The sequence below is a fragment of the Vigna unguiculata genome, chromosome 5 (genome assembly GCF_004118075.2).
Source record: "Vigna unguiculata cultivar IT97K-499-35 chromosome 5, ASM411807v1, whole genome shotgun sequence".
NCBI lineage: Eukaryota > Viridiplantae > Streptophyta > Magnoliopsida > Fabales > Fabaceae > Vigna > Vigna unguiculata.
The window spans coordinates 3563976-3681620 of record NC_040283.1 but is presented as its reverse complement, the minus strand read 5'-3'; the positions used below and the strand labels follow the sequence as shown (position 1 = coordinate 3681620).

Below are 117645 nucleotides of genomic sequence, written 5' to 3'. Positions count from 1 at the left end.
CATTTTTATTCCGTAAATTATATTTTTTAACAAGGAGAAGGTAACACTCTTCTGTGAACTATATTTCAAAAATCATCTTTGCAATCAGTTAAAAATGTCTCTCTCGATTTTCTCGAGCTGCTCTTTTTATCTTCTGCAGTATATTCAATTTCCTTACACGTTTATTTCTATCCAAAAATAATCTTGTATCATAATTTAATTATTTTTATTATAAATTAAGAATATTATTTTTTAGATTTAAAATATTCATCTATTATGAATTTTTTTCATTATGAAATGTGATTTACAAATTAAAATTGTTATTTACTGTGAACTAGAATTATAATAATATAAAAAAATACTTGTCATGGTACGAATTAAAATATGGAAATATACGAAGACTTTTTAAATTGGCACTGTTCACAGGTTTTCTACATAAGATAAGATTTAAGATAAGATTGATATTTTTATAATTATTATTTTTAGACAATAATATAGTAGTTAATGACTATTATATTATTTGACAATTAAGAGTAACAAAGAGTCGAAAATGGAATAATTAAATATTTAAAGTCTATACTTCTCCTGATCATAAAGGTGTTTATCTTTTTCATTTATGTCTTAGGAAAAACACATTGCGCGTGCTTACGCATCCATCTTTTTTAATTTAAATAATATAATTTTAAAATAAAAATTAAATAATTACAAAAATATATATGTTTTGTTATTTTAAGCGAAGAAATTAGATAATTATATTTAATGAAGAAGTCATACATAATTATAAAAGAAAAAAATAGATCTCCTAAAAGTAATTTCTTTTATATTTAATTTGAATCGGATATGATATGACTGATTAAGTTGAAACTATTAACACTGATAATTTCGATAATTGAACTAGCATCACTAATTTTCATTATTTATATTAATTAATAATTATATTATATTATTAATTTGTTGATATAAATTTTGGTGAATCACAAATTTAGGTAAAAATGTTATGTAATTAGGACAGAATTTAATTTCCTTGGACTACGATGTATTACAGTTAAAGAAAGAATTTAGCAAGATCATTGTCTGTTCTATATAAACATATTTTCTTTTTGTAAATCTAGTTAAGAAAATTATGCAGATTTCAATTACATCAATAAGATGGAGTCCTTTAAAATTTCAAACGATTACACAATTACTTTTAATTTAGTTAAAGTACACTCATATGAGTAATCATAAATTAATATTTAACAATATTATTTTTAATTGGATACTAATGAAAAGAAAATTTCTACATTAGCAAATTAAACTATATTTTGTCAACCAATCACACTGAAATTGGCTCAAGGTTTGGATAAGCACACACAAATCAATCCTATCCAAAATATATTGAAATTATCTCTCCGAATTATTGAATATGGAAATTTAATAATAGAATGAAGAAGGAAATAAATTTTGAGACGTGAAATCTAGTATTGATTCAAGAATAGCAGAAGTCATTTAATTCAATGGAATAGTCTATGTTGTTCATATAATTAACAAACCTTATTTATTTTTTCTTTCTCATGAAGCTAGTTTTTACTTAATAAATTAGTTATTAGTTTATAATTTCATAACTTATAAGATTTAAATTAATAAATTGTAAATATTTAATTAATCTAATTGATAGGTTAGATTACGGTGTAAGATAATATAAAATTATATAATTATATAATTTTTATATATAAATAAAACTTATTTTTAGATAAATATGTTATTATAAAAAATAATTTGATATTTTTTTAAGAAACAATTAATTTTTTAGACAAGTTATTTACTACTGTAAAGTCTTCCACGTCAAACAATGATAATACTTTCTATAAATAATTGTAAATTGCTTACATGAGATTCCTAACATTCTAACTTAAAGTTGTTTAAATTAAGGTTTCAAATTTTGTAAAAACCATTTAAAATATTTAAAAATTGATTATTGACCCAATTTTTTATTTATTAATTTTTTAGTGTATATTTGATAGCAAAGTTCTTACATCTGATAGAATAATCTAAATTTTGAAATACAAAAATTTGATAAATAAAAACTTCACATATTTGTAACTTTTATACCTCAATGCATTCCAAATAAAACTTGAAATAAGTAAAAAAATCTGAAAGCTAATATCCGAAAGAGATTGGAGGTTTAAAATTTTCAATGTTCCTTCATTTAGTACATTTGTTATTATTTAAATATTTTTTAAAGATTTTTTAACATTTTATACATTTAGTTTACATATCTATATACGTATAAAAAATATTTAAAAGATGTTGTGATATTTTTTTATGTCATCAAATATTTATATTTTAGATAATGATGTTCAAAAATGTTTATTTTGTGATTGTCATTTTGCATATTATTGTATTTGTATTTAATGTATACATAATAAGGTTATTACAATTGATATTTTCTTTATTTTAGATTTATAAGCTAAAATCAATTAAATTTAAAAAGAAAAATGTTAATAAACTTTTTAGACCTTACCAAGTTCTACTTAAATTTACTATGTGTAACGCTAAATATTTAATGTTAAAGGTTTTTCTTTTTACTAATGATTATATTTGAACATAAATATTTTTTTTTCAATTTAAATTAATTTTACTTTTAAAAAAATAATATAAATTTTATTATTGAGTCATTTTCAATGTTAGTATTCATTGTTTTTAATTACATGAAAAAGAAATAACACTTTATTGATAATTTTTTTTATCGGTGAGTTTTGCGATGTAGGTGGATATTGTTATAAAGAAAATATGAGATATAATTTGGAGAATATACTTAGATATTAGGATAAAGTTTTGAGAATATGTATAGTTAGAGAAACACTTAGAGATTTTTTACCAAAGATTATATGTAAATTCAAATAAAAGAGAAATAATGATAAGTGAATTTAATAAGTAAGAATAAGATAAACGATAATGAAATTTTGGTTGGAGAAGAAAATGATTTGATTGGAGAATTCTCAATTTTAATCTTTTTATGGAAGAATTACCATGAAAATATGAGTTGATAGTCTACTGTGGATGAATGAGGAATACATGGTATAAGCATTTAAATCGACATATGTAAAGATGCAGGTATTTACAATAGAGAATGATTGATATTATTTAATAGTCTATGAAAGGTTAAAGCTCTTCCTTCGGCGTTTTATTTAGCATGACGCATCATGTCAAATAATGTACCTATCATATGTCAATCTTATGTCAAATAATGTACCTATCATATGTCAATCTTAGACGAATAAGAGTTTCATTGAACAATCATATCTGCATCATAAAAAAATAGGATGAAGACGAATAAGAGTTTCATTGAACAATCATGTCTGTATCATAAAAAAACAGGATGAAAGCACAAGTTATATGTGTGGAACATGTGTAATAGATTGATAGGAGTTTTGAAGTACATCATAACCAGACTTATATCATAATCAGACTTAGGAAAAGTTTTCAACAATTTCATTTATTATAACTCAATTATAAATGGAATAAATTTTGAAAAGCTCTATAGATAACTATCATATGTATCATATGAAAGTACATGGAAACATAAAAATAATGTAGTGTTTAAAAATATCATATTTAATAGAGAAGAATTTTTACAAATATTTATCTAAAACTATCAACTGTTTTTTTTTTTTTACCATTCACTACATAGATATATTCACAATGTTTCTTAAAATAATTTATCATTTAATTGATTAGAATTACTTATTAGTCATTGGAAAAAGTAAATTCCAATCTCAAAATAAAGATTAAGTTATTTTTTGGTATGCATAATAAGTAACTAAGTAATTATACTTGTAATATACTTTATTTGAATCAACCTCAAGACAAATATGTATAGAAAAAAAGGGTGAGCGAAAGAAAGAAGAAAATAATAGATAAATTTAAGTTCCTCTTATTTACAGTGACAAAATGATTAACCTCAAGACAATACACTGTTGTGTTAGTACTACTAAATTGAGTAATTAAGGAATATGTTTTTTTGTTAGATTTTTCTGTACGATTAACTTGTATACTTTATACTATATTTATTTCCACATATTTATATTAATTATTCCTAAGGGTAAATTTGAGTAAGTTAGTATATATTTTTTTAAATTGCAAGAAGAGAGTTAAAGTTAGAGTACAAATTACAACACTTCTAAACCAAACTTAATTCGCATTGAATGCTTTATTTAATAATACAACTGTGAAATATGTTACAGAATTTAATTACAATCAATCAGTATCATAAATGTTTTCTTGATTGGAACGTCTTATATTATTCATTCATATCATAAATAAATAGTCAATTATAAAATAAGATATAAACGGTCAACTTGAAAATGATAAATAATCAGTCACCTGAAAAGTAATAATAAATAAATAGTCAATGTATAAAAAATCATTTTACTTTTGTAAGAAATATTTTAAAAAATATGTCTTTCACTAATTTTACAATAAGAAAATGAAAAAACCTAGAATATAAAATTGCAACACGAGTGGCAAATAAAGGAAAAAGGAGCGTACAAAGAAGTGAATTCCATAGTAGTAGTTATATTTGGATTAGAATCCGCTGTTTGTGCTGCCCACTGAAATTCTTAGATATGGCCCCTGGTTTTCAGTTTTACTTTTCAAACCACTTTCTCTTTCTCTCTCTCAATCTCATTTTCATCTACATTCATTCATTCTCTTGCCTCTACATATCAAACATGCAACATTGTTTCATCATTCAAATGTGTGATTCTTCCCACACTCTCTTTTCCATCATGCTCATTTTCTCTCAACTTGTTAAACCCTCCTAAAATCTCGCCTACTTTTCACTGTTTCTCCCCTGTTTTTTTTTTTCTCCAGTTTTCCTTTTTCTGCAATTCTTTCTCTCTCTCCATCCATATCCATCTCCCATAATTATCAATAGTTTTGGGATCAGATTCAATCGCGGGCCCAAAGTTTTTTGCGGGCCAAAGATTTTATTGTTGGGGTGTATTCTACAGTTGATTTAAATGGGGATTGGTAGAAACTTGTCTGAGAAGAAGGGGAGGGAGTTGCGTGAATTGCGAGAAGAAACAAACACAAACGCCAACAAATCGAGAAAGAATCGGAAACATCGTCTGAGGAAGATGTCGCCGGGACAGAGGTTGTTTCAGACTTGTAATCAAGTGTTTGCTTCTACTGGTCCTGGGATTGTCCCTTCCCCTCAACACATTGAAATGCTTCTCTCTGTTTTAGGTCAGTGGAGTGTTCTCATTGCATTCTTTTCATTGAGATTTCATGTTGGTGATAGGTTGGTTTGTATTGAACATGAAATTTCAATTCTAACCTAAGACTTCTGGCTTGATTGCAATTTCTTTCACATTTAATGTAATTGTTATAATTTCAAACTCACATACAAGTATAGAAAAATGTCATTTAACATTTTCTTACAACTGAATCATGAAATAAGAAGCATTTTTGGGATTTTTTTTATCTCTCTGAAGGACTAGTGCTTGTCACCTATGCCTCAATTTGATAGATTTTTGCATTTTATTTTGGTGGGGTGATCCATTATTTTGTTTTCTTGTAGTGTTGGACTATTCTTGTTCTGACAATTACAAGCATTTGGGATTTGCTTATTTATCTCTGATTTCATCAGCATAGGAAAAAAAAAAGTTATTCACACTGCACTTTTTATACAGAATATTTATTATGTTATTAATTTTTCATATTTATTAAAAAATAAAAAAAAAATTAATTTAACTATATCATGTGACAATAATATTTTTTTTTAAAATTAGATTTTCATAAAATTTAATTTATTTTTCACCACATTATGAATTAGATCTATGGAGTATTCATTTTATGAATTAAAACATTTGATTTGGACATTTAATATTTCTTTTACCATAGGGAATGATGTTTGTAGGAATAAAAAAAATCAATATTTAAATGTGTTTATTTATTTATGTTATTACTTTAGTCAAATTTCTAACTATTTTTTTAATGTTATCCATTTATAGATTTTTATATAATATGCAAGTAAAATTCATTATGTTTATATTAATTACCATTTTAGTTTAATTCATTTAGTATTTTCTAATGAATAAGTGTGTGTATATATATATATATATATATATATATATATATCCAATTACATTAAGAATTATTTATAGATGTAGAGGAAAAATATCTTTTCCAAATAAAACCATTAAATAGAATTAAAGTAGTTAAAATTTATTTTATATTTACATGTTACTATTTGTTTTTTCATATCTGAGTATGGTAAAACAACCTAACACATTTTGGCTTAGTTGTTTTTGGTTTGTGTTCTATACTATCTATGTGTATTGATGCAAGTGTCCATTATCTGGTGCTGGAAGTTTGGTATTTCTCTCTTTAAAATATTAAAATAAAAAGACAATTTATCGCATGGAAGACTATAAACATATAATTTTGAATTCAATTATCCTTAATAAGGTGGTCTTTTGTTATACCTAACACTTGTTCCTCACTTTTTGGTTGTGTCTTGTCAATGGTAGCATAATTTTGGATATATCATGACACTATCCAACAAGTATTTTGGATGACAATAAATAGCTGCCTTTATACAAAAGTTTCATTTTCTATTTTTAGTCACTACCTGGAAAATAATCAATCTCCTTCATCATATTATTGAGTTGAAATTTTCTGATAAATACAATTGTCCTGTTATTGGCATTTCCTGGAACTGGATACAGCTGCTCACCTTTAATTTTGGGCAAATACCTAAATTAGTTTATAAATCATTTTTTAAAATTCAAAATAAATAAGAAATAGTTGAACAAAATTGATTCCAAATATACTACATGAAAAAAAATCTGGATATTTATAAAGTATTTTTGTTTTTCTGCTTTCAAGTTTTAATTATTCGTTCTCATATTTTTCTAGTCTATACTCTTTAAAATTTAGTTTTATGACCAGTTTTTAAAAGCTAAAAATACCAAAGCATAATCAAATATCCTTTTCAGTTTATTTATTTATTTCTATTTTTAACTTTCTTTCAATGTTTCTTTGGAATTGACTCAGATAGTTCATTACCTGTAGAACAAATCTACCAATATTTAATTCCATTTTTTTATACATTTTCTTTAATTAACTTTATATGAATGGTCTTTGTGCAGGTGAAATAAAACAAGAAGACCTGGACTTGAGACCTGATATGCCATATTTCAGTACAAACAACCCTCGAAGAACTCCAAAAATTACATACCTGCACATTTATAAATGTGAACAATTCTCGGTAATTAAACTATTCATGATTTATAACTTCTCTGAATATTTTCTTTTTTAGAATCAAAAAGCAAGTAACAGAAAAATAATTGTTTATAAATTAATTTACATTACAAATTAATTATTTTAACATTACATTCTATTACTGAAATAATTACATTGTATGATTATTAAACTCTCTAGTAATATTTTTCTTTTCATAAAGTGTTTTTTGGAGAATTTTTTTGTCAGTTTATCATTTTATTCTTATTTTCTTATTATTTCAGATGGGAATATTTTGCTTGCCACCTTCTGGAGTTATTCCTCTTCACAATCACCCAGGAATGACTGTTTTCAGCAAGCTTCTTTTTGGAACTATGCACATCAAATCTTATGATTGGGCAGTTGACTTGCCTCCTCACATGGTCAAACAATCAGAAAGTGAGTATTTTATTGGTTTATATATAGATTAATTACAAAAGATATGTGCAAATTTGTTCACAATTGAACAGAACAGACTGAAGCAAATTTGTTCAATCTGCTTGGTTACTAAAATGTACAAGAATAATTTGAATGTTGTGTTTGTGATTGTAGCAACCCAGACATCAGATGTAAGATTGGCGAAAGTTAAGGTTGATGCTGAATTCAATGCTCCTTGTGACCCCTCCATTCTTTATCCTGCTGATGGAGGCAACATGCATTGGTTCACTGCAGTTACAGCTTGTGCAGTTCTAGATGTGCTTGGTCCTCCATACTCTGATCCTGATGGCAGACACTGCACATACTACCAGAATTTTCCCTTCTCCACCTATTCAGGTATTTTCATATCCTTTGTCAAAACTCTGTATGAAGATGTTGATGACATCAAATGATTTGAATCTTTTGGAAATTTCAGTTGATGGAATATCCATACCAGAGGAAGAAAGGAAAACATATGAATGGCTACGAGAGAAGGAGGAACCTGAAAATCTTCAAGTAGCGGTAAAGATGTACAGCGGCCCAAAGATTGTGGAGAACTAACTCTGTTTTGTCATCCAACACTTTTCCTGTTGTTGTGGTCAAATGTTGCTGTAGATCATTGTCTCATTCTGTTTTTTGAAGTCATCTTTTTGTCCTCTAGTCAAACATGTTCTCTCTGTGGTAGTACTACCATTTTAGTATTTCATTTTCTTATGAGGAGCATGAGGCACTTAACTGCGCCATTTTTTATTTTTGGTTCGTTTATTATTGTAATGTACATAAAATAACCAGGAGAAGGATTAAATGATTCATTACCTCACCGAACTGCAAAATGCAGAATGAGAAGGTGCTTGAAATTGCAAATTGGAAACCAGAATCCAGAGTATGTAACAGGAAAAATCTTTTCTGATAGTCTCAAAATTATCTTTCTAAAACATGTTTGTTAACAATTTCTGAAAATATTCTCTCTTTTGTCTCAGCTTTTCAAGTACATGCATTAAACATAACAACTACCAAAGTATGATTAATGAATTTCATTACATGACACAATTATTAGAAACAATCTTAAATCTCTTAGCTTAATTAAAATAACAACTTATTATTAAATGTAATTACCTACTTATATGTAAACTTAAATGTTTTTTTTTTTCTTTCATCTTTCTTTCCTTCATCTCTCGATTTTGTCACGTACCATCCATGTTGTGTTTGTTCCTTTAGTTAATAACTGGATTCTTTAGTGTAACGGATTTGTACTTCACTTTCATTCTGAAGGACTTGTTCCTCTTCTTTTCACCCATAAATTACTTAATTGACTTAAAAGATTTTGACATATTATTCAACAAAATAATCACCAAAAAGGTGTTTCTTCGATACAAAGTTTTTATCCACAGTTAACTTTTTATTCAATAAACTAATACATTTTATTTTACAAGAATACCCAAACAAAATACGCAAACAAAGATAATAAAACAAAAAATTTAGATCCAAATATGTGAAAATAGAATCAAAATATATGTGACAAACAACTAACGTAGTTGACTTATATCACTACATCCCCATTTATGCTACCTTCACTAACTTCACTAATTTCAACTAACATGAAATAACCAACAACCAACACACTAATATGTAATAAGTAACAAACAACACACACTCAAAAATCCCATAATTAAACTGAAAAACACATCATCATAATTAATTGAAATAAGAATGTTAAAAACCCTAAAATAAAAAAACTACCAAAATAGGAACAAAGGGTTCAGTGAAGGACACACCAACTACACCACAAATTCCGAGCAAAAAATGAATAACTTACCGCCACCAAACAAAAAACTTTGGTTGCTTTCAAAAGGAATAAAAAAACGTGTTGCTCTTCTTCCAAACGCGCCATTAAAAGTTCTGCAACTTGTTTATGTTGGTGACGAGTTACCAAAGATAAAACATGAAACAATGAATACAAATGAGGTCGACAAACCTTTTGTCTTTCAAACAATAACTAAAGACGAAAACAGTTGAATGTTATCCAATGACCGAAATTTATTTTTTGAATGGTTTACTAAGGATGAAACGAAAACTTTCTTTCGTGCGAACCCACTTTAGGAAATCCACTTCAACACTAAATCCAAATGAACCGCTTCAAATGCGACTCACGTCTTCTTTCAAATGTCACATCACACAGATGAACAAAAATTAAAAAAAAAAAAAGATTGCTAATGCCACACCAAGTGACAATTAAGTAGATAACAAAAAAGACAAAATATAGTAAGTCATTGTATCATTATCTTTTAAAATAAAAAAGTGTCACCCGACTCATAGGATTAAGCTAAAGTAATTTCTTACGACAATAATTGTTAATCTTTTCATTCTAAACTTATATTTAAATCAAAGACAATACTTATAAAAAAAATGGAGAAAAGATTTCTTACTTTGTTGGTCCTTATTTCAAATTCAATGGATATAAAACCTCTTTACATGACCTACCGAGACGAAGAGAGAGTGCAATCCAAATTTTTTCACTTCAAAATTATTTTCTGAAAAATAAACTTTTACGTCTGGGTTTTATTTTCCGATGCACACAAAATTCTGCAACCATCTTTTCTGCGGTACACTTAACTCAGATTTATTTTTCCTATATTATATACTGCAATTTCGAAAATAATAATCTGAAAAAATGTACCACCACCACTATTGTTCGAGTAATAGTAATCCATAAGGGTAGGAATGAAATTAAAACAAATAGTGGGGTGCATGATGAAATTGATGAGATGCAGGAAGCAATTTTTCTGTCTGCGGAATTTTTTTATTTTATCAAAGCCCAGACAGTTGCATCTTCCTTTCGGTAAGTAGAGAAAGGGAGAAGAAAGGCAAAATACCATTAACAATAAGCTTTTAACATCTGGTATAATGAAAACTGGGGAGGAAAGGTAAGAAGAGAATCTTATATTTCAATTTGAGAATTATAGTTTTTGTAATGAAAATATGAATAAATATTTTTTTGATTTCAAATAACAAAACATATTATTTATATTCATTTTTACTTTTAAAGTTTACTTTTAAACTTATCTTTGTTTTCTTCTGGATAATAGATTTTTAATTAAATAAATAAAATAAACATTTAAACTTTATCATGAAGTTGATCTAATGTTTGTTTTTTATATTTTACTTTATTTATTATATTCTTTTGTACTTAAAGAAAGTTACTTTCTTTCTACTTCTTTCTCTTCCTCTTCTTCGAGTAATTGGTTCAAATGTTAAATGTGTAATTCAGTCTTTCTTTATTCATTTATTTCCTTTAACATTTTCTGCTTTTCTTTTTCTTGAATAAACTTAACGGATTATTAGTGAATTATTGACATGTACAATGAAGTTATTGACTGCAGTTTAAACAATATTTTGCATACGTTTTAAAATTTCAATATTAAATAAAGAAATTATGAATTTATATATTGATATTTATTTTATATATCTTTATTATTTCCTTTTTTACATAAATAATGACTTCAAAATTTAAAGGAGTTTGAATATCCTTGTTTTCAAACTATAATATTTGTCATTAATACTTTTATTTGTCTACATAGTTATCTTATAAATTACTTGTTATTACTGGTTTTTAATAAATAATAGGAAAATACTATTTTAATATGTATATGTAAAGCTATAGGCCAAGGTTATATAATAATAATAATAATAATAATAATAATAATAATTTTTTAACATATAAAATTTAATTAAAAATTATTTGATCAATACATTATTATTGTACTATGGGTTACTGAGGTCATCTCAGCTAAGCTGGAGAGTTAGTTGACAAAAGATACCCAAACCAATAAATTACATAAAAATAAATATGATTCATGTCAATGTAAAATAGTTGTAATTAAAATGAACTGAAACAATTTCAACTAATGTTAATTGAGAAAAATCCTTCTCAATGTCACGAGAAAAAGCTTTGTAGACTTTAACTACAAATTAACATAACTAATATTGATTAAAATATTATTAATTGATATTTAAAATTTATTAACAATTATTTAATATTTAAATAAAATTTTTATATTTGATGGCAATTGAAATATTTAATGAAAAATTTAACAAAATTAAATTATTTTATTCAAATTGAAATATTTAAGAAAGGAACAATTTAAATTATATAAAAAAAATTCAAATTTAATATATTTAAATGTTTTAAAAGTTACGAAATATATAAAAAAATGAAAAGTAAAGCTCCTAACCCTTTGAAGATGCGGTAAACACTCAACCTACTTTAACGATTCTGCAAAACTCGACATTTTTTCTGGGAGTTTAAGGTTTATAGTTTGTGATTGATGTTTCTAATTTTGTTTTTGTTTTTTCGAAAATGGCCATGCATATCACTTAGTGACACTACAATCCTTCCTTAAATGGAATTTTTTTTAAAATCATTTTACAACTTTTTGACAATTCTTAAAATGGTAAAATAATCTTAAGAATTAATTTTTATATTTTAAAAAAAGAAAATGAATAATAATAAATAACAATGTCAAATGGTGTCAAAATACCACCCAAAAAAAAAAATACTAATTGACTCATTACATGCGGTGTCTTTTGCCATGCATGCAATGACACTTAGACGTTAGCGTGTTAGATGAACATTAATAAAAAGTTCAGTATTTTGGGGCTGAAACAGAACAAAAATCATTTTGGGACCATATTCAAACATGGAATAGGTCATGGAAAAGAGGGGTTAGGGTAGCTTATTAACCTATTAAGATCATCATTAACAATAACTTAAGACCAGTGAAAAGGTGCAGAAGGACATGCTAACCCTTTGACAAGTAATACTGGTTGACCCTTGGCTTTGAACGAATCAAATTAATTAAAACTGCATAATATATAAAAAGGGAATATTTCGAAGAGGCATCTTTATTAATATCCTATGCCCATAGGGTTGAAATTAATATTCAGTGGTTAATTAATACGCGACTCTCTCATCGTTATTTAATCTAATAAACCCTTAAAAACGCATGGAGTTACTTAACGGTTAACTGATGCATACTTGTATATATGCATTCACACCATAAGCTTATTAATCGTCACGTTGACACCATTATGAGTTTTTATAACATATCCAAATTATTTTCTAATATGTTTCAAACGACACTTGTAATAATGATATTCATATACAGACATCACAACCTTATCTTTCTTTCATTGCATTTTTCTTTTGTTTATCTTTCTTCTGTCATTATATTATTACATGACCTATATATAACATTGTTTTGTATAAAATACACATCTACCTTTCGTTTTTGACGTTGACTGTATCTAAAACAATTGAATCAGATCCCGAGGTTAGTCTTAGTTTTAATAAAGCACCTAGTTAACCGAACATTGACGTTGTTTTAAAAACATAATATAAATAAGTAGCTTCTTTGTAATGCACCGATAGACATACAATGTTTGATTGGAAAGAACAACTTAACATGTAACAATGACAGTGATTTAATTTAACAACTCAAAACTAAATATTCTTTTGCAGTATAGTTGTGCTGTCTGTGACCCTTGTTTGCAACCTTTGAAACTTAGTTCATCATGTTTGGTATATATTAATTTTATACGAAAAGAACTGGTTTACAGACTAAAATTGAAATAATAATGGTTCTTTGATCGTATATATATAGTATAAAAACCGAATAATGAAATTTGTTTACCTGAAAGGATGATGTTACCTTACAAGTCAGTTTTGTGGGGTTGAGTTAGACTTAAAGTCCACTTTTAATATGTAATATGGTATCAAAGCTAAGTTAAAGCCTATCCTAGCGAATTTTCTTGGACATTCTCGGACCACTAACGGACCATCCACTAGTTTCTTATCTCCCTCACAAAATTAATATACTTCGGCGTGAGTTTTGTGGGATTGAGTTAAGCTTAAAATCCACTTCCAACAAAAATACATATATATTTTGTGTTTCTATTCTAGAGGTTATAATCCAGTTTAGATGAAATATTAACTCCTAAACAAAATAGGTACCTACCTAATTAACAAAGTAACTCTTAAACACTCCAAGGGCGTGGAAAAGATGAAGATGAGAAGGAGTATTAATTGTTTAATCAAGTTGATCATAAAAGGATTTAAAAAAGCATATTACTATATTGGAATTAATTGTTCATGGTGTTGTGGCAATGCATTGATGGAAAGCCAGTCAATGGGAGTGGACAGCAGAGCAATAGTTTAGAAGCATGAAGCGTATGGACCGCGTAATAAGGCTTCACCATTGACAAATATTCAGAGGTCTCACTCGCCGCCATGGCTAATAACTCGTTACATCTTACAACTTTGACCACATACCCATGTGACGTCTTCTCACCACCACCAAGCTTCAACCATAATAATAATCAATGCACAATTTGTGTGTCAAATTTCTCCTTATGACTCACATTTGGGAGACTAATTAATTAATTTAACCTTTCAATAAGTAATAAAAAACTCCCACAAATTATCTTAGCAATTCGGTGTTGACATTTTAAAAGGGGTGGCTTCGTAATGGCTTAGAGAGCTCCGGGATTTGTATTTGTTTAATTAATGTCTTTGTATACCGTGTCTAACTTTTAGTCGATTGGTTTGTACTATATAGGGTATGTGTTGTGTGTTTATGGCATTTATATCTGTGTGAGATTGAGGGTGTTCTACCAGCCAGAGAAATAGTAATAATTGAAGCAAAACATGTCTAGCCCTAGTAGTCCAGAGATAGAAGAGAAGAGAGTTACACAGGTATATATATGCTACTTCTTTTCCTTCCCAATTCTTTCTTCTTGTCAAAACTGTACTATTTTTGAACAATTTTTCTTTATCTTGTACTCATGAATATCCTTTTAACTTTGATTCTACATAATCAAACATAAACCTAAGTTTGTCGAATTTTGGTTGTCTTTGAAAAGTAGTTATGTCTTGTGCTATGTTGTGTCTGTGTGGATGATAAATTGAGGAATCAAATAGCTGATTATTGTAATTATGTGGTTTTGAAATCTAGGAAGATAAAGTCAAATCTGCTAAAACTGAAATGGGTGAGGTGAGGGAAGAGAATGAGAGATTGAAGAAGACGCTGGAAAGAGTAGAAAAGGATTACCACTCCCTTCAACTCCGTTTCTTTGACATCCTTCACAAAGATGTTCCAAACAAGGGTGTGCTTGATTCATCTACTTCCCATGATGATCAAAGCGAAGAGCCTGAGTTTGTCTCACTTAGCCTTGGAAGGAGTCCAACGGAGCCTAAGAAGGAGGCAAGAATCGGAGACTTTAACAAACCGACAGAAGAAAACGTTGGACCCAACCTTACTCTTGGATTAGACTCCAAACACTTGTTGGAGATGGAGGTTGTGTCAGATTTGAGTCCGATGAACAGCTCAGAAGAACCAAAGGAAACGGTGACAGAGGGAACTTTGTCAACAAATCAATCAGCAAAAGTGATAAATGTGAATACCGACATTTCAGATCAAATGCCAGCCAAGAGAGCAAGGGTGTCTGTGAGAGCTAGATGTGAGACTCCCACGGTTAGTATCAAAGAAAATGTTTTGCTTTTACCTTTTGTTTGATAAATACTCATAAAAACATTACTTTGTTTTTAACTGTTTTCAAAATCTTGTGTAAGAAACGGTAAAAACAATAGTTTTCTCAAAGAAAAATGGAAGTGACATTTTTTTCTTAGTATTTGTGAAAACTATCAAACATGACTGCACTGATATTTTCATTCTTGTAATCTATTATTTTTGTTGTCTAATATTGTCCTTTTGAAACAGATGAATGATGGGTGTCAATGGAGGAAATATGGACAGAAGATTGCAAAGGGAAATCCATGCCCGAGGGCATACTATCGTTGCACAGTTGCACCAACATGCCCAGTTAGGAAGCAGGTATATATATATATATATATATATATATATATATATATATATATATATATATATATATATATATATATATATATATATATATATATAGTTTACAGTGTATATGCATTGTAAATTTAAAATATTTTTGCATAAACATCAATTAAGAATTCACTCAATGTCCATACATTAATGAAAAATATAATATGAAAATAGTGCATTAATTCTAACAATACCCAAATTTAATGCATGAATGACTTCAGGTGCAAAGGTGTTCCCAGGACCTGTCCATCTTAATCACAACCTATGAAGGAACCCATAACCACCCACTTCCGGTCTCAGCCACAGCCATGGCTTCAACAACTTCTGCTGCAGCTTCCATGCTATTGTCAGGTTCTTCAACATCTTCAAGCCACATCTCTGCATCTTTTGGAAATGGTCTAAGTTTCAGTGACCAGTTTAATGAATCAAGACCCAAACAAATGTTCTCACCACCAAGCCATGCCTCACCACATATGTTCTCAACAATCACTCTAGACCTTACTTCTTCAGCTCCTTCCTCCTCATCAACTCAATTCCACCGTGGCTTAACTTCAACCGTGGCTCCAATTTCAAACCCAAGATCCTCACCCAGTCTCAGCTTTTGTTCACCGGAGCATAACTTCATACCATCCATTTGGGGTAAGGGGTTCCATGATAATGCCACAACCACGACACCAATTGACAAAATCCCCACAAGGCCAATTATGCAGCCAAATAATTTCCAACAACATTTCTACCAACAATGTACAACAAACCAACAAACTCCCTCCCGAGAAGCTTTGGCAGAAACAATAACCAAAGCAATCAGCACAGACCCGAGTTTTCGTTCAGTCATAGCTGCTGCGGTTTCATCGATAGTGGAATCAAACAGTGGTAAACAAGAGGTAACAGAGAATGTTCTTGGTTCAGGGTTGAACTTAAAACTTGGGGAGCATCTTCAACTGGCTTCACCTAGTCCCTTAACTGGCTACTTCAAAAGTTTGGCCTCTAAAAGTTCCGAGGCTGGAAACTTCATTCTTCTCCAACCACCATTGCCATTTTCTTTCTCCAAGAATGTCACAAATCAGATCAACCGCTACGTTCCAGAAATGAACACGCATCACTAGCCTCTCTTTCAAGGTTCAAGATCCTATTCTTTCACGTCAAAATAGGACCCCACTAACTAGGGATTAAGTTTAGAACAAAAAAGAACGCGTAGAAATGAATGTTGTTGTCTCCCTACAATCTAGTTATTCCATGCCATTTCGTCAATATATGTTTGTCTTATCAAAAACAAATTTTCGTGCCATTTTTGTAATACTCATCAGCAACTGCTCAAGCAACCTATTACAGAAACTAGTACACCATATCTTGTGTTTGTGACATTAATCTATCAGTAACCAATAATTCAATACTTAAGGCTAAATATGCAATTTGTTTTCGTTAGTTCTGCAATGTTAGGCACATCAGTTACAAGAATTAGATTGACTGGTCAAATAAAGCTAACGAGCTGGAATGCAACTATGAAGAGGCGTTGACAAATCCTAAATAGATAAATGTTCATTTTTCAATGTTATGATTTTATTCATTTAATGAATTCTGCGTTGAAATTATATCTCTTATGAATCAAACAAAGCTTGATCCATTAAGTCGATAATTCTCAGCACAACGTGATAATCAGTACATGACACCAGATTATAGAAAAAAAGTATCTCCAAAATAACAAACACACGAAAATCACAATATGGAATGGTAGGTTTAGCTAAGTCGAAACCTTTCAACAAATTTGACAACAAGAAACAAGGAGATGGAGGATCGGGCGGCACAGAGGGAGACAACAACCTGATTTTAAACCTTTGAATTGTCTAATCTACTTTCGCACTCGATGCTCTACTTTATTTTCATAATTTTATTTTGCTATAATGCTTTATCAGATGGGATTTTTTTTCTTTTTTTTTATCAAAGTATGCAATACTCATTTTTTCAAATTTACATGTGAGGAACAACAACCACTACAAGAATTCCATTACCATCAATTTTAGCAGACAAAAAGTTATTACTCTATTAGTTAGGAATTATCAATTTAGATAAAATTTATAAAAAAATTATTAATTATTAAAATAATCATTATTATTAATAAAAAAAATTATGATTATCTTTAAATTCATCGCTAAAATTTAATTACATAATTTTTGACTATTAAAAGAATTAATTCATAAATTAATCACTAAACATATCAAGATTTAGATTATTAAAGGAATTAATTTCTAAATTAGTCTTAGTGACTAATTTGGTAAATAATTAATTTTTTTATACATAAATATTGATTATTTTAATAATAATTTTTTTATTGTATAAATTGGTATCTAAATTAGTTATTATAATAATTATTAATTTTTTGTTATTAAAATTAATTATTATTTAAAAGTTTTCTTGTAATAAACAATAATAATCATAATCATAAAAAAAAACACCAACATTTTTATTGTGAAAAACACTAAAATTTACATGTATAAAGTAGTCGATTAATTTTCTCAACATCAAATTTAGATACAAAAATTATCTTTAACCAACTAATAATAATATTCTTAAATATAAAGAACAAGAAAAAGAACTTCAAATAGAATAACAATGTGAAACTTTTCTTCAAACACAAATATCAACTTAACTATCTTAACGGTCAAAATAAAGCCATAGACACAAAAATTTGTTGTGAACATTTTAGTTTGATTTAACAATAAACAAAACAAGAATCATAATTTTATTAAGATGACCAAGTGAATATATCTGAATTAATTTTTTATCTGATTTATCTTTTCTAAAGTCTACAAATTTTGCACTCTATTTTGACTGTTGACTTAAAAGGGCATCTATGCTAAGTAATAAGAAATGAATTTAACTAATTTAAACTTTTTAAACATTCAACTAACAATATGAATGAAGAAACAAGTGATACATGAAACATTTAAATGGATAATATATTCACCGATCCATATAATTAATTACGTTTGTTGACTTTTGTAAGGAGAGATGTTTCACTCTTATACGCCAAGATATTAAAGAACTTAAAAGGTTCTCTTGAAACTTTGGTCTTTCTCATTTTTTTATTCATCTTTGGGTTTAATGAGCATGTCACCGTTACAAAGCTTTATACGTGAAGCAAAAGGAAACATCGGTGTACTTTTCAACTCAAAACATTGTCAATTTGAATTTTGGTCATCTATCTTGTTACTGTAACTTACACTAATTAAATCAAATTTCATAAATTACGATTTCCTTACAAATAAAGAGCAACATATCATCTTTTTATTCTGTATAATTAAAAAAAAAAAGTCAATCGCTAAAAAAATTAATTATAAAGTAGGAAGCACAACGTTTTCTATAATTTATTTTTCGGTCTTTTTCCCAAAATGGTGCAATTTTTTTTCCAATTTCCTAAAATGGTGCAGTTTTTTTTTAATTCCCGGCAGAGGTAAGTCGTGAGAAAATAGCACGACTTCATCTTGAAGAAGTCGTGCCAAAATAAGGCGATTTTAATTAAAATAAGCTGAAGTCGTGTCAACATGGAGAGACTTATGTGTTATGAAGAAGTCGTGTCATATTCAGACAGACTTTAATTAACATTTTAAGCAAAGTTGTGCCAATATGGAAAGACTTCAGTATTAAATTGTTAATGAAGAAGTCGTCCCATATTGGAGAGACTTCAGTGTTGTATTGATAATGAAGAAGTCGTACCATATTGGAACGACTTTAGTTCGAATAAAAATTAAATATTTTTTAGTCATATTAATTAGTTAAATAATAATGCATATAAGTAATTAAAAATTTCATGATGATTTTGGTTTCTTATAATAGGACATGAAAGTTATCTATGAGAGCATGTGTCACAAGGAGGTCTTCTTCGGTGTCGTCTAGGTCTAGGTTGTTGGGAATAGTCCAAGTGTGAGTCAAAAAGTCCCACATTGGATAGAAAAGACAAAGTTAAACACTATATAAGAATAAAGACCCATAACAACACTGCCTTAAGGTTTTGGTGTAAAAGTGGTGTCTAAGGTCTTATATGTGTAAGACTAATGTCATATAACCATATAGAACCACAATCTCTCAATGACCATAACTATGCCATAACCATGACTAATCATAACCATATATGAAAATATATATAACCTATATGAAATATATATAAACCTATCAGTGGTATCAGAGTCGATGGTTCGTTCGGAGTGACTGACCGCATAAGGGGTCACTCATACACACCTGAAGGGAAATATATGAAAAAAAAGAAAAAAAAACAAGGGACTCACCCTTGAGGGGAGATGTTGGGAATAGTCCAAGTGTGAGTCAAAAAGTCCCACATTGGATATAAAAGACAAAGTTAAACACTATATAAGAATAAAGACCCATAACAACATTGCCTTAAGGTTTTGGTGTAAAAGTGGTGTCTAAGGTCTTATATGTGTAAGACTAATGTCATATAACCATATAGAACCACAATCTCTCAATGACCATAACTATGCCATGACCATGACCATAACCCATATATGAAAAATATATATAAACCTATCATAGGTGAAGATAATGATGATGACGATCCAGTTCAAAGCCCTCAATTAAGACCTAGACGACACCGAATAAGACCTCCTTGTGACACAAACTCTCATAAATAACTTTCATGCCCTATTATAAGAAACCAAAATCATCATAAAATTTTTAATTACTTATATGCATTATTATTTAACTAATTAACATGACTAAAAAATATTTAATTTTTATTCGAACTAAAGTCGTTCCAATATGGTACGACTTCTTCATTATCAATACAACACTGAAGTCTCTCCAATATGGGACGACTTCTTCATTAACAATTTAATATTGAAGTCTTTCCATATTGGCACGACTTTGCTTTAAATATTAATTAAAGTCGTTTGAATATGGCACGACTTCTTCATAACACAGAAGTCTTTCCATGTTGGCACGATTTCAGCTTATTTTAATCAAATTCGCCTTAATTTGGCACGACTTCATCCTAAAGAAGTCGTGCCATTTTTTCACGACTTACCTCTATCGGGAATTTAAAAAAAAACTGCACCATTTTAAGAAATTGGAAAAAAAATTGCACCAGTTTGGGAAAAAAACCTTATTTTTCTTTATTTCAGTATCTCATTCACAATTTAATATTTATCTTTCTCTTCTTATCTCTTTTCCAATAATAGATAAATGATATCATTATTTTATCAGGCATTAAACTCAAAGTCAACGAACTTTAGATCAGCATTTCGTCATGCACACTTTGTGCCATTCTTTTGTTTTCCATATAATTGAGTCTCTTTCTACTAATTTTTTCCCAACATATCTTGCCAATTGACACTGCCTAAATACAGCATGCATTCAGTTCTTTTTTCACTGTTGGTTTGTGCTTATGCAGTAGCAGTTTTTGCAGCAACTTCAGATGTATAACACACTTTACCACTATCGTTAATGTCTATAATATGTAGCACTTGCATATATAGCTTTAAGGATTACTCATGAATTCTGATTATTGGTTTCTTGATTTTAGTGGGAAGGACAAGAATCACAAGACTGGTTAAACCATGGTGGAGATTTGTTGAACAGGAGATATGCTTACAAAGAGCGTAAGATCAGTCCAGAAACAGCACCGAACCTACGTTTGAAGTGGAAATTCTATGCAGGCAAAGATATTACTGCAACACCAGCCATATATGACGGCACCCTTTATTTTCCAAGCTGGAATGGTAACATCTACGCAGTTAAAGAAGGCGATGGATCTCTTGTTTGGAAGCAGAACTTGCAGATTCTGACAGGTCTAAAAGCAACGGGCTTGATTCAGAATGTAAATTGGACAGTGTCAAGGTCAACTCCCACTGTTGCTGGGGATTTATTGATTGTTGGAATCTATGGCCCTGCCGTTGTTATTGGTGTCAGAAGAACAAATGGTGAACTTGTGTGGAAGACCACTTTGGATAATCATCCTGCAGCACTCATCACCATGTCTGGGACATTTTACAACGGGTCAGTCTACTACTTCACATCTTTTCGCGTTCTTGATTTCAATGTTAAAATCTTCAAAAAGTGTACTTTAAGTCTAATTTAATCTTACTGATCTGTAAAATAAAGTTTGCATCTTATTAACTATGAAATTGTTTTATCTCTGGTTGATGGAAGACTCACTATACAAACTTCTACTGAATTTTTTCAGCAGGCCTCTGAATTACTTGTTTTGACTTTTCCATTTTGTTCTGAACTCTCCACAGGAGTTACTATGTTGGAACATCTTCACTTGAAGAAGGCGCAACCATTGAACAATGCTGTGTATTTCGTGGAAGTTTTACAAAACTTGATGTTCAATCTGGTGCCATCTTGTGGAAGACCTATGTGTTACCAGATAACAATAACACTAGAGGAAATTATGCAGGCGCTGCCATTTGGGGAAGCAGCCCCTCCATTGATGTTTATAGAAACCATGTCTATATTGCTACCGGAAACCTCTATTCTGCCCCATCACACATACTTCAATGTCAAGAAAGACAACAGAATCAAACTAAGCCTACTCAACCAGATGAGTGTGTTGAGCCAGAAAATCACTCCAATTCAATCTTGGCCCTTGATTTGAACTCTGGCAACATTACATGGTTCCGCCAATTAGGAGGCTATGATGTGTGGTTTTTTGCATGCACCAATGCTTCAACTCCTAATTGTCCTCCTTCAGGTCCTACCCCAGATGCTGATTTTGGAGAGGCACCAATGATGCTGACAGCATATGTAAATGGTTCCAAAAAAGATATGGTTGTTGCTGTTCAGAAAAGTGGCTTTGCTTGGGCTTTAGATCGCAACAATGGCAGTCTCATTTGGTTTACGGTACACAGTTGTTAATTTCCATCAATATAAAAGTTATTTGATATTAATTTATTAAATTTTCACTTTTAATGAAAGCTTATACATACTCTACAGTAGTAGGAAAATCTTCAATCAAAACAAATGTGATACATAAGTTTACAACAATATATGAAACTTGTAATAAAATTTATTAAGGTTATAAGATCGAAATCCATAACTAGGAAAAGTTCACAGAATTTCTTCAAAAACCAATTCCTGTGATTTAAAAGTGATTTAGTTTGTCTCTAACTCATTATGAATTGCATTTAACTCATACTTTATTAAACCTATGGATATTCCCAAAGTTTCGGTTTGTATCACTTCTTGTACCTTTTGTTATATCTTTTTAGCTGGTAAAAAAAAAAAAAAAAAAAAAACTCATTGTGCAGGAAGCTGGACCCGGTGGGTTTGCAGGAGGTGGAACATGGGGTGCAGCAACCGATGAAAGGAGAGTTTACACCAATATTGCAAACTCTGAGGCCAAAAATTTTACTCTTGCACCATTAAATATAACTACAACCACTGGTGGATGGGTGGCAATGGATTCAAACAAAGGTAAAATTCTATGGTCTACCGCAAACCCTAGTAATAGCACTGCTAATGGTCCTGTTAGTGTTGCAAATGAGGTTGTCTTTGCTGGATCAACTGATAGAATGGGATCCATTTATGCAATTAACGCAAAGAGTGGGAAGATTTTGTGGTCCTACAAAACAGGAGCCAGTGTCTATGGAGGCATGTCAATTGACAACGGTTGCATATATGTGGGTCATGGATATAATGTAGGTCTAGGGTTTGCCACAAACTTAACTGGGGGAACTTCACTCTTTGCCTTCTGTGTCTGAAGTGATTAATGTTATTGTTAGTATTGTAATGGATGAATAAAACAGTATATCTCTGTACCAAAAATTATTGTTTTGTTATTAATTTTTTTTTGTTACATCATTTAAGAAAGTATTATAAATATTTATTTGATTGACTTTGAACATCTGAAGTTATTCTTAAAGATGTAATATTCGCTTCTAGTGCCTCATTCAAATTTAAGTTTAGATATTTTAGTCCCCTGTTCTGTAAATAGACCAATTGCAGTTCGACCTCTGTTAAGGGATGTTAGGTAATTAAAAGTTCACATTATCAACGGAGTTGTTAATTTGCCTAAATTGTATTATGTATCATAATTTCAGGCTAAGATGGAGCAGATACTTTAATTATATGCAGCCCTTTTGTTTCTTTCTGCATTTCAGATTTGATCTAAATGTTTTATGGATTCTAATCCGAGTTATGTTTTGCTTAGCAGTAGAGTTGTGATGACATGTATATAAAAGGTTCCGACTTCCAATTATTTAGAAAAATAATACTTTGAATTATTTAGGAGACTTTAACTTGGAATTCAAACCAAGAAAACATTCAATTTTGAGCAAGAGAACAAAATTAACTATGTATAAATGAAAGTTTAAAACTATGCTAAATATAGAGAGGAAAACATATGCTATAGTTTTCGTTTTATTAATAATCCATTTATGATTATCACATTTTTTAAAAGAGGTAACTTTTAACAGCTTTTTGCCAAAAGCTAAAAGAACTGTTATTTCTTAACACAGAAGGCAAAGAGAGAGTTTCCTTGTGGTAAGTTCAAGTTAAACCCATAAGCAGCACTGTATCCATGGCCCACATAGATGCACCCTTTGTTGATTGACATGCCTCCATAGACACTGGCTCCAGTTTTATAGGACCATAAAATTTTCCCACTCTTTGCATCAATTGCATATATGTATCCCATTCTATCAGCTGATCCAACAAAGAGAACACCATTTGCAACACTAACAGGACCATAAGCAGTGCTGTTAGCAGGGTTTGCTGTTGACCACAGAACTCTACCATTGTTAGCATCCATTGCCACCCACCCACCCGCAGTTGTAATCTTGTTTGAGGGTCTGAGCGTGAAATTTTGGGCATCAGAATTCACAATGTTCGTGTAAACCCTCTTTTCATCAGTTGCTGCACCCCATGATCCACCTCCTGCCAACCCATATGGCCCAGCTTCCTACAAAAGAAAAATAGAGAACAAAATGAATGAACTTTTCAACTGATATAGAGATGTCCACCAACTGTTCGATGAAAAGGATGGGGCAGAAGAAAATAGAAAACTATCATACTATAAATTATGTATTACCGTATACCAAACGAGGTCACCATTATTGCGATCCAAAGCCCATGCAATGCCACTTTTCTGGACTGCAACAACAATATCTCTTTTGTTCCGATTTATATCTACGGTCAACATCATAGGTGCCTCACCAAAATCAACATCTGGTTTGTCTGCTTGAGGGGGACAATCAGGAGCAGGTGTGGGAGAATCGCTACATACTAAGAGAGACACATCGTAGCCTCCAGCCTGGTAGTACCATTTGATCTTCCCAGAATCCAAATCAAGGGCTAGGATTGAGTTGGAGTGGTTGTCTGGTTCCACACACTCGTCTGGTTGAGTACGCTGAGTTCGATTAATTTGTCTCTCTCGACACTGGCGTATTCGTAATGGGGCAGCATAGAGGTTCCCTGTGGCCATATAGACATGGTTTCTTTTCTCATCAATGGAAGGACTACTTCCCCAAATAGCAGCTCCTGCATATCCTCCTTTTGTGTTATTGTTATCTGGTATCGTATAAGTCCTCCACACGATGTCACCGGATTCAGGATCAAGTTTCACAAAGCTTCCACGAAACGTGCAGCACTCATCAAGTTCCACAAGTGACTCCAGGGAAGATGTTCCAACATAGTAACCTCTGTGGAGGGTTGAGCATAAATAAGTTTTATAACATGAGTTTTTCCATTAAGAAAATAAGGCAAATAGATCTGCAAATAATGACCTTTTGTAATATGTTCCTGACATGGTGATGAGTGCTTTAGGATGGTAATCCAAAATGGTCTTCCACACAAGCTTACCTGTTGCTCTTTTGACAGCAATAACAGCAGCAGGGCCATACATTCCCATAATCAGCAAATCACCAACCACTGTAGGAGTTGACCGTGACACTGTCCAATTTACGTTATTAACAAGGCCTTCAGATGCTTTCAGACCTGTCAATTTGTCCAAGTTCTGCTTCCAAACAAGCGATCCATCAGCTTCTTTAACTGCATAGATGTTACCATTCCAGCTTGGAAAATAAAGGGTACGATCATATATGGCTGGTGTTGCAGTGATGTCTCTGCCAGTATAGAACTTCCACTTCATACGTAGGTCTGGTGCAGTTTTCGGACTGATCTTACGCTCCTTGGAAGCATATCTTCGGTTGAACAAATCTCCACCATGGTTTAACCAGCCTTGTGATTCGTGCCTTGCTACCTAAAACCAAAGCAAAAATTCATGAGTAATCTTTAAAACGATATGACATCGAACGATATAATGAGGGTTACTATATATCATACGTCAGAGTTTGCTGCAAAGACCACTACTGCATGGATACATAATAACATTAGACAAAGATCCAAGTGCATGCTGTACTTGGGTAGTGGCATGATTGAACCTGAAGATGGTGTGTCAGTTTTCAAGATATATGTTTGAGAAACTTGTTTTGAAGAGACTTGCCAATATATGGAAAAAAAAAGTGGCCTAATTTGGTGCATTATTTTTAGTGTGAAAGTAAAGTCTTTTATGTTAATGTTATCTAATAAATGATAGTATATAACAAAAGGTGACTTAGTATATTAAGAGATTAATGAAATTAAAATATATAAAGTATTTAAATAGAAAACTTTTGTCCATGATGCATCTAATCTAGTGTATTTATCAATTATTAAAAAAAAATAACACTTTGATAAGATTATACGAATCATATAATTATATGGATAAACGGCAATCGATTGATTGTCAAATTTCAAACTCCATAGATTAATATCTCATTAGCATTTCGTTAAACAAAATCAATTCAGCGTAATTTATTTCATATTAATTTTATAATTTATTAAAAAATTCTACAATTTATACCATACACAAAAAAAAAATTTATTTATTTTTTATTTCAAAAATATCTTTAAAAGGTCAATTCATGCCTAACTCAAGGTAAATTATAATAATGAGCGTGTTACTTGATGATATATATGCAAAGATTGATGTGAGTACATATACATGCCTAACTTGGTGAAGGTCAATACTGACATTAATGTATGTTTGACACCTTGTTGGGATTTGCCGTCTACATGATTCTGTAAGAAATAAATTAGTATAATTTCACATTTGAATTATAAAGAAGGGTTGAAAACGACAAAGATTAACACTAAAAAATCATGTTCTTTACATGTATTTGTGACTACAATGCATACAAATAACAAATTTTGTGAGAAAAAGTTAAGGACTGTAATTTTATATATATATATATATATATATATATATATATATATATATATATATATATGCTAAGATTGATGTGAGAAGTATGGAAGGTTTTTGAATAAATATGCATGCCTAACTTGCTGAAAGTCAGTACTAAGATTAATGTTTGGCTCCTTGTTGGGATTTGTGGTTTACATGATCTCATGAAAAATAAATTACTATAATTTCACATTTGAATTATGAAGAAGTGTTGAAAATGATAAAGATTCACACTAAAAAATCATGTTGTTTACAAGTATTTCCGACTACAATTCATTATAAATAACAAATTTTGTGACAATGTAATGTAATGAATGAGCAATGAGTAAATATCTGACAAAATCACCTAAACAAACATATGTTATATCTAATTTGTCAAAAAATTATATGTTGTAAAAATATTAAGAAAATATGTAAAAAAATAGTGACGAACTTAGTGATAAAAACCACAAGTCTCGATAATAATATTATAAAAGTTGTTACAAAATACTTGTTGCATAAACTTTTCATTTTTCTTCAAGAAATCAAAATATAATTTCTTAATATTATAATTTATAATAAACTGATATTGAAATTTTTGGGTAACATACCTGTATCCGACACTATTCATGTTACTACTAAAAAAATTCATATTTTCTGCTAATTTTGTTTTAATTTTTTTTTATAGAAATAACTTATAAATTTTTTTATGAAAAAAATTTTGCAGGAAATTATTACCAATTTTTATGCAAAATATTTTGTAAAACACTTTTTGCAATAAATTTTGTAGGAACTACTTAAGAATTTTATAATTTTGTGGGAAATAATTATTCACACAGGAGTTACCTGCCAATTTAGATCCTTAGAAAAAATTGCAGAAAAAAGTCTTTTCATGCAATTTTTTTTAACAAATTTGTAAGAAAATTTTTATGTAATATGAGAATTTTAGTAGAATACTTTAGGATACTTTACAATACTAATTATTAATAAAGTATCTAATGGATAAAGTAATAGTACTTTTATAATGACAATAATTTCTAGTTTTTATGTTGACAACTTTAATACATATGGTTTTAATTTGGATTTACAAAATAACAATAATATATTTATCATGTTTTTAGGAATTATTGTACATTTTTCAATATGTATATATAATGTATCATATATTATTTTCAAAATAAATATATCGGTGTATACGTGTCGCATTCAATACATATATCGTATATGTGCATCATAGGTTGTAATTTATCACTTAAAGAAAAATATATGATATTCTAACTCTAAGTGTCATTATTAAAAAATCTCATATTTTTTGTTAATTTTGTTTTGAATTTTTTTTTGTAGAAAATTATAAATTTTGTTATGAAAAAAATTTTGTAGGAAATTATTTTCAAATTTTTTGCAAAATGTTTTATAGTAAATGCTTTTCACAACCAATTTTGTTAGAAATACTTATGAATTTTATAATTTTATAGGAAATAATTATCCACAAAAGAATTACCTGTCAATTAAAATTCTTAAAAAAATAGCAGAAAATTTTTTTTCTTAAAATTTTTTTTAACAAATTTACAAGAAAAATTTAATGTAATAATATAGTTTTTAATAGAGTGTGTTTAAATTTTAGTCTTATATATCTCACTTTAAATGATAATGCTTAAAAAAGATAGAAAGAAAGTTTTAAGTGGTAGTTGAATAAATTTAAAATTTTATGAATCTTAGTTTGAATATTCATACTTAAACAAGAACCTTAAAATAATATATTACGTCAGGCATAATCGATATAATATATTTCGTTTTTTTTTAATTTACATAAGTTATATATTACATTTTAAAACATACTACCGATATAATTGTTTTAAATATAATCGTTTTTTATTTACATTGTTTTCTTCGTAATGAACCTAATATCTCCTTGTTATATCTTAATTTTGCATTAGTGTCATCATTATTCATACATTTTTTTATCAACAACAAAAAATAAATTAATAAAAGAGCATAACAAAGCAATCATACTTCAACTCTTTGAAAAAACCTATAGACAGTTAACAAAAAGTACAAAGAACTACAGGTGAGGTGTGTGCAACTAAAAAAGTATGAGAAAAAAAATTTAGGTCATAAGAGAGCTATAGAGTAAGAACACTAACTAAACCTGAGAGCATAATATACGTTTCAAAACTATTTTTTTTTATCCATTTTTAATTTATTATTATAATTATTATTAAATCATCACATCATTAAAAAAAATTAAAATAGATAATTTAACGATGAATAAAATAATAAATTAAAAATAAGTAAAAAAAAAAGAGTTAAAATATTATTATCATATATAATTTTACCCAATTAATTATGCAAGTTGACTTTCTATGATTGAGCAGCCTTTACACAAACTAAGTGGTCACAGTTTCTGGAACAGACGAATTGTTCATTCTTTTCCTAAACATCATCAGTAGCATAAAAATTCCTTTGAATGCAACTTAATCCTAAACATCAATTTAATTAATTCCAGTGTCACGTTAATTATTTAGTTTCACTGTAATACCTCCAAATAAGCAGGTTCAGATAATTAATCGTTTTCATTCATAAAGTCATAAAAATATTGTGATAGCCGGCATTACGCAACATTTGCGTCAATACAAATCTTTGTTCACATACCACGAACTTTCTCTCCTTTAGAGTCTCACATTCCTTTCCATTATTCATTGTATTAATATTCATTGTTTATTCACTCACTTAAAACTTCTCCTACACATTTCTACCAAAATTTCACTATGTTTGTAACCTCCTATGAGTTATTTTAATAGAAATATGTTTGTTACCCACATTTATACAGCACTATTTTAAATTTTAATTAAATATTTATTCAAGAAAAAATCATAATAAAGAAAATATGACATGAAATAACAATTACACATAATTTAAGTTTTATAATAATTATAATATTTATTATTTTTTTGAAAATGTTAAATGAAAAAATATCTGAGAGATTTGAATGAACTTAGTAGATATTGAATGAATTTAATTATTAAAAGAGTTAATGAAAAATTGTGTAAGAAAAAAATAATTATTTAAATAAGAAACAGAATTAAAAAATCCTAGACAAAAGTGAAAATTAATATTTTTTGTTATTTAATAGTTTAAGAGTTTAACAATTTTATTCAATCAATATTAAGGTTACTTACTTTCTTAAAATACGATACCTCGTTGAAAAAGTTAACATAAAAAAAGTGTAATTAAAGTTATAATGAAAAAAAAAATCTTGAAAATCAAATAAATGTTATGTTTAATAAGTGACATGAATAATTGAGAAAAAAAATGTATATAAGAAATAATTCTTCAAATAAAATAAAACAAATTATCAAAGAAAATGATGAAAATCAATTTCTAAAATTATTTAATTAATTAAAAATGTTTTAATAATTTTAAATGTAAATAAGTAGATGAGAGGATAAGTATATATTTCTCTATATTCTCATTTTTATATCTAACTTAAAATGCTAGATACCCATAGTCAATAATTCTTCCTGAAAATTAGGAAAGGCCAAACAATGTCTATAAAAATAAACTTTTAATACTATTTCATGTCAAGTGGTTAAAAGTTGACTATGATAAGTTGTTTAAACTTTATTTCTTTATTTAGTACAACAAACTTCGAGTTTTATACCTTACGCTGACTTCACTGCAAATATCACCATGTAAAGTATGAAGTTTGCATTATAGCGTGAAAAGAAAAAAAAATGCATATGACAATAAGCACTCTTAAATTAGCGGAAAAAAATGAATGAATTAGAGACCAATAATAAATATATTTCAAGCAATTTTAAACAAATAAAGTATTTTACTGTCCTCAATGTTGTACTGATTAAACATAATTTTTTCTTATCAAAAAAAAAAAAACGATATATAAATAAGGAACAGTAGGAGTGTTACCATTCATTCATATTAATTCAAACCAAACATTATACATAAATTATTATATAACAATTACTCATCCAAAATACGAAAATAATAACTATACTCCAGAACTCAAACGTTAACGCTATTATTTCTCCAAATATTTCATGTAATCTTTAAAGAAGTGTTTAAAAGGATAGTTATTTTAAACAAAATGACTTTAAACGATCAATATATACAAGTATTGATCTAGAAGAAGGTTTCAGCAACTTTTTTTCTGAAAAATGTAATTTCACTCAATAATATAATATATATATATATATATATATATATATATATATATATATATATATATTTGAAAAATTAAAATTTTCTATTCAACATTACGTGATTTATTTTCGAAAAAAAAAATCATTGAATCGGTTTTTTTTATTAAGGATAAGTTAGACAACCAAACCAATGCCTATACACAACCATAATACCTCTCAAAATGAACTCCGCCACATTGACATGGTAAACCAAAACAAAAATATTGTCCTTGACATATCATAATAAAATAGGCATATTATAATGATATTGTTCCTTTTACACCACTAAATTTATCAGTAATTAACTTTGACCGGATAGAAAATGATTGATTGAAACAAAACTTACGTTATGAGAAAGCTATGTAATTTTATTGGAAAGCATAAAGCAGCTACACTGATAAAACTAATTGTAGGCACCGCACAAAATTACATAAAATTGTAAGGACCATTCAATTAGAGTCACAAGTTGAAAGGATATTTACTGACAGTTCCTTCTTGAGTGGGTTGTCTAAAAAAAATTAATATTATAATGTTTTGTAAAGCCTATAAAAGGCTAATCTTATACCAAGAGTAATGCATCAATTTTAGATTGAAATATATTGAGTAGAAACACTCTCTTCCTCTCTTGTTTCCGTTGTACGTGTATGAGTGTTATTTGATAAAATTATGTCCCACTGATATCAAATTGGTATTAGAGCTGGTTAGATCCAGCATTTGTTTTGTGAGTTTGTGAGAGAGTTAGTGAAAATTTTAGAAAAAAATATTGAGTGTGTGAGGAACAAAAGAGTTCTCACTTTATCAAAATTTTGAGTCTATTTGAGAAAGAAAGATGGCCACAAACTACATTATTGTTTGGTCCGGTCCTAAATTAGATGGGAAACTAGATTACAATTATTGGGCATTGTTGATGTCCACCCATTTGAAAGCTCACAATATTTGGAGCTTTATTAAACCAGGCATATAATAAGGAGTTGATGATGCAACTCAAAGGAAGGACCAGTTGGCGCTATCACAAATTCACCAAGGTGTAGATTATTCAATTTTTGGCAAAATAGCAAATGCCAAAACAGCCAAAGAAGCGTGGGACATTTTGAAGCTATCATACAAGGAGTAGAGAAAGCTCAGAAATCCAAATTGCAATCCATGCATCGAGAATATGAAAGATATGAGATGTCCTGTTCATAAACCGTGAAACAATAATTTTCACGGGTAACAAATCTTGTCAATAAGATGAGGGTGTATGGACAAGACATCCCTGAAAGCAAGGTGGTAGAGAAAATTCTACGCACAATGCCGATGAAATTTGATCATGTGGTGACTATAATAATTGAGTCCCACAACACAAACATCATGACGGTTGCAGAATTGCAAGGTAGCATTGAAAGCCATGTGAGCAGAATCTTGGAGAAAACATGAAAAAGCAAATGAAGAAGCCATGAAAAGTTAGGTGAATTTTACCAACATAGTAGAATCCAGCCAAAGTAAAGATGGTGGAGGTCGTGAAGATGGAAATATAAATTTTAGAGGTAGAGGCCGTGGTAGCTTCAGAGGAAGAGGTCGTTGTAATTTCAACCAACAATGGAGAGACAACAATTTTAGGCCACCTAATCAAGGAAGAGGTGGACACAATGTCAGATCTACTAACCATGGAAGAGGAAGAGGCAACTTCACCTACCAGGAGAGGACAAATTTCAATTGCTACCACTGTGGAAAGTTCGGACACAGAGCTACAAATTGTAGATTTAAACAACATGCAAATATAGCAGAAAATCAATATCAACATATGATAACGTTGTTTTCTACCGTTTATTGATGTTAAATTTTGTGAATAAAATCAACTCCTACATAACTTTTATCTTGTTTAATTCTCTAGTTTATGTTGTTTTTGCATTGTTTCGTATTTTAGTTGTTTTATGCTTTTTTACTTCTAATCTCTATCATGAGTATGTGAAATAAAACAATAGGAAGCAATTCTGGTGGAGAAAAACAAGTTGAAACTAAAGGAAGCATGATTGGACATGAAAGATTGACTTTTACACAAATAATCATGTCGAGGGGCATTGAGATCAAGTCCAACACTGCAAACATGGAGAAAAGACTCACCTATATGTATATACTGCCTTAGACCACCCTTGGAAGGCAAAAAAAGAGCATTGGACGCCAAGGTCACTCGCTAGGCGATCTGGTGGCTCGCTAGGCGAGAATGACAGACCAGAACTGCAATATTTGAGTCGTTGGGCGAAAATATGGTTCGTCCAGCGAGTCACATGTTTGAGAACGTCGATTTTAGGCCTCGTTGGGCGAGAATGAAGCCACTAGGTGAGAATATCAACCCCAATACGCGAATATGGTTATTTAATCATGTTTTTACGAGAGTATTAGGGGATTCCTCATTTTTCACGAATAGAAACACCTTGAGTGCTTGGGAGAGACTCTTGGAGGCTATTAGGGGTGTTGGGAAACTCTCCCTTCTCCTTCTTGGGTTTCCTTCTTCATCCATGGAGGTTTTACCCCTTTTGGGTTGGAGAGGATGATGGGCTGCGAAATTGAAGGCGGGGATGCGAATGGGAGGCACAATTGAACCATGAGCAGTATTCAAGAACCTTGGGAGAGGGATTGTTTCTACTTTATGGTTCCAATTTCTTTCCTATTCTTAAATTTTGTAAAACCCTAGGTTCTCCACCATGGAGAGCAATTTCTATTTGTTGAGATTAGATGTAAAACATTGAATTCTTGTGTAAAATTGTGTTGTTGATTTATATGCTTTTCCAATTCATGTTAGTATTTGATTTCCATGCTTAATGCTTGTTGTGGTTTAATCACCCATGGCTTGTTTGTGGTTCTTGAGGTGTTGGGAAACATCTTTAGAATCTAGATTTGAAATTAAATACCTAATGGATGCTTGTATCTAGGAATAGAACTTGGTTCATTAGTAATCTTAGATTCTTGAAACTAATGCATGATTTCACTTGTTGAGGATTCAAGGAATTGAAACTTGATGAGTGATCATAGGCTCAAAGGCTCTAAGAATAAGATTTGAGTATTCTTGTGAATTGATTTTAACATGAATATGGAATTGGGATAATTTAGAATGCATGAGAATGAAATGGTTGAAGTCTAATCTTGACAAATTGTAAATATACTATGTTAATTTCTTATTGCACACCAACTATTTCATAAAATACAAAAAAAGTTTCTTAGTATTTTTGTGAACTTTGTGTCTAATTAAATCGTGAATTGCAAGAGTTGACATGTGTTGCACAAGTCCCTTGGGAGAGAACGATAAAATACTTATTACTTGCTATGTGCGACCGGTGCACTTGCCGTGTTGGTTTTTCACTAACAAGTTTTTGCATACTGGTGAGAGTTCTGATAATCCACAAACCTTACTCCTCGCAACAAACAATTTTTTAGGCGATGGAGATATTTGGAACCTAGATACTATCTGCAGCAACCACATGTGTGGGAAAAAGGAGTTATTTTTCTCACTAGATGAAATGGTAAAATCTAGCGTGAAATTCGGAAATAACTCAACATTTCGATTTTGGGAAAAGGCCGAGTTGCAATCAAATTGAAGAGCGATTCTCAAAATTTCATCTTTGATGTTTTCTATGCTCTTGGTCTTCATCATAACCTGTTGAGCATGGGACAATTATCAGAGAAAGGCTACAACATGCAGATTCATGATGGCTATTGTATGTTGATTGACAAAAATAGGAGATTCATTACCAAGGTAAAAATGACTCCTAATCGCCTATTCCCTTTAAAAGTTCAACATGATAAAATTCCTTGCTTGAGTTCCATTATACAAAATGATGATTGGCTGTGGCACATGCGCTTTGGACATTACCACTTTTCTGGATTAAATTTTTTATCTAAAAAGGAGTATGTATCTGGTTTGCCTGCTATAAACATTCCTGAAGGTATATGTGAGACTTCTGAAATTGGAAAGAAACACAGAGAATCTTTTCCAACTGGAAAATCCTGGAGAGCAAGAAAGCCATTGGAGATTGTGCATTCATATTTATGCATGGTTGAGATACCAACACATGGCGATAGCAGGTATTTCATTACTTTTATTGATGACTTTAGCAGAAAAGCTTGGGTGTATTTATTGAAACAAAAATCAGAAGTTTGTGATGCCTTTAAGTCATTTAAGGCATTTGTGGAGAAACAAAGTGGCTGCAAGATTAAAGCATTGAGGACAGATAGAGGCCAAGAATACCTTGCTTGTGCAGATTTCTTTGACCACCATGGAATTCAACATCAAATGATAACAAGATACACTCCTCAACAAAATGGAGTAGTAGAAAGGAAGAACAGAACAATCATGGATATGGTGAGATGCATGCTAAAGGCGAAACAAATGCCTAGAGAATTTTGGACAGAAGTAGTTTCTACTGTTGTGTATATTTTGAACAGGTGTCCAACAAAGAGTGTTTGTGATAAAACACCAGAAGAAGCTTAGAGTGGAAGGAAGCCCTCAATCCGGCATCTCAAAGTTTTTGGGTGTATAGCATATGCCCATGTACTAGATCAACTCAAAAAAAGCTTGATGACAAAGGAGAGAAGTGCATCTTCATTGGTTACAACATTAACTCAAAGGCGTACAAGCTTTACAATGCAGTGACAAAGAAGGTAATTATCAGCAGAGATGTGACCTTTGATGAAGAAAGAATGTGGGATTGGTCTTCTAAAGAACAAAAAGAACATGCAGTAAATCCAGAAAATTATGAAGAGGAGAACATACATGTAGATCCAACACCTAATGATCCAGAAACATCAAGCAGACCATAGAGCAACGGAGACTACCAATCAGATTGGAGGATTATGTTGTGGGTAATGACAATGACCCATTTGATGAAGAAATTATCAATTTTGCCTTATTTGCAAATTGTGAGCCTGTAACATTTGAAGAAGCTTCAAATAATCAACATTGGAGAAAAGCAATGGATGAAGAAATTCATGCCATTATGAAGAATCAAACATGGGAGCTGACAAACTTACCAGTAGACAAAAGGCCAATTGGAGTAAAATGGGTGTACAAAACTAAGTACAAGTCCAATGGAGAAATTGATCGTTTCAAAGCAAGGTTGGTAGCAAAAGGGTACAAACAAAAGCCAGGTATTGATTATTTTGAGGTATTTGCTCCTGTAGCAAGATTATATACAATTTGTATGCTTATCTCTCTATCAGCTCAAAATAATTGGAAAATTCATCAAATGGATGTTAAATCTGCCTTTTTGAATGACACTTTGGAAGAAGAAGTATATGTTGAGCAGCCTGCAGGATATGAAGTTGAAGGAAAAGAAGATAAAGTTTACAGATTGAAGAAGACATTTTATGGCTTGAAGTAGGCACCCATGGCATGGTATAAGAAGATTGATTCTTACTTTGTGCATAATGGTTTTCAGAGATGCCCGTTTGAACATACTTTGTATATCAGATCAGTTGACTCTGACAATATTCTTATTGTGTGCCTCTATGTTGATGATCTAATTTTTACTATCAATAATTCAAAGATGATTGCAGAATTCAGGGAGGCCATGGTTAAATGTTTTGAGATGACAGATTTGGGCCTAATGTCATATTTTCTTGGCATTGAGGTCATTCAGCAAGATGATGGAATTTTTATATCTCAAAAGAAGTATGCTGCTGACGTTTTAAAAAAATTCAAGATGGAGAATTCAAAGTCAATCTCAATACCTGTTGAAGAGAAGTTGAAGCTGAAAAAGGATAGTGATGAAAAAAGAATTGATTCAACATATTACAAGAGCTTGATTGGAAGCCTCATATATTTGATTGCTACTATACCAGATATTGTCTTTGGAGTAGGATTGCTGAGCAGATTCATGGAAGAACCACATGCATGTCCTTTACAAGGAGCAAAGAGAATTCTCAGATATATCAAAGGTACTCTGACCGAGGGAATTTTTTATGCTAACACTAAAGTTGTGAAGCTTGTTGGACATACAGATAGTGATTGGGCAGGAGATGTTGAAACAAGAAAAAGCACGTCAGGATATACATTTCATCTAGGAACAGGAGCAATATCGTGGTCCTCAAAGAAACAACCTGTCGTCGCTCTTTCAACAGTCGCATGGCAACAGCTAGTTGTGCAACCCAGACAGTATGATTAAGAATAATGCTTGAAGTGATGCATCAGAAGCAAGATACTCCCACAGTGGTATTTTGTGATAACAAGTCAGCAATTGCATTGTGCAAAAATCCAGTATTTCATGGACGATCCAAGCACATAGATATTTGGTTTCATAAAATCTGAGAACTGGTAGCTGAGAAAGAAGTAGCAATCGAATATTGTCCAACTAAAGAACAAGTTGCAAATATTTTTACACTGAAAGCTGAGTTATTTTATAAGTTAAAAAGAATGCTTGGAATGATACAAGCTTGATTTAAGGGAGGCAATGTCAGTAATTAAATCAAGCTGCAGAAGTTGAAAACTTTGACCGGATAGAAAATGATTGATTGGACCAAAACTTACCTTATGAGAAAGCTTTGTAACTTTATTGGAAAGCATAAAGGCAGCTACACTGGTAAAGCTAATTGTAGGCATCGCACAAAATTGCACAAAATTATAAACACCATTCAATTAGAGTCACAAGTTGAAAGGATATTTACTGACAATTTCTTCTTGAGTGGGTTGTCTAAAAAAAATTAATATTATAATATTTTGTAAAGCCTATAAAAGGCTAATCTTGTACCAAGAGTAATGCATCAATTTTAGATTGAAATATATTGAGTAGAAACACTCTCTTCCTCTCTTGTTTCGCTGTACCTGTATGAGTGTTATTTGATAAAATTATGTCCCACTGATATCAAAATTTATATGCATATTTCATATTTTATATTTTATTTTTAAATTTATTTTTCTTCATAAATATAAAAGTTAACTTAACTAAAATACTCTAAAACTGAATTATATGCGTATAATGTGTAAAAAAAACATTTTTCGAATAAAATAACGACTACACGTTCATACATTTCATACATAGTATAAATGATATATATATCCAAACACCCTAGGAAAGTCCTGAAGGTTACAATTACACACTTCCAACTTCATAACATCATGGCACAGTTCGAGAAAATCACATGTTTTACAATTTGCATGCTTGTAATATGCCTACTAACAAGTTCATCATCGGAAGCTTCTGATGTAAGAGCTACCATGCTAACTTTAATTTGTTTCCTACAATTGATTTTGATCTACTTAAGCTGAACTTACTATATATGGTTGAGTGGTTTTAGGAGACATTCAGAGCAACAGAAAAGACAGAAAACTGGTTGAACCATGGTGGGGGTATATACAACAGAAGATATGCGAGCATGGAGAAAAAGATCAGCGTTGAAACTGTTTCGAACTTAAGTTTGAAGTGGAAGTTCGAAGCGGGCAAAGACATAACTGCAACTCCAGCCATTTTTTATGGCGTACTCTACTTTCCGTCGTGGAATGGTAACATTTATGCGGTGAGAACAGAAGATGGATCTCTGATGTGGAAGCAGAACTTGCAGAATCTATGGTGTGGAAGTAGAGTTGTGATGACATGTATATAAAATGTTCCGACTTCCAATTATTTAGAAAAAAGATTCAATTTTGAGCAAGAGAACAAAATTAACTATGTATAAATGAGTGTTTAAAAACTACGCTCAATATAGAGAGGAAAACATATGCTATAGTTTTCGTTTTATTAATAATCCATTTATGATTATCACATTTTTTAAAAGAGATAACTTTTAGCAGCTTTTTGCCAAAAGCTAAAAGAACTGTTAATCCTTAACACAGAAGGCAAAGAGAGAGTTTCCTTGTGTTAATTTCTTGTTAAACCCATAACCAGCATTGAATCCATGGCCCACATAGATGCACCCTTTGTTGATTGACATGCCTCCATAGACACTGGCTCCAGTTTTATAGGACCATAAAATTTTCCCACTCTTTGCATCCATTGCATATATGTATCCCATTTTATCAGCTGATCCAGCAAAGAGAACACCATTTGCAACACTAACAGGACCATCAGCAGTGCTGTTAGCAGGGTTTGCTGTTGACCACAGAACTCTACCATTGTTAGCATCCATTGCCACCCACCCACCCGCAGTTGTAATCTTGTTTGAGGGTTTGAGCGTGAAATTTTGGGCATCAGAATTCACAATGTTCGTGTAAACCCTCTTTTCATCAGTTGCTGCACCCCATGATCCACCTCCTGCCGACCCATATGGCCCAGCTTCCTACAAAAGAAAAATAGAGAACAAAATGAATAAACTTTTCAACTGATATAGAGATGTCCACCAACTGTTCGATGAAAAGGGTGGGGAGAAGAAAATAGAAAACTATCATACTATAAATTATGTATTACCGTATACCAAACGACGTCACCATTATTTCGATCCAAAGCCCAAGCAATGCCACTTTGCTGGACTGCAACAACAATATCTCTTTTGTTCCCATTTATATCTACGGTCAACATCATAGGTGCCTCACCAAAATCAGCATCTGGTTTGTCTGCTAGAGGGGGACAATCAGGAGCAGGTGTGGGAGAATCGCTACATACTAAGAGAGACACATCTAGCCTCCGGCCTGGTAGTACCATTTGATCTTCCCAGAATCCAAATCAAGGGCTAAGATTGAGTTGGAGTGGTTGTCTGGTTCAACACACTCGTCTGGTTGAGTAGGTTGAGTTCGATTAATTTGTCTCTCTCGACACTGGCGTATTCGTAATGGGGCAGCATAGAGGTTCCCTGTGGCCATATAGACATGGTTTCTTTTCTCATCAATGGAAGGACTACTTCCCCAAACAGCAGCTCCTGCATATCCTCCTTTTGTGTTATTGTTATCTGGTATCGTATAAGTCCTCCACGTGATGTCACCGGATTCAGGATCAAGTTTCACAAATCTTCCACGAAACGTGCAGCACTCATCACGTTTCACAAGTGACTCCAGGGAAGATGTTCCAACATAGTAACCTCTGTGGAGGGTTGAGCATAAATAAGTTTTATAACATGAGTTTTTCCATTAAGAAAATAAGGCAAATAGATCTGCAAATAATGACCTTTTGTAATATGTTCCTGACATGGTGATGAGTGCTTTAGGATGGTAATCCAAAATGGTCTTCCACGCAAGCTTACCTGTTGCTCTTTTGACAGCAATAACAGCAGCAGGGGCATATATTCCCATAATCAGTAAATTACCGACCACTGTAGGAGTTGACCGTGACACTGTCCAATTTACGTTTTTAATAAGGCCTACAGGTGCTTTCAGACCTGTCAATTTGTCCAAGTTCTGCTTCCAAACAAGCGATCCATCAGCTTCTTTAACTGCATAGATGTTACCATTCCAGCTTGGAAAATAAAGGGTACGATCATATATGGCTGGTGTTGCAGTGATGTCTCTGCCAGCATAGAATTTCCACTTCATACGTAGGTCTGGTGCAGTTTTCGGACTGATCTTACGCTCCTTGGAAGCATATCTTCGGTTGAACAAATCTCCACCATGGTTTAACCAGCCTTGTGATTCGTGCCTTGCTACCTAAAACCAAAGCAAAAATTCATGAGTAATCTTTAAAACTATATGTACTCGAACGATATAATGAGGGTTACTATATATCATACGTCAGAGTTTGCTGCAAAGACCATTACTGCATGGATACATAATAACATTAGACAAAGATCCAAGTGCATGCTGTACTTGGGTAGTGGCATGATTGAACCTGAAGATGGTGTGTCAGTTTTCAAGATATATGTTTGAGAAACTTGTTTTGAAGAGACTTTATATGGAAAAAAAAAGTGGCCTAATTTGGTGCGTTATTTTTAGTGTGAAAGTAAAGTCTTACGTTAATGTTATCTAATAAATGATAGTATACAACAAAAGGTGACTTAGTATATTAAGAGATTAATGAAATTAAAATATATAAAAGTATTTAAATAGAAAACTTTTGTCCATGATACATCTAATCTAGTGTATTTATCAATTATTAAAAAAACAATAACACTTTGATAAGATTATACGAATCATATAATTATATGGATAAACGGCTATCGATTGATTGTCAAATTTCAAACTCCGTAGAATAATATCTCATTAGCATTTCATTAAACAAAATCAATTCAACGTAATTTATTTCATATTAATTTTAATTTATTAAAAAATTCTACAATTTATGCCATACAAAAAAAGAAAGTTAAAATCTGTTTTTTTATTTCAAAAATATCTTTAAAAAGTCAATTCATACCTAACTCAATTAAGGTCGATTATAATCATATGACTCTGATGATATATGATAAAAACTTGTATGACATAATTTGATAACTTTTATAAGAATAAAATAATATTAAAAAAAATTAAGTTTTATATTTTAAAAAAGTAAATAATTGTGGGAAATAATATCAAATAATAGTAAAATAAAATATGGTATCGGTGTTTATTATATATATATATATATATATATATATATATATATATATATATATATATATATATATATATATATATATATATATATATATATATATATATATATATATATATATATATATATATATATATATATATATATATATATATATACACGCTAAGATTCATGTGAGGTAGTACGGAAAGTTTTTGAATAAATATGCATGGGTAACTTGGTGAAGGTCAATACTAGCATTATTGAGTGTTTAGTACCTTGTTGAGATTTGCGGTCTACATGGTTCCCTAGGAAATAAATTACTATAATTTCACATTTGAACTATGAAAAAGTGTTGAAAATGTTAAAGATTAACACACTAAAAAATCATGTTGTTTACAAGTATTTGTGGCTACAATTCATATAAATAACAAATTTTGTGACAAAAAGTTAAGGACGGTAATTAGGGATGTCAAAAAAATTCGTACCTCCGAATATCCGTAGATAAAACCGCAACGGATAGAAATGGATATCCAATGGGTACGGATATTTTTAATACTCACATGTTAACAGAACGCGGGTACGTGTATCATAGTATCCGCACCCGTGGATACCCGTATCGCTATATTTTCATTTAAATTAAAAAAAACCATGATTACAACTTAACATATTGAATTTGAATGAGTTCTTTTTTATCAATTGGTTTAAAAAAATCTTCATTTATTTGTAAATTGTCATCCAACACTATTTAAATGCGTTATTTGCACTTTGTTTGAAATTTATAAATGTTATGTTATGCATTGTATTTTTATTTGAATTTATTGTTAAAATATATTGTTAAATATTAAAATTTTCTTTTGTAAATACCCGCGGATACCCGTTGATATCCGTGGATATTAAAAAAATATGCAGATACCCGCATAACGGATATCTACACAAATATGAGTATGGGTGCGAGATGGATATTTATCCAGCGAGTAGGGTACGGGAGAGCTACTACTCGTACCCTACCCGTCCCGTTGATATCTCAACTGTAATGAATATGCAATGAGTAAATATACGAGAGATTTTATAACAAAATCACCTAAACAAACATGTTGTATCACTAACTTGTCAAAAAAATTATATCTAGTAAAAGTCTTCATAAAATATATAAAACAAAATTAGTGACAATCTTTGTGATGAAAACCTCAAGTCTCGATAATAATATCATAAAAGTCGTTACAAAATACTTATTGCATACATATTTCATTTCTCAGTTTAAGAAATCAAAATGTAATTTGTTATTATTGTAATTTATGATACACCGATATTTTAATTTGAATAATATATCCGTGTTTGAGTAAGATATTTTAGGATACTTGACTGATATTAATTATCAATGAAGTATTTAATCTATAAAGCAATAATATTTTTATAATGAAAATAATTTCTAATTTTTTATGTTGACAACTTTAATATATATGATTTTAATTTGGATTTACACAATAATAATCATATATATATATATATATATATATATATATATATATATATATATATAAATAATGTCTTTAAGAATTATTATATATTTTTTAATATGCAAATATAACATATCATATATTATTTTCAAAATAAATGTATCGACATATCAAATACGTGTTATATCCGATATACATATCGTATATGTACATTATTATAACGTGTAATGCATTACTTAAAGAAAAATATATGACACTCTAACTCTGTGTGTGTTCAAATTTTAGTCTTATATATCTACTCTAAATGTTCATGCTTAAAAGATAAAAAAACAAATTTGAAGTGGGAGTAAAATAAATTAAAAATGTTATGAATCTTTAAGTTTGAATATTCATACTTAAACAACAACCTTAAAATAATATATTACATCGGTTTTCCGCATAACGTTGTAATATAAGTTATATATTACATTGATTAGAACATACAACCGATATAATTGTTTTCAATATTCATGAACATCACTGCACTTTTAGTTACATTGTTTTCTTTATAGTAAACCTAATATTATCTTATTGTTATATCTTAAATTTTGCGTTAGTGTCATCATTATTCATACATCTTTTTATCGACAATGCAAAATAAATTAATAAAAGAGCAGAACAAAGTGATCGTACTTCAACTCTTTAAAAAAAGAAAACTACAGACTGCTAACAAAAAATACAAAGAACTACAAGTGAGGTGTGTGCAACTAAAAAAGTATGAGAAAATAATTTAGGTCATAAGAGAGCTATATATAGAGCAAGAACACGCATAAAATACATTTCAAAAACAATCATCTAACATGTAGCTTGTTTGAAATCCAACGATTGAAATTTCGCTAATTGGTGAACCATTTTCTTAAACTCCATATAAACTTATACATAATGTAGAGCTTCAATTGTCACGTATTCTTACCTCAATTGTTTTCAAACAATTTTTTTTTTTTTTTTTTTTTTTTTTTTTTTTTTTTTGCGTATGTTGATAGTGGTTTCCAACATCGTATGGATTATGCCAACATTAAAATGTCTAAATTACAAGTATAGTCAGACAAAAAGGTTAAGATAAAACTCATAATTCACAAATTGATCATTCCCTGCTTACAAATATTATACACTAAATTCATCAATGAAATTCCTCATTTTTGTGACCAGATTTTTGAATCTATATCGATCATTTTTCCTATAGTGTGATAAATAGTATTCATCCCCAAAGATTACTCTCGAGAAGCCATTGTTTTTTTTTTTATATTTCTTACTAACAGAAAGTGATGAATTTGGATGGCGAAGGTATAAAGTCATACCTATCGATAATGAAGTCACATAAAGAAATGAAGAAACGATATATGTGAGGTTATACCCAATTGATTATGCAAGTTGACTTCCCATGATTAAGCAAACTTTACATAAACTAAGTAGTCACAGTTTCTGGAATAGACAAATTGTTCATTTATTTCCTAAACATGGGTGTGAAAATGCAGAGTCCAGATTATCAACTGGTTTTTTGTTTTTTGGTATTATTCTCTGTTGAGCATTAAAAATATACTGTGTTGATATTTTAAATATCTTTTTAACATATTTTAAAATATTAAAATTAGTGGTAATCAGTATATTATAGAGTCACAATAGAGGAATAGTAAAAAGAAAAAAAAAACATGAGAGAATCCAAATTCGAAAATGTATCATAATTGATCAATAACATTAAAATTCCTTTCCTTTGAATCCAACTTAATCCTAAACATCAATTTTATTAATTCCAATGACATGTTAATTATTTAGTCTCACTGTAATACTTCCAAGGTTTAGATAATTAATCATTGTCTTCATTCATAAAGTCATAAAGTCATATTGTGATAGCCGGCATTACGCAACGTCAATACAAATCTTTGTTCACATAAAACTTAAAACTTCTCCTACCATATCTAAATCCATGTACCTGCAACCATATATTCTACATTTCTAAGAAAATTTCAGTATGTTTGTAACCTCCTATGAATTATTTTAATAGCATATGTTTGTTACCCACATTTATACAGCACTATTTTAAATATTAATTAAATATTTATTCAAGAAAAAACAACATTAAATAAAAATTACACATAATTTAAGTTTTATAATAATAATTATATTTATTATTTTTTTGAAGATGTTAAATGAAAAAAATATCTGAGAGATTTGAATGAACTTATGAATGAATTTAATTATTAAAAGAGTTAATGAAAAACTGTGTAACGAAAAATAATTATTTAAATAAAAAAAATTAAAAAATCATAGACAAAAGTGAAAATAAATATTTTTTTTGTTATGTAATAGTTTAAGAGTTTAACAATTTTATTCAATCAATATTAAGTTTACTCACTTTCTTAAAATACGATACCTCCTTGAAAAAGTTAACATAGAAAAAAGTGTAATTAAAGTTATAATGAAAAAAAAATCTTGAAAATCTAAAATTTTATGTTTAATAAGTGACATGAATAATTGAGAAAAAAATGTATATAAGAAATAATTCTTCAAATAAAATAAAACAAATTATCAAAGAAATGATGAAAATCAATTTTTAAAATTGTTTAATTAATTAAAAATGTTTTAATAATTTTAAATGTAAATGAATAGATGAGAGGATAACTATATATTTCTCTATTCTCATTTTTATATGTAACTTAAAATGCTAGATACCCATAGTCAATAATTCTTCCTCAAAAATAGGAAAGGCCAAACAATGTCTATAAAAATAAACTTATTTGTCATCTCTAATACTATTTCATGTCAAGTGGTTAAAAGTTGACCATGATAAGTGTTTAAACTTTATTTCTTTATTTAGTACAACAAATTTCGAGTTTTATACCTTACGCTGACTTCACTGCAAACATCACCAAGTAAAGTATGAAGTTTGCATTACAGCGTGAAAAGAAAAAAAAAATGCATATGACATTAAGCACTATTAAATTAGCGGAAAAAAAATGAATGAATTAGAGACCAATAATAAATATATTTCAAGCAATTTTAAACAAATAAAGTATTTTACTGTCCTCAATGTTCTACTGATTAAACGTAATTTTTTCTTATCAAGAAAAAAAATAACGATATATAAATAAGGAACAGTACCATTCATTCATATTAATTCAAACCAAACATTATACATAAATTATTATATAACAATTACTCGTCCAAAATACGAAAATAATAACTATACTCCAGATCTCAAACGTTAACGTTATTATTCCTCCAAATATTTCATGTAATCTTTAAAAGAAGTGTTTAGAAGGATAGTTATTTTAAACAAAATGACTTTAAACGATCAATATATACAAGTATTGATCTAGAAGAAGGTTTCAGTAACTTTTCTTTTTCTGAAAAATGTAATTTTACTCAATTTTTATTGGTTTCTTTATATATATATATTTGAAAAATTAAAATTTTCTATTCAACATTACGCGATTTTTTTCGGAAAAAAACAAATCATTGAATCGGTTTTTTTTATTAAAGATAAGTGAGACAACCAAACCAATGCCTATACACAACCAAAATGCCTCTCAAAATGAACGCCGCCACATTGACATGGTAAACCAAAATAAAAATATTGTCCTTGGCATATCATAATAAAAGAGGCATATTATAATAAAAATGATATTGTTCCTTTTACACCAACAAATTTATATACATATTTTATATTTATTATTTTATTTTTCAATTTCTTTTTCTTCATAAATATAAAAGTTAACTTAACTAAAATACTCTAAAACTGAATTATATGTGTATAATGTGTAAAAAAAACATTTTTCGAATAAAATAACGACTACACATTCATACATTTCATACATAGTATAAATGATATATATATCCTAGGAAAGTCCTGAAGGTTACAATTACAAACCTCCAACTTCATAACATCATGGCACAGTTCGAGAAAATCACATGTTTTACAATTTGCATGCTTGTAATATGCCTACTAACAAGTTCATTATCGGAAGCTTCTGATGTAAGAGCTACCATGTTAACTTTAATTTGTTTCCTACAATTGATTTTGATCTACTTAAGCTGAACTTACTATATATCGTTGAGTGGTTGTTTTAGGAGACATTCAGAGCAACAGAAAAGACAGAAAACTGGTTGAACCATGGTGGGGATATATACAACAGAAGATACGCGAGCATGGAGAAAAAGATCAGCGTTGAAACTGTTTCGAACTTAAGTTTGAAGTGGAAGTTCAAAGCGGGCCAAGACATAACTGCAACTCCAGCTATTTTTGATGGAATACTCTACTTTCCGTCGTGGAATGGAAACATTTATGCGGTGAGAACCGAAGATGGATCTCTGGTGTGGAAGCAGAACTTGCAGAATCTAACGGGTGTAAGTGCAACAGGGTTTGTGCCAGGTGTCAACTGGACTGTGTCAAGAGCAACACCAACTATTGCAGACCATGGTCTTGTGTTGTTTGGAATATATGGTCCTGCACTTGTTATTGCTCTCAAAAGATCCACGGGAGAGTTAGTTTGGAACACACGTTTGGACAGTCATAACACAAGTGCTATCTCCACGTCTGGAACCTACTACAACGGGTCAGTTATAACGTTTTGTTCCACAGTTTAACTTTTCATTTCTATTTTTAATTTTTTTTTTCCCAAACTCATCCCTAAAATATATTGTGATTTAACTGAGATGTTAAATAATATGCATTTATGTTTTAAAATATACTACCAGATATTATCATAACTATGTTTCTAAATGATGAAAGCACAAAAGTCAACCAAAGAAAAACATTGACTTTTGGTTGTATGACTATGAAAAGTATTTCACAAATTAGTGTACAATGTTCAACGTTTCTTTCCATATCATTGAATTATATTTAATTTATCGGGGACGTGGTCTCCGAAAAATGGTATATATATTATACATAATCAATTCTTTGGAAGTTGACAACTAATTGGTATGCCAATTATAATATGATGCATGGGTATATAATGTAAATATTAAAATATTATAAGTAGGTTGTGACTTGTTTAATGAAAAACACAAAATCTAAAATGATAGAATCAAATTTTCATATAAATTCAAATTGATTGAATGATGAGCTAGATTTACTTGGAGGAATAACCAACACAGACGAGTAACTTTCTAGTGTCGTTTATGTAAAGAAAATGATCACAGACACACACAAAAAAACCACCTTAAAGAATCAATGTAAAAGTAGTGATTGCACATGAAGTTGCAAATGTATACAGGGCTTATTATGTGGGAACATCTTCACAAGAAGAAGGTCTGACACCTGAAGAATGTTGCACCTTTCGAGGAAGCTTCTTAAAGCTAGATATTAAATCTGGTGCCATTTTGTGGCAAACCTTCCTGCTACCTGATAATCATGGAGAAAAAGGAGAATATGCTGGAGCAGCTGTATGGGGAAGTAGCCCTTCCATCGATGCATCAAGGAACCATATATATATTGCCACTGGAAACTTGTATTCTGCCCCTTTGGAAATACGTCAATGTCAAGAAAAAGAAAATAACGAAACACAACCCACTCACCCTGATCGCTGTGTTGAGCCAGAAAATCACTCTGATTCAATCCTCGCACTTGACTTGGATGATGGAAAAATCAAATGGTACCGCCAATTCGGAGGGTACGATGTGTGGTTCGTTTCATGCAGCAATTTGTCAACACCTAATTGTCCACCTGGTCCCAACCCAGATGCTGATTTCGGGGAGGCACCAATCGTTCTCACAATTGATGTCAACAAAACAAAACAAGATGTTGTTGTTGCTGTGCAAAAGAGTGGTTTTGCTTGGGCTTTGCACCGTGATGACGGCAACCTAGTTTGGTCCACGGTTAGGGTTTTAAGCATTAATTAAGAATGTTGAAAACCTTAGGAATTATTTAATATACATCATGGTACGTAACATTGGAAAGTTTGATTTTGTGTAGGAAGCTGGACCAGGAGGGGTTGCGGGAGGTGCAATATGGGGAGCAGCGAGTGACATAGAAAGGGTTTACACTAACATTGCTAATTCTGATCGCAAGAACTTCACCCTGAAACCATCGAAGAAGACTACAAGAAGTGGAGGGTGGGTGGCAATGGAGACAAAGAGTGGGAAGATCTTGTGGTCCACAGAAAACCCTAGTAATGCCTCTGCTTTTGGACCTGTTTCTGTAGCTAATGGCATTGTGTTTGCAGGATCCGTAGATATAAAAGGACCTATTTATGCAATTAACGCTGAGACAGGTAGTATTTTGTGGTCGTATGAGACAGGATCATCGGTGTACGGTGGCTTGTCTGTCAGTGATGGGTGCATATATGTTGGGAATGGATATAAGGTAGGCTTTGGATTGAATATTGGAAATTTTACTGCTGGAACTTCGCTTTTTTCCTTTTGTGTCTAAGCCAAAATTCTGTGGTTAGTGACCCAAATAAAGACGCATGATCATATGATGTCATGTTTTATGGTTTTTATTTCTGAATAAGATGGGCACAAAACAACATGATCTACTGTGAAATTGGAGTTTTGTACCACATGTGTTTTGTAATGCTATTGTCTTAATATTATATATATATATATATATATATATATATATATATATATATATATATATATATATTGAAGTGCCCTTATGATAATTTGGATGTTAAATGAGACCTGGTACAATTATTGTTTATGTATAAACTTTAAATTTGCATTAATGGGTAAAAATATATGGAAAAAGTCATTTAACACCATTTGACGACCCTTCGATGATTTGTATAAAGGTAAAATAGTTTTAACAAAAGTTAACTTTTGTATTTTTAGAAGAAAGAGAAAATAAATAGTAGTGAAAGATACTATGAAATGATAATGAAAAAAAGAGTAGTGTTAAAATAATTTGTGTCCAAAATATATAGATTTTGATGTCTACATTAATGTGTAGATGTTTGTGTGTATTACCAAATAATAGATATTTGGGGACTGGAGCCCATCTCAAAAATTGTGATACATCTTCATAAATTTCCCACTGCGTTCTACCTAAGCAAATTTTTTTCTTAAAAGAAAACTTCTAGACCGTATAATTTGGAAGTTAAAAATAACTTTTAAATTATCTAATTCAGAAGTCAAATGATTTAATGAAGAATCGCAGAATTCGAAAGTTATTTTTATTTTGAGATTATACAAAAAAGATAAAAAATGATTCTTTTTAAAATACTGGCGCACAGGGATAAATGTATGGAGGTGCAGGAAGCAGTTATCCATTTTTTAAAACAATGGGCAGCTCAAAGGTTCACACCAGAAACAATCATATTGCAATTTTGGAGGCATTTTCTTTATGCACTCACATTATTACTAACTCTTGCGCCATACTAACGTAGAAATAAGACTAAAATACTCTTTCTCATTACACCACTACAGTTGTCGCTAATACGCCCTCGCATGCTCCACCTTAGTTTCCAAGTGCTTTAAGAGAAAGAAGATGAGAGAGCTCATTTTGAAAAGATTGTCCGTTCCAAAAGTTATGATTTATGTTTTGAAAAGTTTGTATGAGAAATTTTGTTTTAAAAGCTCGTTCTAAAATGTATTTTATGTATTTTCAAAATTTTATTCTGGAAAATCTATTTTGGAAATCTCATTTCAAAATATATCATATATATTTTGGAAAGCTTGTTTTTGAAACTTTGTTTTCAAAAGTTTATTTTAGAATACATGTGTTTCACAAAGCTTAAAAATCTTATTCTGGAAATTTTATTCCAAAAATTATGTTATAAACTTATAGAAAACTTGTTTTGGAACAATTTCATAACAAATAATCTAGATGTCATTTTTTTACAAAAGATACATGATCATTTTCAAAATTATGGGGATGCATTTAGAAATTATAGGGTGTAGGAAGAAAAAGCCTATTTGGAAGCAGGTTTTTGCCGTTGATTTTTCTTTTCATTTCTTCCTTGGTCAAAGGTTTTAGCTTTGCCTTCAAATTAGCATGGTCTCAAAAAGAACTTATGTATAGGTTTACAGACAATTATTGAAATAAAAACAAAAAGTTCTTGATAAAAACAAGGAATCTAACCCGATTAATTAAGCAAGACACGTTGTTGTAAGCTTTTAATATATGTTCTATTCCTACGTATAAAAGCAGATTTGATAATATATTTGTTATAACTTTATTTCCAAGTGTGTTGAGTTTGAATTGCCTAATATTCTGATTATCACTTTATCCTTTTAAATTATTTTATTTTCTAAGCTTTAATTAATTAAATGATTCTTAGATGTTGAAAAGATAACCTTAACAAATAAATTCATTGACTTAGGGCCAGGACAAATTAATACATAGGTCCACATGGCCCAAAACACAAGCCTAGTCAGAGTATCATATAAACTCTGGTCTTAAGCTGAAAACAGTGAAGTGCTGTGTGACACTCTCACCCACTGCCTTTCATTTTTCCCCTTCACTCCCCATCATTATTCCTTTCTCTCCCTCCTACTACATTACAATCTCTTCTTCTCATTCTTGCTTCATACCAAATCCCTCTGCAACAAAAATGATCAAGCTCTTTTTCTTCCTGCTGAGTCTCTTCTTAGGAGCTTCTGGCTCTGTCAATGGCTCTGTTGTTGAGAAGGAAAATATAAAAATATTTGAGCTCAAGAAAGGTGAACTTTCTTTGAAGGTCACCAACTGGGGTGCATCAATTGTGTCCCTTCTCCTTCCTGATAAGAATGGTATAATTCACTGCTCCAAACTTCAAATCATGATTTTTCTTCTTTATTTTCCTTATTTCTCTGTCTTCTGTGTTCAGGAAAGTTGGGTGATGTTGTTCTTGGATACGATTCTGTTAAGGATTACACTGTGAGTCCACTCTCATCTGTATTTCTTGATTATTGTGATTTCAGACTTTGCTACCTTCTGTGATTTCTTCTCTTCTGCAAGGCTACAATATTCTCGTGTTCAACAACTTGGATTTATTCAAACATGTGATAGCTATGAATACTTTTGTTTAGCAAAAAAAAAAAAAAATTTGCTTGGTTGGCTAAGATTTGGAGTATAGTTTGTCGCTATCCCCAGAGTCCTAGTCACCACTTGAGTCCAATGTAAAAACGAATTACTTTTAGGTTAAATTATTTAGTTATATAATTTAGAGAATAATACTATTATTTAGTTTGAAGAGTTATTAATAAATTTCACTATATTAAGATAGCTTTGAAGTTTGTGTCAGTTCATGGAAAGAAAGGGTCCACGTACGTATAAGTCAATTTTTTAATACAGAAAGGGATTGCGTTTTTTAATTTTCAATGTCCCTTTTCTAGTTGTTGTTTCCATCTGACATTTCCACATATACATATTTGTCATATTTACCTCCCCCAGCTGTATATAAAAATGTATTCGCTTATATTATTATTTTTTTATTTCTTCAAAATCATTTTGCTATTTCGTGATTGTAGATAAAATTTTAATTTGATTAAATTTTTAATTTGAAAAATTAAAATTCTACAAGTGATGCTTCCACTGTATGTAGTGTATCTAACTAGCTATTTTATAATGAAGAAAAGTAGCATACAAGTAATGACAAGTTGACAACAAGGTATGTTGAGTGTTGCATTCAGATAGGTGTAGGTTAGATCTGAGGAAGTTATAAAGGCATTGTGCGATCCCCTGGAATATTGGGTTGCAATGATGTTTCAAGGTATAATCATGGTGGTTGCACTAATGACCAAAATTAATTAAAATAATAGTAATTTGTTCTTATGGTTAAATAATATAATGATTGCAGTTAAAGTTTTATAAATAGATTAATAATGTAGTTTTTATTAAAATAAATTTCGAATAAATATTTTTTTCTGAGTAAAAATTCTTCATTACTTTATATGGAGGATTGCATAAAGTAAAAAGGTTAATATTTTATTAAAAAATATAAATACTATTTAATTTAAAAAGGATTATTCAGTTAAATTATAGTAATTTAAGATGGAGAATAGTATATATTGCACTAGTTTAGTGGTAGTATGGTTTAGAAAGATTTTCACAAAGAATCATCATCAAAAAGGGTATATAGAAGTTTCCAAAAATAATTATTCTTCTGATATCGTAGCAAGGACGCACTAAGGGTAGTAGGTGAAGTGCCCCTTATCAGATAATTTTTCCCAAATCCGTAGATAAGGTTTATCTATGAATTCGGAAAAAGATGGCCACAAGTCACGTGATGCACGTGTGGCCTTAAAACATTTTACACCAGGGTACTGCGCCATTACTAAAAGTTACTTGGTGGAAGTCAGAGTTGTGTTGTGCAGAACTAGTAACATTTATGCTTTCTTTTCAACTCAATTTTCCTTTTGTTTCCAACTTAACCCTACCAAACACAGGATTTATATACCACAATGTTTGTTCTTTTTGTTTCCACCTAACATGTCTCACATATAGTGGATAAATTGTGACCAAGTTATTGCATGCCAACTGTTTGCAGAATGATACAACATATTTTGGTGCTACTGTTGGCCGGGTTGCCAACAGAATTGGTGGAGCTCAGTTTACTCTACATGGAACCCATTACAAATTAGTTGCTAATGAAGGAAACAATACACTTCATGGTATGTTCAACATAAGTGAAAAAGACCTTAACAAAGAATTTATACCTTAGTTGTCGTATATTATTTTTACCAGAGTGTTCTGTCTGTCCTATTTGTTAGGTGGATCCAGAGGATTTGGTGATGTTCTTTGGAAAGTGGAAAGGTATCAAAAGGAAGGTCCAAGTCCTAGAATCACTTTCAGTTACCACAGTGTAGATGGTGAAGAAGGTAAGCCATAGTATCACTCTTTTGATTGCTTCTAAGTTCTAAATGATTAAAGTAAAAGATCAATTTATTTTAGAGGGGTAAGTGTGAGCTAAATAATTTCTGACAGTTAGAAATTCTGATATTTGTGTTTCAGGGTTCCCTGGTGATGTTATTGTAAGTGTGAGCTACATTCTAACTGGGAAAAACCAATTGGTTATACTTATGAAAGGAAAAGCTCTGAACAAAGCAACTCCGTTGAACTTGGCCAACCATGTTTACTGGAACCTAGGAGGCCAAAACAGTGGCAACATTCTGAACGAGGTTGTGCAGATATTTGGTTCACAAATCACAGTTGTTGACAGCAAACTCATTCCCACAGGAAAATTTGCTTCTGTGAAAGGAACAGCTTATGATTTCCTTAAGCCACAGAGTATTGGAAGCAGGATCAACCAACTGGCTGAAACCAAAGGTTATGACATAAACTATGTGCTGGATGCTGAGAAGGGAAAAAAGAGGAAGCTAGCAGCTATAGTGCAGGATAAGAAATCTGGAAGAGTTTTTGAACTGTACACAAACGCTCCTGGTTTGCAGTTTTACAGTGGTAACTATATCAAGAATGTGAAGGGGAAAGGTGGATATGTATACAATGCTCATGCAGGACTGTGTTTGGAGACTCAGGCCTTCCCTGATTCTGTGAATCGTCCTAATTTTCCTTCGACAATTGTGACCCCAGAAAAGCCTTACAAGCACTATATGCTCTTCAAGTTTTCCACCAAAACTCACTATTAGTTTAGAGAGACGCAAGAGGAGTCATGTTTCTCCCAATTTCAGTTTACCTCGCTAAATCAGTGTAACATTTATGAACCTGGATTTCGTCCATACTTGTGGCCATTACAATGAATAATTTAGTGTTCTCTCCATAATTGGTGGTGCGTAAGAATCTACTTATGGATTTGAGTATGAGATTTAGTAAAAATAAAAAAGTTAACTATAAACACGGAAAAAGACAAAAGAAAATATAATTTATTTATTTAAAAATTTTGAATAGTCATATTATAGTATATGTCATCAATTCATTTTATTAAATATTACAGGTGCATACATTGTTTATTTTAATATTTGACAACCTTGCGACATTTTTATTAAAAAGTAAAAATCTATCATGATAAATTAAGAATTTTTTTTCCACAAACTACAATGTTTTTTTTCTCATAAGAATGTGGAAGAAGACCCCAATCCAATACCAGTGACTTTTTTTTTTCTAATTTCTTAAAAAAACTATTTTCTTGTTATTTGTCGCTGTAATGAAGGATTAAACAGCTGTTGCGTTGACAGTCAAAGTTGTTGGCTGAAACACACCATGTTACGAGGATTTAGTCAACTTAGGCGAAACCAATTGGTGGATGATTTTTTTTTCTTTCTTAAATTAACTCTCAAATTCATTTAAGAAATAAATATCTGGGAGGCTTTTGATGTTATAAAGTACAAATTTAAGATTTATGACAATTTCATAATAATTATTTTAAAAATACATATAAAATTATGAATTGTTATCACTTTATTACACATAGTTATAATGAGTGTATCATCATGGAAGTCTTCTCTATCCCTATTTAGGGGACAATTGGTAAGGATTATGACTTCGTGTGAGTACAATTTACAAAAGTATCTCTCTCAGAAGTGACTCTGTCTGTACTGAGAAGTTATCAGATGTATGACAATTTATATAATGATCTCTCTTTTTCTCCATGTACAGACATATGTGTAAAAAAAAAAAAATTAATAGCATTATATATTAATTATATAAAAATTATTATAACAAGTTTTCGACGATTACGTAGGTGAGGTTTTTTTGTTGAGCAAAACTACCATAGAAATGGTAGTTTTACCAATCACTGCTGACAGATACAAGAAAATATATACAACAAATCCCAAGGTGGGCTTCTTCTATTAATTTCCATAACATACACACGACAAATATTCAAGAAAAGCAATTGAAGGCGTTGATAAATCCTGGGAATAATATGTATAATTAATGTATTTCTCTCTCTCTGATTTCGCATTAAGCAGTTCCATGTTGTTTACAACGATCCAAACCAAATAATAGATTTTTGACCTTCAGAGTTGGTGAGGGAGCACACTAGCATTTTGTTTCGAGAGGAATTTCCATGGCTGCTTGGAGAATCATCTCAAATGCACTCTGCATGCACGACTTTAATTTCTGTTCGTCTATGAAGTCTTTTTCCGTTTTGAGGGTAACTTTTATCACTTCCATGTAACTCATGATCGAAATGACCAGACTCTGCAAATACAATTAAATGGTGCTTTTGTATCACAGCAATCAAGTCAAGGAGTGAAGAGATAAAAACTTTCCTTCTTAAAGTGTCATTCATTCCAGTTTTGGCTACTAGAAAATATAAAATTTATTTTTGGTATCTAGAAAAGGAAATTAAGAATCAATTCAGATTCTCACATACTGATATGATTAGTTGAAAAATGAAAGGGATTGATTGAAGATACCTCAGGTCCACCAGCCAATGTGAAGTACAAGCCTTTCACAGGATGGTTAGCTAAAGCCATTTGTTGTACTGGTCCAACCAAATTTGAAATCACTGCACTTGATTTTGTCAATGTGCCACGAATGCGTTTAGCTACTGCCTGCAACAACAAGAACTAACTTAACAATTGTACCATTCACAGATTATTGGTAGGAAAAATGTAAGTAACAGCATCATGATCAAATTCAAGTTAAGTAACCAAATATTCTACCAACCTCTTGTCCTCTCAGTTTGCCCTCTATGTCCAAAAGTGTTCCAGTGAGAACAACACCCAGAGATTGTTTCTTCCTCTTGATAATGTTATGTGAATCCCGAATAAATTCAAGAGGGGTAGAAGTTCTGGTCTCATTTAATTTTGGTATCGGAACATGCAAGAAGGTAATTTTGTTCCCCCATGGACCCTTGGCTTTAGTATTCAGCATATCGTTGATTGACTGATACCCTTCAATGTTTCTCGTATTCAGTAATACTAATGCCGTGGAGTGTGAGCTTTTGGATTTGGAATCAATATCTTGCATATATAATCGAGTCCCATAGAAGACAATTCCAGTGATAACATCGTTTATAGTCTGCAATTGGTAATACAAGTTTTTTCAAAAAAGCAAATAATGATACAATGTCAATGATTTGAAGATAGTGATGGACCAAGATTCATAGAAAGTAGTGGTTACATGGTAAGGTTGTTTTATTGCATGATGGAAGCATTATGGAATGTAATTAGATATGTAACATTTTTTATTGACACACACATAGCAAAAGACAAATTATAAGATCCAACCAGTTCTACCAGCAAAAGTTGAATATTGAAAATACTTGTGTGTACTCTGACAAGTAGGCGATCCAATAAGACTATATGTATGGATAAAGTCAAAGATAAAGTTAAACAACCAGAAATTGTTTTCATACCACTCCAAGTCTGGATTTGATGTCCTTGATATGGTGAATGGAGAATGTGATGCTTGATATGGAAATTGGTTGAAAATCGGCTCCGTCATCTCCGAACCTTATTGGTGTTCTATCATCACTGATGATGCTGCTCTTCAACACACTCCATCCAAAATCTGAGACAGTGTTGAAGGCAGAGGACAACATGTAAGAGAGTTTTCTGCAGAAGCTTTTAGTGGAAGGTTCTGGTTTAGATTGTTTGAGAGAAGGAAAGGACAAGGGAAGAAAAGGGTCATCAGCTCGGTGCAGACAAGAAAGAAGTGCACCCATGAGAGAATAGCCATCACCAAGTGCATGGTGAAGCTTAAATATTAAAGTGCTACATGCATCACTTGTAGGGTAGTTGATCATGTGAATTTCCCATAAGGGTCTGCTTTGTGGTAACTGCTCCATTGCTATGCTTGATAAATAGTCATGGAAATATTTGTCATGCAATTCCACTGTTTTTCCTTCGGGGAATATGGGGATGTTCACATGGTCTTTCAAGTTCACATCAACTTTCTTCCATTGTTTCTCTCCATTTTTATCTTGAACCTGGTAACCATGTGATTAGTGCAAATTTCAGAAATGATGAAAGGTAAACCTGGTATGTATAGTATATTGTAATGTTCTTACACATCACATGCACATGAAAATAAGTGAAACAGTGTAGTAAGGAAGAAAAAGAGAGAACCATGATGGAGGAGAAGCGTGGATTGATGGGAAGGAAAACATCTTGGAGAAGAGCGTATGTTTGCAAGTCATCTATTGGAACTTCGAATTCTAAAACTCCAATAATGTATATGCAGAGCACAGAGCTGTTGAAGTATTGTCCCACAGGACTAACTGGTTCTGCTAGCTCCTCTTTTTGGTGTTCCATAGTATACCTTCTGTGAAATTTTTGACAACTTCAAGAGGGAAATAAACCATATATATAGTACACAGAACGAAGGTGAGGACGAAAAGCAAGCGATAAAGACGTGCCAGAGTGACCTTAGATTGTTTTAAGTTACCATTGAAATGAGTAAGTTTTACTTTGATAAGAACAAAAGGCATGGAGCAAGAAATGACAGATATACATGAGAACCAACAATTCATTATTACGTAAACAAGTACACAATGTTAATGACAAACCATAATCCATTTAAATGTTGAAGTATTACCTTTTTGACATAATTAGATAGTTTTTTCTTTAAGAAAAAAACTTCTAATATGTTTATATACGTTTAATAATATCTTTAAGACTCATACTTAAATATAGATTTATCAATTATCATTTATCATATACTACGGACATTGCTTTCTATTATAATAAAAGTAGTAATAATATTTTTTTCGTACACTGTTTTTCTTTTCTTTTAAAAAGAAGAAAAGAAACTGTAGAAAAAATATTTCTCAAATATAAATTAAAATTTGCGTTTATTTTTGTTTGTTTAACCTTTTATGGTGGCTTTTTCCTTTTCAAACAATAACTAAATATTTCCGGCGGCACTTTCAAATTAAGTCAAAATATATCCATTGGGTGTTCATATATTCGGAAAAAGCAGCTCGTGTGATTTCAGACATAAAGACTATGTATTTTCAAATGGAATAACGATGGATGCAAGTAGTAAGGTTTGCACTTCCGATTAAAATCTTTTAACTCTAATTTTAAAAGGTAAACATGTTTAATAAAAAAAATCAGAGGATTATACGCAAGAGAAAAATAAATTAAAATTAAAGATGGGATTGATGAAATTCTTTTAAGAACTGTTTGTCCAAACATTTATACTTTGAATTAGGTTCACCAAACGCCACCGAATATTGCTGGCTAACTGTTAACTACATGTCACCGAAAATTAAATAACGTAACCTTAGCATTTATTGTCCAATATGTTTGCACCACCGCTGTTGTCTAATACGACAAAGATTATAGATTCAATAATTTCATTCAGTAGATTTTTATATAGCGAGTCTTGTGAGCTTGAAAATTATTATTCATGTCTTAAGCAAAATTAAAAATCAGTTAAATCTATGTAACTAAATCAATTAAACTTATGATTGATAACACAATGACTAATTTTACCATAAGTGGGAAAGTGCTAATAAAAGAGGATCTCCTATTTACTATATTTACTTTTTGCTGTTAAAACAAATATTGCACCTAACCATTTTTTATCAGCAATATATATATATATATATATAATTTGACATCATCTTATTAACAATAAAAATCAAATGACAAAATAGCTATATAAAAATAAATATATTTTGAATATTAAATACACGAAAATTTCTCAGATGTAAACTTAATTAAATTTTAAAAGATATGAATTTAAATTAATTCATAAATTTAACTTTTTTTCCATATCTCATAATTTTAATTTTACTCTTTATAATATAATTATTTGTTAAATTTTTAAAAATTAAATGTTAATTTTACATATTTTTTATAAAACTATCTTCTCTTTTTTTCTATCCATTAATATTTATTTTTTATTTTTTTTCATTAATTTTATTTTATTTTTAATAAATATAAATTTATTTTGTATATTAATTTAATAATATTACAATAAATTATTTATTAATATAATATCATACATATTATATTTATTAAAAATATAATAAAGATAATAAAATTAAAAGAGGACAAGAATGTTTGTAATTAACGGGGCGACAAACGTAATTAAAGTCTGCCAAAATGACGTTGACAATATGGATTGAATTTGAAAGTTTGTCATTTTTTTTAACGACAATATTTTAATGTAGTGCAGGTTATTTCCAGAAAACAAATCAGACACCCCATCTATAATGAATAAATATAACAAATACTGATTTTGCCACCAACGCGAAAATAGAAAAAACATACATAGAAAATTCTAGAATATTGCTCAGTGATAATATATGTGATATCTAAAGCATTGGAATACAATTCTACCAAAATTGCTTTACTAAGCACAACATTGTAATACAGATAATATATGAGAAAAATGATGTCAATTGTGTAGGGTACTCAAAATCTGATTTCTGTAAAGTGATATACTTAATTGTCGGTTATACTAGTATCAATATTTTGTCTATGTGAACAATATGAAAATACTTGCTCTCTTTATTCTTCGTCAGTGCTGAGTTTTCATATGCAGGTCTATATAAGAAAATCAACAAAGAATCAAAACTCGATTTTACCATAACAAGAAAATTTGCATTTATTAACTGAGGCATGGCGAATAGTAGAAAAACATAACTTCATACGGAAAATCCACATGGATGAGTAGACCTCCTTTATGAAGTTTCAGAGCATACACACATCATATTGATTAATGAATTAAGGTGTTCATGAAACCCAAGAAATAATGACATGATACTTGTACAAAAAAAATTAAAACAAAGCAATTCCAATTCCTCAAAATAAATAATGTAAGAATTTTGACTTCTGTATTGCTCTGTCAGGAATTTTCTGTAGCTGCTTTGAGTATCATCTGAAAGGCACTTTGTATGCATGCCTTCAATTTCTCTTCATCTATGAAGTCCTTTTCTGTCTTTAGGGTGATTCTAAGCACTCCCACATAGCTCATAACTGAAATGGCAAGACTCTGCAATGCACACATAGTTCAATGATGTTTAAATAGAGCTCACGCATATAACTTCACTACATCTAAATCTTCTGGTTAAAATAAAGAAATCAAGTTTATGAAAACTGTTATTTGATTTGTTTCATCAAGAAAATTTCATAATATGATGAAATATTTGTGTTCACTGCAACTTGTTCTAACCTCAGGTCCACCGGCCAATGTGAAATACAAGCCCTTAACAGGATGATTAGCTAAAGACATTTGTTGTGTTGGTCCAACCAAGCTTGAAATCACTGCACTTGAATTCATTACTGTCCCTCGAAGGTGTTTTGCTACTGCCTGTAACAAAATTATAAAGGCAAATACAATAATTACATTAAGTTAAGAAAAAAAAAGAGCTAAAAGCACTGAATGGAAGAACGTATATATATATATAACATTCAATTTAAGGAGCTATATATAATGATACCAACCTCTTGTCCTCTGAATTTGTTCTCCATGTCCAAAAGAGTTCCAGTGAGGGCAACAGCTAGAGATTGTTTCTTTCTCTTGATTATATTATGGGAGTCCCAAATGAAATGTAGAGGGTTTGACATTGTGTTTTGATTTAATTTTGGTATTGGGACATGCAAAAAGGAAATTTTATTCCCCCATGGACCCTTGGCTTTGCTGTTGAGCATGTCATTTATTGTTTGGTAACCTTCTATGTTTCTGGTATTCAACAAGACCAATGCAGTGGAATCTGCTGTTTTTGACTTCAAGTCCATGTCTTGCATATATAACCTGGTCCCATAGAACACCATTCCAGTGATCACATCGTTTATAGTCTGCCATTACAAAATCAGATAATGATTATTAAATGTCTTTAATCTGCACATACTATATATATATATATATATATATATATATATATATATATATATATATATATATAAATAGAGAGAGAGTGTGTGTGCTATCAATATTATTTGAACATAAAGATAATTATGATATCATGTATTAATTTCTCATTTTTTATGTTTCTTGTAAGCACATAATTTATGTCAAAACAAGTTTTGTGTATAAGAAACATGTCCTTATTGAAACTTTTCAATGACAGTCATGCATGTATATTTTTCCTACAAACTTTGAGGCACAACTAGATTTCAAGAGCAAATGTTTTAAGTATTGCAACTAATTAACTACGTGGGTAACTCTTTTAAACATATCTTTTTGTCCTCTTAAAAAATTTGATCCAGTTTATTCCATAATCTTAGAAATACGTAAATTTAATTTTTTTTCAACTAATTTTTGTTAAATTTATTTGACATTTTAAAAGTATTTTATGATAGCATTTGAGTTGTTTATACCATTTGATATATTTTCACTTTAACATTCACCGAAAAACACATTAAAATATCAAATAAACTTAATAAAGTTTAATTAAAAGGACTAAATTAATGTATGTCTAAAAATAAGAACTAAATTAATTTAAAATTTAAAAAAAACATATTAATTTTAATTTTTACTGAAAATTAAAAAATTAAAATGGTATTTAATCCCATAGCTTATTTTAAACTATGTAAAAGAAAATATTCAAATCGATTTGCAACTGAGATATAAAATTAATTTCATGAAAAGGTACATCACTTATTTTCCTGTGACTTAAAAAATATGTGTACATTCATTTCCATGATATAATTTACTGTTGTTAATTGTTACATGTAAACTATAGAGCCCGACAGCAAACAAGCCCAGGTACTACTATGCATGTCTCTTTTTGATAAAAGAACCGTGATACATTGTTATACATTTGGATTAGTTGTGAAAATATTATTTTTCTTCATAAAATAATTATTTTTTTTGGATGTACATATATGCATGGATACTGAAAAGTATTTTCTGTAACAGAAGTGACGTACGTATGAGCATTTATAAAGTGGTAAACTTTATAAATGAAGAATTAAAGATTAAATAAGGAATTAATACCACTCGGAGGCTGGACTTGATGTTCTTGATATGGTCAATGGAGAAATCCATAGTTGATATGGAAATTGGGCGAAATTCGGTTCCTTCATCTCCAGACCTTATTGGTGTTTTATCGTCACTCATGATGCTACTCTTCAGCACACTCCATCCAAAATCTGAGGCAGTGTTTATGGCAGAAGAGAACATCCAAGAAAATCTTCTCCAGAAGCTTTTAGTTGATGATAATTGTGGCTTTGGTGGTCTCAGAGTAGGAAACGACAATGGAAGAGAAGGGTCATCTGCTCGTTGCAGACAAGAAAGAAGAGCACCAACCAGAGAATAACCATCTCCAAGAGCATGGTGAAGCTTAAATATTATACTGCCACATGCATCTTTAGAGGGGTAGTTGATCACATGAATTTCCCACAAGGGTCTGCTTTGTGGTAATTGCTCCATTGCTATGTTCGATAAATAGTCATGAAAAAACTTGTCGTAAGATTCCACTGTTTTCCCTTTAGGGAATTTCGGAAACTGCACATGATGTTTCAAATTGACTTCAACTTGCTTCCATCGTTTCTCTCCATCTTTATCTTGGACCTGGTTTCATAAGTTTCATAAACCATGAATAATCCTAATATAAACAGACATGAAAATAAATGAAACAGTGAAAGAGAGAGAACCATGATGGAAGAGAAGCGTGGATTGATGGGAAGGAAAACATCTTTAATGAGAGTGAAGGTTTGCAAGTCATGAATGGGAACTTCAAATTCCAAAACTCCAACAATATATATGCATAGCGCAGAACTATTGAAGTATTGTCCCATAGGGCTAACTGGTTCATCTTGCTCCTCATTTAGGTGTTCCATATTACTATATATTTTTGGTTAACGTTCAGAAAGAGAGATGAAAGTGCAATTTAATCACCTGAGAATTGAGCAGGAATATATATAGGGTGAGAAACTGAACACAAAGAATTTTTACTAGGTAAAAGCAATGTTGAATTTACCTTTAAAAATGATAGGTTTGTTCTATTTTGATACGAACACGGCAGGGTAAGAGTGACCGACCAACGACAGCCACCTGAAATTGTCGTACGTAATAGAATGTTATCGGAACACACGTTTGAATGGATTAGTTGTTTTCTTAAACAGTTAGGTGTAACAAAATGAAAAAGAAAAATATACTATATACTTACTTTCATGGAATATGTATTGCAATTTTCCTTCACTTTTCATTGTTTAACAATGTACGATGACGTGTTTTCTTTCTTTGTAAAAAACCTCTCTTGAAATTCCTACGGTTTTGTAAAAGTCAAAATATGTGTATTGCTTTTCTTACATTTTGTAGAAGCAACTTTACCTTATATGATTATAATAAACTTTCAAAATGGCTTATTATATAATTTTTTTTTTTTGCAGATGCTTTTTAAAAACTCATCTGTAAAACATAAATTAATTAGTAAAAGAAATTATTAGTTTAAAATCTATTTTTTATTTGTATATAAAGTAAATTTATGAAAAAAGCAAGTAGACATTTTTATTTTTATTTTCTTTTATAAGTAGTTATAAAATCGTAGAGTGCATGGTCCAATGTATTTGTCATGTAAAATATGATAGATTTGGTAAGAAATTTGATTATTCAAAGATTAATTTGGTAGTGTAGAATTGTTGAAGAGAGATGAATGAAATTGGTAGTTGATCATCTTCCCTGAGCTAATATGTGAATGTTGATGGGAGTGGGTGAACATATAATACATACTCCCAATACTCTATTTTTTAGATCACAACTAGGGAGTGTCATTTCTTTTTTGAAGCATTGGATTTATAAAAATAAAAAATAGATAAATAAAGAATACTTTTAAAATTTATATGTTATGTTTATAGGTATAGAAGGAGTATATTAGTTTGGCCCTACAGATAATGCTTATTTTTTAATTCAGAGCATGCGACATCTTCCTGCTTCCATAGATTTGACCCTGTATTTTATATAAAAAATAACTTTTATTCTTTTTGGATTTTAAAATCAAATAACTTTTAGCAATTTGTTTGTTAAATGACTTACGGATTGTGAAACTTAAAAGTTCAAAATGACTTTCAAAGATTGAAAAGAGTTAAGAAAATAGTTTTTAGATTGTAAAATTCCGAAGTCATTTAACTTTTAAATTATACAATCTAAAAAAGTCATTTTTAACTATTACATAATCTTAAAAGAACAAAAAACATTTTGTATGTAAAGATGCAGGGAGAAATTTATAAAAATACATAAAGAAGCTGCCTTTAGAGTATGAAGGAGAAATTATCAAACTCCTATAATTTTAAGATTTTAAGTAGATAAAATGAGTAAATTTTCTATTAATATTCTTTCGATAAAACACTAATAAATCCATCTTAAATTGTATAAACTTTCAAGTAAAAAATGAACAAAGACTAAAATTAACAACAATTTTCGCCCAATTGACCGCAATGTTTTACTATAACTCCAATTATATGAAGAAATTAACTAATTTTTAAAATGAGTGTTTCAAGAAAACTCGAAATTTTAATACACATGAAATTGAGTGTTTCAACACGCGTACCACATATAGGATGTACCACACATCTCTTTCATCAACAATATCTCCTTCATACAAATACATATCTTTCATATACTAAAATTTCTTTTTACTATTTGTTTGTATTTTATCTTTTGTTGGAGACGGAAGTGTTCTACGTACTGAAACTTTTTATGAAATTACTATATGTCATTAACATTAATCACGTCAACATAAGTTACACTAATATTAAAAATTAAGTTAAATTTATTTAAAATAAAAGCATATCAACATTGAGTTTATCAATGTTAAATTATTTTAATTAAAAATTAATCTTCTCTTGTAACCGACGTTTATTCATTAATGTGGACCTTTAATCGTTAGGCGTATCTTAAGGTTAATTTTCTTGTAATGAGCAGAGTTTAGTACTCTTTCAATGAACTAACAAAGAATTAATTGGATAAAATGAGACGAATTATATATATAATTTTAAGGACATTGAAATTGAAATTGTAGCGATTGAAATTGATTAATTTGTAGTATATATTCCAAAATAGCATAAATTATTTGATTCAGTTCTGAATGTTTTGTGGGGACAACGAAAATCATTCAAGAAGAGATGATTCTGACAAGAGAGGGAGAGTAGGTGAAAGTTGGCTAAAATAAAAAATAGTTATATAGGGGTTTTTCTTCTTCACTTTTGTTTTTTAATCAAAATCAGTACTCTGACGAAGTGCAGGAAGAAAGGTTAGATTTTGGAGGTATTTGAATGGGCATAGTTGAGAGTGCCATCTTTGATTTTTCAAAGGATAAGAAGATTAACCCAACCACTGTTATCTCAACGCATTCTCCCTCACATTTCTTTTCTACCTGCTCTTGATTTCACAAAGAGATATTTTTTTAAAAGTTGAAACTTAATTAACATATTTTTAATAATAAATATTAAACTGATATATCTGAGAAAATAGATATTATTTAACTAATTAAACCTTCTAAATAATATGAGATAGGAAAAAGATTGTGTAACACCCATAATCCAATATTCCAGGTCTAAGAATCATCATAGTTATTCTCATAACTAAAAGACAATCTAGTGTTAAAATTATGAAAAACAAATCTATACAAAAATGCACTAAAGAATCAAGAAGTTAAGGAAAATATTACTTCTCCCTAAAACATTTAAATGGATTTTGAGGTATTACAAGACACTACAAGAAGTATTTGTATTTTAGTAAATTAGAATTAAATGAAGCTGATCATTGAAGAAATACCACTTAATGTATTTTTATTGTTGTTACTAAAACGGTTAGTTGGATATAGCAGATACAAAAGATAGTTGTTCCATCCACCGCAGAGAATGAGTATATAACAGCAATAAAAGTCAATAAAGAATTGATAATGACTTCAAGATTTATTAACAAAGTTAGGATTTATCTAGATAAGTGTTTTGCTAGGGATAATCAGAGTGTGAAACATCTAATAAAAAATTCAATATTTCATTCTAGAATAAAACATATTAGCCTACATTATCATTTCATCATATCTTTAAATGAGGATTGGGTGCTAACATAACCTTATAAACATTAAACATGTTGACAAAATTGTTAATCATTTATTAATTGAGGTATCAATTTTCAATTGACCTAATAGAATAGCATATAAAACAAAATTATTGCATTGATCGAGAAGTCGAGACAAATTAAAATTAATCTTCAAACGAGAGATTTTGTTGAACTTGATAATGTAGAACAAATTCTATGGAAAAGCATTTTTTAGGGAAAAAAACAGATAAAAGGATTGCATCAAAATTATAAAATAAAATGTGAGAATTATAAAGTTTGCGTACATGTATAAATAACATTATGTTATAGACATTTAAAATAATATTCAAACAATGTAGAAAAGAGATTGAGAGAGAATTCTTGATTAGAAAATATTATTTATATTTTCTGAATTTATTTAGATTGTGGCCGGTCTGTTTTATAAACACATATTTTACAACTTTTCTCTTTCAATAAGGTACATGCAACGATTTGGAGATGTAGGTGTAGTTTTTCATCATCAATTTTGGGCGTAATTATTCAATATTTGTTTTGTTTGTCATAAAATTTTAAGATATTTATAAACATAAACAACACAAGTGCTTTTTCCAACAATTCTGAAATGCCATAATGATGGTAGATTTTTAATTGTTTAGCACATGCAAAGTACATATACAAGTCTTTCTGTTTGTGGTTTCAAACTTCTGCTACATAAATATAGAATATTTTCTAATAAGTTAATATATATATATATATATATATATATAATATTCAAAATAGTGTAAAAAAGAAATATTATCAAACTTATACAAAATAATATACAATATATAAAATTACTATATAACAGTAAGTTGATGTAGGAACAGTTGGACATAAATTATTGCTTCTTGGACTGTGTTGCATTACTCTTTTTCCTGATTTTGGTAATGTTCTTCTTAATCAACTACTGCAAGCTAGATTCGCTCTTTTTTCAACCCGTATATATAGATGAGAGATAATCCTTTTGAATCTCCATGGTTACACTGATTATGGTGAGCTTTGCATGCATTTTTCCACAACATGATCTCAATGTCAAGATTGCAAAGTACCAATATGTAATAAAATATGTGCTTAAAGAAGAGAAACAGAGAATCCAGTTTTTAATTATGCATGGTCCACACTGCACTGCAGAGCTGGAAATCCACTTAGGAGGCACATGTGCCATAACTCAATTAATATTTTCTTTTTTTACTTCTCTGCCTAACGTAAATATTATTTTATGTTTTTCAATACAATAATGTGTATGGAACAATAATGTCTATGGGAAAGAAATTGCACTGCTTAAAGTCCACCGACTCTACATACATTTAATCTGTTCAGACTTTATACACCAATCTACAGCATATAAATAATAATGCAAAAAAAAAAAAAAAAACTTAAGGAAAAATGTTGTATGATAGATCCTCAAATCATTTATAGGTCAATGGAAATGGTGGTTCTGTTGACCAGGCCAGGGCCAAAAGTTTTGGTGTGCATCAATGTTGTGAATCACGTTGCAGAAGTCATCATCATGAAAATCTGGTTTTGACGAATATTGAAGGATCTGAGTGATGCTGGTGGGAAAGGGTGCTTGACAAGATGTAGGGTTGTTCAAAACTGGTGCTCTTGAGAGTTCTAAATTAATGTCTGAGCTGTTATCACTTCCATTGCTCCATGAACCCTCACCTTCTTTCTTAAGTCTCATTATTCCATTTTCACACCAACCCCTACTTTTTACTGCTTGTAACTGCAAACATTGATATATAGTGAAAAAAATGTAAAAAAAAGTAAAGATATCAAGTAGCATATATAACATATACTAGTATGTTAAAAGCTTAAAACATTACTTGGATCCTGTGCAATGTGTCTGCAAATCGTGGTAAAAAATAAAACACGTTGCATAAAAGAAACACGTTGCAACTTGTTACAGGTATGGGACCTGACAATGACGCAGATTCTTCACCAAATTAATGACCAATTTATAGAAGAAAATAGTTAATGTGGGAACCAGTCACTTTAAAAAGTTACTGGCCATCACTACTGTGTTACATATAGTGATGCAATATAGGAAATGGGGTTTCAGAAGTAAATGAAACGCACCAAAACTCAAAACATGGAAAGATTTTCCTTTTCTTATAAAGCCAAAGAAACATGAGGAGTAGAAAAACTCTACTCACAGAATATAACAAATTGAATTCCATATCAAGTCAATGACGAGAATGCATATATGTGTAGAGGAAAGTGAGGAACAAAATTTAAATTTTTGGAAGAAAAATAGAAGAGGAATAATGCAAACTTATGCTTTTCTTTCCAAAAGTAGAAGAATCCTACCAAGAACGAATATTTTAATAGTGGAATCATACTACACATACAGATATCTGAATCAAGATCAAGAACAAGAGTTCAGTAACACTGACCCCTAGATTCTGATCAGTAATTAAGTTCATGTTCCCCTTGATCCATTTCACCAAACACTTTATTATTACTTAGATCCAAAAAGAGACCATTATGGAAAGTTGAATGATTGATCCAAACACAAATTTGAAGCAAGCTAAAAAACCATTATTATTACCTCTGCCTGTAGTTTCTGATTCTGACTCTTAAGAACATCATTATCAACCTTAGCTGCCTCAAACTGCTTCTTGAGTGCTTCGTATTCCTTCTCCAATTGCTTGGTTTTCCATCTGGCCCTTCTATTCTGAAACCATATGGCAATTTGTCTTGGTTGCAACCCCAAAGCCTTAGCTAACTGCACTTTCCTTTCTGGCTCAAGCTTGTTCCCCAACTCAAAACTCTTCTCTAGAGCCTTCACCTGTTCCAAATTCAGCCTCTTTTTCTTCTCCCCACACTGAAAGTTCCCATCGTCGGATAACTCATCATCTCCATTCACCTCATCGCACTTGTTCTCAATGCCTGAAAACGACATGGACCGCTTCAACATCAATGGTGGTGCAACCCCTGCAACATTAAGACAAAACCCAATTTTCTGATAGCATATCCACAGAGAGTAAAAGGGTATAGAAATTGAACACGAAAATCAAGAAAAGAGAATATGTATATACTTGCGTATAATGTTATCTAACTCCAAAGTGAAATATGAGTTTCAATTCAACAACAAAGAATATATATATGTACTGCGACAGAAAGAGATGAATGAACCTTGAAAGTGTTGGGGTGGTAAGGGGAAGGAGTTGAGAGAGGTTGAAGGGAGGTGGTGGTGATCTTGTTCGTGAGTGTGAAACGTGAAGCTGTGAGAAGGTGGAAAGGCCATGGTAGAAGAAGAAGAAGAAGATGATGATGAATGATGATGTGTTGTGATAGTGATATATCGTTCATGCAAACTGGTATCTGTCTCTTACTGTTGAAGTTTAAGAAGATGCATGATCACAAAACTGAGAAAGGGAGAGGACAATGTGCAGAGATCGAGATTTTTAAGAACAGACAATGGTGTAGGAGAGAGAAAGAGAGAGAGAGAGTTAGATCCCTTCCGATTAACTCTAACCTAATAAACACCTTTAAATTCAGATAAGTATATAAATTATATGCTTATTCTAAAGGATGTGAAAATAACTCTATGAAATGTGACAGAATTGGCTTTTCTTATATTAGTGGGAAATTTTAAGTAGTATTATAAACCATTATATATATCCAAAAATCTATTTATTTAAACGACTTCAATTATTCAATACCCAAATTCTGTGAGGATTGAGTTTTTCATTTTATCTGTATATGTGAATTTTAATAATTCTGAATTGAATTGTGTGTTTATTTTATTATTTAATATAAGATGTGTGAGTTAAAATGAGGGTGTAGATATCAGAAAAGTTTAATTATTTGAGTGAGCTTTTATTTTGGATCTTAGTGTTTAATTAAAAAAAAACAACAAAAGGAGTAAAAATAGTATATGGAAGCGGTGTCTTTAGAAAAGTGGGAAAAAAAAAGTCACTCACTCTTTTTGTTATCTAAAAACCTTTGAAAACATTCTTCCTTCCTCCCCTTTCTCACCATCAATATAAATTCTCAATCATTTAGATCCTATTAAGCACAAGTCAGCAAAAGTGTAGGTATAACACCAATTTTGAAACTGGAAAACCTTTTCAATATCTTCTTATCCTTCTTAGAATCTATACGCATGTTGGCATTATTGTGAGAAATGAGTTTTAGATTACTTTGAGGTTATTTTGAAATGATTGGTTGTTAGGATTTTATTTTGGAGGTGATTAAAGAGTATTGGAATCTTTAATTATCCACTCCAATATTTATTTTTCTTAGTTTTCAAGAAATCCCAAGACAAAAGAAGCAAACATTTGTTAAAATTTTTTATTTAAAATTTTGGAAGAATGTTCTATCTTGATTTTTGAAGGATTATATTACATACAAAATTATGGAGTAGACACTTCTTTAAACAGTTCAGATGTTAACTTGATTAATCGTGCAGAATAAGACTTTGAGATGAATTTGACAAGTTTGCATATTGTTATTCGAGTGGCATTCAATTCTTGTAAATTAGTTCTAAGAAATGGATATGGAAATGGTTGAATTGAACAAAGTTTGAAATCAATATATTGAAGACGTGAATAGTTGTATAGCTTGATTGAAGTTTTAATGCATAGAAAAGGAAATTATTTGTCAACTCGGTTTGAGAAGAAAATATATAATTCTAAATTTACATGGTTGAATATGAAGTTGTCTATGAAGAATGAAAAAAAAATTGTTATGAGATTTTGATTACCTACAAGTCTTGAGTCAAATGTTAATATATGTTTTTATAAGAAATAGTTTATTAATGTCACCTTCTAAAAACATTTTAAATAGCGTTAATTTAATCTATACAGATTTATTAATCATATTTAAATTAATTTATAATTCAATTGCATCGATTTCACGATAATTAAAAAAATTATAATTAATTATTAGAAATAAACCATGTATTTACAATTTTTCAACATTTAGAATCTATAAAAATTCAAATAAAATATTTTAACACTTAAATCTAAGTTTCATTCCTACTTATTAAAATTTATTATTGCCAGTGACATACATATAGAGTTTTTTTTTTTATATGTAACATATTCTTATGTAACATACATATTTAAGAGTAAAAAGTAATAACTTAATTTTTAATTATTTTGAAGAAATAAAAATATTGTATTCATTTTTTTACTGATTCATTAATATAAATATTTTCTTTTATTTTGTATACATATTTTCGGATTTTCCTCTAACCTTTTTTTATATATATAACGTATTCCAAAAATTGATCATTTTACTATAGTTAATTGGTTTTCATTATTAACTAACAGATTAGCCCAGTTTTCAAAATATATATATTAAAGTGAGTCTTGGTGTGCAAAGTCAATCATTGTATTATACTTTATATAAAAGTGAATTAAGTATTGATACAAAATCTATAGAATATTTTCAGATATCAGTATGTTTACATTGCCTTATTGATAAGTTCAAATTTAATTATTCGACAACTCAGCTGGACGCCAAAATTCTTTATGCATGAAATTATATATATTTATTTATATATAGATAGATAGATAGATACAGTGGAATTAGAAATTGGGTTCAGAGTGTGGTTGGCATAACCCTGTTCACACTAAAGCAAAAGCAGACAGTTTTCTCAACAAATGTCATTTGCTTCTGTGCTCTTTGTGTATCTACAAGACGAGAGATTCTTCGTTAAGCCCTCAAAAAAAGACGAGGAATTATTTAATCATTCAAATGTATTTTTTAAACCACTTAGACAACTTTTCACACCTTTAATTAAGTTCGAAAATGGTGTGATTTGAATTTGGTTTAGGGTTGGTATTTCAAAAGTGATTATCCATAATGTATCGATACTTCCACTTAGATCATGTATTTGTATTTGACACGTGTTCGATACTTTAGAATATGTTATCTATATCTATATTTATATGTAAAGTATCTAATTTATAAAGTCGTAATATATTACAAGAAATTTTTTTAATAATAACCAATTTTAGTAATAAAAAATAGTTAGTCATTATATAGTGACCAATTTAAGTACTAATTTAAAAACTAAAAATTATTGGCAGCTAAAATAGTTCCAAAAAATTATAATTGATCATATAATTAAAATAGTTTTTATTATGAATTGGTTTTTAAATTGGTAACTAACAATCAACTACCAAGGTTTTGACTACCAAAATAATTGGTTCCTGAATTGATCACTAACCTTAGTTATAGGTTTTGGCTTCCAAAATAATTAGTCTCTAAATTGATTTTTAATTAAGAAATTGATTTCTAATAGTTTTGGTTAATAAAATTAGTCATTATTTAAAAGTTTTTTTATAGTGATACTTTTATGATGAAAATAATTTATATTTTTTTATATTAACAACTTTAGTACATATAGCTTTAATTTAGATTCACACAATAATAATTTTATATTTATTATGTTTTTAAGAATTAATATACATTTTTAGTATTTATAAATCGTGTATATATCACATATTATATTTTATTATTTTCAAAATAAACATATCAACCTATCAGATATTGTATCCTGTATTCATATATATATATATATATATATATATATATATATATATATATATATATATATATATATATAATTATAACTATTAAATCGGTTATAATATTAATCATTAATTTATACCTTTTAATATTGATCATTCATCTATATATAATCTATATTTTCTTTCTCTTTCATATATCTAGAGTGGTGAATAAAATTAAAGATATTAGCCTAAATTTATAATCATGTCATATATATATATATATATATATATATATATATATATATATATATATATATAATTGTGATTCTTTCATAATTATCGAAAGTTTTCACTTGATTAATCAATCAGATGAAAAAAAATACAATAAACGAATTTGTTTGCTGATACGTGCATGGCTCACCATTGACCTCAACTCCATTTATAGAATGAAAAATCACTAAACACAGGTAAAGTAAGAAGTTGAAAAAGGAAATAGATGTTCAAAGATAAACTCAAACCAATGTAGGTAGTTGTTATAGCACCACTCTGAATCAGTGATTATCATATTCATTTTCACAGAGATGGTAGCAGAAAGGGTGTGTTTGGATGCACAAAAAGCTATATTGACAACATGGTTGGTGACAGAATAAAATATCAGTGACATAAAAGTGTGAATCTTTTAGTAAGCATGAACTGAAATCAATGACATATTTTTGAGATGCAATGAACTGCAAATACAACTCCTGAATCAGAACTTTTACGATGATATTAAACGTAGAAGAAATTGTTTGGGATAAGATTGGGTGTGTGGTTTATCCATGGATGAAGAAATGATTGGGGTGGTTTCACTTTTGCAATCACATTTGCATCATTTGCAATCACAAGGTGACATAGATTTCTGTGCAAGTGTGATGATGGTGGAAGGATGGGGCACGTAATGGGCATCACTAGCCATGGCCCCATCTTCTTTTCTGCTTTAGCTGCACCAATACAAAATGTTTGAGTAAGGTTCACACATCTTACTCTTTCTTCTCTGCTTCCAATTATTTTTCTTCCTCTCACTTCCTTTCTTGTTTCTAAACTACAAACATTTATAAATTAAACCACTGTGTCAAGAAAGAACGACTTGAATCTCTTGAATAACTTTTTCATATGAAAATTTAAGACTTAATAATTTAATTTATTCTAATCTCTATATTTCTTTATTTAACTGAGTCTTTGTTTATTTTATTATAAAGATCCCATGTAATCTCATATTTTTTTTAAACAAAAATCAATGTGATCGTTAATTTAACGTTAAAATTAATTGAAAAGTATCATGTATCAAAATTTAGATCACATATTAAAAATGTGAATTAAAACAGGAACTTTTAAATTTGAGTAACTGAAAACAAACTTTTCTAGAATTCGAGAAATTACAAACAAATCTTAACTAACGATTCTGCTTATAATTAAGGTGACAATTAAGATGATTCACATTATTTTTAAGTTATAGAAGAATTCTGAAGTCATTTTTCAAAAACAAATATATGAATTACACAATCTAAAAATATTTCTCGCGAAAAAAAATAGTTTCTACAATTTAAAAAATGACTTTAAAATTATATGGAAACTTATTTCATGCAAAGTTTTATTTTTAGATTATATAATTTGTGAGTAAAATTAATTTTCAGATTGTATAATTCAAAAATAAATTAAATCACTTTCTAATTATAAAATCTATAATTGTTTTTATACCAAAAAATAATTTTCTAATTGCACTGTATAATCTATGAAGAAAGAAAATATGAAGTTGGGGAGAGAAATTCCTTTCTATCCATCACCTTACACATTCTTTAGGCTTCCTAATAGCTCTTTTTGTGGGGTGCTTCTTCCTGCACCTCCATATATTTTAAAATTTTAGTTTATCTGTTTTTTATTTTGGGTTTCAAACTATATATAATTTGGTCTTCTTACATTATCTATAGAGGTGCAGGAAGAAACTATGGAAGTATAGAAGTCCAGGAAGAAGCAACCTTTTTGTCCCAAAATGTTTCTTTTTTATTGGTGGGCTCATGAGTCAGGTTATCCTTTATGGCCCAAACTTGTTTTAATCATTTTTTTAATACATGTACTTTTGCATTCATAAGCTCTAGAGTGTGTTTGGACATCTAATTTTAAGACAGCAATTCATTTTTTTAAGAATTAAAATGTTTTTTATGGTAAAAAATGTTATTCGAAAAAAAAAAGATTTTAGAAACTCATTAAAATAAAATAGTTTAAAATATTTCTGAACATCTTATATTTAAAATACTTTACAGTCTACATTTTGTACGTAAAATAATGAATGGGCGTGTTTATAAAAAAGAAAAAAAGAAAATGAGGGTATATGTTGATAAGAATGAAGTGCATCAATCTTGGGCAGAATTTGAGGTGTTTGTGGACAAGGTGAAGACATAGATGGTGGAAGTGTCCCTCTTTTCCACCAATAATGAAGAAACTTCCAAATCACTTCTTCTCTTCATTCAATAATCAATATCTTAATAGCTATACACCATATTCACCTAGGAAGTGGAGTTCGTGATTTATGAATCTAGCAACACCCAGACAAACATGTCATCCAAGAATTCAAATCCACTAACCTAACATCAAATTTATAACTATATCATCTTTCCCTCTTATATTTTAATCACATACTTCCTTAAATTAATTAAAATGCAATTTCTTGCAATATAATTATAAAACTTTAATTATAGCAATTTCTTACTTGTAAGGCTAAAGAATATTTATCAAAATAATTTGGTACTTCCACTGATGTTGGTTCCACGTAGAATTGTAACATGCATGTCCTAATATTGTTTTTACAAGAGAAAAAGAAAGACCATATATATTCTTCTGTTTCTAAAACTTGTATCCTATAATTCGCCAGCTATAGCAAGTAATACGAAGTACTACACAAAATCTTTAATAGTTTTTAATTAATATAGAATGGTTGAAAAGTTGTAATATTTAACTATGATCGATTGCTTAATTAGAGTAATAAAGTAGTATGCCCTCACGTCTTGTTTGTATTTACAGACCCAAAGGAGGGTGGTGTGGAAAAAGGTCAGTAAAATAAGTGTGAAAACTACAAAATTTCCGTGTAAAATAAAAATACAAAATTATATAATTAATTATGTTTTTAAATAATAAATTATATTATGGATAATATTAAAATATTTAGACATAATTAATAATTATATGATGAGCCAATTTAACCAAACTAATATTCATATTCTCAATTACATAGAATCATTCAACTCAATATATCATGCTATTAATGTTCAACAAAAATTAATCATCACTGCTATACATATTTCATCACAATTTCATCCACAACACAATATCATGTAATATAATAATTAATGAATAAAAATAATTAACTTCTCTGATATTTATTGAGTTTTTAACTCAATTATGCTCTAAAAACACCAATTCTTATAAAATATTTTATCTGTTCATAAAATACTCATATAAATGATCTAAACATATTTTAGTATCTAGTCAAGAGATATTCATTTTGAATTCCTTTGAGTTGCATGCAAAAGTTTTTTATCATATATATATATATATATATATATATATATATATATATGCAAAACTTTTAAAAATTGGCTTAAGAGAATGGATAAAAATGAATTACTCAAAATAAAATGTTTATCGGCTAAAATTGTAATGTTGAATGTCAAGACTCTTATAATGAACTCTGTTTTTCAAAGATGAATATATACTACCTATACCTTTTTAAGAATTTGAATTTTCATAATAATGTTATTTATTTTGGAAATGTTCATAAGATTTTTTGATTTTGTTTTTAAATTAGAATTTTATGTATGACAAGAAATTTATTTATTTTATCAAAATAAAAGGGAATTTTCACAAACCCATAAAGAGCAAAAATTTGAAATTGAAATCCCAAACATATTAGCTAATACATAAAAAATTAATTATTGACACTCATCAGTACTTCCTGGATAATGTTTGTTAAATGATCCCAATGATATCCTCTTCATTTGAATATTCTGTTTAATTACCTTTAACATGCCTTTGAATCTAGATTTTCATTTTAACAAATAAATTAAATTAAATGCTATCTTTATTTCACCAAGAATAAAAAACATTCCTATGAACATAAATAAGTCACTAAAACTATTACTTAAGGTTTAAGGCGAAGGTTGAAGCATCATTGTCAATCTAGCGTAGATGATCCATCTCGGCAGCAGGGATTTCGCACGCGCCAAAACACTTCTTTTCTATCACGCGCCAAAACATAAGTTTCCTTGTTGACAAATTTACATAATTGTTTTCATATTTTTCTTGAAATTATACATTATATAACTGTATAAGATACGGTCAGATTGATTAAATATTACACAATTAACTAATATTGGGAAGAATAAATATAGTAGAATTAGAAAAAAAGACTAACATGTAATTCACAACATCAATTTTTCCTAAAATCCTTATCACAGTTGCATTGAGTGACATAAATATTCCACATAATAATTAAGGTCGAAAAACATAGCTAAACATACTTCAACAAATAGATAATAAAGTTATTTAGTTACATAACTATTACCATATCAAACCAATGTTTACAAAAAAAAAAATAACTCTACCTAAAAAATATTGAAAGAGATCCTTTGATCAACTAATTTAATCTAACTTAAATCAAAAGTTGTTTAAAAAGCTTATGCAAATAATACAAATAATTAGCTTTAATCAAATGCAATATAAACTAAGAATTGTATATTTAGTTTTCATAATATTTTTATAATAAACATTAATTGATCTTATTTTTAGTTAATATAAAATTTACAACATATATTTATTAATAATAGTAACTTTAAATGAAAATTTATTTGCAAAATTTATATAGATATCATATTAATAAAAAAATAAATTAAGAATCATGGATATAATTTTTACACTGATAATAAAGCATATAAATATTTTTATAATAAACATTAATTTACTTTAATATATTAAAGCAATATAAGCTGTGAAAATAGTTTAACGCTAAAGAACGTGCGAGTGATGGTGGCAAAACTCTTGACATCTCGCGGAAACTGTATCCAAATAAATTCAACATTTATGTTAATAGAACAAGAACGAAGAAAAATAAGTTTTTGTTTTATAACATAACAACGTGTAAACGAGGTTAGAATTATTGTTTCTGTGGATATTAAGAAAGAGAATAAAGGAGATTCAACCAATGATCCTTGCTCTCACCCATTTACATTTTGTCCTAAAAGTAATTTGCTTACCAATTTTTCTTTCTATTTTATTTTTCTGTAAAAGAAAGAAATCATTTCGTATTGCATCGTATATATATTCAAATAAACTGAAGCTGCGTCCCTTAAATCTTTCAACGTTCTTTGTGGGTTCTCATTTTATCTATTTATCTCTCTAGAATTCTAGAGAGAGAAAGGGGAGAGATCAAAGTAGTGCCGCAGCAGTTCAATTGGTGAATGAAAGATTGATTATCCACCTCTCCTTTTGACTTTCCGATTCATGTTTCCATTTCCCCTCTCTTCTCTCTTTCTGGGATTTTTCTCCCTCCCATCAATTTGATACTCGTTTTCACATTTGAACAGTTGCAGAAAAAGATCTCGAGTGGTTATGTTTTTCTTGTGTCCTTTCTTGGTCTTAAATGTTGCAGCCAACATGGTCATGAGCATTTGAAGAATATGAACGGAGTGGGGTTTGCCAGGAGCAATGTTCACTGGATGGGTGACTGACACAACATTTTTTTTTCCAGAATTGGAATTATCTTAGGAGGGTAAGTTAAAAAAACACAATTAAAGAAACAATTTCACCTTGTGAATTTGTTGTCTTTAAGGGTCATCGTAATTAAAGTCTCCGAGGTTTTTTTGTTTTAAGACAATTCGCATGGGTTGCGCAAGTTCAAAGCAGAAGCGATGTCGGTGCTGCAATGCTCCGAGAAGCTACTCAATGCACGTTCATCACCCACCCCAAGCAGAAGGTGATAGCTACCATGTTGTGGCACTCACTTCCACAACACTGGGAACTCTCAAACTCAATTCCCCTGCTTCAACTCAAAATTTTACTGGGAATTGTGATCACGATTTCAATCTTTCCAATGGCAAGGTTAGTAACACTAAAAGTTTAAGGTTTGATAATGAAAGATTTATCCAAAGGCTGGAGGAGAAAGAGAAAAATTCAGTATCCGAGAAAGAGAGAAAAGAGGAGTTCTCGATAGGGCTAATTGAGGCCAAGACTTGGTCCAACATGATCGAGCAAAAGTTGCCAACAGTTTTTCCAAAGACCCCAATTAGAACACCACCCGGTGAGCCTGAGACAATAATCAACACATGGGAACTCATGGAAGGCCTTGATGAAGAGACCACCAATTTCCGGTCGCCGAGTCAGTACCGGAGTTTCTCTTTTGATGCCAATGGTGACAATGTTGATGATGGAAGTGTGGATGTTGATCCACCCAAAATGAGTGTTGTTGCTTCTCCAAAACCCGTGTGGCTTCTGATGACTGAGGAGGAATCAAGACTGAACTCTGCAATCTCAGATTTTGATCCTGAATTGATTTCCTCATTCAGGAAGTCCTTCCAACATCTCTCTCCGGATAGCCCCTTCCACCTTCGACCGGCGTCGAGCGATGAAGAGATGCAAGGGACTAAAAGGGGGTCCCCATTTGCGGATGATGTTAATGTCGGTGATCCATGCGGAAAGTACAAGGTGGTGTTGTACTTCACCAGCTTACGCGGCGTGCGAAAAACTTACGAGGATTGCTGCCAAGTGAGATTGGTTCTGAAGGGATTGGGGGTGAGGGTTGATGAGAGAGATGTATCCATGCATTCCAGGTTCAAGGAAGAGCTTAGAGAGCTATTGGGTGATGGGTATGGTGGTTTAGTATTGCCAAGGGTGTTTGTCGGGGACAATTACATTGGTGGAGCCGAAGAAATTCAGAGGTTGCATGAAGATGGGAGGCTCGAGAAGCTTTTGGGTTGTTGTGAGAAGATTGAGGACAGTGTTGGAGGTGATGGAGGTGGAGTGTGTGAAGGTTGTGGGGATATAAGGTTTGTTCCCTGTGAAACCTGTTCTGGAAGCTGTAAAATTTACTATGAAGGTGATGAAGAGGAAGAAGAATACGTTCATGGTGAGTTGGGGGAGTGTGGATTTCAGCGTTGCCCTGATTGCAATGAAAATGGACTAATTCGTTGCCCCATGTGTTGCTGTTAGTTCCAAACTTTGAGGTACTGAAAACCAAATTTTGAGTTTTATTCTTCAGGGCATTTTGCACTTTGTCAGATTTTCTTGTAAAGTCAAGTATTTTATAAGCAGTGGAAAGTGAACAACGTGTTATAATCACTCCCCCATCATAATCAGTGTAGTTTGAAACATATATATATACACTGTTTTCGTTTTTCCTTCTGTACAGAATTTGCCTTCTTGCAAAATGAAGAAATGTCAAGAGAGAATTGTAAAGCTATATATTTGTTATCATCTTCATTCTTCATATAATATTCTACTTTACTACAATTTCAAAGATGTAATAATGTTTGAGGTCTTTGAAGCATTCTAAGCCAAGAGTTGAAACTTTCGTAAGCTAATTGCAGAATGCATTTGAGGGTGTGGGGTTTATGAGCTCCATGCAATATCGTACTTGTAATATTTTTGTTATCAAATATTGACCAAAAACCATGGTTAGCCTTAGCACATCTTTGGTAGTCCGTGAACCATTTTTTAAAGCTTCAAATAGTTTATTCATTCTTTGCTCTGTTTTCTTTTATTTTGAAGTGATCGTTTTCCAAGCATCTCTGCACGTTTTCTTTGTTACATATAAAGTCAAGCTAAGTGGGGGCATAAAATAACGTAGCAGGTGGACATAGCCTAGGTCAACCTCGATAGAGACTTTTTTAATCGAGTCAAATCATGTTTCTTTGGATGAAAAAACACTATATTTACATGTGAACTATCCTTTTCCAAAATAATGATATACTATTTCAAAAAGACTACTTTTACCCTTTCAACCTGCATATCTTTATTCTTCTCAATCGTTTTAGCCATTGCTTTGAATTGTGGTGATCAATTCAAGACATGATGGTCCAAAACTAAAAGACACCAAGAACCCCAATTTTGTGTTCAGGTTTCACCCCAGAATTTTCTTAGCTGATCATTACATGGCACTTGTATAGGCACTATGTTATGTAAAATAATTGGTATAATCCATGGAATTTACGATTAAAAATCCGTGTGGTGCCATTTACAAAAGAATGCAGCACTAAACAACGTCTGAATCATACAAATGGTATGTGCCAAAGAAGCAAAACTTTCTTTTCCTTACCTACTATGTCCTTTTTTCTTTATCGACTTCATATATGTTAATGCAATCAATGAGCCTTGATGCAAGAAAATACCAATAAGCTACATGCCCCTTGCTGTCCAATCAATATCACCACAAATTTAGATGGTTAGATCAATTTCAGTACTGAAATTGTTGTAATTGGCAATAGCTTATTTATGTGGACGGTAGTGTTAGATGTAGAATACACGAAGGCTACATTATCTTTCTAATGATTTCATAAAAATCTCCAACTTCTTTTAGATGGAGAAAATTCACCCTCTAACGTGCATGTATACAGAAGCTTAAACATATATAAACTTCAATCAAGAACATAGTTTATCTTGTACAATGAACACAACTTCTGAATCTGTAGTCACCACCACATTCACTTTTACTAGGAAGACTTGTACAGAGAAGAGCAAAAGGGCATTCAAATGTACAATTCATTGACGAAGAAATCATTATCTATCAACTTCAGGAGAGTTCCCAGAGTAGCAAGTCTCACAATTTTTTACTAATTATTACAATTCAAATATAAGTTAGAGTCTCTTGGACTAAAAGTCCAAGTGTGAGTCAAATGTCTTAAGGTTGTATGGTTAAAGTGGTGTCTAAAGTCTTATATGTGTAAGACTAATGTCATATAACCAGTTGTTGAGATTTTTAGGACTTTTGAAAATATGAGATATATGTGATATGTTATACGGAAGAACATGTTTTTGTTGTTACATATATCTAAAACTGAAATATTTTCTAAAAACTAATTTAAATAAACAAAAAATATTAAGTAATATTCTCAGCAGAGTCTTATATTATACATTATACATAAAAAAATTGAGTAATATACAAGAGAAAAACTCATCATCCTATATTTCTAAGATTTTGAATAAAAGAACGTACCAGTTTTGTTACCTATCAACGAAGATCTCTAATATATTCTCCTCACTCATTATTAGTAGTACAATATACCAAACATTAACAAAATTCTTGAAGCATCTGTTTGATGCTTTAGTTAAAATATTTTTTTCATAAGTTTTTCACAATGAGCTATTAAAGGAAAATATCAAATGGAAGAAATATTTCAACAAAATATCGAAAGGAGTTTGCCTTTTTTTTTTTCTAACACATCTACTTTTATTCTTTTAATAAGTTTAATTAGGTGTGACAAAATAAGTTTGTCCCACAGGTTCACCTATTAATAATTTGATAAAACAAGTTGATATTTTCAATCTAATTATTTAGTTGATGAAAATAATACATCTTAAAAAATCTCATATTGTTAGAATATGTTAATTACATCATTTTATTTTCTGTTTTCTTGATGATATTCTAGAATATGCTCTCACAGCATTCTGTTAGCAGCCGTGCTGACCATACCGCTTACAACTCTATATATCTCTATGTATTCATCTTTCATTTTCATAATGAAATACAAATCGCCTTTATTATGTTATTGATATCTCTCTTCTTTGATTTCTAACCCACATCACATAGTTAAAATAATAAAATGCATGATACTGGTTATTTAATGGACATAAAATCCAATGATGTTTAGATATTCAATTCAAAAAACATTTTAAGCTTCTATTAGATTTTTATAGTAGAGTATCGTGAAATTTAAGTTAGATTTTTATTTTGAAAAGTATAAATGTACTTGAGAATCGAAAAGTATGAAAGTGTTGTATATGTGTTATAAAAAAATTTACATAATGTTATTTTTTGATTATTTTTAAACAACAGTCATGATTTTACTCTCATTTTGAAATTTTAATATTATACTATTATGTTAATTTATTATGTTAATTGTTTTTATCTTATTTCTAATAATGTTGAGAGATTGATTCTCTTTGTAACGTTTCTTCTATCCGTAATACATGCCAACTTGATATACATTAGAGAAATGGTAAATTAACCCATATTTTTTAAATTAAAAAATAAAATAGTTTAAAAATTAAGTTGTTATATTGTATTTTATTATTTTAACGATGCAAATATATAATAATATTTTAATTTGAATTATTAATATTTACAAACTCAATTAAAATTGTTAATTTTAAAGGAGTAATTTACACATAATAATCTTTTTAATTTATTAATTAAAGACATAATTAACCGATTAAAGACTTAAAAATATGTACATGATCAAATATTATTTTAATATATATATATATATATATATATATATATATATATATTAAATAGATAATAATAAAATTATTAAAGAATAGTGAGGTATTTAATGTAATTATAACACATTAAAATTAAAAATTTAATAATAAAATATCAGTAAAAATAATTTATTCATACAGTGATAATAATTGTTAGAAAAATATGCCATTAAATCTTTATAATTATAAACACGAGCATTTTTTTTATTGTAAGTATGAAAGAATTCAATGTTTTATCTTAATTGTCCTTTTTAATTATGGTATTTTTTGAAAAATATTATTTGTAAGCTATTTTCAAAGTTTAAAATTGAATTAATGGTTATTTTATCAATTATATTCTTATTTTTTTTAATTATGGTATTTTTTGAAAAATATTATTTGTAAACTATTTTGAAAGTTTAAAATTGAATTAATGATATTTTATCAATTATATTCTTATTTTTATTTAATTTTCACTTGATTTATTGCTTTATATTAATTTGCTATGAACTATAGAGATGAAAAGAGGTAAAATAACATTTTATAACTATTTCATAAAAATTTAGGAAATTTATACAAAAAGAGATGTGTGATGTGCATGGAGATGGATGAAACAACTGTGCATTCAACTCGTCATTTCGTCTTGGCATTTAACCTTTAACGTAAATTAGTTTAGCTCGACCTTTGTTACATGTCGGTTCAACCTTTATTCTGATTTAGTCTTTGACCTTAACTCAATTTGATGTAACATGGTTCAACATTTAACCTGAACTAATTTGATTTTTTGGACTTATACTTTTTTTGTCTTAACTAATGAACAATTTCACAATTTAAAAATTTTAATTTTTTTTCTTTTTTGAGTGAATTTTAATTTTTAATATTTTAGTTATTTGAAATATTTTCTTAAAATTATCTAATTTTAATTTTCTTCTAATTTTTTCATCCAAGTATATCATTTTTCATGAAAATTTTCAAAATTTTCAAATAAATAAATTATTCTATTAAACTCTCTTATCCAAACACACCACTATAAATTTGTGTGATAGATGGGTAGGGATTTATAATGTGCACCACAATTAACTTCGAATATATTTTTAAAATTGAATAATATTGAAAATAGTCTAAGTGTGAGTTAAAAATCGCACATTAGATAGAATAGACAAAATTAAATACTATACAAAAATAAAAACTCATAACATAATTACCTTAAAATCTCAGAGTAAAAATAATGTCAAATATTTTGTATACGTAGAAGACCAATATTATATATATATATATATATATATAATCACAATTTCGTTGTGACTGTAACCCTAAAAAAATATATATAAATCCAACAAATAAAAACGTGACTGAGAAAAATATATACTAAAGTGATTATTCAATTTTTTTAATTTACACAAATCAATAACAGTGGCAAAAAAATTCTAAACATCAAGTAATTAAAATACTTGAAACTATAGATGTGTAAATAAAGTAATAAATGGGTGTGTGTAGAAAATTCTTGCATATTCGGAAGTGAATTCAATAGAAAGGAAATGCATGAATTGTGGGCGCAATTTGAGGTGTTTGTGGAGAAGCTGAGGACAAAAACAGCTAACATGATTGGCCATGGATACTGAAAAGTGTCACACATTTCCACCATTACTCACCAAACTTCAAAACCACTTTTTCTCTTCATTCAATAATCAATATCTTAATACTCCATCCAAACTTTGGAAGTGGAGTTCATCACTTATGCACGAACCATGAACCGACAAACATACCCTCCAACAAATAATATAACTATACATATTCTCATACTATATATTATATTCATGTCTTTCCCTGTTTTTTTGGCACTAAATTATATACTATTAATTAGCATACGTGGTTAAATTAATTAAGATTAGTCGTGGTCACGGTTTTAAATTGTAGTCATGATTAGGGTTTGTCTTTTTCTTTTGTATATATTAAACCATAGAAAAATGAATCGATGTGGTTCCAACATCGGTTGTGTTATTGCAGCTACAAATTAACATTTCTAAAAAATATTGATTTAGTGACCGAAATATTATTATTTTTTGGTAGGTTTGTAGCAACAGGTTTTCTAAGAAATTCAAATGAATACAGACCAAAACCCTTTAAATGGAGTAGTGATTGAGAGATCAACAAGAATGATGCTCACGTTTGTGAAATCAACATGAATGTTTGACTCGAAAATGCCGATAAATTAAATTATTGAAATGAAATATTAATGGAATGTGTTAGTCTCTCTCTCCATGTGTCTTCTAAGTTTTAACATAAATGCTGCGGCAAAAGAAGGGAAATATTAATTCCATGTTAATAACTTCGAATGAGTCAAGAGATAGTGACGGAGTTAGAGAATTTTGTATGGACAGAAAAACTAATTATCAATATTATATTCTAAGTCAAAAATTATCATTCCCTCTGACATAATAATTCTAATATTTTGGTCCCGTGTTTTTTTTTATGATAAAATGTATATAAATTAACGGAAAAAGAAAAAAGAAGGTACGAAATTTAGGCGTTGATGAGGGAAATTGATCATGTGGAGCCATAATTGGAGAAGCAGTGAGTTGGCTCAGGTAACTGCAAAGATCTCACGCTTGTCCACGTGCCATCACGTGTATCACCAAATACCAAATCATATTAATTAATTAATTAATTCGTGTTATTACATGTGTAATCATGAATTCTGATTTTTCATTGATGAACTAACCACGCATAACATTGTTCACCTGAATTGCCAGGTGGATATCACTGTGTGCTTAACATTACTTACACATTTATAAATTTAAATTTACTAAATAAAATATGATTTTTTATTAATTTAAATTGATGAATCGATGTTCACCATTTAAATTAGTTACGTCAAATCTTGTACAACTTAAACAATAATAAGAACAAAATCTAATGAGTTATAATTTTGAATATATTCGTTATATTATGTCAATTTGCGATGTACATAAGATGACTGTATTTTAAGATAAATTTTGTAAATATGAACTATATTAATGGAGTTTTAATTTAACTGTAGAATTTGTGACAGAAACATTCAATTAAAATTATGAGTAATGTAAAATTAAGTATAACTAACATAGTAAAAATGTAATACTTAAATATATTTCCTTCAAGTGTAGGTATATTAATTTTTGAATGAATATTGATTCATGTAACTATGAATTTTTTGTTTTAATTCTTGTGACGAGGTTATTGACGTGATTAACATTGATAATGTCAAGTTAACATCATTGGGAACTTGAAAAACAGTAGCGTATTAAAAACTAAATTATAAATAAAAGTACCCAAAAATATATATTAAAGGATTTAAAAGAAAAAGTAATATATTCACAGCGAAAACAATTATATATATATATATATATATATATATATATATATATATATATATATATATGCCTGTTAAATTCTCTTCTCATTTCTTGTATAATTCTCAAATGTTACCCACTCTATCTTTATCATAATTATAAAAAAAGAAAAAAAAATCTAAAAGTTAATACTTTAAGTAAATCTCTAAACTTTATTAATAACATTTAAATATCTACAACGACAAAATATTAAGTCGCACACTTAAAATTCACTAATCAACGAGAGATAATAAATAGAAAAATGAAAATAATGTTTAAATTGGTATTATGCCGTTAAACACCACTAATTGAAAATCTAATTAAGAATGAAATGGTTACGTTCAACGTTGATGTTAACCTCATTTAATAAGTAAATTATATGAAAAAACAAACATATTAAAATCATACAATATTACTCGAATATTAGTTTCTTAGAGAAAATTCAGATGTAATATATAGATATGGTTGTGATGTTCTTCAATAATAATTGGAGTTTTACTTCACTAATCTGCATTAATATTTAATCAAATATATGTATATTATCTAAATAAACTCAAATATGATGAAAGAATTAGACAATTTATATAAATACATGTATTTTTTTATCACAAAAAGTAAGGGTGGCAAAACGGGCTGGGCCGCCCGTCAGCCCGTGCTAAAAGGAACGGGCTGGGTTGAAGATTTCAACCTGTCAGCCCGTTCTGACCCGTCCCATCCAGTCCATCAACTTGACGGGCCAAAGTACGGGCCAACCCGTCCTGACCCGTTGGCCCGTTTTAAAAAAATAAAATAAAATAAAAATAATTAAAAAGATTATTTTTTTAATTATATATTTTAAATGTATAAATATATAATAGTATTGTAATTTAAATCATTAACACTTACAAATTAAGTTTGAATTATTAATTATAATTGAATAATTTAATATGTAAATTTAATAATTATTTTAACTTATCTAATTAAAAGCATTAACTAATCAATTAAAAGTTAAAATAATATTTTATTTGATTAAATATGACTTTAATAATAATTTATATGTATATATAAACAAATTTAAAAAATAATTAAAAAAAAAAATTAGACTGGCCAGTCCAGCCCGGCCCGTTAACCCGTCCTATACGGGACGGGTTGTGACTATTGGCCCGTTTCTGTTTGATAGGCCAGTTCGACCCAATCCGCTTTTTGACGGGCCACATACGGACGGGTTAAAACGGACCGGGCTAGTCCATTTGCCACCCCTAACAAAAAGTTAAACTAAAGAAATATTCTCAATATAGGAAATAAACCTTTTTTTTAAGACTACTAGTTAAACTATAAAAATGGCATACCAAATAATCTACACATTTAATAGTATTGTAAAATTTTTTTACTATAATATATTATAGTAATAACATTTTTATTAATTTCTTTTAAACTGTTATCAACATACCATCTATGTTATCAGTTAAAATTTGTTGAAAGTCACTGTAAACCACTTTCACATGTGATCTATATAGTGTACCATCTTTCACATCATTAGATTCATGTGAATCTTAAAGTTTATCGCATGCTGATTAAATTATTTCAAAAGTCTAACCCTATCATTCACTAGTTGTCATTTCAGAAAAATGTTCCAATACCTTCATCATAATTCTCATTTTTTACTACTTATTCAACAACCAAGTTTAACAAAAAAAAAAAAATCTTTCTCCTTCTCTTCCAATTTCTCTCCAACATCAAAAATCAAGTTTTTTAACTATCAAATTAATCAGCCAATAAACAAAAAGAAAATTGATATAATAGTGAAGATCTTTTTAATGTTAATATAAACAGATACGTGATAAAAAAAAATATTATTATCGATAGGTTAAATATGTGAATAATAGATCATTAATGAAAAAGAAAATAACGTGTTGAAAATTCGCTCATAAAAACTATTACTTACAAAAATTATTATGTGGTTAAGTTATTCATAGATTATTTTGAGTAAGTTACATTTGGATTTATTTATGGATAATTTACTTATAAATGAGTATATAGATAGCTTATTTACGAATTGGTTCATAGATAACTTACATATAAATTGATCTTTTAGATAATTTATCAGATTAACACCCAAATTGATTCCAAAAATTAAAATATCATAAGTAAATTTTGATCACACAAAACAATATAAATTCTAAAAAACAAACGTATATATGAAATCCATATCAATGAGCAGAAATAAAACACCACTATAAATTATATATATATATATATATATATATATATATATATATATATATATATATATATATATATATATATATATATATAAAACTTCACCTTAAACATCTTTTGTTTTTCATCTTTCTTTCTAAGCATCCTTTTCTATATCACTTTTGTTTTTCTTCATATTAATGACTTCTCCTTTAAAAACAAAATTATAAAATGTTAATACATTGTACTTGTAACAATATCTTGATAAAGAAATTATTTTTTTGGTTAAATATGTTTTTATCTCTTAACTTTCATTAAAAACTAGAATTAGTTCATCTTCAAAATTTTAACCCAATTTAATCTCTTAACTTTAGAATTGCATGGATTTAGTCTTTTGAACCAAATGTTGTTAAGTTTATTTAATATTTCAAACATTTTTTATGATAGTTTCTTACTTAACGTTTAAGCGAAAATGTGTTAAATGATGTAAACAACTCAAATGTTATCATCAAACACATTTGAAATGTCAACTAAACTTAACAAAAATTGGTTAAAAGTACTAATCCACACGGTTCTAAAGTTGATACACTAAATTAGGTCAAAGTTTTGAATATAGACTAATTCTAATTTTCACTGAAAGTTAAGGAACCAAAAACATATTTAACCCTTATTTTTTTTGTCTTTCTCGTGTTTGAAGGGTTAATGTACTACATTAGTACTTGACATCTAGACAAAATATCGATCAATCAGTTAATAAACTTTTAGCACACAATTATTTTTGACCTCTCAATACAAAGTGATTCACTCTTGATATACACCATTGACAACTCAAACCGATGCAAAATCATCTAAATAGACATAAATAGAATTAGATCAATGTTAAGTAAAGTTAAAACCATGATTAAGTCATAATTGGATTTTTCTTAATCATCCATGCAAGCAGAGGCCTAACAAGAACAATATAAATAAGTAAACATCAACGTCAACTTTTTTTTGGACTAAATTATTTTTTCGATAATGTTGACCCTCTTATCAAATGTTTACTTAAATGTTAGAGTGTCTTTAACGGATATCATCTTTATTAAAGTTGAAGACCGAAAACCTAATCATACAAAAAAAAATAGAGACAATGAACCATTGATTCTATGAAGTCGGTGTAAAAATAATTAATAAATTATAAACAAAAATAATAGTGAAATAAAAAAAAAATATTGTCACTACCTTTAAGTTCAACATCATTATCATTATTATAATCAAAACTACTATGTGAGTATCATTCAAACATGAACCATATTATTATACACCTGTTTTGGATACTCTTCATCTCAACACCGCCATCAATTAAATCAAATCCTTCAAATCCTAATCAATTGCTTTTAAAATATTATAAAACGTACTGTTTTATTACATGTATTAATTTAAAATAGAAAAAATAAAACAAAATGCCCTTTAGTTTTTAATATAATACCCATGAAAAAATATCTTGTAAAAAGAATTATCTTTCAAGTTTTAATAGATTCAATCCAATAAAAACCAACACTCAAGTTATTCTGAACTAATAAAAATATTATGTCTTGAAAAATCTCACATAGTGTTGAATAAATTAGGAAATGTGTGTTGGTGACTATATAATAGACTCTAAATTTATGATGTTTTTTGTTCTAGTCAAAAACACTTTAAGTTTGTTTTTATTTTTCTTATACTCTTATAAAAGAGTGAAATGAGGTTTGAATTAAATTTTTACTTTGGAGAGTTTAGATCTATTTGAAGTCAAAGAATATGAAAAGATAATTTTTGTGTTGTATAAATTTTCAAATAATATTATTTTCTTCTTGATATAAAACATGTTGCTCTCTCCTATAGTCAGTGTCATTCTAGGATTTTTTTTTTCTTATATACAACAAAAGAACCTTATGGCAAATGTTAAAGAACGAGTAAAATTTTAAATTTTCTTAATTTTCATATATAGCTTTTTTTCTTTTTTGCAAAATTATTGTTGTACTTGAGTTAAATCGTGCCTATACTCATATGTGAGATTATTAAATGTGTTAGTTAGTGTATCTATGTCCCGTTATTATGACTTCTTCTAAGTCTTCATGGGATAAAATAAGAGCAATATAATTGAAAAAAGATGACATCATATTTATTGAAAAGAGGGAAAAAAATTTAAATCAATTAATAAAAGTCTCTAAATGCAACCAACCCCCAACGCTGGTCACTACCATTTCCGCAACTCCCACCCACCTCTGCAACACAAATTACTACTACACTCTATCTGAAATCTTTTTCAATAATTTATTAATTACTCATATTTAATTCTATTTGTGAATATAAAAAAAATTATAAAATAGTCTTGCTACTAGTTTAGAGAATCATTCGAAAATTATAAAAATTAGAATTAGTTAAATAGGATTCATTGCTTAATGAGTGCATATCCCATACACGAATACACCCAAGCCCTAAAATTTATTCTAATTTCTAATTTAGCATGATGGCTTAGGTAAAGAAGTTAATTATGTACTTATGTTAATCTTATCTTATGTAAGGAAAGTTATGTTCATATCCCAAGCTTCGTGCCAAAAAGTAAAGTCGTGATATCACACGTAAATCTATATTTTAAGGTTATTTATATGAAATCTCGCATTTAAGTCTTTGTGTTCTTTTAATTCAACAAATTGATGCAAGGGGAAATCAAACTATACGGTATGAGTAAAATCTAAATCATTAGGTATTATTCTTAAAGATACATTAAAATTTGTCGTGTAAGCGTGTTCAATTGCGTAAATTTCCCAGCTCCATTACGGGACATGATTCTTGTTTGTCATACAATTATTAACTTATTTGGTACGCAATGATTTAACAATTCAGTATTAAATCGGAGCCTCTAACAAATATTTTTCCCTTTAAATATAATGCAGTTAATTAACTGAAATTCATGGACGCTTAATTACATTTTGAAACGGAAGATTGGGTTTTTTTCTTCTAAAATACCAACTAATTTATTCAATGATTTTGCAAGTCAGAAGGCAGATATAACACTTATTAATACTTTATCTGTTATATACTTACCGATAAATCATGATTATGAGTTTGATGATTGGTCTATTCATCATAAAGAGAGTATTTTGTTAGTTATATTGGAAACTCGATCGATCATAGTAAGGTAGGAACATTTGGCGTACCTATATATTTAGAAGAATATGATTTTCGATTTGAACATACATTGTGAGTTGTACGCAACCGAGTGGTTCCTTTAGTTTGGTCCCTGTGTATATAAAAACAGTTTCTTTCTTTACTTTTCTCCCTCCATTTACGCAACTTGGCCCACCCCTTGTGTGTATTTGAGCTCCAAATCTAAAAGCAATTCCATTTCTTCTTCTTCATCTTCTGTTCAACCAATTTGAATATCCACACAACGCAAAGGTACTTCATTTTTCACTTTTTGTTATCTTTTTCATTTCTTTTAACTAATTCCTGACACATTTCTTTTCCTCGTATCTCCGACCAATGTGTAACTAAAGCAAGAGAAGCCGTGTTTTTGTTTTGTTGCAGGCAAAGAAAGAGGTGGAGATGTTTTGGGGGGCTTGGTAGTGATCATGGGTTGTGCGAGTTCGAAGCAAAAGCGATGTGGGCGTTGCAATGCTCCTTATTCTCCTGCTCCCAGAAGCTACTCAATGCATGTTCATCATCCACCTCAGGTACAAGGTGATAGCTACCATGTTGTGGCACTCACTTCCACGACATTGGGCACTCTAAAACTCAATTCTCCTGCTCCAACTCACAGTTTCGCTGGGAATTGTGACCACGATTTCAGGCTTTCCAATGGTAAGGTTGGTAATGCCGAAAGTTTCAGGTTCGAAAGTGAAAGCTTTGTCCATAGGTCGGAGGCGAAGGAGAAGGGTGGGGAATTGGAGAAAGAGAAAAGAAAAGAGTTCTCAATGGGGTTGATTGAGGCCAAGACTTGGTCTAGCATGATTGAACAGAAGTTGCCGAAGGTTTTTCCCAAGACCCCAATTAGAACACCACCCGGTGAGCCTGAGACAATCAACACATGGGAACTCATGGAAGGCCTTGAAGACACCACCCCTTTCCGATCTCCGAGTCACTTCCGGAGCTTCTCTTTTGATGTCAATGGTGATGGTGATGACGTTGGTGATGTTGATCCACCCAAAATGAGTGTTGTTGCCTCTCCAAAACCCATGTGGCTTCTGATGACCGAGGAGGAGTCGAAACTCACTCCTGCAATCTCAGACTTTGACCCTGAAATGATTTCTTCGTTCAGAAAGTCCTTGCAACAACTCTCTCCAGACAGTCCTTTCCACCTTCGACCGGCACCGAGTGATGAAGATATTCAAGGGACTACAAAGTGGTCCCTATTTGAGGAAAATAAAACAAAAGGTGATGATGATATTGATGATGTTTTTCTGGTTGATGACCCCTGTGGGAAAGATAAGGTGGTGTTGTACTTCACTAGCTTACGCGGCGTGCGAAAGACTTATGAGGATTGTTGCCAAGTGAAGTTGATTCTGAAGGGATTAGGAGTGAGGGTGGATGAGAGGGATGTGTCTATGCACTCAGGGTTCAAGGAGGAGCTTAGAGAGTTACTGGGTGAAGGGTATGGTGGTTTAGGATTGCCAAGGGTGTTTGTTGGGAAGAATCACATTGGTGGAGTTGAGGAAATTCAGAGGCTGCATGAGGATGGGAAGCTCGAGAAGCTTTTGGGTTATTGTGAGAAAATTGAGGACAGTGTTGGATGTGATGGTGGGGGAGTGTGTGAGGCTTGTGGGGATATAAGGTTTGTTCCCTGTGAAACCTGTTGTGGAAGTTGTAAAATTTACTATGAAGGTGATGAAAATGAAGAAGAGTATGTTGATGGTGAGGTGGGGGAGTATGGATTCCAGCGTTGCCCTGATTGCAATGAAAACGGACTAATTCGTTGCCCCATGTGTTGCTGTTAGTTCCCAATTCCGGGTGATACTTACAAGAGGTACTGAAACAAAATTTTGAGTCTTATTCCTAAGGGCATTTTGTACTTTGTGAAATTTTGTTGTACAGTAAAATCGTTATGTGTTGGACATTAGTGAGGAGTGAATAACGTGTTCACATCACTCCCTCTACAAAATCAGTGTAGTTTGCTACATAGAGTATACTTTTCATTTTCCCTTTTGTATACCATTGCCATTCTTGCAAAGTCAAGAAGAAATGCAAAAGAGAATTATAAAGTTGATTGGTATCGTTTGCATTCTTTCACTTCATGATTTGTCTTCTTTACAAATTCGAAGATGTAATGTTTGAAAGTTATTTAATGGTAGCCTCTGAAGCTTTTCAAGCCTAGAGTTGAACCAAATGCACTTGAGAGGGTATGAGGTTTATGAGCTCAATGCAGTTGTCATGCTTCTCATCTTTTTCTTATCAAATTTTGACCACTTCACCATTTAAGACCCTCATTTTATATTGGGTTACAATTGATTGGTTACTGATATAATCTATTCGCTCTCTGCTTTAATGGCTTATTTTTATATTTGTTTTGAACTGATTATTTTCTAAAGCATTAATGTAGTGGGGGCATAAAATATCATGTTAGGAGGACATAGTATAGGTCAACTTTGGAAAGAGGCTTGTAATTGAGTCAAATCATGCTTCTCTGGCTGGAAAAGCACTATATTTACATGTGAACTTTATCACAGCCTAGTAGACGATTTCTTTTAAAACCTACTTGACAGTTGAAAATATAAAGTTCCTTTGAATTTAAAGAAGTTCTAAAAGCAAAAGACAGTTATATGTTTCTTTCTTTTATTCTTCTCAGCCATTAAGTTAGAGATTGGTTTTTGGCTTTCAAGAATATTCCCAGAAGACACTAATCCATCAAACACCAAAGATAAATACTTTTCTTAACGGGTTTTTTTATACACGTATAATAAATTTGAACTTCCCTTTAGCATTAATATATAGGAATTTAAGACCATTGCTTTGAAATCTAATAATCTCTGCAAGAAAATGACACTGCATGGTCCAGATGGTCCAAAACTTAAAAGACAACAAGGAACACCAATTTTGACTTGAGTTTTCATCACAGCATATCTCCAAAAGAAGCTGTGGAAAGTTGTGAAAGGGCATTCAGACTTTTTCTTAGTTCATATTACAGGGCATTGCCATATTTGAGACACCCTATTATGTGAAGTAATTAGTATAATTCATAGGTTCACTATTAGAAATCCATGTGGTGCCATTTACAAAAGAATGCACCGCTAGGAACGCAAGAATCATACAAATGATCTGTGCCAAGGAAGCAAAGCTTTTTTTTCTTACCTACTTATGTCCTTTTTAATCATCTTCATATAATGCAATCAATGGCCATAGATGCAAGAAAATCAAGATAAGCTACACGTCCCTTGCCGTCCAATCAAGATCACAACACACTTAGGTGAGAGAGGTAGATGACAACTATAGTACTGAAATTGTTGTAAATGCAGATAGCTTATTTATGTGGAGAGCGATGTTAGATGTAGAATACACAAACTATAACATTACTTTTCTTATATTTCATAAAAATAACCTAACAGTGTTAGTGAACCCTACAGCTACAAACAGTTTTTGACTTAACAGGGATCAATGCATCGTCACAAAAAGGTGTAGTACTAGACTGAGTGAAAATTTGTCATGTGACGGTAAAAGATAGATAAATTTCGAGGTGTCAGATGTCAAATTCATAAGAATGCTTAACATAACATGAGTGAAAAAGTTTACACAGATTTGGTTTGTAAAGCGAAATGTAATAGAAACCAACCAACCACTACCCGACTTTGATGGTGTATAAAGTATTGCAACTGGCAGATTGTCGTAGGAATACAAAAGGAGACACAATTTGACAGTACCCATTCACCAAACCAAAGCCACAAGCCAATCCCTCAAGGATACATAAGATATGTAATCAATGTGTACTTTTAACAAAAAATGAAAAGAATGGATAAATGTGGTTACATTTTCCTATTGACACGGTATCAGGAGCAACAAGAAATAGTACATTTAAATAATTGAGATCAGTGGATGTAAGTTATTATTATTGGACCAAAGTAAGTAGACTACGCAAAACAGTGGTTGAGTCGTATAGAGAATGTTAAATTGTTTGCAATGTATGCTGGCTATAGGATGCCTTTAAAAACATAACAATGAAGTTGGCAGGGAATCAATCACTGCATACAAATATTAGAAAGTAGTTCACATGTTATAATGTAAATCGTTGGTTACTTATGTTTTGATTGTAACAACCGTGGGTTGAAGACAACGTGAAAAGAGTGTTGATGCAACAAATCTTCTGACACCATAAATTAATTATTTTTTTATGGAGGAAGCCAAGCAATGTCTATTTTGCATCTTTCCTGCATAGCATCTGGTTGGAAGTCCCTTCTTTATTACAGTAATCCTTTTCTTTTCTCATTAACTTTCTTCAGTTTTTTTTTTTTTTTTTTAATGTATAACAAATGTGGTAAAAAAAGAGAAGACACCGTCAATAATACCAAACATAGTGTTAACGACATGTTTGAACGCTAACAGAAGCTCATTATTAGGTACCACTCAGATCACTGTTTAGATGTGCAGATAGATAAGAATTAAGCAATGGTTGAGACTTACCTTGTTATTTAACATCTCTAGTATAGATATAAGTATTTTTTTAACTATTCATCTCTTGTCACACTTTTTATGCAGGTTGCGACAATAATCCGCATAGAAAGTCATACTTTCTATACCAATTGTATCAAATAAACAACATAGATAGTAACTTTTATTATAAACTTTCCTATTATCCAAAAAAAATTTTATGTCGGTTTCAGAACTAGTATAGAAAGTTTTCACTTTCTATGTCTCCTATATTTATGCTGAAATCGGCATAGAAAGCTCTTTAACTACTCAACTAATCTTTAAACACCGGTAAAACTTCCTAGAAGGTGTTACCATTAGATACTTTAGAGAGCTTTTAAGAAAAATACTATTTCCACCAAAATTAATCTATATCCAGCATTACCTTCATGTAAGTTTAGGCAGATTGATATGATAGTAGGCAATAAGAAAATTGGCACTTAAAACTTAAAACTGTACCATATTCTCATATTTTGTAAGACGATACGCATATATAAGTGGCTTCTTACCATGGATTCTTAAAAACTACTGATATGAACAATTTGCACCAGATGAGTAGCCACGCATGTAAAGCAAGTTCATGCCTTATGATAATACAGTATCAACAAACAAATGATGCTATTTGTTTGTGTCCAAGAACTCAACATACTTTGCAGCAGTTTTTGTTTGGAGTTTCATTTCTTTTCACTCTGACCCAAATCAGCAGCTGCTTTGGCGGCACGTGTCAAAATATCTGAAACCCAAAGAGCACCTTTGGCAAAGTACCTACTGTTGGCTATAGCATTTCCAGCTGCCACAGCAGCTTTACCGGTAACTGATGCAACAACTATAGCTGTTGTCCCTGTCACTGTTGCAGCTGATTTGGTGAAGTCTGTGACATGATACTTCTCATCCACAGATTTAAAAGTTTCAATGCCTGAATTAATGGAATCAGTCAAGCCAATTTTATTGCTGAGTTCAACAACCTTTGATGATGCTGTAGACGACACATTATGAGATTCATCAAAAGCTTTTGCCATCACAAATGCATCTTTTCCCAACACATAGCCCTTAGCCACCATTGTTTTGACAACCACCTGAGCCAGAGTTAGTGCTTCTCCAGGGGAAGAAACAAACTTGTCCATGCGATCATCCTGTCAATGAAAACCACCGTTAATCAATTCTTGACCTTGAACAGCAACTACGTAAGCCACTTTTCACAATTTATAGAGGTCACATCGTCATGGATTTGAGTTGCATAAAAGTCTCTAGGAGACATGACATACCAGTAAGTTATGAGAGAATCCAATTTTCTACAAAAATGGTCTCTTTGTTTTCACTTTATTTCATGTTCTCCTTCAGAAACATAGAACAAAAGTGATTTTTTTTTTAGTTATTAGTGAAAAGAAGAAAGTAACAGCAGAAAACTTTTCTGTGAACAGAATAGACCACAAATACGCCACATTTGATATTTGAACCATATTGCAGAAAAACAAAGACTGTCACTCCCCAGGTTTCAAATAAAAGCTAACTATTTTTCATAATAAATAGCTTTTCATGCGTAAACTAAGGGATAAAAAATAGCCTGAAATGTACATCATTGTTTATGAATATTTTTGAATATGCATAAAAAAATTTCTTCTGTCAGTTTGGTTTGGTCTAACTAAAAGAAACAGGCGATTCTGAGGATTTGATGCATACTTGTGAGATTGTAATACTGTCTTCAGGCTTTGATACATGACTGCCCCAATTATCATAGTCATTTACGTAAGCTTCATAGCGTGAAATGAATATACATTGGTCCAATATCATTGATCCCTGAAACAACATTGAACCAAATATGAATGCAGGTATTAACAAACAATATTCAAGTGAGAACAAATGAACAATGCCACAACACTGAAAAATTAATTTCTGCAACATCAGAAGATGAATTTGATTTAAAAGAGGTTTAAGTAATTCAATTTTTCAGTAACAAATTTTCTCTGATGCAATGGAATTTGAATTTCATGTATAATTATTTCTTATCATGAAAACAATAATGATTCTCATCATTATCTACATTCTGAAGTTGAGTACATCTAGAAACAAAACACAACCATTTGCCCAATTAGAAGATAAAAGGAAAAGCTAGATTTCAAATTCATCTTCTACTTCATGGGGAAAGCAATGAAGGAACTTGTTGTATGTTATGTCAATCCATGATATCCTACAAGAAGGGGCAAGCAAGTAAGAGAACAAATAAGCAACTTACATTTAGCAATAGCGCAGTTTCCAGGGCATAGGCATCCTGATAAGTCACATATGCAGTAGATGCATTTTCATCAGATCTGTATCGCGACAAAAAAACTATTATTCATATTGTTTCTAAGAAACCTTGATATTGTAACTGCAAAGTCGCCTAACAATGCTATGTATAAAATCTTTCTGCAGAACTATACTGCGAAATAACGTAACATCTTTGAAGTATTCGATCCAAGCATGCCAATTGTTATTGAGTGATTAGGAAAAAAATACACGACAATATAAGGGAAATTTAAAGCTCCCATAAATTTACTATAACAATAAGTGATGTAAAAGCTGTGGAAAACTTCATCCAATTCACAGTCGAAACCAGGAATTTCGTTTGAAAAAACAGGATAACTACACAGCAAAAAGTTCAATTTAATTCATTTCCAGATAAAGAACATAACTTTTTAACTAGAAGACAATATATAAAGGAAGTTGAATAAACTGGAAATCTGGAATCTATCAAATATGCAGTTATGGACACAGAATACACACTCAAAACAGCAGATTTTTGAATTTCCTTCAATTACCTAAATCAGAGACTCCTATCTAACATACTGATCAAGAATTGATTTTCTACATCTGTCACATTTTCTTATGACTTGTCTCAAATATTTACATTGGTGCTGGGAGAGATTAGATAGTAGTTGGGCGAAGCACAATCACCAAAACGAAAACGAAGATTCTGATATTTATGGCCATGTCATTATGTTTGTAGTCCACCATGCTAATCTGAGTGAGGGGTTCGTAAATCATAGCACCTATCCTATCAAAAGGTTCAAGTTTGATTGATACACAGAAATTTACCAGCAAAAGTAACATTACCTTATTATTTCAACATGCTCAATTGGTCCACAATAAGCAAAAAAATTGTGTACATCGTTCTCTGTTGCTCTTGAAGATAAGTTTGTAACTAGAGCAGTATAACCGTCAGTATACATACTTGTCAAGTAACTCGATCTCAGAAGGGAAAAAGTAGGAGCAGGTTCAACAAATCTGCAGAAAGTAAACAAAGTTCAGAAACTGTTTAGTAACTTTCCCTTTGATCTCTCCATCAACAAGGCCATGCATTGGTAGAACAAACAATAAAGATAAGCAAAACTACAGTAAATGATAGAAAACATTATCTATAGTTCAGTAGCATACATTATCTATCATTCAATATCATTCGCTTCATCTTCAAGAGATTGTAAATTTCAAAATATTTGGTGGTCCCCAATAGATATCAGCCTCAATTTTGACATACAGAACTGATCACATGACTATCATTTCAATTGTTTTATTTTTTATTTTAGAACACAAAATGAGAATGAAGACTGCCCATAAACTGAAGACATAATTTTGTTCACGCTCAAGCAAACAATGGAAACGAATCCAACTCAATCAAATTCTATAATGTTAAACTGGATTTGGAATCACCCCCAGCACAACTGATAGCATCAATAAAAACCATTGAAAAGAAACTAAAACAAAACAATCGAAGAAAAAACAACATCAATATGAGAAAACAAAAGTACTTGAAGAAAACTATAAACGAAATACCAGAAAGAGATTGAAAATGGTCAGATGTTTTACCAGACAGTTGTTGTCGGCCAACTAAAGCAGGGGAAAGTTTAGAGAGAATATGTCAGCAGATAATAATCCAAAGTGGAATTGTTTGGTTTTGTGATTGGAGGAATGGAAAATGATAATTTTGTGGAATCTCACGCGCCTGGCATTTGTCTTGTGTAGCATTCTGGTTGGTTGATAACACATGCAAGTAAGTACGTGTACAAATTCCATCAATTTATTACTAATTGAATACCCTAAATTATTATTGAAAATAATTTATTTAGACTATTTCATAACAAAAAGTTAATAAAAAGATTATAGTATTTTTTAATTCAACTGGCGCGTAATACATACTTTGCTATCTAAGAGCGTGAGCGATAAAGTTTGCGCCATTGATTCTTCTAGATTATAGTGATAGGGTTGGTGGATTGCAAAGATTAATGCAAAAGTGAAGTGGGTGGTAAAATAATAGCTTTATGCTGCGTTTCATTTTGGGAGTTATCTTTAGGAAATAGTTTTATTTAATGCAAAAGTTATGCCTTTTTCATCCAAAAATGTAAAACCCTTTTTTCCTTTTGAATTTAATTTTTTCTTTGGGGAATTCAATACGGTTTTGGAAAAAAAATTTATACAATCCCTACTTCTTGGTTGATAAATTCAACAAAACGATATACGTTTTCATCCCATGTTATCTTTAATTATTACCAATTACAAATTATTAAATATTATTTTTCTATGTCTTTCACACTTTGTTATAAAGTGGAAAAAAGCACTATAAATTAGAGAGAATTACTGAAAAAAGACAGGAGATATCATTTACGCTTAGTGTGGTGATATAGTTGGTGCTTAAAGCAAGATTATTTGAATGTTGTGAGTTGTGGCATATCGATATAGTAGTTATATATACTTTTTATTGAAATATGTACACACGGTTTAAGTTTAAACTTTATAGGTCATTTAAAAAATCTTTAACTTAATATGTAGAAAGGGTTGAGAAAGAACGTACTTTTAAAGAGATTGAGTACTTTATGAATGCAACTTCACATCTTTCCCAAACAAAGCATTATGTGAATTTGTACCACTTCTAATATTATATTAAATATTATTTGGTAGAGAAGTAAAGATGTATTATAAAATAAATTATCTACAATTGAACAAATTTACTAATATAGTACTTAATCAATTTTGTTAGTTTTGAAAAAAAAAAACTATATAGAAGAATTTAGATGTTGCTTCATATATAATGAGTTTCATACATAGTTATGTAATTTTAAATAAATTTAAAATAATGGAAAGAGCATTTAGAGGGAATACATTGTAGAGCCATTACTAATAGTATTCTTAGTCTACAATTGCATATTATGCTATTTTATATCATAGAAAAAGTACAGATGTTAATAAAAAAAGCTTAAGTAATTTATGCATTGGCAATGCAAAGAATTTGTATACCATTGTCCAATAAAAAAATTGTCTTGTAAGTTTATTTCATTTGAAAATTCATACCAATGATGTATTTTATTTATAATTACCAAAATATATATTTTTCACATTGAACTAAATAAAAAAAAAATTACAAAGCTGTTGAAACCATCACGAGAAGCTTGAAATTCATTAGAAATTACAAATTTTAAAATGAGTCTCATCTATGACTTTGTACTTTTTAATAGATGATAAAAATTATATTAAGAGAAATATGTCGTTAGAACTAATAAAAAAAATTATTTTGTTATTCCTGCTCGAAATATTTTTACTTATAATCACTATTTATATAATTGAGTTAGAGGCGTGTTCTTAAAGTTTATTACAAAGAATATATATCACTTCAAATATTTTTTATTAATATTAAAACAAATTCAGACAGTATATATTTGCATAACTTAATTTCGATTTCAAATATGGTTTAAAGGTGGAAATAACTTTTTTCTTTTGAAGATTCCAAACACGGTTCAAATCACTTAACAACCATTACTTTTGTTCCTCAAGTCGACTTCCCCGAAACCACAATGTTACCAACATTAACTACACAAACCTTTTGGGCTTTTAAATTTTGATTTGGGCCGAGTGATAAAACATAGTCCAGCACCGTAATATGTTTTTGGATCACTGCATGATTTGTTAGTCCAAAAATATTGATGGACTAAAACCTAAAGACAATTGTTATTTTAATACAGGACCTATTAGCTAGTACACTTAGGAACAATGTAAATATTTACAAAGAAAATAAAATGAAAGTATAGTTATAAAAACTAGGGTGTAAATAACAAAAATCAACCTTAATGGAGTTTGGGCTCCTAAGGACTGGCCTTGGAAATGGAACATACCTCTATTTTTTCTTCTTGTTTTTAATGTATGATGAAATTGATATTTATACCTTTCCTTATTACTAAGCACACACATCTCGTAATGTAACTAATTATAAAAATTCAAAAGAATTCACAAATAATCATTATAAACAACAATGAATATCTAAGTTTTGCAATCTAACCAAATACGAAAAAAGATAAACACATAAATAGTTAATTGAATGTAACTACTATGATTATCCAAAGATTTTGAGGTACAAGGTATGACATCTTGATATCTTTCTAAAATAAAATTTTAGGTTAAAATTAGGCTTTTCACTGTTTTAAGCTTAATTGATTTTAAGCAATATATGTACACAGACACGACCAAATTTCTCATTCACAAGCACATGAAGTACATTTCGTAGTGTAGCTATTCTTAAAAAGAAGAGTTTTGACAATTCAAACTGATACCTAATCTATCCTTGCAACAAAATATAAAGGAAGAATGTGACAGCTTTTAAGAATTGCCTATAAAAACTACGTCCATGTTTTGAACATTTTTAATGTATGAATTAACGAAGAAACAAAAAGTTGCTGAACTTTGACCACGACCTTTTCTCATCTTACAGATCTGCATGATTTCGCAGCAGAAGCCATTGACCACCAAATAAAAAAATGAAGTTGTAGGGAATTGAGAAAAAGGAAAAGCAAAAATGAAAATTTTGAATGAGATGATGGAGAAGAAGAAAAGAAGTAATGTGTGTAATAATTGGGGTTATGATTGGACCACATCGAAGTTGGAGCCATGGTGCAGTGGAGGACACAGATGATGTAACAAGGTGAGAGTGTCTGTGTTGTTTTGTTTTGTTGAGAAAGAGAAGAAGAAATTGCAATGCAATTGTTTGTACGTCTCTTCAATTACTCACTCTGACACTCACATACACACTTGCATCTTTGTCTGTACGATCTCTTAAATTACCACTGTGCAATCACACGCACTCTTAAACTACCTTCTTTGGAAATCTATACTACACCCTACACACACCTATATTATTACCACCAAAATCTTTCAAACATTTACAATCCCAAAATCAAATATACTTTCACTTTGCCTTTCAAAACTAACTTCTTTTTCTACTGGTTTAAGATTTTTCTTAGCACACTAATAAAAATAAAAGATTTGCTACAGTGTTTTGTTGTTGTTTTTTAATTTCATGTAATTGATGTGTATTTAAATAGATAATATATAGGGTTAAATAAGTGCATAGTTTTTAAACATAGAAAACTGAAAGTCATTTTTGTCTTAAATTTTGATATGTTTATAAATTTTAAAAATAAATGGATACAATTTTATTAACTCAGTGACATTATTTTTCTTTTACATGTTAAACTGTCATTTGAACTAGAATGTATCAAATTATGTAAATAAATAAAATGTCAGCTTAAAAAATCATATGATGCATAAAAAAATAATGCAATTGATTAAGAATGATTATAGAATCAAAATATATCAAAGTTTAGAACAAAACCAAATTCAAACTTCACATTAAAGTTTAGGGCTAAATCATATTTAATCCAAATAAACATTTGTTAGAATTTTCTAAGAATATATTTAGTAGGACATATTTTTATGACTATACAGAGGGTTAAATATATTTGTAGTCTCTAAACTTTGGTGCAAAATTGACATTCGTCCATGTCTAAAACTTTGATACAATTTGGTCCTAAAACTTTAAAAATAAATAAATATAGTCTTCTTAATCTAATTGTATTTTTTTTTTCGTGTCAAGCGACATTTTAGGTTATTATTTGAGTTATTTACATCATTTGACATATTCTAACTCATTTTCTGTCTGTTTAGCACGTAAAAAGATTAACAACATTTGATTACAAGAACTATGTTCATTCATATTTTTAAAGTTATATGAAAGTTTAAAACATGAACAAATTCTAAATTCACATCCAAAATTAGAGACTAGAAACATGATCAAGCCATATACATTGTTTGTTTCAAAGGTTTAATACGTTTGACTATTATTGTTAACAAGTCAATGAGGGAATTGCTTCAATGAGATTTGTTTGAATTAGTTGAGTTTTGCAAAAGAAGGATGAATTATACAAATACTAATGGAAAATAGGTATATTAGATCGATTCTGGAGCGCATAGTAGATAGGTTTCGTAACTGATCTAATATGCACCGATGTAATATGTTGAAGACATATTAGATCAATTCTAAAACAACTGATCAAATACATCTAACTAAAAAGAAAAAAAAGAAACATTTTTGAAAGTGATTTTTGTATAACCCTAACTCGATTCCCTTAGGTGTTGAGATAATGGACCAAGATTGGTGACAACCGCAACACTATCAGTTGAAAGGAGATCAGCACCAACAACAAGCATATTAATATCAGAAACTAACAGAGAAACAATTGGCAACCATAGTAATGTCATTAGTGGGCAACCCATAAGTGGTGACGAGCAAAGCAGTAATGACAATTTCGAAAACAACCAAAGGAATCGAAACAACAGAGACGCAATAGGTGTGATGATGCAGTAACCATCGCAACAACTCGGACAAGTAAATCACTACCAACGATGAAAGAAAAAAAGTAACGACTACTTGGAGAAAAACAAAATGTGAATCCTTTATCAAGAAGGAAGATGAAGATGAAAGAAGAAGAGAAAGGGTAGCATTGAAAGAGAAAGTTTTGGAACTTCAAAACTGAGAGAAAATAGATTTTTTTTTGGTTGGTGAGAAGAGAAGGAACTTCACAAAAATAAAGAAGGCAAAAAAAGATTTATTAGATTGATTGGTCTATTAGATCGATTCATATTTTAACCGATCTAATATGCACATATGAAATTATTTTCCTTTATAACCAATCTAATATGTACATATTACATCGATTTTTGTTACAACCGATCTAATATAGTTCTTAGTATTTACAAAACTGCTACCGTGTTTTACATTACATTAGTTTCTCTATAACCGATCTTGAATTGCTATGCATAATTACAAAGCTTCTAATGTATATTTTTTATTATAATTATAAATAATTAAAAATAATAAATAAAGTTATTAATAATAAAATTAGTATCTAAATTAGTCGTTATAATAATTAAATTTTTATAACTAAAAATAATCATTATTTAAATATTTTCTTATAATGTAAATATATTGGGTTATAAAGAACATCGAATCATAATCCTCATGAAACAATTTCATTCATTTCTCTTATTTTAATATATTTTACTTAATATATTTTTCATTTCTTTTTCTTATATGCATGTTTAAAGTTTTTATCTTATCTGAATTCCCCCACGTTGCTCTCCTTTTAAATGTTTATCTATATAATTCTCTTTAATATCCATTAGTGCATTTTAAACCATCTAATTAATTATTTTATTTTAATATACGAAGTTTTATTAATAAACTGTTTAACTCATAAGTTCGTAATCTTTTTTTCTTATAACTTGTAATTACTTATAACTAATTAAATCATATTTAATTAACGCACAGAATACCATTTTGTAAACAACAACAATATTATTACTATTGCAAATATTGTCAAGTATTTGTCTATTTTTTATTTTATTTGAATGATTATTTTTAGAAAAAAATAATCTGGAACACTGTTTAACACATAAAGAAAAAATAGTTAATATCTTTGAGTTAAAAAAATTATATCCATCATTTTAAAATTTTTAAAGTTTCGTGATCAAAATATATCCAAATTTGAGATATTGACAAATTTCAATTTTGTGACTAAGTGCAAAAACTAAAAACATATTTAGCCATTTTTGTAACAATACAATTAAAATATTTATCTATTTCACCAAAAGATAATAATTAAAAATTAAAATATCAATTCTTATAATTTGACAAACAAATAAATTATGTATCCCATTATTCAAACCTTATTAAATAATATTATAGTTTTTAAAATGTCAATCGGCAAATACTTTATTAAAAGTAATAAATAATTATAATAAAATATACTTAAAAAAATAACGAGGGATGGTTGATTGTAGATTATGAATCAACTTAAATTCAACCTCACTTAATTTTGTTTAACTTAAAAGGTTAAGTAAGTTAAATTCAATTTGACTCAAATATAAAAAGAATTTTTTTTAATCAATTCAATTCAAATTCATAATAAATAGAATTAACTTACAAATTTTAAACCTATTTTGACATGTGTAGAATGTTAAATAATATTTTATTTCATAAAATAAACTGACCAAATTCTCAAGGCTAATTCACTTTATATCAATTTAGAATATTTATCTTTTACTCACAATTGGTAAATTCTAGTAACTAAGAAAAATATTACCGACGTTTTGTTTAAAATGGAAGCTTTTAAATATTATTATAAAAAATACTTAATAAATAACAAATATTTGCTATTGAATCTGATTCCTTCAGTAAAATAATTTTGTCCGACGAATATTTCTGACTACTGACGGATATATAAAAATAAAATTACACTCAAATAGATATAGAATAATAATGTTTATATTAAGAAATAAAAAACTAATCAAATTTTAAATTTCTCATATATTTGAATATTTTTAAATGGATTCTATTTTATTTTCTATTTTATTAAATATTAAATTTTATAATACTTTTCAGTTGAGTTATTGTTGTTTAATTTTTCTGTTAATTAGAGATATTGTCATATCATTTGTTTGCGCATGTTAAAAAAAATATATATGAAATTTTACAATTAAATATAAAATGATATTATAATTAATAAAATACAATAGTTGACTTTTATTATTTTTAATGTAAATGTGTTGGATAAGTGGTAAGTGATACATTAAAGTCATTTAAAAAACATTAAAAGTAAAATAAAAATCATTTGCTCGACACAATTTTATATCAATTATTAAATTTCATAATTATTAACATGTGAAGACATACAATTAAATGATAGAGTAAGATAACAATTGGGTCACTCAATTAAAACAAAAATTAAATGAGAATAATTTAATTAAAAAATAAATAAAAAATATGACTACTCAATCAACTAAAAATAAATAATAAAAATCAATTAAAAATATTAAAATTTATAAAAACTTAAAACTTAATTAAATATAAAAAATATATAGAAGAATATCTCAAAATTACTTATTAAACCCCATAATATAGAAGAATATCCATATAGAGTGAGGTAGTTTGTTAAGATGGTGATATAAATAGAGGAGCATAAAGAGCCAAAATTATAGTTACACGTTTCACTAAAATTTAAATATCCATGTACAGAATGTTAAAAATTTCCGTTATTATTTGACTCTGAATTGTTGTGGGAAAAGCCTTAGAAACGAGTGGTAGTAGAAGCAAAACATATAAATTTGTTGACTGACATAGTTCATCCATTTGGGCAGAGTTTACAATGAATGGCCACAAAGCCTTCTTCTCACGTATCATTTTCCTACTGCAAAGGATCAACTCTCTGTATTCATCATATGGCTCAACCAGATCTCGCAAAAACGTTTAGTCCCTTTCCCGCAATCTCCACCAAACAATATTTCCACATTTTTATTACCAAACCTACCGTTTTCTTTCAACTTCATGCAACTTGCTTCCAACATGCACACCCCTTCTTTCTTCTCAAACCGATAAATAAAACATTAAATGTCACAACCTATATATTCTATTCAACTAGCCAAATAATTTGTGCCATATGATTATATAACATTAGTCTTACATATATAAGACCTTTTGACACCACTTTAACTTCAAAACCTTAAAGCAATGATGTTATGTGTCTTTATTCTTATATAGTGTTTAACTTTGTCTATTCTATCCAATGTGGGACTTTAACTCACACTTGCATTATTCCTAACACGTTTGAATAAAAAAAATTATTTTTCTTTGTTTTTCATAAATTTTATATTAATTAAAAATAATAAAGTTTATAATATATATAAATGAGTACACCTCAAACGATATTTATTGTTTATTGAACCTATTATATCACTATTATATCATCCGTTATTGAGTATATATAATTGGCATCTTTAAGACATGTAAATCCTTTTAAATAGATATTTCACTTTTTTAACATCAAATAAATTATTATCAAATGATGATAGTAATATTTATGCTCCAAGTTATTATATTGAAGTCTCACAACACGAAGTACACCTCAAACAAGAAAGGTTTATAACCACCAGGTGTTTGGCGGGTTCTCATTAATATAATATTTGCAGAAATTAAACTAAGTATATGTGAGTTTATGTTATTAGTATGACGACAAGTTACACAAAATATGAGGCACCGACAGTATGTACATAACAGTTTGTAATATATTACAGAAGTATGTGTATGATATATGATGAAGACAAACAAAGTACACATCAAGATCGAGAAATATTTAAGAACTAATCGTTACATAGCTACATGAATATTTGATCGTTGTTTAAGTCGATATCTTTTAGAAGAAAAAATAATAAGGGAGATTGTGGTAATTGGGTAATCACTGAATTGATTCAAAGGATGTCTAGTAGTGGTGCACTCGGGTGACGGCAAGCTTATAACAAGGTGGGAATGAAGAATGATGAGAAAAAGTTGAAGAGAATTGGATTTGGGATGATATTTTGAGAGATCAAAACTTAACTTCACCGAGTTGGATCCGTGACAATAATTGTGTTGTAAACAAAAAAGTAAGGGTACGAGCACATGTATGATCGGACATCAGAATGTCGAAAATCTTAAAAAATCTGTCGTGGTGGAGGTGGTGGTGGCCAAGATAGCTTGGTCGTGTCGGTGAGAGCAGAGATGAAACAAAAATGTGAAGTTAATTAATGGAACCGAACATGATAACGAATTGGTGATGTTGTAATGGAGAAGAACATGGCATTGGCGGGTGAAGAGTGATGAAGATGAATTGTTAGGAAGGGTGGTTGAGTAATGTGAATGGTGAACAGATTGTGACAATTTTCATCGAAAAATATAAAAGATTAGGTGACAAATAACAAAATCGTTTCTTGGTAATGGTTAGAAGTGAGTTTTAAGTCTATCTCAACCCCACAAAACCGGTTTGTAAGGTGAGGATTGCACATCCGATATCGGATGAAACATAATGTCCAAGAAAGTTCGTTAGGATAGACTCTAACTTGACTCTGATACCATGTTAGAAGTAAACTTTAAGTCTAACTCAATCCCACAAAATCGACTTATAAAGTGAGGATTGCACCCACTTATATATTATGAATTGACTTTATCTCTAGTTAATTTGCGACTTCCAAGAATAATTGTGATCCTGGAATTACACCTATAAAACAATAACATGCTTACTCTCTATTTTTTTGTTGATGTAGTTTTTAATTGGTACAAACCATTCTTTCTTCTACAAATGGTTACATATATATATATATATATATATATATATATATATATATATATATATATATATATATATATATATATATATAATATATATATATATATATAATATATATATATATATATATATATATATATATATATATATATATATATATATATATATATATATATATAATATATATATATATATACATTTTGTTGTACTCGATATATAAAATTTTTGAAGTGTTGGAATATATTTTTGACTGGCTTATTTTGATTTCTTCAAGGCATTTCAAATTGAAGTGTTGATCCAAATAATTAAATAATCAAGTCGAGATTCAAGGTTAAAAGAAGTATAATTTCAAAACAGTTCTAACTGTTAGGTGATGAAGAGTTTTGACGTTGGATTTGAATAATAAAGGAAGTTTATTAACGTTGGTTACTTTCAGCATGCAAATTGACACGAATAGCAAAAGAATATTGATTTATTCCTTTATTTAATTTCTTCTTTATTTTCCCTTTTAAAAACAAAGTTCTCCTTTCTTTTATCTGTTGTTTTTTCTTTGAATTCAATGCATTTGATTTTCGGACGCATTTATGCTTTCCTTTATTCGTTTGAATTTTTTAAGTTTATCAATTTATATATAGTTTTTTTTCTATTTATTTATATATTCAAACTTCAGCTTTTTGCTTTCTTTGTTGAATTTACATGATTCATTTTCATCATCAACTATTTTTCTTGTTAAGTTTAACTTTTTCTTTATAAAAGATTATATGCAAACAATAATCTCGTCATGTTATTTAATTTTTACACATACGTCTCTTTATGTTGGGAATAGTCCAATTGTGAGTCCAAAAGTCCCACATTGGATAGAATAAACAAAGTTAAACACTATATAAGAATAAAGACCTACAACAACATTGCTTTAAGGTTTTGGTGTAAAAGTGATATCTAAGGTTTTATATGTGTAAGACTAATGTCATATAACCATATAGAACCAAAATCTCTTAATGACCATAACAATAACCATGACTATAACCATAACCCATATGACATAGAATATATATAAACAGTGGTATCAAAGCCGAGCCGATAGTTCGGAGTGACTGACCGCTTTGGTGTAAAAGTGGTGTCTAAATAACTATGACTATAATTATATCTATAACCATAACCCGTATATGTGACAAATATAAACCCAATACTTTAAACCATTTTTTGGTAAACAAGAAAAGTCTTGTCAATTCAATTCCGTCATTGCATTTCGACGAATTACACAAGGTAACTCAAATAATTAAATATTTGCTTACAAGCATTATTTTTGTTCAAATTAGAAAATTTATTTGTTTTATTTCATTTGATTACATGAGAAACAACTAAAAATTAGTTGTATACTCCTACTTATAAATTAAGATTTCAATTACATTATAAAGAATTAAAGTTTTAACTCATACACATGTAATTGACTGAAAATTAAAATTTTCGGTGCATCAAAACACTTAGAAAGATTTGATATTTAAATTCCCAAATTCTATTCAAAACCTAATTAGAGTGAAAGAATCTCATTAAGAAGCGCAAACACAATGGCAAAGAGCACTTCAATGTCGTGTAAGCAACGTTCAGTTGAGTAGAATGGTGGAAATATTTTAGTAATTTTTTCTAGAGCATTCAAAATTTATTGCATTGTATCGTTTTGGTTTTATAATGTTGATTGGACAGTAGGATTTAAATCCAAACATTAAGAGGAAACGTAGTCGTCCAACAACCTCATTTTTCGATATTTGAGTTGTCGTTTTCACCTTTTACATTATTTATAGCATTAATACTTATATTTACAATTTTCATCTCTATCTTAAGAGAGTCGAATATTCTGCAACGGTAATATTCATTTCACTCTCATACAGTGTTGTTGTTACCTTCCCACAATCACGCTATGACAAGAAAAACAACAACAAACAACGAAAAAAACTATAGTTCTAAGAAAATAGCACCATAAAAAATGGGGGCAAGAAAATCGAGCACGCTTCCTTGAATATATCCGCTACATTCCAAACTTTTTCACTTTTCACTTGTAAACCAAGACACTTTCTGAGGGTATTTGTCTGAATTAAGTGTCTCTTTCTCTACGCTAAAAGTCTAAAAGTGTGGATTTCTATATTATTTAACCAACCGTCCAATTAGACCAAACCACTCACTCACGTCAATTACTTTCAGGTCTTATTATAGAAACTTGAACCCAACTTTACCGACACAATCCCATGTAATTAAAACCGGTCTGCATAATGTTCATGTTACAACCTCCATTAACTAACAATTTTATCCACATAAACAAACTTTCCGTTACATTGAGTAGTGTTTAGCACGAGTTCATACTACAAATAAGATTGAAGCCGAATAAACAAACATAAAATATTTATATATATAAATATATTTTCTGCATCAAATATGCATCTCTTACAACCCTGACTTCTTCTCTAGGTGACTGAAGCCATATAAATTAAAGTACATAACTAGTAAGAAGTTTAATAAAGTGAAGGAAGTGCTAGATTTTGGCCATCCATAAAAAGAGGCACATACATATATGTAGGTGGTACAAGCACTTAAATTTTATTGGCAAAAGAGAAAAGATCTGGTTATGAAATGCCCTACCTGCCATATGGGAGGTACAGCCTCAAACTGCACTCTAGCTCCCAGGCTCTCTCTCAGCACACCTAGAATGAAGTACACTCTTATAATAATTAGCACTCTTTGAATGAAAAAATCATAACACTCATGGCTTATTGATTAAGTAGGCTCCTAATGATTCCAGCTTCAGCGCTATCAGCATCAATTGTGGTCAACAACTGAGACAGTCGCTCACTCAAGTCACTCACCTCTCTGTGCAAGCTTCTGATGTAGTTGCAGGTTTCTTGTAGGACCTTCGACGCTGAAACCTGCATTGTAAAAAAGTCAGTATCTTGGTTACCTACGAGTCACTTACTTTATCACACACACATGTCGTACTTTGCATGAAATTAAAACTGCTTCCGTTGAATCAGCAGGAACAAACAGATTAGACTCCTACACATGCTATCTGACCAAATTGTTATTACTATATCATCCAATCACTCCATACGGAAAGATTCGTTTCATGCATGAGTTGGTCAAAATTAACCACTTGACTACTTTCCTCGTTTTTTATGGTTTTTTTCTACTTCTGGACTTCTGCATTACTTCTATATACTGCTGCTACTGCCAGAGTTGTTTTGGCGTAAGCTTGATTGTTCTTCCTTTTCAACATATGTAACTGTGCTAAATACTTACTTCATTTAAATAAATGTTAAGTTAAATATTATTCACAGTAATTCACAGTAATTATACCATGTTCAAACGTAATATCTTTCGAAAAATATTGTTGTTACTGTTGCTCGCATCTTTTATGAATTATAAAGTAACACTATTTCAGAAATACAGTAAAACGAGTGAGCATGTAACTATAGCGCATAAAAGTAAAATCAGTAAAATGGACCAAGAAATGTGTGCATTAAATTATTATAATATGTATATATTTAAATATGTTATCTTTACAAATATAATTTTATAGAGTGAATGCGAAGGCTTTAAAGTCTGAGGGATCTGTATAGATTTTGGAATTGTTTGGAACTCGGTCCTCAATATGCGGGTCAAATTATGACTATCCATGACTCCTCGTTTATTATAATACAAGTGACATGTTCAGCACGAGACATGCCACTATGATCGGTAGCATAATCCTACTCTATCACTTCACATGTACAGAAACAAATAAGCAAGTTGTTTCTGTGTTTTGTATAAGAGATAAATATATATCTCTATCAGCATGCGTGAAGTTGAAACGCTAGAGCTCTATAGTTTTAATTTACTGTAGTTCTCTCTCTAGATGTGGTTTTTCATGATTTTTACTGTGAGGTGAATAGTTATATAGAAGTTTCATACTTGAAAAGTAATTTTTATTTGTAGAGCCGCATTACATTACATTTGTGAGTAATTAAGGTGAGAGATTGAGTTGTGTACCTTGTCAGATCGCCTACTGCGAATCTCAGGAACAAGTTGGCGCAATTTGGAAACGAGGTCGATGATTTGGTCATCGGAGATCCTTGTAGACCCCGAATGTTGTCTGGATCTTCGGCTAGACATGTTGCTAGGTTGGTAGCTAGAGGTTGGTGAAGTTGTGTGTGTATGTATGTAATTGTTGAAAGTGCAAGCTATGGCAGCCTAGTTTTGCTGGTATATATATAAGCAGAGGTATGTGTGGGGTTATGTATGTGTATGATAAGTTTTAGGTGGTGAAATGGAAGGAGAAGGAAGCAAAGAATGAAAGGTTTTGGTTTGGGAAGTGGGAAATAAAACACATGGAGTTAGTGGAAGAAGGGGAAAGGGATATATAGGGGTAGGAGGAAGGAGAGAAGAGTGTTGGATACGAGGGAGGTTTTGAGTGTGAGGAGAGAGTGATGAGAGAGATATAATGAAGGAAGAGAAGGACCATGGGGACAGCAGATAGATAGAGAGAGTACAATAACGTAGACAGCTATGTTGGATGTCAAGAAAACATTGATTGAATGAAACCACTGGACTAGGCTTATAGTTAGTCTTTGAAATTTAGATAATTAAATTAACATTCTAGATCAATTCTCCCATTCGCAAACTCTCATTATTTTCTACTCTCATTTAATACATTACTTCTTACTTACATCCAAAACTTTTTTTGTCCGCTTACTAATTCTGTGCTATTTTTTATCTAATCTTTTTATAGCTTACCCCGATTTGTATAATTATGCTTCTAGTGCGGCCATGATTAAGATCTTTCATGAGATCGCTTATCACTAAGACGTGGTATCTATGAAAATTAAAGTTATTACTTTATTATCTTAATTACTCAAAGATATAGTTGGAAAAAAAATGTAAATTTATGTCTAGGAATTCTACTGAACAATCAAAGTAAAATGTTTAAACACCTAAGTTACAAAGGGAGGGAAGAAGGAAAAAATTGAGAGATAATATAACCCACCCGATTAAGAATTAATGAGTTTTTGGTCTGTCAAATGGTAAAATGGTGGGTTCACTATTTAACTCACAAAAATCTGTCTGAAAGACATCTTAATAATAATAGACTATTGTAATTCAATTTCATTCAAAGAACCTCATGTATGATTTACTCCATATAAAGTGTGGCAATCCTCCTGAGTTCAAAATAATCTTTCACAAATTCTGAAACTGAAAATATATAAAAAATTTTACGGGTTTGGTGAATTGGTGGATTAAATTATTTAGTACATCTCACCATTTTTCTTGTAGTTTATGTGGGTTGACCTAACAAGTTCAATAACCTGCTTTGATCCAAGCTATATTCTTTGAGCATGTAATTAAAATTTTAATCTTCGTAACTTATGTTGAAAGATAGTATTTTGCAGAAATCTTTTGTAATTTGAGAGATTAAAATATAATTTACTTTAGCAGAATACCTATAGTTTCTAATTAATTGCATCATTACCTAACTACAATTGGAATCTTACCTCCATAACCTAAATTGACCTTTGCTTTAATGTGAGTTTTACCTAATCATCTATTTCAGGTTTAAGCTTTTTATAGGTAGATTATCAAACGAAAATTGTATGTTAATCAGAGAACATCTTGAACGTGTTCCTATAATCTATACACACTATCTCAGCTCACTTCTTATATTTATTATTCTTTATTCATATTTAATTCTCAAAATTGGGACAATTTTTTTTTTCCCAAAATCTCAGGTGCAATAGCAATCTATACTCTGCTGGTATGTTTTAAAATATTGAACAAAATAACCTACACCCATATGAAAAGGACAAAGTCGGCTGTTCAATTAGTGTGTTCTCTTCCCTCGTTCTTAATTAATAATAAAAAATGTCATGTAAAAGAAATTATAAATAAAAGGGATAACGTTTTTCTTATGACAATAATGGTACTCTTTTATTAAAGCAAACATGTCGTTTTTTAGCAAAACATAAAAGATTGGATTCAACCAGAGTATCCAAAGAGAAGAAAAGAGAGGGTTGGAACAAGGAAAACTGAGTTATGATGGTGTAATTATAAAAGAAAATCTTCAAAGAAAGCATGGAAAGGAAATAGTTGATAGAAGGTATAGGAGTAAATATAATTTGAAGTAATATATATGTATTGAAAAATGAAGAGGGTGGAGCATATATTATATATACCCTAGTAGTTTTGTTCTGAAAAGAAAAAATAAATAAATAATGTATTTTGGTTGCTCCAAAATTTAGAAGATGTTATAAGATTAAAAATAGTTGATTTGAGTATTTGAAGTTTTGTGAATATGGAGAGAGAACGCAGGTTTGAGTTCCGTGCTTGCCTCCAAATTGGGTTGGATCTCAAGTGTGATTATAAGAGTGTGTTTGCTTTTAAGTAAACAAAGTGGACCGTCATGTATATGTCTCTATGAGCACGATCATGTGATTATGGAAAACTGACGCTCCTCATTCAGGGGCTATATCAAAATTTTCTCCGCAAATCACAGAATTCCATGTGATTGTACTTCAAAACATTGCTGTCCACACCATTCACGGATTTCTTTCAGTATTTCTCTCCTTAAACCATCTCTCTTAATCGCCATTACTTCACTAATCCCAACTTAATTACAACCTACCTCTTCTTCCTACCATATGTTTTCTCCATTACACTTTTGCTAAAGTTAGTAGTCTGCATTGTCAATTTTATAATAATAGATTTTGTTGCGTTACATTGCTCATGACGTGACATCTTGACATGAGAATTCACGTAACATTCTCACATGTGTATTGGTCGTATAATATTCAAAATATGAAATTACACCTTTCTAATTATTAATATAAAGGTGGAGAGTATAACTTGGATTATGAACATATAATACAAAAGTCTTTTATAATTTTTTTTCCTTGATTGATTTTCCTGACCAATGCTCTACCAGTCATATTTGTTGCAGATGACATCAATTATTCCTTAACAGAAATTAAGTAGAGTAAATCACAATTGAATGGTAACACTATAACTATTAAACTTTTAAGTAAAAAGAGTTGTCCCCTAACTAATAATTATAAGTTTTGATCTAACGATAGAAACATTAGACTTATATATATATATAAAAGTCGTGAACCATTAAACAAAAAAAACAAAACACGTGTAAGAGAAAAAATTTTAAAAATTGTGCACTGAAGTTATTACTTGAAATAAAAGGAAATATATTCTGAACAGAAAAAATGTAGTCCACAAGGACATCGCATACGCAAACAAAAAACATGTAATAAACCGGATACGACACATTTAATAAAGATGTTTACGTACATGGTAGTTAGTGAAAACACTAAAACAAATTG

The 117645-nt window shown here is 30.0% G+C and overlaps 16 protein-coding genes across 19 annotated transcripts; 8 read left to right on the top strand and 8 right to left on the bottom strand.

Moving 5' to 3' along the window:
• Positions 1-4611: 4611 nt before the first annotated feature.
• On the top strand, positions 4612-8374 carry LOC114183936 (plant cysteine oxidase 2-like). Its single transcript, XM_028071135.1, has 5 exons — positions 4612-5208; positions 7116-7234; positions 7491-7644; positions 7798-8019; positions 8099-8374. Exons 1-5 carry the CDS (start codon positions 4983-4985, stop codon positions 8221-8223), a joined length of 846 nt encoding a protein of 281 aa, XP_027926936.1. The 5' UTR covers positions 4612-4982; the 3' UTR covers positions 8224-8374.
• A 5819-nt stretch (positions 8375-14193) lies between these two features.
• LOC114183474 (probable WRKY transcription factor 72) lies at positions 14194-16967 on the top strand. Of its 2 annotated transcripts, none has more exons than XM_028070498.1 (4): positions 14194-14413; positions 14673-15191; positions 15438-15539; positions 15791-16967. In XM_028070498.1, the coding sequence occupies exons 1-4, from the start codon at positions 14366-14368 to the stop codon at positions 16673-16675; spliced, it is 1554 nt and encodes a 517-aa protein (XP_027926299.1). In that variant the 5' UTR covers positions 14194-14365; the 3' UTR covers positions 16676-16967. The 2 variants fall into 2 exon arrangements, with proteins under 2 accessions (XP_027926299.1, XP_027926298.1); XM_028070497.1 differs by having other exon boundaries at positions 15438-15551.
• A 3915-nt stretch (positions 16968-20882) lies between these two features.
• Positions 20883-23384, top strand: LOC114183558 (polyvinylalcohol dehydrogenase-like). Its single transcript, XM_028070628.1, has 4 exons — positions 20883-20999; positions 21106-21578; positions 21821-22424; positions 22832-23384. The coding sequence occupies exons 1-4, from the start codon at positions 20931-20933 to the stop codon at positions 23282-23284; spliced, it is 1599 nt and encodes a 532-aa protein (XP_027926429.1). The 5' UTR covers positions 20883-20930; the 3' UTR covers positions 23285-23384.
• A 77-nt stretch (positions 23385-23461) lies between these two features.
• Positions 23462-26043, bottom strand: LOC114183557 (polyvinylalcohol dehydrogenase-like). Its single transcript, XM_028070627.1, has 4 exons — positions 25866-26043; positions 25307-25782; positions 24613-25222; positions 23462-24483 (listed from the first exon to the last, which is right to left on the bottom strand). Exons 1-4 carry the CDS (start codon positions 25953-25955, stop codon positions 24025-24027), a joined length of 1635 nt encoding a protein of 544 aa, XP_027926428.1. The 5' UTR covers positions 25956-26043; the 3' UTR covers positions 23462-24024.
• Positions 26044-36349: 10306 nt separating this feature from the next.
• On the top strand, positions 36350-37126 carry LOC114186245 (uncharacterized mitochondrial protein AtMg00810-like). The gene has a single exon (XM_028074288.1). It carries the CDS (start codon positions 36350-36352, stop codon positions 37124-37126), a length of 777 nt encoding a protein of 258 aa, XP_027930089.1.
• A 1648-nt stretch (positions 37127-38774) lies between these two features.
• Positions 38775-39475, bottom strand: LOC114186240. The gene is made up of 2 exons (XM_028074283.1): positions 39362-39475; positions 38775-39233 (listed from the first exon to the last, which is right to left on the bottom strand). The coding sequence occupies exons 1-2, from the start codon at positions 39473-39475 to the stop codon at positions 38775-38777; spliced, it is 573 nt and encodes a 190-aa protein (XP_027930084.1).
• A 382-nt stretch (positions 39476-39857) lies between these two features.
• LOC114186228 lies at positions 39858-40637 on the bottom strand. The gene is made up of 2 exons (XM_028074267.1): positions 40614-40637; positions 39858-40530 (listed from the first exon to the last, which is right to left on the bottom strand). The coding sequence occupies exons 1-2, from the start codon at positions 40635-40637 to the stop codon at positions 40018-40020; spliced, it is 537 nt and encodes a 178-aa protein (XP_027930068.1). The 3' UTR covers positions 39858-40017.
• A 6093-nt stretch (positions 40638-46730) lies between these two features.
• On the top strand, positions 46731-49402 carry LOC114183812 (polyvinylalcohol dehydrogenase-like). Its single transcript, XM_028070961.1, has 4 exons — positions 46731-46861; positions 46957-47441; positions 48105-48705; positions 48803-49402. Exons 1-4 carry the CDS (start codon positions 46775-46777, stop codon positions 49256-49258), a joined length of 1629 nt encoding a protein of 542 aa, XP_027926762.1. The 5' UTR covers positions 46731-46774; the 3' UTR covers positions 49259-49402.
• A 1829-nt stretch (positions 49403-51231) lies between these two features.
• On the top strand, positions 51232-54533 carry LOC114183005 (aldose 1-epimerase-like). Its single transcript, XM_028069828.1, has 5 exons — positions 51232-51561; positions 51639-51688; positions 53301-53424; positions 53524-53631; positions 53765-54533. The coding sequence occupies exons 1-5, from the start codon at positions 51384-51386 to the stop codon at positions 54397-54399; spliced, it is 1095 nt and encodes a 364-aa protein (XP_027925629.1). The 5' UTR covers positions 51232-51383; the 3' UTR covers positions 54400-54533.
• Positions 54534-55530: 997 nt separating this feature from the next.
• On the bottom strand, positions 55531-58015 carry LOC114183837 (O-acyltransferase WSD1-like). Its single transcript, XM_028070992.1, has 5 exons — positions 57787-58015; positions 57075-57647; positions 56384-56737; positions 56131-56268; positions 55531-55912 (listed from the first exon to the last, which is right to left on the bottom strand). Exons 1-5 carry the CDS (start codon positions 57970-57972, stop codon positions 55751-55753), a joined length of 1413 nt encoding a protein of 470 aa, XP_027926793.1. The 5' UTR covers positions 57973-58015; the 3' UTR covers positions 55531-55750.
• Positions 58016-60251: 2236 nt separating this feature from the next.
• Positions 60252-63706, bottom strand: LOC114185696 (O-acyltransferase WSD1-like). The gene is made up of 6 exons (XM_028073567.1): positions 63597-63706; positions 63271-63514; positions 62612-63187; positions 61117-61470; positions 60845-60982; positions 60252-60664 (listed from the first exon to the last, which is right to left on the bottom strand). The coding sequence occupies exons 2-6, from the start codon at positions 63454-63456 to the stop codon at positions 60518-60520; spliced, it is 1401 nt and encodes a 466-aa protein (XP_027929368.1). The 5' UTR covers positions 63457-63514; positions 63597-63706; the 3' UTR covers positions 60252-60517.
• Positions 63707-67957: 4251 nt separating this feature from the next.
• Positions 67958-70179, bottom strand: LOC114183941 (homeobox-leucine zipper protein HAT7-like). Its single transcript, XM_028071142.1, has 3 exons — positions 69839-70179; positions 69252-69637; positions 67958-68426 (listed from the first exon to the last, which is right to left on the bottom strand). Exons 1-3 carry the CDS (start codon positions 69948-69950, stop codon positions 68121-68123), a joined length of 804 nt encoding a protein of 267 aa, XP_027926943.1. The 5' UTR covers positions 69951-70179; the 3' UTR covers positions 67958-68120.
• Positions 70180-78559: 8380 nt separating this feature from the next.
• LOC114183884 (uncharacterized protein At3g28850-like) lies at positions 78560-80656 on the top strand. Its single transcript, XM_028071051.1, has 2 exons — positions 78560-78970; positions 79072-80656. Exon 2 carries the CDS (start codon positions 79081-79083, stop codon positions 80404-80406), a length of 1326 nt encoding a protein of 441 aa, XP_027926852.1. The 5' UTR covers positions 78560-78970; positions 79072-79080; the 3' UTR covers positions 80407-80656.
• Positions 80657-92406: 11750 nt separating this feature from the next.
• LOC114183149 (uncharacterized protein At3g28850-like) lies at positions 92407-94423 on the top strand. Its single transcript, XM_028070056.1, has 2 exons — positions 92407-92624; positions 92754-94423. Exon 2 carries the CDS (start codon positions 92798-92800, stop codon positions 94157-94159), a length of 1362 nt encoding a protein of 453 aa, XP_027925857.1. The 5' UTR covers positions 92407-92624; positions 92754-92797; the 3' UTR covers positions 94160-94423.
• Positions 94424-97259: 2836 nt separating this feature from the next.
• Positions 97260-100831, bottom strand: LOC114183547 (binding partner of ACD11 1). 3 transcript variants are annotated; one of them, XM_028070603.1, is made up of 5 exons: positions 100683-100831; positions 99933-100103; positions 99073-99148; positions 98520-98636; positions 97260-97972 (listed from the first exon to the last, which is right to left on the bottom strand). In XM_028070603.1, exons 2-5 carry the CDS (start codon positions 100046-100048, stop codon positions 97514-97516), a joined length of 768 nt encoding a protein of 255 aa, XP_027926404.1. In that variant the 5' UTR covers positions 100049-100103; positions 100683-100831; the 3' UTR covers positions 97260-97513. The 3 variants fall into 3 exon arrangements, with proteins under 3 accessions (XP_027926404.1, XP_027926405.1, XP_027926406.1); XM_028070604.1 differs by having other exon boundaries at positions 100650-100748; XM_028070605.1 differs by lacking the exon at positions 100683-100831 and adding an exon at positions 100254-100611.
• An 11845-nt stretch (positions 100832-112676) lies between these two features.
• LOC114185714 (transcription factor PRE6-like) lies at positions 112677-114837 on the bottom strand. The gene is made up of 2 exons (XM_028073592.1): positions 114314-114837; positions 112677-113214 (listed from the first exon to the last, which is right to left on the bottom strand). The coding sequence occupies exons 1-2, from the start codon at positions 114434-114436 to the stop codon at positions 113059-113061; spliced, it is 279 nt and encodes a 92-aa protein (XP_027929393.1). The 5' UTR covers positions 114437-114837; the 3' UTR covers positions 112677-113058.
• Between the last annotated feature and the right edge of the window lie 2808 nt (positions 114838-117645).

Excerpts from the sequence above, each read along its gene's own strand:
- LOC114183936 (XM_028071135.1), top strand. The coding sequence starts at position 4,983 with ATGGGGATTGGTAGAAACTTGTCTGAGAAGAAGGGGAGGGAGTTGCGT. Across the intron at positions 7,645-7,797 it reads CATGGTCAAACAATCAGAAA|CAACCCAGACATCAGATGTA; the intron begins GTGAGTATTTTA and ends TTGTGATTGTAG. Across the intron at positions 8,020-8,098 it reads TCCCTTCTCCACCTATTCAG|TTGATGGAATATCCATACCA; the intron begins GTATTTTCATAT and ends TGGAAATTTCAG.
- LOC114183474 (XM_028070497.1), top strand. The coding sequence starts at position 14,366 with ATGTCTAGCCCTAGTAGTCCAGAGATAGAAGAGAAGAGAGTTACACAG. Across the intron at positions 14,414-14,672 it reads AAGAGAAGAGAGTTACACAG|GAAGATAAAGTCAAATCTGC; the intron begins GTATATATATGC and ends TTTGAAATCTAG. Across the intron at positions 15,192-15,437 it reads CTAGATGTGAGACTCCCACG|ATGAATGATGGGTGTCAATG; the intron begins GTTAGTATCAAA and ends CTTTTGAAACAG.
- LOC114183558 (XM_028070628.1), top strand. The coding sequence starts at position 20,931 with ATGCATTCAGTTCTTTTTTCACTGTTGGTTTGTGCTTATGCAGTAGCA. Across the intron at positions 21,000-21,105 it reads TTTTTGCAGCAACTTCAGAT|TGGGAAGGACAAGAATCACA; the intron begins GTATAACACACT and ends TCTTGATTTTAG. Across the intron at positions 22,425-22,831 it reads GCAGTCTCATTTGGTTTACG|GAAGCTGGACCCGGTGGGTT; the intron begins GTACACAGTTGT and ends CTCATTGTGCAG.
- LOC114183557 (XM_028070627.1), bottom strand. The coding sequence starts at position 25,955 with ATGCCACTACCCAAGTACAGCATGCACTTGGATCTTTGTCTAATGTTA. Across the intron at positions 25,223-25,306 it reads TCAGGAACATATTACAAAAG|AGGTTACTATGTTGGAACAT; the intron begins GTCATTATTTGC and ends AACCCTCCACAG. Across the intron at positions 24,484-24,612 it reads GTGACCTCGTTTGGTATACG|GAAGCTGGGCCATATGGGTT; the intron begins GTAATACATAAT and ends TTTCTTTTGTAG.
- LOC114186245 (XM_028074288.1), top strand. The coding sequence starts at position 36,350 with ATGGCATGGTATAAGAAGATTGATTCTTACTTTGTGCATAATGGTTTT.
- LOC114186240 (XM_028074283.1), bottom strand. The coding sequence starts at position 39,475 with ATGATGTTGACCGTAGATATAAATGGGAACAAAAGAGATATTGTTGTT. Across the intron at positions 39,234-39,361 it reads GTGACGTCGTTTGGTATACG|GAAGCTGGGCCATATGGGTC; the intron begins GTAATACATAAT and ends TTTCTTTTGTAG.
- LOC114186228 (XM_028074267.1), bottom strand. The coding sequence starts at position 40,637 with ATGGTCTTTGCAGCAAACTCTGAC. Across the intron at positions 40,531-40,613 it reads TCTTTGCAGCAAACTCTGAC|GTAGCAAGGCACGAATCACA; the intron begins GTATGATATATA and ends CTTTGGTTTTAG.
- LOC114183812 (XM_028070961.1), top strand. The coding sequence starts at position 46,775 with ATGGCACAGTTCGAGAAAATCACATGTTTTACAATTTGCATGCTTGTA. Across the intron at positions 46,862-46,956 it reads CATTATCGGAAGCTTCTGAT|GAGACATTCAGAGCAACAGA; the intron begins GTAAGAGCTACC and ends TGGTTGTTTTAG. Across the intron at positions 47,442-48,104 it reads TCTGGAACCTACTACAACGG|GGCTTATTATGTGGGAACAT; the intron begins GTCAGTTATAAC and ends AAATGTATACAG.
- LOC114183005 (XM_028069828.1), top strand. The coding sequence starts at position 51,384 with ATGATCAAGCTCTTTTTCTTCCTGCTGAGTCTCTTCTTAGGAGCTTCT. Across the intron at positions 53,425-53,523 it reads AGGAAACAATACACTTCATG|GTGGATCCAGAGGATTTGGT; the intron begins GTATGTTCAACA and ends CCTATTTGTTAG. Across the intron at positions 53,632-53,764 it reads CAGTGTAGATGGTGAAGAAG|GGTTCCCTGGTGATGTTATT; the intron begins GTAAGCCATAGT and ends TTTGTGTTTCAG.
- LOC114183837 (XM_028070992.1), bottom strand. The coding sequence starts at position 57,972 with ATGGAACACCAAAAAGAGGAGCTAGCAGAACCAGTTAGTCCTGTGGGA. Across the intron at positions 56,738-57,074 it reads TCAAATCCAGACTTGGAGTG|ACTATAAACGATGTTATCAC; the intron begins GTATGAAAACAA and ends TACCAATTGCAG. Across the intron at positions 56,269-56,383 it reads GCAAACTGAGAGGACAAGAG|GCAGTAGCTAAACGCATTCG; the intron begins GTTGGTAGAATA and ends TTGTTGTTGCAG.
- LOC114185696 (XM_028073567.1), bottom strand. The coding sequence starts at position 63,456 with ATGGAACACCTAAATGAGGAGCAAGATGAACCAGTTAGCCCTATGGGA. Across the intron at positions 61,471-62,611 it reads TCAAGTCCAGCCTCCGAGTG|ACTATAAACGATGTGATCAC; the intron begins GTATTAATTCCT and ends TTGTAATGGCAG. Across the intron at positions 60,983-61,116 it reads ACAAATTCAGAGGACAAGAG|GCAGTAGCAAAACACCTTCG; the intron begins GTTGGTATCATT and ends ATTTTGTTACAG.
- LOC114183941 (XM_028071142.1), bottom strand. The coding sequence starts at position 69,950 with ATGGCCTTTCCACCTTCTCACAGCTTCACGTTTCACACTCACGAACAA. Across the intron at positions 69,638-69,838 it reads ACCACCCCAACACTTTCAAG|GGGTTGCACCACCATTGATG; the intron begins GTTCATTCATCT and ends TTAATGTTGCAG. Across the intron at positions 68,427-69,251 it reads ATCAGAAACTACAGGCAGAG|TTACAAGCAGTAAAAAGTAG; the intron begins GTAATAATAATG and ends CAATGTTTGCAG.
- LOC114183884 (XM_028071051.1), top strand. The coding sequence starts at position 79,081 with ATGGGTTGCGCAAGTTCAAAGCAGAAGCGATGTCGGTGCTGCAATGCT.
- LOC114183149 (XM_028070056.1), top strand. The coding sequence starts at position 92,798 with ATGGGTTGTGCGAGTTCGAAGCAAAAGCGATGTGGGCGTTGCAATGCT.
- LOC114183547 (XM_028070603.1), bottom strand. The coding sequence starts at position 100,048 with ATGTATACTGACGGTTATACTGCTCTAGTTACAAACTTATCTTCAAGA. Across the intron at positions 99,149-99,932 it reads GAGCATGTTGAAATAATAAG|ATCTGATGAAAATGCATCTA; the intron begins GTAATGTTACTT and ends GTCGCGATACAG. Across the intron at positions 97,973-98,519 it reads ACAGTATTACAATCTCACAA|GATGATCGCATGGACAAGTT; the intron begins GTATGCATCAAA and ends TTTCATTGACAG.
- LOC114185714 (XM_028073592.1), bottom strand. The coding sequence starts at position 114,436 with ATGTCTAGCCGAAGATCCAGACAACATTCGGGGTCTACAAGGATCTCC. Across the intron at positions 113,215-114,313 it reads GCAGTAGGCGATCTGACAAG|GTTTCAGCGTCGAAGGTCCT; the intron begins GTACACAACTCA and ends TTTACAATGCAG.